This window comes from Saccopteryx leptura, chromosome 8 (genome assembly GCF_036850995.1).
Source record: "Saccopteryx leptura isolate mSacLep1 chromosome 8, mSacLep1_pri_phased_curated, whole genome shotgun sequence".
In the NCBI taxonomy this organism is placed as follows: domain Eukaryota; kingdom Metazoa; phylum Chordata; class Mammalia; order Chiroptera; family Emballonuridae; genus Saccopteryx; species Saccopteryx leptura.
The window spans coordinates 73445017-73589195 of NC_089510.1; the positions used below are offsets into that span (position 1 = coordinate 73445017).

The following is a 144179-nucleotide window of genomic DNA, read 5'->3' on the forward strand; positions in this document are numbered from 1 at the left end:
GACTTTTAACCTGAAAGAAATATGATTTTAAAAATTGTTTTTTAAAATGGTTGCCCTTAAAATTGTACAACTACTTTGGAAGAGGACTGACATATTTTTGTAAAACTAAAAACACAACCACCCTATGGTTGGCACTAATACTCCTTGGTATTTATCCAAAAGAAATAAAAATATATGTCCTTTGAAAATGCTCATACTGAAAGTACATGTTAATAATTCTGAAACTACTTTAATGTATATTAGAGTGGAACAAACAAGTAAATGAGTGATGGATGGTAGGAGCAAGGTTTCTCAATGTCATAAGGGAAGTAAATAAGAAAGGAAGACTAGAATTAAATCTGTAATATTGGATTGGAGTTAGAGACATCAGTATGTACTAATGATTAGCTTATACAGATAGATACAAAGACAATCATAAATATGTATGAATTTTTGGATTTAATATACATACATATATTTTCTAGTCCTGTATGCTCAGAGGGCCCAAAAGCAATAATAACCCAGTAACAGCCAACATACCCAGAGCTCAGATCTTCACTTCTAAATACCATTTCCCAATAAAGGGAACCAGGACTCCTTGAAGAAATGGCTAATTCTCAGGCTGGTAGGAGAAAATACAAGATGAGCCTAGAGTAGTTTGCAGTATCAGAAAGTAGGAAGGTGCTCAAAATACAAAAGGATGAAGGTATGTCAGAAAGACATAGGGGCCAATGGACAAGGCTAGAACAAACAGAGCAACAAAATAGATCATTTTGATTATAATCCAAAGCCTAAAATATATGAGTCTATAGTGACTAAAGAAATAATTGAATAAATCAATACATGGAAAAGATATACACTTATATGTATTATTTCAAATAACATATGAAGATATTCTCCCTATAGGAAGTAGAGTATAATCTCCTTCCTCGAGGTCAGTTTGAACTTAATGAATTATTTAGAGTATAAGAGGGGAAATAGTCACTTTAAAATGGAGAAATCTAGCAACTGCTCCTTAACAAAAATGATCAATGTTTAAACCACCAGTAATGTCATGAGTATGTCATGTGCCCCCATATGATGTGATGAGAAGTGCATTTTACCTCAACGGCTTTCCTCTCCAAACCCATAATTCAGGCCTAATCATTAGAAAACCATCAGATAAACCAAATCAAAAAACAGTCTACGAAACACCTAACTAGTACTTCTAAATACTGTCCAGATCATTGGAAAAAAAGAAAAAATAAAGAAACAAAAAAGAAAACCTGAAACCTTGTCACAGACCAGGGAAAACTGAGGAGATATGACAACAAAATACAATGTGGTATATGCTGGATTGGATCTTGCAACAGGAAAAGAACATAAATGGAAGAACTAAGTAATCTGAAGTTTAGTTTCAAGTAATGTACCAATGCTATCTTTGTTTTGTCAAATGTACCATGGTAATGTGTAATGATAACATTAGAGGAAGCTGAATCTGGATGAGGGATTATCTTTGCAACCTTTCTCTAAATCAAAAATTACTCTGCCTGACCAGGTGGTGGCGCAGTGAATAGAGCGTCAGACTGGGACGCAGAGGACCCAATTTGAGACCCCGAGGTCACCAGCTTGAGTGTGGCCTCATTGGGTTTGAGCAAGGCTCACCAGCTTGAGCCCAAGGTCGCTGGCTCAAGCAAGGGGTCTTTCGATCTGCTGTAGCCCCTCGGTCAAAGCACATATGAGAAACCAATCAATGAACAACCAAGGAACCACAATGAAGAATTGATGTTTCTCATCTCTCTCCCTTACTGTCTGTCTGTCCCTGTCTCCGACTCTCTTTGCCACAAATAAATAAATAAATAAGTCTAAAATAAAATGATATTTAAAAAGGAATTGTACAAGGATGTTTATAATAGCTTAATTAATATTTCCTCAAACCTAAAATCACCCAGGTGTTCAGCATTAAGGGGCTATATAAACAAGGTGTGTTATATCTTTTTAAGGGAATACTATTCAGCAATAAAAAGAAATAAACCATTGAATGTACCACAATATGAATGAATATCAAAAACGTTATGCTGAATGAACAATAAATTAACATCAATAAGTATATACTTGTGTCAGTCTGGGTCCAATCAGGAGAGAGAAACCACAGAAATTTAAATGGGAAACTATAAAATAAAGAATTGTTAACTATAAGAGAGAACTGGAGTAACAAGGGGTTGCTTGTTAAGAAGTAAAAAATAAAAAACTCTAAAGAATGTAGAAATGATAGTTATAAGGAGCAGTCATTATCCTTAAAGCTGAGAGAGGAGTGGCCAAGGCAGAGCCCTGCTTCCCGTCCCTGTCCCTTCAGGATTCACTAAATGGCACAGAAGTCATTGTGGTGCAGGTTGAACTTGATGGAAATCTGTTCTCTGTTGCCAGGAAAAAATATTAATGAGGATATGTCTCACTGGAGGCATGCTGCTGTAAAACTGCCCAAGTTGGGATGGGGTTGGGTGCTAAGGAAAGCTTCTCTGCACTGCAGGAGCAGGAGCAGGAGCTGGAGCTGGAGCAGCCCCAGCCACTGCAGGAGCCGGATGCTGGGGAAACTGCCTGTGATGCAGGACGTGGATGCTGAAGTTGTGCACACTGCACAAGCCTGTCATGTGAGCACACTGGGACCAGAGAGAGAAAAAATCTTTCTTCCTCTTGCAATCTCTCTCCTGTGCCCTCTATTGATAAAGCTGCATGTTTTGCCAACACTCAAAGGAGAAATATTTAAAAGGCCTGTATCTGTTTTCTCAGAGCAGGCAAAATGGGTGAATTTGGAATGAGAGGTAATAAATTGTAAGGTAACACATCATAGTACCTTTCCATTTATTTGAAGTTTTAAAAGAGAAAACTAATTTATGATAGAGAAAACATCAGAATAGTAGTTGCTTCTGAGGTTTGGGGATGTGAGAGTAGGAACTGACTGAAAAGAACCAAGTGGGAACTTCTTGGAGCAGTGGTAATGTTCTACATCTAAAGAAGTTAAAAGTTAACCAGGTATATGCATTTATAAAAACTCAAGATTTGTGTATTTCTTTGTACAGAAATTTAGAGAAAAGAATGTAAACAAAGGTAAACATATGCCAGTGAAGTATTTAGAGGGGAAATACATTGATTCTTATAATTTACTTTGATATACATCAACAAATAACACAGATTGATGAATGAGTAGACATGTGATAACAAGAATAGTCAAACATTAATGATAGGATGTAGGAAACATCTAGATCAAGGGGATAGAGGTGTTTACTGTAAAATTATTTGAACTTTTCTGTATGTGGAAAGCATTTCAAAATTTCATATTGGACATAAAAGATTACCTTAACTGCTGAGGGAGAATATATTTTAGGGGAACAAGAGTAGAAGAGTGGAAATTGTTGAGGAAGCAATTGCTGTTTGCAGTGAGAGATGATGATAGTTCAAGCTGGACTGGTGACAGGAGAGAGGTAGAATCAATACAGACTGAGGGGTGGAAGTGAGCTGTACTAGTGATGTACTGGAGGTGGGAGGTTAAGAACAGGAAGGAATCAGTAATGACAGCCAGGATTTGATTTTGTGCTACTGCATATATGGTAGTGGTTCTACATGATGAAGATTGAGAAAGAGGTTTGGAAAATGTGTGGGATAGAATCAAGAATTCTGTCTTGGGCCTATGTATCAGATTTTAGATATCTAAGAGATATCTCAATGGAATTGTCAGGTAGGCTGTTGGATATGAGGTTGGTGTGCAGAAGAGATATCTAAGCTAGAGAAATATTAATGGGAGTCATTTAAAAAATATCAGTCATGGCCCTGGCCAGTTGGCTCAGTGGTAGAGCGTCAGCCTGGCGTGCGGAAGTCCCGGGTTCGATTCCCGGCCAGGGCACACAGGAGAAGCACCCATCTGCTTCTCCACCTCTCCCTCTCTCCTTCCTCTCTGTCTCTCTCTTCCCCTCCCGCAGCCAAGGCTCCATTGGAGCAGAGATGGCTTGGGCGCTGAGGATGGCTCCATGGCCTCTGCCTCAGGCGCTAGAGTGGCTCTGGTCGCAACAGAGCGACGCCCCAGATGGGCAGAGCATCGCCTCCTGGTGGGCGTGCCGGGTGGATCCTGGTCTGGCACATGCAGGAGTCTGTCTGACTGCCTCCCCGTTTCCAGCTTCAGAAAAATACGAAAAAAAAAATCAGTCATGGTATTTAAAGCCATGAAAATGAATATAACATAGGAAGCAAGTGTAAGAAGAGAAAAGTAGAGGGATGGGCTTTAGGTCTTGAGAACAGCAATGTTGAGATGACAACCGGACAAGATAAAGTAGCAAAGGAGATTGAGAAGGTTAATGGGAAACTGACAGAGGTGTAAAATATTTAATACTTCTTAATTTCCAGAAGATGCAAAGATACTGTCATACTCTGTTGGTATGTTAAAGATATTTTGAAAGATAATTTAGTGGTATGTGTAAAAATAAAATTGCTTAGACCTGATTTCCATTGATTTTACTTATAAGAATATTGTTAGCAGAAATGCATATACAGTATAGGTGTGCAAGATTGTATCTTATTCACCAAATCTAAGACACCACTGATTGAAATATGAATCCAAATTTCAGAGATATTAAAATGTGAAGATAAGTATATCCTAGAAACGATAAAATACAGTATTATAAAGATGTTTTTAGCAGCATTGTTTAAAAATTAAAGTTAATATAACGATTTTAAGCTGCCATTCAAAGACCAAAGATCTAATGTACTGACATGAGAACATGGCCACTACTGTTAAGTGAAAAATGAATTTGCAAAATAATATTCTTAATATGATTCCATTTCTATAGGAAAAATTAATATATGTCTATAGGTATAGTTTCATTTTAAAAAATCTGGTAAGATAAACATAAAACAGTGGCAACCTCTTGGGAATGATAATGGCATGGGGGTGAAGGCTAGCTTTTCCTTTTTCTTTATACATACATATATTTTTTTTTAAATTAAAAAATCACTTTTTTTTTTTTTTTTTTTTACAGAGACAGAGAGAGTCAGAGTGAGGGATAGACAGGGGCAGACAGACAGGAACAGAGAGATGAGAAGCATCAATTATTAGTTTTTCGTTGCACATTGCAACACCTTAATTGTTCATTGATTGCTTTCTCATACTGCCTTGACCGCGGGCCTTCAGCAGACCGAGTAACCCCTTGCTGGAGCCAGCGACCTTGGGCTCAAGCTGGTGAGCTTTTGCTCAAACCAGATGAGCCCTCGCTCAAGCTGGCGACCTCGGGGTCTCGAACGTGGGTCTTCTGCATCCCTGTCCGACGCGCTATCCACTGCGCACCAGGCAAAAAAAAAAAAAAAAAAAAATAATAATAAAAAAAAATCACATTTGTTTTTGCAGAACAGAAAATCTCTTTATGTTTTAGCCTGAATGCCTAATTTGGATAAACTTATCTACTTGAGAATGAGACAGTAGAAGGTTAACATCTGAGCATTTGGGGAATAAATTGAATATTTCATGGTTAATGACAAGATTGTAAAGCTTTGGGTTTTGTTTCCAAATCTAGATATTAATTCAAATAGAATTATGACTTAGAAGTTGTAGAATTATAAGTGGGAAATGGGTGCTATAGAATGTTGTGACACAGGGGAGAAGCAGAAATATTGTTTTACGGAAGAAATGTGGAATTTGGAGAATGTATGGAAATTTTGTGTAAAATTCAACATTGTATAATTGTCGTGTGCGGTGGTAGAGGGTATTCCAGCCAAGAACAACCCTCATTGCAGATAGCACAGTTTGGATAAAGAGACCTGCATCCTAATTCAAGTCCTGCCTATTTTAATGGCTTCGCCTCAGGGAGTTTTAGTTTATTTATTTAGAAAACGAAAGGATTAGAATTAGATTAGTTGACTGTTTTTCCCTTTTCAGTTCTGAGATGTTACTACACACAGAGGCTATAAACTCAAAAGCCTACCATTGCCAAACAGGTAATTAAAATTGTGCTTGGGGTCTTAAGGAGGCGGCTTTCAGACAATAATGTGGGCTCAGGGTTTCCCAGCCGTTTTCGAGATTAGTAAGAAATACAGAATTTTATGTGAAATTAAAGACTTGGAAATGTTAACAAATAAAAATGTAAAGAAAAGCAAAACTGGAGAGGGACGCGGGATGGACCACCAAACTGCGCAGTTCAGCTCTGCCTTCATCTGGGACACCACCGTGGGGCAGGTGGGTAATAGTGAGGCAGATCCTTAGATTAAAACAGACGAAGATCCCGACATCCAAAAATGATTCTAGGAACAGAATTCTGCTTTCAAATACAAATCTATTTCGGCCCACGAGGTTTCCTCTACGGATGAGACTCAACACCACCACCTGCAAAGAAAGCCCAGGTTATTCCTTTCGTTAGCCGCATGTCGCGCCGACGATCTGGCACCGGCTTAGCTCAGCGTCCTCCTCGGACCCTGTGGGCGCCGGTGACTACAGGCGCTACCGATTTGACAGTCCCCGGGGCGCAGGGTGGACGATCCGGGGCGCAGGGTGGACGATCCGGACCGCACTTTGACAGCGAGGTATGCCGGCGCCTGGCAACCCCAGGGAACTCCTGCAGGGTAAGTTACTTCGCTCCCCACCAACCCCCACCCCGCGCGCTTAAGAAGAAAAAGTTTGCTCAGTGCAAGGGAGTGGGGTCTCAACCGGAAGTCTTGCTTCCGGGTTTGAACGCTTCCTGTTTGGTAACTAAGGGCGCGGGACGGTTGCTAGGGCTCCGGAGGCAACGGTTCCTGAGGCAACTACTCCGAAGCTTTGAGGGTGTCGCGGAATTGCCTCCGGTGTTGGTGTTGCTTATGGGCCTTACGGAAAGGCGGATCTTTTCTCTGCCCTGGTCCCGTTTGCCATCATGAACAGCGAATTTCTGCAAGAGCTGAATTGGGAGAATGAGTTCGCCAACCCTGTGGCGAACGAAGAGAACAAGATACTGGAAAAGCAGGTGAGGATCAGGTGGAAGCTGGGGAAGGAGGAGGTCTTTTTTTTGGGGGGGGGGGGGAGCAGTGGGAGCTGGGGTCGTTTCCTATCATTGCTTGGCAGGAATACCCCAGTCCAATTATTTCTCTCCTTTTCTCCCAAACCCCATCTAACGCTCCTCCGCACCATTTCTCCTTCACCTTCCCGCCCTTTTCTATAATTGCTGAGCATTAAAAAAGGTATTGAATCGATAATTGATATTCAGGACTATAAAGTCCGAATCTTTACACTCCCCCTCCATGAACTCATTTCCAGACTCTTGGGCAGAAGAGGAAAAGCGGGTTCTAGCGCCCACTTTCCCTTTCCTCAGAATTACGTGCATTTTGCGGTGGGACTTCTGTGGTTTGTGTAGCAACAGTTGTTTGTGGATGTGTATAAATAAAATATTTCTCTTTGAGTTCTGCCTATGACGTTTAAGTTGAAAGTGACTCGAATAAATGTTTTTAAGAGGGACCTTCTAGTAAGAATGTAAAATGTGCAGCTTTTCAAATGGAGGATTATATTGTCATAGAATGTTGTAAAATATTTTAAGTTGTAAGGAATAATTTACATCAGCTTGCAACCAATGTATAGTAGTTGTTCTAAATAAAATTGCACCCAGCTCGGGAAACTTGAAGAAACCTTCAGCAGTCAGCCCAAGATTCCATGATATGGCAATGTGTTGTGTGGAAGAGGACCCAAGAAGAATAAATGATATTTACTCTATTTAGATAATGTTTTTTCTTTTTCTAAAAATTGAAAATATTTTCACTTTTTATTTTTTTCTGAATATTATGACCTGTTTACTCATGCCATTTAAAAAAATTTTTTATTTATTTATTGATTTTAGCAAGAGAAGAAGGAGGAGAGAGAGAGAACGAGAGACAGGAACATCAAGCTGTTTCTGTATGTGCCCTCATCTGGGATCAAACCAATAATCTTTGCACTTCCAGACGTTGCTCTAACCAACCGAGCTATCTGGCTGTTTTGTGTTCAATGAAGGGCAACATTAGGGAATGTCTGAGATCTAACACTAAGTACTGAGGCATAATACATAGTATAAGAAGTATCCAGTCCTAGGTTTATTTATTTATTTTTTCATTTCTTTATTAATTTTTGTAGAGAGAGAGAAAGGAAAGAAGAAAGAGAAGTTATTCCACTTATTTATGCACTCACTGTTGGTTTTTGTATGTGTCCTAACCTGGGATGGAATCTGCAATCTTGGCCTAAGGGGTGATGATTTAAGCTACCCAGCTAGGGCCTACTTACCAATCAGCTCTGAGCCAGTTTCTTCTTCTATAAATTGAAGATAAGTAAAATAATTATCTCATAGGGTTGTTACGCAGGTCTAAAGACATTGGTGCAGGTTAAAGTTACATTCAAATGTTAGTTTCTGGCCTGACCATGCGGTGGTGCAGTGGATTGAACATCGGACTGGGGTGCAGAGGAACCAGGTTGGAAAAATGGAGGTATCCTACTTGAGTGTGGGCTCATCTGGCTTGAGTGCAGGCACATCTGGCTTGAGCGTAGGCTCACCAGCTTGAGTGTGAGGTCACTGGCTTGAGCATGGGATCATAGACATGATCCCATGGTTGCTGGCTTGAGCCTAAAGGTCGCTGGCTTGAGCAAGAGGTCACTCTCTTTGCTGTACCCCTTGGTCAAGGCACATATAAGAAAGCAATGAATGAACAATTCTGGAGACTATGGAGCCTCAATGAAGAATTGATCCTTCTCATCTCTTTCCCTTCCTGTCTATGTGTCCATGTCTGTCCCTCTCTCTGTCTCTGTCACACACACACACACACACACACAAATGTTTGTTAGTTTCTGGTATTAGTATTCCAATATTTGTCTCACAGGATGTCATGTACATATCACTTATATTAGCAATTTAAAAAATATTATAAAACAATAGAAAAGAAGAATAATGAGGGCCATAATTACTTCACTTGAATAAACTCTGACATTAAAAATGTAACTCCTTTAAGTTTAAGATATTCAAACAGAACAGAAAAGTATAAAATAAAAAAATGTAAAATATTCCCTCCTATTGACCACAGAAATGACTGTTATGGCATAAACAAACATTCCAGACTTCATGATCTACAATACATAGATTAAAAACAGACAAGAATATTATAAAAAATGGAATCCTAATGTATAAGTTGTTTTTAGCATAAAATTTTAAGTTTTGGTTAAATTTAAGAGAGGAAAGAGAAAGAAATTGTTGAATTTCAAGTAAGTATTACTTGATTACAAGAGATAATAATTGCTAAAAATATTTTTAACATTAAGAAAAATATAAGAAAAGGTGAAATGGTTAAATTATTGTTTTTAAAAAAGTTCTTTGTGTCAATTGTAGACAATATGGGTTACTCCTTGCTCTTTCATTCTTTAAATTAATAAATCAGCTCTCTTATATATCTTTCCACAGTCTTTTATCCCATTAAAAAAATACTGATTGTTTTTTTCTGTTATAAAGGCTTATTTTCTTTTCATTCCATTCAATACCCTTAATTTACTACAAGTATTTAGCATTAGTTTTATACTTAAAATGATTTAATGGTCTTTCATGTAGCCACTTTTACTTAGTTTACCTTTTCTTTTTTTTCCTTTTCTGAAGTGAGAAGTGAGGAGGCAGAGAGATAGACTCTCAAATGCGCCGGACCAGGATCCAGCTGGCATACCCACTAGGGGTTGATGCTCTGCCCATCTGAGCCATTGCTCTGTTGCAACCGGAGCCATTCTAGCACCTGAGGTGGAGGCTGTGGAGCCATCCTCAGCGCCTGGGCCAACTTTGCTGCAATGGAGCCTTGGCTGCAGGAGAGGAAGAGAGACAGAGAGAAAGGAGAGGGGAAAGGGTGGCGAAGCAGATGGACACTTCTCCTGTGTGCCCTGTCCGGAAATCGAACCCAGGACTTCCGCACACTGGGCCAGCACTTGACCACTGAGCAAACCGGCCAGGGCCAGTTTATCTTTTCTTGACTGCATCATTTGAATTCATCCCTTGACTGATTGGGTTCTACCCTCAAAAGAAAGAACCATAGTACTGTGCTTTTAATTCTTTGTATCCTCAGTTGCCAGTTTGATTCCTTACATTGCCTGCTTTAAGTTTATAGTATCAGATCTTCAAAATACTTTCTCTCTCCCCCTCTCCTTTCTTTGGAGTCCCATTTTTCAATAGACAGTTTTTTCACAGGCCTACTTCCCAACTGTTAACTTGTGTATTCCCTTTTTTCCCTTATTGGATTATCACTCTGTATCCCAGATCACATTTCTTCTTACATGGATTATTCTCTCTCTTTTTTTTTTTTACAGAGACAGAGAGAATCAGAGAGAGGGATAGACAGGGACAGACAGACAGGAACGGAGAGAGATGAGAAGCATCAATCATTAGTTTTTCGTTGCGCTTTGCAACACCTTAATTGTTTATTGATTGTTTTCTCATACGTGCCTTGACCACAGGCCTTCAGCAGACCAAGTAACGACCTTGGGCTCAAGCTGGTGAACTTTTGCTCAAATCAGATGAACCCTCGCTCAAGCTGGCGACCTTGGGGTCTCGAACCTGGGTCTTCCGCATCCCAGTTCGACGCTCTATCCACTGCGCCACCGCCTGGTCAGTCTATTCTCTATTTTTTGATGGAATACTTTCTTGTGTCTCCCCAAGAAGGATGTATGGGAAGTAACTATTCTAATTTGAAAATGTTTTAATTTGTTCTCACATTTGATGGTGATTTGGCTGTGTAGAAGATTCTAGGTTAAAAATAATTTTTCAGCAAAATTTGGAGGGTATTGATTACCCTGTGATCTTCCAGCAGTATGGAATCTAATATTAGAATGATTTTATTTTTTTTTGTAGGTTACTTTTTTAATATCTGGAAGTGTTTAGTTTTGTTTTTTTTCATCTTTACATGGCAATATGTATTTTGGCAACTATATCAATTTTTTTAATTATCAGGTTATTTTCCTGTTGGTTTATTGTAGCACATGATTTTATTTTAGGAGTACAATATTTCCAGATTTTCTGAGTGTGTGTGTTTAGTTTTTTTTTATTATTATTATTTATTTATGATTTTAATTTATTGCGCTTACATAGCTTCAAGTGTCCACCGAATATCTCCCGCCACCCCTTTGTTCCCCTTGGCCCCTCCCTTTACCCCCGCCCTCCAATGCCTTCCCCCTTTCCTCCAAGATTTGCTGTCCTGTTCTATATAATGCTGTTTTATGTATATATAATTTCACTAATCTCTTTTCCTTCTCTGATCCCATCTTCTCTTCCACTTTCCCTCTGACCGTATTCCCTCTGGTCCCTTTGATCCCACCTCTGCCTCTGTTCTGTTCCTCAGTTCACATTGTTCATTAGATTCCTCAAATGAGTGAGGTCATATGATATTTTTCTTTCTCTGCCTGGCTTATTTCACTTAGCATGGTAATTTCCAGGTCCATCCAAGTTTTTTTATTTTGTGTCCTGATTATCTGTTTCTCCTGGGGTCTTTTTGTTTGTTTATCTTGATATCCTTTACATGATGTAAGTTTTTAATAAATATATCGTGGTTCGTACATGTATATATTTTTTTCGTACATGTACATTTATTTGTAAGAAAAAACATTAGAACTCTGGGGAAGGAATTATCAACTTGTGGAGAGTAAAATCATTATGCTTTGTATGGTCAGTAGCCACTGCCACCATCACAGCTGCCTGGCCCGTGCAGGTTCGCATTTGATTTGGACAGACGGTAATGAAACAACAGAGCCACGAACTGGTGGGCCATCATCTTTAATCCTAGCTTGCACCCAATGGGCAAGTAAAAACACACATTGGGCTCCAAAACCCACTCATTCAGTGCTCACAAAGCTACTGACATATTATCCGAGTTTACTAGAATCAAAGGTTTCTACCTCACCAGACTTATTCACCTCTGTTTCCCATCTCCTTCTTTCTGCACAAACTCTGCACTAACTGGCTTCTCCTTCAGCACTCCGCCATCTTGGCTGCTTCTCCTCTCCTCCATGTGGCCTTACTCTGCTCTCCAACCTACTCTCTGCTCTAATGCTAATCTCAGGAACCGAGAGAGCAAGCTCCTGGTCTGCCCCACTTTATAGTGCAGAAATCAAAACCTTTAATCCAATATACAAAACAGGGAAGTCTCTGATACAAAGTCCACCCCACATCAAAAAGGGTGGGGAAGGCTTAGTCCTAAAACCAAGCCCCAGGCTACAAGGATCCTGCCTGCCCACAGCCCACCCCCAACACACATTAATATAATTACGCCCATCATCACCTGGGTGACAGGCTTCCACGTGGGCAGTGCCATCTTTAACAAAGTGAGCATAATATATTTTATCTGTCCAACAATCCACCCCTATGCTCACTTTACTACCTACAATCTATACCACCAGCATCCCTGTGCAAGGAAATTAGGCATATTACACAAATTATAACAACATGACAAATCATACAATTTCAACAATTACAAAGGTTCATTTCAACAGTCTCTGAGCATTTTGCCAAAAGTGAAAAATGTCCTTGACCTTTTTTCTAGCCATGCAAAAAAACTTCCCGGGGTAGGTGAGTGCTTCCAGCAAAACCAACCGCCACCCCCATCAGGGTATTTCACATTGTTCAAAATCCGTAAGTCCATCCAACAAAGGAGTCAGTACCCACTCTGGTCGTAGTCCAGGAAATCAGTCCATGCACATTGGGCATCAGCCACCCCCCTCATTCCTGCCATCCTGGCAGGTCTAATACTGTCCCAAGGAAGAGCACATGGCAATGACAGTCAGCATTTCCATCTCTGCTCCGGAGAGCATGATGGCATCCACCTCTATGTCCCCAAATCGCAGATCTACCAGGGTCATAGCAAGTACTCCTTGCTGCTGGGCTCTCATCTTCTGAAGACTGCTGATTGCAACTCCAGACCGATTCTCCTCATTGTCCAAAGAGGAACCGAAAACACCAGCTTCTGCTGCCGGGCTCGAGCCCCGGGCTGCCGCAGCCTTCTGCTCTGCAGACTTTGCAGTTTCAGACCCGGCCTCCTGCCACTGCTGGCTCTCCACATGTCCAGGGCAAGCTGCAACTCACAAATCTGTGATTCCTCCTCCAGTGGCTGCTCCATTTCCAGGTGAATCTCGTGAACCTGGTCGGCCTCCTCCGGTGCTTGCTTCAGCTCCAGGGTTGGCATCTCTTTCTCCCACGTTTGCTCCAGCTCCTTCCACTGCTCGGTTTGTAGGTCCCGGGCAGCCTCTTCCACAGAGCTCTCAGTTTCTTCATGCATGGCTGTAAAAGTCAGCCGCCTACGGCCCCCAAAAGGACACCCATGGGGAACCCTAACAGCAGCCAGTCCTCTACTCCACCACTCAAAGGTGGTGGTGGCTCCTTGCTGATCTGTATGGAATCCTGCCACAGACTATGCCAAATGTAAAGCCAGTCACAGCTACACTTAGAGTTCCCTGGTTTGAGGCCTGGTCAGGTCACACATAAAAAGAAATCAGTGGTACAACTATCAGTGGTAGTCAACCTGGTCCCTACTGCCTACTAGTGGGCGTTCCATCTTTCATGGTGGGTGGTAGTGGAGCAACCAAAGTATAAATAAAAAGATAGATTTAATATAGTAAGTTGCTTTATAAATATTTATTCTGCCAAACTTAGTGAAAATCTTACATAAAGTACTTGGTAAGTAAGTATTATTATATGCTTTAACTTGCTGTAACTCTGCTTTATAAATTTTTTTAAAGTAAAGTTACTTCCCTACTTTATAAATCACCATTACTGTGGAACTGGTGGGTGGTTAGAAAATTTTACTACTAATACAGATACAAAAGTGGGCGGTAGGTATAAAAAGATTGACTACCCCTGATATATGTGTTTGCTCGCTTATAGTTTGCATTGGGTGTGGGAGACAAGCTGTAGTCTGGCAAGGTCCTTATAGCCTAAGGATTGGTTTTAAGACTAAGCCTTTCCCACCCTTTTAATACTAAGATCTTCTCAAAGTAAGCTTTTCCCCACACCCTTGACTGTTGCATGATGTGGGGCGGTGCACTGTTATGAGAAATCCCATTTATGCCTCAGATAAGTGGCTTTGTATCAGAGACTTCCTTATTTGTATATTGGTATAAAGGCCTTAATTTTTACACTATAAAATGAAGCAGACTGGGGGCACTCTTGCTCAGATCCTGCCATTGGCATTGCAGAGGAGAGGCAGCCAAGATGGTGGAGTGCTGAAGGAGAAGCCAGTTTTTGCAGTTTGTACAGAGAGAAGGAAATGCGAACAGAGGTGAATAAGGCTGGTGGGGTAGAAACTTTTAATTCTAGGAATACTCGAATGACTCAATGGCTTTGGGAGCCCTGAATAGAAAGGGAAGTGTTTTCCCACTGTGTGCATTTCTCGCCTGTTGGGTATGAGCTAGGATTAAAGGTAATGGCCCACCAGTTCTTGGCTCCATTGTTTCATTACCATCTGTCCAAATCAAATGTGAATTTGCACGGGCCAAAATGAAACTGCACCAAAATGGCTGTGATGGTGGCTGTGGCTACTGGCTTGACACTATGCTAAGTAAAATAAACTGGATGCAAAAGGACAACTAATGTATCATACCAGTTATATGATGTAGGGCCAGTGGCCACTGCCATAGTTGTGACCATGCAGGTTATCATTGGATTCAGGCAGATGGTAAAGGAACAGTGGAGCCAGAAAATGGTAGGCCATTCCATTTATTAAAGTCTTGTAATGGCAGACGAGCAAACAGGCAGAGCTCTCAAGCCCCTCAGCATTCCGGACTCACCCGGACTCACAGACCTCCACCAGCCTCAGCATTTCCCAGCCAACCAGGCCGGCCAAAATCTCAGGGCTCCTATGCCCTTCAACTCTCTCTCTTTCTCTCTCTCTCATTCTCTCACTGGATTCCCCAGCCAAAAGTGGCTGGGGGGGAAAAAAAAAACCTTCTCCCACGAACAATTACAAACAGTGGCCCCTTGCAAGCAGGAAGGCAATCTGCAATTTGCTATCTGCCACCCTGAGGACAAGCACCAGCAGCCTTTCACAGACTATGCACACATGATGCTGCCCTGTGCCAATGCAACAATTAGGCAAAATAATAAGCGAGCAAACTTAACACACATGTTTACCCAACATATGAGATACTTAGAGTAGTCAAATTCATAGAGAAACAAAATAGACTAGTGATTTCCAGGGCCTGGGAGGAAGGGGAATGGGAAGTTAGTGTTTAATGGTACAGTTTCATTTTTGGGAAGATGAAAAATTTCTGGAGATGGATGGTGATGATGGTTGCACAACAATGTGAATGCACCTAATGCCACTACTTCAATGTACTTTGAAAAATGGTTTAAATGGTAAATTTATGTTAAGTATATTTTACCATAGTTTTTTATTTTTATTTTATTTTTTAGTGAGAGAGTGAGACAGATAGGGACAGACAGACAGGAAGGGAAAGTTGAGAAGCATTAACTCGTAGTTGCATCACTTTAGTTGTTCATTGATTGCTTTCTCATATGTGCCTTAACTTGGGGCTCCAGCTAAGTCAGTAACTCCTTGTTCTAGCCAGTGACCCGGGGCTCAAGCCAGCGACCTTTGGGCTCAAGTCAGCCACCATGGAGTCATGTCTATGATCCGAGGCTTAAGCTAGCGACCCTGCTCTCAAGCTGGTGAGCCCACGCTCAAGCTGTGACCTCGGGTTTCAAATCTGGGTCCTCAGTGTCCCAGGTTGACATCTATACACTGTGCCACCACCTGATCAGGCAAGGGATTAGTTTCTTTATAAGAAGTGAAAGATTCAGAGAAAACATGGCCAGCTGCAAGTCAGGAAGAGAGATTTCACCAGAACCGATTGGCATCTCAATCTTGGACTACCTAGTTTCCAGAACTGTGATAAATAAGTTTATTTTGTTTAAGCCACAAGTCTATAGTATTTTTTTTTTTTTGGTATTTTGTTTTGACAGTTTGAGCTGACTAAGAATCTTAAATATTTTTGCAAGTGTCTCAGGAATAAATATATTCATAGGTCGTTGTTATATCGAGGAAAAATTGAAAGGGACAAGTCACCAATTAGAAAACTGTAAAAAGAGACTGCTTCATACCCACATCCATGAGAAACAGTAAAACTCTTACTTAGAGAAAACTTATAACCTTATATGACTTTATTTTGAATTGGTGTCTTAGTCAACCTGGGTTGCTATAACAAATTATAATAGTCTGAGTGATTTAAAAACAAACATTTCTTTCTCACAGTTACAGAGGCTAGAAGGTGATATCAGAGCATCAGCAGGGTCAGGTTCTGGGGAAAGCACTCTTCCTGGCTTGCGGATGGATGCCTTCTTGCTATGCTCTCACATGGCAGAGAGAGCCCCTTTAGTTTCTCTTCTCACTGTAAGGACACTAATCTCATTATGAGGGTCTCGATTTAAACCTACTTACCTCCCAAAAGTGCCCCTGTCCACAGTTGAAGAGTTAGGGCTTCAACATTTGAATTTGGGGTGACACAAATATTCAGTCAGATAAAAAATAATAAACTAAGAATTCCTTTTAGTAAATTAAAAAGAACAGCAAAGTAAACAAAAAAGGAATAAAAATTGAAATTAATGAAATAAAAATAAAAAGTATATATTTAATATTACTCAGTAAATTTAATAAAATGTAGGGTATAACAAATGAGTAAATTAGTATTTTTTTTTCTTTTTTGGTTCAGAATTCAAATATTTTTTCCCACACTTTCATGAATTGTGCTATGCACCTTGGGTTGTAGCCTCAACTCTGGGAACCACAGATGAAGACTTTAGAGAAGCATATTTTTGTTTTGTTGAACTTTTATATTGCTTTGAGGGGTGACATATTCTAATGGTCCTGAGAATCTCTTGTAATTTCCTAGAGGTTTTTTTTTTTTTATATTTATTTGTTTTGCAGTTACATTGTTTTGTTTCTACGTAGGGTTCTAATTCAAAGACACAAAATACACTAAGAAATAGGTTCTAAGTATGTGAGAGTTCTATTCTGTAAAACAGTCTTTGTGTGTGTATGTGTGAGAGAGAGAGAGAGAGAGACAGAGACAGAGACAGAGAGAGGGACAGATAGACACAGACAGACAGGAAGGGAGAGAGATGAGAAGCATCAATTCTTTGTTGCGGCTCCTTAATCTCCTTAGTTGTTTATTGATTACTTTCTCATATGTGCCTTGACCAGGGATTGCCCAGCAAGTGACCCCTTGCTCAAGCCAGTGACCTTGGGCTTCAAGCCAGTGATCTTTGGGCTCAAGCCAGCGACCATCGGGTCATGTCTATGATCCCATGCTCAATCCAGCAACCCTGTGCTCAAGTTGGTGAGCCAATGATCAATCCGGATGAGCCCGCGCTCAAGCCAGCGACCTCTGGGTTTCAAACCTGGGTTCTCCACGTCCCAGTCTGATGCTCTAATCACTGCACCACTGCCTGGTCAGGCTGTTAAACTTAGTCTTAAATCTACTGGTTTTTAATAGATACTCAGGAAGAAACTATTATGTCTGGTGTCCAGCTACTTTTCAAATTTATAGTTCATGATCTATTTTTTTGTTGTTTTTGTTGTTAGGCTTTATTACTATTCTGTTGTTTGATTTAGAGATCTTGTCAATTATGAAATAGGATCTCATCTTTTCCCCTTTAAAAATGCATTTTATCCGTGGACCCTGCTAATACAGCAAATCTGGAAGAGAATTCTGTTCTGTTTTAACATAATGCTCATTTTCCCCCAGTAATCTCTAGATTACAGCACTTTCATAATTGAAAGGGCAGTGAAGTTCAAATGGGTATTTAAAAAAGCAAAGTAGGCATGACCTGTGGTGCACAGTGGATTAAGTGTCCAACTGGAATACTGAGGTCACTGGTTCGAAATCCCTAGGCTTGCCCAGTCAAGGCACATTCTAGAAGTAACTATGATTGATGCTTCCCGCTCTCCCCCCACCACCAGTTTTTGTCTCTCTCTCTTTCCCCTCTCTAAAATCAATAAATAAAATCTTAAAAAGTAAATGAAGATTTACTTTTCTTTTGATTTTACATGCTTTAATATGGTTAAAAACTTAGTTGATTGGCTAATTATTGTATTTATTATAAACAGTTGTTGAAGCTGCAGGATGAAAAGTTAAGCTTGGAAGATCAGCTACATGACTATGAATATCGAATTAATGCGATGACTTCTCACCTCAAAAATGTTAAGCAAGAGTTCTCATTTACACAGGTATTATAATGTTGAAATTCATGTTGATTATATCATGTGTAGTCATGGAATATTTCCCATTGCATTTACATCTGTGATATTAACTTACAGATTTAATAGGAAAATTTAGCCCAAGTAAGCTATTGTGAACATAACCTTGAATTTGAAAGTAGGTAGAAAAAAGTCTTTGAGGAACTCAATACTGCCACCAAATTTCAGGAATAATTAATTCATTTGCAAGGAGAAATTATACATTCAAACAGTATACTATATAATGTTAGCGAATTATATGAGAAAGGGTAGTGATGCAGTGAGAAATGATGACTTTAAGCACAAACTGAATATAACACATAATAAAAAATTTCTGTCTACTTTTAATTATTTAGCACAACCCACTGTGACCATTTTGAGTGGAAGCAAGTAGTCTGCACACTTGAGTAGCTCTTAGGGCACCATGGTCTTTTAGCAGAGTTTAAGAATTGAAATTCATAATGACAATCCTGAGATAAAAGAAAAGTTAAATTATATTTAGGATAACTGGGGAAAGTATAGTGCATTTTATAAAAATTAATACAAGTAATGAAAATTAAAATGTAGGGTGATTAATTAAAGCATCTATTTTATGGATGGTGTACTCATGGCAGAATCTCATTCTCTGATGATGCCCAGCAAATTGAATCAGCTCAGGAAATCAACATTGGAGAGTTTCCTAACTTCCATTTCAAACTATTTTTTTTTTAACACATGTACCTCTCTTTGAAAAATTATGTAATTCTTAAAAGTGAACAGTCATGTTTTTAATAACAATTTGTAATTAATATAGATAAGTAACTATTTCATGCTTTAACAGTGTTATTAGAAAGTTAAAAGTATAATGTACTTTTAAAATCAGTACTCAAGGAATCAATAAGAAAAGGGATTAAGAATTGCAAATTGGTAGTTACAAAATAGTCTTGGGGATGTAAAGTACAGTATGGGGAATATAGTCAGTAATATTCTAATAACTATGTATGGTGTCCAATGAGTGTGAGATTTATTGGGATCATCACTTAGTAGGTTATATAATGTCTAATCACGAGGGTGTACACCTGAAACTAATAAAACGTTGTATGTCAACTCTAGTTAAAATAAAAAAATGATTAAAAAATAAATAAAAAGAGAAAAACAATTCACAAGGTTTTTGAAACCTGTTATGATTGAAATCTGTTTTGAAACCTGTAATTAATAACTTGTTAGGAACAACATCGTTTCCTCCAGTTATTAAACCACTGAGTTGGGGTTTTGAGAGAGACTCTTTGTAGGTATATTTTATTATACTCAAATGTCAACTAGATGATAAGAGACAAAAGACAATAAACTTCCTATAACACTGACAGCTTTAGTAATATAAAAATAATACCAATGGTGATGACTTGGAAAGCATTATAAAATCAGTAGTTAACAATTACTATTTTATTAAATAAAGTATAACACAAAGGCATATTTGTATATTAAGATAGTCTAGGAAATATTTATAACTATCAGTGTTTACATAATTATTTAAAAGTTATCTATTAATTATATGATTAATTCATGTAAGTATCCCATTTCCCAAGTTTTGTTTTTTTTTTTCAGTGAGAGGAGGGGATATAGTGAGACTCCTGCATATGCTCCAACTGTGGTCTACCTGGCAACCCCTGTCTGGGGCAAATGCTGGAATCACCCAAGCTATTCTTAGGGCCTAGGGGTGACCCTCGAACCAATCGAGGCCCTGGCTGCAGGAAGAGAAGAGGGAAAGAAGGGGGAGAGGGTAGAGGAAAGAAGCAGATGGTTGCTTCTCTTGTGTGCCCTGACCAAGAATTGAACCCAGGACATCCATACACTGGGCCAGAGCTCTATACACTGAGCCAACTGGCCAGGGCCCAAGTATTCTTTTAATCAGTTTTATTTTTTATTTTTAGGTAAGTAATGACATAAAAGTTTTAATTTTACAGTAAGCTAAGGTTAATTTATGAGTTATATCTAAATCTAACTATATAAACTTTGGTTTTTTGCACTTTCCCTAGACCAACATAATATCTGAAAACTGCTGACCACAATATTTTCTCCTAGCACATTCCATGGACTTTCTTACAACTAGTAAGCAACACTGACTACACTGAATCACAAAGTCTAATGTGGTGTAGGTTCAAGAGAAGCAGAACTAATAATTACTAGATATTTTGTGGGAATTTTGTTATGTTTTCGTTGAATGGATTGTTATAAACATTTTTAACATTAAAAATTTTAAAAATCTTTCTATCTTGTATATTTTTCTGTAGTCTCTTTGCAAAGCCAGGGAGTATGAGATTGAAAGTGAAGAGCATTTTAAGATCATTGCTGAAAGAGAACTGGGTCGAGTGAAGAATGAAGTCCAACGACTTAAAAATGAGATAGCTTCAATATTGGAAAAGAAAAGTGATAAGGAAGTATGTGTTGAAATGTCACTTAAAATTTTGTGCTATTGTTCCTTCTTCCCTCACCATTGATTTTTTTTTCTATTTAGGAAAGACATTCATTAGTTTCCTGACATTACTTACATTGATTTCTTGGACAATCAAAGGCACCATGGAGCTGTGATTTGAATGAAACAATGATAGACATTTATTTTCCCATTATTCATTTACCAAATGTTCATTGAGCCTTATTATGTGCACAGCACCATGTTGGTTTCCTGTTATACAATACTAGGCATAATTTATTCATAAGTGCTACATTTTTAAAAGTCTTATTTATAAAAACTTCTAATTTTGAATTTCAGTCTTTATTCAAAACTTTTACCCTTCATATGAACTTATGAGCTTGTGACTAATATTAAACTACTGTACCTATTTTTTTTTATTTTCCTTACTTTTTAGTTACTTGATTTGGGTGATCTTTCCAAATTCAGTTTTTCTCTTTACATATGCATATGAATATAGAAATATATATATGTATACATACATACATATTTTATTAATTTATATTTGCATATTCATCAGTTTTTTATGAATCTAGACTTGTTAGATGAATATATTTAAAGAAATATTTAATATTTTTATCTTCTTAACTGCTATATTTATTTCAAGAAAAAATGCTTCCATAATTTCTATATAAGAGGCTTCTTAGAAGCAGTAGTCTGATTGGAAATGTGGCTCATGGGGACTTGTCTTGGACTTGAGTTAGCATATCAAGCACATTATTTGTACTAAGATTGAGCATTCACTTGGGGTGGCTATAGTGGAATGATTAATGAGATAGCTTTGAGGGAACTACCCTAAAACCTTTTACTTATTTTTTTAATAGCTCTTTTTTTTTTTTAGACAGGGAGAGAGAGTCTGAGAGAGGGACAAATAGGGACAGACAGACAGGAAGGGAGAGAAATGAAAAGCACCAATTCTTTATTGCGGCACCTTAGTTGTTCATTGATTGCTTTCTCATATGTGCCCTGACTGGAGGGCTATAGCAGACCAACTAAAAAATTAGGGTGACCCCTTGCTCAAGCCAGTGACTTTGGGATCAAGGTGGTGAGCCTTGCTCAAACCAGATGAGCCTGTGCTCAAGCTGGCGACCTCGAGGGTTTGAACCTGGGTCCTCTATATCCCAGTCCGACGCTCTATCCACTGCACCACCACCTGGTCAGGCTACCCAAAACCTTTTAAAGCAACCATTGGCTCAACTGCTGTTCTCAATTTTGTATAATCATGTCTCCTCTATTTTACAAAGAAAGAATTAAAACCGAAGTATGAAATTATGTAATTAAATGTGGTATAGTCATCTAGAGGAGGGACAGCGAAAGGATGTCTTTTTCCCTTTTTCATATGTTCGGTATAGTATATAATGTTATGTTTTATTTTAGTTTGTATATTAAATAATGTTTTATAATCTCTCCTTTTCCCCCTCTCTTTGGATATTAGAATAACATATTTAAACTTACTCAAAAATTAGATGATTTGAAATGTCAAATGAACTGGGACCAGCAAGCATTGAAGGCCTGGTTAGAAGAATCAGCTCACAAAGATAATGATGCCCTCACTCTTCAGAAGTACTCAAAACAAGATGATAATAAAATTAGGGTGAGAAATTTGATATTGCAAAGTTAGATTTTCTCTGAATTTGTTGTGTCAACCTTTTAATCTAAATTGTACTTACTATTTTAAAGCAGTAGTTCTTAAACTTTTATTTAAGTCAGGGTTTCCTTTCAGAAGCTAATGAAGCCAAGTATTCTCTCTCTTGAAAAATGACTATATTCAAATACCTACAAAATTTTGCTGAAAGTTTTGCAGATCTTCTCCGAAGCCTTTCAACCATTTAAGGATCCTTGGGCTTCAGGATAAGAATTCTGATTGAGAAGGGTTCGCAAAGGCATTTTAGAAAAAAGTTTTATACTTGAACTATGTATAAGTATTTTAACTTGTTTTGTCTAAATCATAATTTGACTGTTACCTATAGTTTTTGCTTATTTTAGATTTAAGTTCTATTGATTATTTAATATACTTTATAATCATTATTTAGAATCTTCTTGTAATGAAATCTGGTAATACTTCAGTATTATGAAATATGCTATTTTATAATAGACAATAGCAAATGCATTATTTTAAATAATTTTAAGTGGAAAATTGTTTAATCTTCTTTCTAACATACTTTAAATTGTATTAAAAGTCTTTAAAAACAAGTTTTCACGGTAGCCTTTTGAGGTTAAAAGATAATATATATATATATAGTAGTTACTTTAGGTATTAAATAACATTGTATATCTATAATAAAATAATACTTAATGTGAAATATGCTAACTGCTTTTAAGTTAATCAAATGATAACCATGACTATTTTTGCATTTAACTACATAGGCACTGACCCTGCAATTAGAAAGACTGACTTTGGAAAGTAATCAGAAAAGAAAGTTACTTGACAATGAATTAACAGAGACTCTAACTGCACAGGTTGGTTTAGTGAAGATTTTTATTTCTTAATTGTCAAAGTAATGTTTACAAAAGCACTTGTATTAACAGACATGTTATTTGCTCTCTATTTGACAGTTAGAATTGGATAAAGCTGCACAAGATTTTCGTAAGATTCATGATGAAAGACAAGAACTCATTAAACAGTGGGAAAACACAATAGAACAGATGCAGAAGAGAGATCAGGACATTGATAACTATGCCTTGGTAAAGTAGATGTTTGGTGCTCGCAGTGTTCAACTGCCTATGTCTATTGTATTTAACTCATTCATTTCAAATGTGAATCACTTTGTTATTTGAAAGTCACTTTTGTAGGCAATACAGTAGTTTTGGTAAATGTTTTTCAAGGCTGACTCTATATCCATTTAGAAATGTGATTTTATGTATATTATTTATGGTATTATAATGATAAAGATCCTGCCATCTCTGAAATATGGAAAAAGAGAGAGTTAACAGATAATGCTATTACAGTAAAACCAATGCCCTACTTACACACAGTTGTTTGAGATCCTTGGATTTAACATGTGCTGTCTGCACACACAGGCTCAGGGAAGTGAGCCTTATGGAGGGCCAAGAGACTGGGGGAGAGTCAGGAAAGAATCCAGGACTGCAATAAAATTTCACTTTTGAAGTTGGAAGCATCAATAATGGGGTAGAAGCTTGGAAGAGGAGGAATACTGCACTGACTAATTACAGAGCTAGTGTTATCTTTTGCTACTTTCCAAGTTAATTTGGATTTTCTTTTGGAATTCATTAAGTGGTAAAAGAGCGGTGGATAAAAATGGGCAAATTAGGGAAAGCTGGGAAGGAGAAGGGATTGAAGAGGAAAAAGGCAAATAAGATGTGTTAACATTTTGAATTACTCCATAGAAAGGCATTTGGCCAGCAGCTCAGATCACTGAGTTAGGAATGCTAATGTCTGGATGAGGTTTACTTGTTACATGTAACTTGTTATATGCAAACATGTTATTTTATTTTAAATTTGTGTAAGGGGCCAGCCTGTATCAACAAAATAGACTACACCTCCCTAGGCAGGGGTCTCCAAACTTTTTACACAGGGGGCCAGTTCACTGTCCCTCAGACCATTGGAGGGCTGCCAGATACAGTGGTCCTCTCACTGACCACCAATGAAAGAGGTGCCCCTTCCAGAAGTGCAGTGGGGGCTGGATAAATGACCTCAGGGGGCCGCATTGCGGCCTGCGGGGCCGTAGTTTGGGGACGCCTGCGCCTAGAGGGACAAGGGAGAACTGGTTTTAACTAATCCTTAACTAGTTAAATCCTCTTAATTCTTAATGGTGATGTAAGTTTCTCTTTCTTGACTTCTATTGCTTTCAAACATCAAGTCCTAACTACTTCCCCTGTGTAAATGAAATGTGCCCAATTTAAGGTTGCAGGTCCACAAATTCTCATGCAACCCACAGCTGAATTGACACAGCCTGCTGATTTGGCAAAATACACAACATATTCCCTGTGTTTCCTTCTGTACAGGTTGTTATCTCCTGGCTCTCTATTGTAGGAGATTAGGGAGGGTGCTAAGAAGTGGCACCATAGGTAGAGTTATGCTTCTAGGTGTTTAACAGCTGGCTGTAGCATTTCTGATTTCTGTGGTAAAACTGCTTCCATGCCAACATGACCATTGACCACAGTGCTGAGAAGAGATGTGCCAGTCAGTTTATACCACCAGTGGGTTAAATCTGAGATTGGACCCTTTTGTTCCTTTTCCTCCAAAACAGTTCCTGCCTTCTCAGTGTCTTCTTGGCAGGAGTCTGACTAGAGGATCCTGAAATTGGCTTCTTAAAAGAAACTTTTACATTATTTAGAAATATCTTTCTATTATTCTTTCATTTCAGTGAAAAAATTTTAAGTTGTTACTTAATAAGCATTACCTTTTTGAAAACTTATATAGAGAGCATTGCTACTGATGGTGTTAAATAATGTGAACACTGGAGTAGATGTTAAAGCATCTGATTAAGCAGTAGAAAAATCAATATAAGACAGGAAATTCTAGACTGATCATTTGGCGTATATAAACCAAAGATGTTTTAACCTGCCCTCTAATTGAATGAACACAGTAGATATATAGAATGCTGCATTTCTAGAATGTTAATTCTTATAGAAAACATATAGGAATAGTGGATTAAGCAAATCAAAAATTTTTTTTAAATGCAGTGCATCTCAGATATATATATATATATCATATATATATCCATTTAATGTGCTAATATGTCCAATATCACACACAGCACAGCATTTCTAAAACTGATTTCAGACCATATACTTCCCCCAACCCCATCTCCTAGGATTAGTTGTTTGGTGGCTCCCCATTTTGGAAAACTTTAAAGAAATATATTTTAGGGTAAATTTCTCCTCTCCCTCCAATTCATTTACTATATTGCCATAATAATCTCTTGTAAAAACTGCATATGATTCCCTGACCAGAAAGTGATGCAGTGGTTAGAGCATCGGCCTGGGACACAGAGGACCAGGTTTGAAACCCCAAGGTTGTCGGCTTGAGCATGGGATCAGAGACATGACCCCATGGTTGCTGGCTTGAAACCCCAAGGTTGTTGGCTTGAACCCAAGGTTGCTGGCTTGAGCAAAGGGTCACTCACTCTGCTGTAGCCCCCTGGTCAAGGTACATATGAGAAAGTAATCAATGAACAACTAAGGTGCCACAGTAAAGAATTGATGATTCTCATTTCTCCCCCTTCCTGTCTGTCTATGTCTATCTGCCCCTCTCTCTGTCTACCTCGCTAAAAAACAAACAAACCCAAAAACCGCATATGATATTTTTATTCCCCAGTTCTACAATCAACTTTGTTGCACACTGCTTAAAAGTTGGCCCCTTTTAACATGAGAGTTGAAAAATTGAATTTGTCTAGGGTTCAGCCCTAACCTCTACCTTTCCAGCCTCATCCGTTTCATCTGTACCCAACCCTTCTTAATATATCCACATTCTATCCCTGCTGTCTCACTACACTTTAACCACATGGGAGTTTTTATGCATCCCCATTGATCTTTCTAGGCCTGACTAAAATTAAGCTTCTTAGATAATTACTTTTAATGATTTCACTTGGGTAGACTTTATTCTCCTTGTTCCCATAGTACTCTGTCCACATCTCAGTCACTACTTCTTATCTTCTATTAATTTTACATAGCCAAGACCAGCAAAAAGCCTGAGTGAGGGCATTCCTATAGAAGCCAATGTCTAAAATGCTGTTCTTAAAAGATTAAAAAAAAAAAAAAAGGAACTGGTTCTGTGAAATATTTGGAAAATTTCCTTGAAATTCAACTTCCTATGTGAAAAATATTTAATACTGTTGTGTTTTTTAGATGTCACCTTTCATTTTTAAAAGATTGATATTTTCCTCATCTCTTTAGCAAAGTACCAGGTAGGTGAGAGATCTTTAAAAATATGAGCTTATTGTTTTTGGTGTGCGGCATATTAATATTTTCTTTTAATTCATATAAGTATGATCTTGCCCATTCTTTTAAGTTTCAATAAAATAAATAGTAAATGTAATAATAGGAAAGTGAAAACTTGAATTCTTTCAGTTTTCATTTTGTTCATCCTATTAAACGTATAGTTAACATTTTTTTTTTAATCCTAGGAATTAGCAAGGATAAAGCAGGAAATAAGAGAAAAAGAAAGTTTGGTTAAGGAAAAGATCAAGTTTTTGGAAAGTGAGATTGGAAATAACGCAGAGCTTGAGAAAAGAATTTCTCTTGCTAAGCAAAAAGCTGTAAAATGTAGAACGGATTATCAGCATCATGAAGCTAATAAAAATCAGCTGAAGGAAGAGGTATGTCAACTAAAAAGACTGGTTTGTGTGTTTATGAGATATTACTATAAAAATAAACATAAAGCCTTTCTTTTGATTAAGGAACTGCCTTCTAGTTTTTTTTGTTTCGTTCCTCATATTGTGGAACTTTTAGGACTGATTGAGCCCCTGATTGGTGAAGGCATCAGGTAGGTGCCATTCACGTCACAGGTGTTGTGACGGGCTCCCCCTGGAGTTGTACAGTGCTCAACTTACTTGTCACACACGTTTTGTTAGTGACAAATATGAGGCAAAAGGCTCCAAAGGGTCTAAACTGGAAATCATAATTATAAGATAACTGGCTGGCAAATGGGAAAATGTGAAGGTGAATATTGACATTAGTGATAACGTCAAGTGTCTTTTCAGTCCTACACGTGTGTGGTGATTTTAACTCTCAAATAGTAGGTGGATCTACCTGTTTAAGTTCAGTTTCTCACCTTGTTAAGGAATAAATTTCAGTCTGGTAGTGGGACAATATAGTAGTCAAATGCCTTGAATACAGACTAAGAGAAGATAACTTCTGTTTTGTTCTTCCTTCCTTTGCAGGCATATGTGCTAACTAGATTATGTAGGGAGAGGTAGTGATCCCCTTAGTTAGCAATAAAGAGATCTTTATGAAATTTGTGTCTTAAAACCATATTATCTGAAGTTAACATTGTTTGGGTAGAAAATTGGAATATTGTAGAGCATTTTATTCTATAAATTGTTATGCTTTTTAATTTGATAAAGAAGGAAAGATTTTTCTTCTACCCAAAGAGAACAACTACAGAAGATCCAATTAAATAAATAAATCAATAAAATTAATTTCTTGACCAAGTTAAATGTCACTGCTAATAACTAATTTTTAAACATTTTAAAGTTTAAACCAGTCACAGAAAAGAATGCAGGGATTTTTGTATTCATTCATTTATTTATAATTTGTTTATTGAGCTATAATTCCTCATATCATAATTCACCTTTATAAAGTATACTATTCAATGTTTTTTAGTGTATTCATAGAATTGTGTAAACATCACCACCATCTAATTTTAGAATATGTGTCACTCTGAAAAGAACCTACCCCACTAACAATCACTCCCTTTTCTCCCTGCAACCAGCTGCAATCATGAGTCTACTTTATGTCTCTATGGATTTTCTCATCTGGGATATTTTATTTATTTATTTATTTATTTATTTATTTATTTATTTATTTATTCATTTATTTATTTATTTATTTAATTGCCTTGATTTTCAGAGAGAGAGAGGGGGAGGAGAGAGGTGAGAAGTATCAACTCATAGTTGCTTCACTTTAGTTGTTCATTGCTTGCTTCTCATATGTGCCTTGACCCGGTGGGATGAAGCTAAACCAGTGACCCCTTGTTCATACCAGTGACCTTGGGCTTAAGCCAGTGATGTTTGGGCTCAAGCCAGCAACTTTGGGATTATGTCGATGATCCTGCACTCAAGCCGGTGATCCCTCCCTCCCCCCGCCCTGTTCAAGCTGGTGACCTTGGAGTTTTGAACTGCGGACCTCAGTCTTCTAGGTCAATGCTCTATCCACTGCACCACCACTGGTCAGGTGGATATTTCATTTAAATGAAGTCATGTAATATGGGGCCTTTTGTGTCTGGATTCTTTTATTTAAATAATATTTTCGAGGTTTATTCATGTTGTAGCACATAGCAGTATTTCATTTATTTCTTTTCTCCAATTTTTAAAAATTGTGGTAAAATACACACATATGATTAACCATCTTAACCACTGAAATGTACGGTTCACTGGTAGTTAGTTTATTCCTAGTGTTGTACTACCATCACACCATCCATCTACCTTAACTTTTTTTTCCTTATAAAATTGAAACTCTGTCCTGACCTGTGGTGGCACAGTGGATGAAGCATGGACCTGGAATGCTGACATTGCCAGTTCGAGACCCTGGGTTTGCCTGGTCAAGGCACATATGGGAGTTGATGCTTCCTGCTCCTCCCTCCTTCTCTCTCCCAGTCTCTTCTCTCTAAAATGAATAAATAAAATCTTTAAAAAAAATTGAAACTCTTTACTCATTAATCAATAACTCCACCTTTGTCCCTCCTATCAGTAACTACCATTCTACTTTGCCACTATGATTTTGACTCTTCTAAGTACATCATGTAAGTGGATCATGCAGCATTTTGTGACTGGCTTATTTCACTTAGTATAATGTGCTGAAAATTTATCCATATTGTAGCATATCTCAAAATTTCCTTTTTATTATCCTTTTGGGATACTATTCCATTGTATGCGTACACCAAATTTTGCTTATTCAGTCTTCTGTTCATGGACCCTTTGGTTGTTCCATGTTTTAATTATTATGAATAATGTGTCTATGAAAATGGGGATATAATTACCTTAGAATTACTGAGTAACATGGTCATTCTATTTTTAATTTTTTGAGGAACTGCCATACTGTTTTCCACAGTAGGTGTACCAAGAGAGTTAATTTCTCCATATCCTCACCAATACTTTTTTTTTTCTTTTTCTTTTTTGATAGTAGCCATCCTACTAGGTGTGAGATAGAATTTTATTCTAGTTTTGATTTGCATTTTCCTAATGGTTAAGGATGTTGAGTATCTTTTCATATGCTTATCGGTCATTTGTATATCCTCTCTGGAGAAATGTGTATTCAGGCTCTTTTCCTAGTTTTGAATTTTTGTTGTTGCCGAGTTTTAGAAGATCTTCATACATTCTGGATATTAATTCCTTATCATATATTGATTTGCAAATTTTCTCCTATTCTGTGGATTGCCTTTTTACTGTGTTGATACTGTCTTTTGATTCATAAAAGTTTTTAATTTTGATGAAGTCCAAGTTGTTTATTTTTTTATTGTTCCCTGAGCTTGTGGTGTCGCATCCAAGAAATCATTGTCAAATCCAACGTTGTGAAGTTTTGCTCTAATGTATTTTAAACACCTCTATGTGGGTCTGCATAATTTGCCAGTATTATACAAGTCATTTAAAACTTAATATTGGATCAAAAAGAAAAACCATTAATATGTATTACAGCATTATGATTACTGTGTTTATAAGAGTGATGAATGTTAGAAATTAAAGTGTTCCAAATAGAACTTTTTGTTCTCAAATGAAGTTGATTTATAAAAGATAAAGTAAATATATAATTTCTGTCTGTTAACTAACAAATAGCTGGATTCTTTAAAAACCGCTGTGAATAGAAGTTCCACTGAAGATGAAGCAATGAAGAAAAATATTTCCAAAATAAAGAAGGATATTCATGAAGAAAAAACAAGGTAAGAAAGAAGATATTTAAATATATTTATAGTTTTTAAATATTTTTAGAAAAATAAAAAAGTTGTATTAAATAACTATAAAATTACAGCTACTAAATTACTAAATTAAAAAATTTCCCAGGATTTTCATCACAAAGACTCAGGAACAATAATATTTTTATGGCCTACTATATATATGTTGGTAATAAAAATGTTTATGGTAAAAGAAGCCTTCAAGTTATATGAAGAAATCAGAGGACAAAGTATTCCTTGTCTGTTTACATACCTTTAGCCATGTTTTCTTTTTTTTTTCCTCATAAACCCTCTCTAGATTACACAAAATTAAAAATTGTAATGAAATTGCAAAAGACAAATTAAAGGAGATAACTGAGAAAACTATGTCAGCAGAAGAGAAAGCTACCAATTTGGAGGATATGCTAAGGGAGGAGGAGAAAGGTGCAAAGGTAAAGTTGAGTTCCAATTTTGAAAAATCACGGAAAATTTACCAATAGTGAATTAATTAAATTTGAGATCAGAAGAGTAGAAGGTTTTTTAAGAGGCTCTGCTTTCTGGTGTGATCGCATTTGTAATTAGCACTGTTGGTCCTCTTTTTATTGCTTCTGAGACTCTTGGTGATCTGCTCTCTTCTTAAGCATCTAATTCGCCATCTGCTCCACTTTCAGCTTTTAATTTTGATGTCTTCTTTTAAAAGTATCCCCTGCACCTTAGATTCCATGCCCTCCCAATGCCTGCTGTGTCCATGCCCCTGCTTGTCATCTCTATATACATATATAGTGGTATATATATATATATATATATATGTTATTATATTGCAAACGTACCTTGAAAAGGCCTTGTTTTATAACTGGTTTCTCCATGATTATCATCTTTTTGTTTGTGATCAAATTCCCCCCACTGGTCTACATTCACTACCTCACTACCTGTATATCTTTATCATCTGCTACTATCTTTTCTAGCCTCATATAGTCTGGTATCACTTATCAGTAAACGGGCTTTTAAATACTATCACTTGACGGAAATGGCGCCGTGAGCAGCGCGTCCGACAGATCTCCCCAAAATCACAACAAAGTTATCAACTAGAAACAGGAAAATTTATCCTCGGAGCATTCCGGAGTTCCACACAAACTGAAAGCGAAAGGACTGTTATCACTTGAATCTGAGAGACGAGGGTGTGGAGGAAGCTACCGCAGGGACGTTCATTTAAGCCGCGAGGGAGTGCGCCTGGGGTGAGTCAGCCCACACTCGGGAGCCGCGAGCAGCCGCCGCGAGCAGCCGCCGCGAGCAGCCGCAGGCGCGCGCCCGGTTCGGTTGCAGAGCGAGTACCGCCCACACTCCGGAGCGGCGAGCAGCCGCTGGCGCGCGCCCGGTCCAGTTGCAGAGCGAGCACCGCTAACGTTCCCAGCAGGCCCGCGCACTGCGAGTGAGAGTCGCCAGCCACCGGTGCCCGGAGCACCCCATTCGCGCGTGTACCCTGGGCATTCCACGGGCCCAGAGCGCCCTGCTGTCCCGCACACCCAGGGTGCCCCATCATCCTGCGCCCGGTGAGCCCCAGCCGCCAGCAGCGGGGGGAGCGGGAGAGGCCCCAGGGCGGTATTCCCTACTTGGGAGATTCTCTCCGTGGGCGGGGCACCTCACCCAGCCATTCAAGCTAACAATCAAGCATTGGGGGAGGGGCGCGCGCAGGCAGCCTGAAATACCTTCGGGAGCACAGCTGCGACCCAATCACTGAAATTAGCTTAACCCATGAAATCTGCGCACCCTCGGTTCTAATTGATAAGATCTCTCTCAGTTCAGCGACCCAAGACAAGAGGCGTGATATTTTTTAATGCCTCTCGCTAAAGGGGCGGGGGCAACTTCTGATTGATAGAGCCTCCATATTCAGGGATAAACGCTAACAAGAAGGACTTGGCAGATAATAAGATCTATACTACACTAGTCGCAAGCAGAGATTAGTGCCTCTTCTTCCCAGCCAAAACAGGCTACAAAGTGTGGAAAGCCTGGGTTGAGAGGTCCAACTGAATGCTAGGCGCTGAACAGTCACCTTGACCACAATTGACTCCCACCCCCGCCTGAATACACTGGAGGCCCTGACTCCCAGAGCCTTTCCCAAAGCCTTGCACTGAGTGGGGATAGAGTGGGGATTTCCCAGATCTTTGAGCCTCTTACTCCCCAGGCAGAAGCAGTTGCAGCCTTATAGCTGGATCACCAGGCTGCTAATTCAGGAAGGGGGGACTAGGAGAGAGAATCCAGGAAAGCAAACTCTCTCATCGTTGGACCCTGCAAACGCCAACAAGCCTTGACTACCAGCAAGACTAAAGCCAATTATATGACATTGCCATAGAATCCCATCAACTGCAAATCCCTACCTAAGTGTGACACAGGGGCAGAGCCTGGGGTACAGAGTCACCGACCAGGAAGAGGGAGAGAAAAGAAAAAGGAAGAAGTTAACATCTCAAAATCAAGAAAAATCCACAGACTTTACAACTTGTTCCACTAATTTTTTTTTTGTTTTGTTGTTGTTTGTTTCTTCTATCTTATTGCCTTTATTTCCTCCACCTCGGTCCTTCTATTCTCTGCCCATCTTATGCTTCCCTTTTCTTGAACTACACTACCCATAAGTGTTACATTTTATTTCTCTTCTTCATCCTCACCCTCCTTTAAGGTTATACTCCAAAACACTTAACTCTCACTCTCTCCTCTTTTGTTTTTTATTGTTTTGCTTTATCTTGTTTTTTTCTCTTCCTTTTTTATTTCTTCCTTCGTTTTTCTCTTTTTCTTATTTTTTCCTTTCTATTCGTTTTTTTTTTTATCGTTTTACTTTCCTCCCATTTAATCCTCAATCACGAACAAATTAGTTAATTTGGGACTCAAGGCTTTTTTTTGGCTTTATTTTTCTTTTTCGCTTTTGTTTTTGTTTTTTTCTTGTTTGTTTATTTTTGTGGCATTTTGGGTCCTCCCAACCTAAGGTCTCCATTGTAATTAGTCTTCGCTCCACTTAATACAACAGATTTTTACTTATTATTTTTATTTTTTTCTTCTTTATTATTCCTTTTTTTGTCCTTTTTTCTGGTTCCCTCTTACCCTCTCATTATATCTCTTAGTTGACCATCACTCACAAGCAAATCATCTTATGCTTGTCTAAGATTTTCTTCCTTTTTTTTTTTTTTTTGCATTTAGTAGGTCCCTACTCCCCTTTTTTTTGCCCCTTGAACTCTTCATCCCAAATCAGGCCCTCCATTATAGGCACGATATTTCCCTGAGGAGGGGAGAGGAGGGAAAGAGAAGAAAGAAAAAAAGGGGGAAATAATAAATTATTACTGTTTTTTTTTTGTGGGGTGTTTTACCTTTTTTTTTTTTTTTTTTTTTTTTTTTTTTTTTACTTTTTACTCTTTATTAATTCTAATTAGTGCTATCAACAAGACCACCCTCAGATGCCAATAAGAAAGAGGAAATCGAATATTATGGATACAAAAGAAAGAGAGGGAACACAAATAGATGTGGAAAAATCTATGGAGAAAAGACTTAACATATTGGAAGCCTTGGAGCTAAATGACAGAGAATTTAAAATAGAAATCTTAAAAATACTCAGAGATTTACAAGAAAACACAGAAAGGCAATATAGGGAGATCAGAAAACAACTCAATGAACACAAAGAATATATTACCAAGGAAATTGAAACTATAAAAACAAATCAAACAGAAATGAAAAACTCAATTCACGAGCTGAAAAACGAGGTAACAAGCTTAGCTAGCAGAACAGCCCAGATTGAAGATAGGATTAGTGAAATAGAAGACAAACAACTTGAGGCACAACAGAGAGAAGAAGAAAGAGACTCAAAAATAATAAAAAACGAGAAAGCCCTACAGGAATTGTCTGACTCCATCAGAAAGAATAACATAAGAATAATAGGTATATCAGAGGGAGAAGAGAAAGAAAATGGAATGGAGAATATACTCAAACAAATAATAGACGAGAACTTCCCAAGCCTGTGGAAAGAACTAAAGCCTCAATTCAAGAAGCAAACAGAACACCGAGTTTTCTTAACCCCAACAAACCCACTCCAAGGCACATCATAATAAAGATGACACAAACCAATGACAAAGAAAAAATTCTCAAGGCAGCCAGGGAAAAGAAGAGTACAACATATAAAGGAAGGCCTATTAGATTATCATCAGATTTCTCAGCAGAAACTCTACAAGCTAGAAGAGAGTGGACCCCAATATTTAAAGCCCTGAAAGAGAGGAACTTTCAGCCAAGAATACTATACCCATCAAAGCTATCCTTCAAGTATGAAGGAGATATAAAAACATTCACAAATACAGAAAAGATGAGAGAATTTATCAACAGAAAGCCCCCACTCCAGGAAATACTAAAGGGGGTTTTCCAACCAGATTCAAAGAACAAAAGAAAACAACACCACAAGTAACAGGTCCACCAAGAACACAATAAAACCAAACTTAAACTGTGACAACAAAGGAAAAAAAGGGGGGAGAGGATGGAGATTAACAGTAGCAAAGGACGATGAAGTGCAGAAATACTTATAAGATAGGGTACTACAATGAATATGGTAGGTACCCTTTTCATTACTTAATGGTAACCACCCTAGAAAAAACCACCACAAAAACACTTGACTTAAAAAAGGTAGCAACAGAGGAAAGAAGTATGGAACACAAACAAACAAAAACAAATGATAGAAAAACAAAAGAGAAGAATCAAACTAGATACAAAACTAACAGAAAGCAATTTATAAAATGGCAGTAGGAAACCCACAAGTGTCAATAATTACACTAAATGTAAATGGATTAAACTTACCAATAAAAAGACACAGAGTAGCAGAATGGATTAAAAAAGAAAATCCAACTATATGCTGCCTACAAGAAACACATCTAAGCAACAAGGATAAAAACAAATTCAAAGTGAAAGGCTGGAAAACAATACTCCAAGCAAACAACACCCAAAAAAAAGCAGGTGTAGCAATACTCATATCTGATAATGCTGACTACAAGACAGAAAAAGTACTCAGAGACAAAAATGGTCATTTCATAATGATTAAGGGGACACTGAATCAAGAAGACATAACAATCCTTAATATATATGCACCAAACCAAGGAGCACCAAAATATATAAGACAGCTACTTATTGACCTTAAAACAAAAACTAACAAAAATACAATCATACTTAGAGACCTCAATACTCCGCTGACGGCTCTAGATCGGTCATCCAAACAGAGAATCAATAAAGAGATAGTGGCCTTAAACGAAATACTAGAACACCTGGATATGATAGACATCTACAGGACACTTCATCCCAAAGCGACAAAGTATACATTTTTCTGTAGTGTACATGGAACATTCTCAAGAATTGACCATATGTTGGGCCACAAAGACAATATCAGCAAATTTAGAAAAATTGAAATTGTACCAAGCATATTTTCTGATCATAAAGCCTTGAAACTAGAATTCAACTGCAAAAAAGAGGGGGGAAAACCCACAAAAATGTCGAAACTAAACAACATACTTCTAAAAAATGTATGGGTCAAAGAAGAAATAAGCGCAGAGATCAAAAGATATATACAGACAAATGAAAATGAAAATACGACATACCAGAATCTCTGGGATGCAGCAAAAGCAGTAATAAGAGGAAAGTTCATATCACTTCAGGCCTATATGAACAAACGAGAGAGAGCCGAAGTAAACCACTTAACTTCACACCTTAAGGAACTAGAAAAAGAAGAACAAAGACAACCCAAAACCAGTCGAAGAAAGGAGATAATAAAAATCAGAGCAGAAATAAATGAAATAGAGAACAGAAAAACTATAGAAAAAATCAATAAAACAAGGAGCTGGTTCTTTGAAAAGATCAACAAAATTGACCAACCCTTGGCAAGACTCACCAAGGAAAAAAGGCACAGGACTCAAATAAATAAAATCCAAAATGAAAGAGGAGAGATCACCACAGACATCATAGATATACAAAGAATTATTGTAGAATACTATGAAAAATTATATGCCACCAAATACAACAATCTAGAAGAAATGGATAAATTCCTAGAACAATACAACCTTCCTAGACTGAGTCATGAAGAAGCAGAAAGCCTAAACAGACCAATCAGCAGGGAGGAAATAGAAAAAACTATTAAAAACCTCCCCAAAAATAAAAGTCCAGGCCCAGACGGTTATACTAGTGAATTCTATCAAACATTCAAAGAAGACTTGGTTCCTATTCTACTTAAAGTCTTCCAAAAAATTGAAGAAGAAGCAATACTTCCAAACACATTTTATGAGGCCAACATAACCCTCATACCAAAACCTGGCAAGGATGGCACAAAGAAAGAAAACTACAGACCAATATCTCTAATGAATACAGATGCTAAAATTCTAAACAAAATACTGGCAAACCGAATACAGCAACATATTAAAAAAATAATACATCATGATCAAGTGGGATTCATCCCAGAATCTCAAGGATGGTTCAACATACGCAAAACGGTTAACGTAATACACCATATCAACAAAACAAAGAACAAAAACCACATGATCTTATCAATAGATGCAGAAAAGGCTTTTGATAAAATACAACACAATTTTATGTTTAAGACTCTCAACAAAATGGGTATAGAAGGAAAATATCTCAACATGATAAAGGCCATATATGATAAACCATCAGCCAACATCATTTTAAACGGCATAAAACTGAGGACTTTCTACCTTAAATCAAGAACAAGACAGGGTTGTCTACTCTCTCCACTCTTATTTAACGTGGTGCTTGAAGTTCTGGCCAGAGCAATCAGACAAGACAAAGAAATAAAAGGCATCCATATCGGAAAAGAAGAAGTAAAGGTATCACTTTTTGCTGATGATATGATCCTATACATCGAAAACCCGAAGGACTCCACAAAAAGATTATTAGAAACAATAAACCAATACAGTAAGGTCGCAGGATACAAAATTAACATACAGAAGTCCATAGCCTTTCTCTATGCCAACAATGAAATATTAGAAAACGAACTCAAAAAAATAATCCCCTTCACGATTGCAACAAAAAAAATAAAATACCTAGGAATAAACATAACAAAGAATGTAAAGGACCTATATAATGAAAATTACAAAGCATTGTTAAGGGAAATCGAAAAAGATACAATGAGATGGAAAAATATTCCTTGTTCTTGGATAGGAAGAATAAATATAATCAAAATGGCCATATTACCCAAAGCAATATACAAATTTAATGCAATTCCCATCAAAATCCCTATGAGATTTTTTAAAGAAATGGAACAAAAAATCATCAGATTATATGGAACTATAAAAAACCCCGAATAGCCAAAACAATCCTAAGAAAAAAGAATGAAGCTGGGGGCATTACAATACCTGACTTTAAACTATATTATAGGGCCACGATAATCAAAACAGCATGGTATTGGCAGAAAAATAGACACTCAGACCAATGGAACAGAATAGAAAGCCCAGAAATAAAACCACATATATATGGTCAAATAATCTTTGAAAAAGGGGCCAACAACACACAATGGAGAAAAGAAAGCCTCTTCAACAAATGGTGTTGGGAAAACTGGAAAGCCACATGCAAAAGAATGAAACTCGACTACAGCCTGTCCCCGTGTACTAAAATTAATTCAAAATGGATCAAAGACCTAAATATAAGACCTGAAACAATAAAGTACATAGAAGAAGACATAGGTACTAAACTCATGGACCTGGGTTTTAAAGAACACTTTATGAACTTGACTCCAATGGCAAGAGAAGTGAAGGCAAAGATAAATGAATGGGACTACATCAGAATAAAAAGTTTTTGCTCAGCAAGAGAAAGTGATATCAAAATAAACAGACAGCCAACTAAATGGGAACTGATATTTTCAAACAACAGCTCAGATAAGGGCCTAATATCCAAAATTTACAAAGAACTCATAAAACTCAACAACAAACAAACAAACAATCAAATAAAAAAATGGGAAGAGGACATGAATAGACACTTCTCCCAGGAAGAGATACAAATGGCCAACAGATATATGAAAAGATGCTCAGCTTCATTAGTTATTAGGGAAATGCAAATCAAAACTACAATGAGATACCACCTCACCCCTGTTAGATTAGCTATTATCAACAAGACGGGTAATAGCAAATGTTGGAGAGGCTGTGGAGAAAAAGGAACCCTCATTCACTGTTGGTGGGACTGTAAAGTAGTACAACCATTATGGAGGAAAGTATGGTGGTTCCTCAAAAAACTGCAAATAGAACTACCTTATGACCCAGCAATCCCTCTACTGGGTATATACCCCAAAACCTCAAAAACATTGATACGTGAAGACACATGTAGCCCCATGTTCATTGCAGTACTGTTCACGTCCAAGACATGGAAACAACCAAAAAGCCCTTCAATAGAAGACTGGATAAAGAAGATGTGGCACATATACACTATGGAATACTACTCAGCCATAAGAAATGATGACATCAGATCATTTACAGCAAAATGGTGGGATCTTGATTATAAGGAGTGAAATAAGTAAATCAGAAAAAACCAAGAACTACATGATTCCATACATTGGTGGAACATAAAAATGAGACTAAGAGACATGGACAAGAGTGTGGTGGTTACCAGGGGTGGGGGGAGGGAGGACAGGGGGAGAGTTAGGGGGAGGGGGAGGGGCACAGAGAACTAGATAGAGGGTGGCGAAGGACAATCTGACTTTGGGCGAGGAGTATGCAACATAATTTAATGACAAAATAACCTAGACATGTTTTCTATGAATATATGTACCCTGATTTATTAATGTCATCCCATTACCATTAATAAAAATTTATTAAAAAAAACAAAAACAAACAAAAATAATAATGTTGTGGTGAGAGAGTTGGCAAGAAAAAAAATAAATAAATAAATACTATCACTTTACTAACTCTACTGGCCTCCCCCCTTCTACCTTAATCTCTTCAGCATGTTGGTAGCATTAAAGCCAATGTTGGAAGAACTGGAAAAGTTTGGTTCACCATTTCCTCTTTGAAAACTTCCAACTGACTTGTTTGACCTGGCACTGTAGGCAGTACTTCTTGCTTTCAGTTTTTTTTTCACAGGGGTAAGTAGAAGGGTGGCTGAAGATGGTGGCAAAATCCTCTATTTGCTAAAGTTTACGTCAAGAACGGTTTCCCTCATATCTGGATAGAAACAGCTTCCTCACTGTGTTGTATGTTTAAAATTCCTGAGTAATGAAGTCATGCAGAAGTCTTGACTTGTGTAGTATTTGAGTCTAAACCATATAACACTTTTTTAAAAGATATTTTTCCCTGCTGAGAGCATAATTTTCTGTAGATGGAACAGTATTCAAACTTACCAAAAATCTACAAAAACTGTAAAGTTCATATGAAATAGAGTTTTTGGTGACAGAATGAAAAACTAATGACATTTTTGAAGAAAATAGCTGAATTTGAAAAACATAAGATTGTAGCATGTGTACCAGTTGTACTCTAGCAGTTATATTTATAATCTTGATTTTTGTAGCTGTTGGATTTCGTTGTTTTGTTTGGAAAAATCCCAACCCTATATCCTTTGGAGATATGCTGTGTTTTCATCTCTAGGCACTGACTAGAACACTCTGCTAGGCAACCTTTGAGAAGGTATTAAGCCGAGTGAAAATTGTCTATTGTTTGAAAAATAATGCATTTTATATAGTTATATCAGATTATATTTCTTGATTTGTGAAAATCTAAATACGCCAGTCACAGACATTCGTTATTTTATATTGAGGTTCTTTGGTTGCCAAAGGGAAATAAGCTAATCCAAGTATAAGAGAACAGAGGGAAATTATTTCAACATTTTGAAGTGATAATTTTCAACAGATCAGTAATAGTAGATCTATTTGAAGCCTAGAATACATTTATTGTGAAGCCTTGAGGTCAAGACAGATCTGCCTCCTGATAAAGGAGTAGTGGAGATGGGGAGTTGGTTTCTGTTTCCTCTAGGGCTGCACAGGGGGGAGGCCACTGGCCAGCAGGTGTAAGAGGCACCAAGAGTGTGTCAGGGCAAGCCCTGCCAGCTCACAAGAAGTGATAGTTACATTTTCCAGAATTTTGCAAGGAGGCTGCTAAACATAGCTTCTATTAAACATCAAATTATATAGACTTACAATTAAATAAATTATAATAAAAAGTGATAAATACTCAGCACTCATTACTTCCAAATTAATTTACTATTATCTATGCTTTTAATGTTACTTAACACTACTAGATATAGTGGAAATAGTGCATAATGGTCTATTACTGTGTATTTCTTCCTAACTCTGCATCAGTGGAATCATTTTAGTAGCTTGAAATTGGCTTTTGTGGGAATATTTACACTATGAAAATCAGCCTCTTCCTCTTAATCTCTCATCCACTGGACAGCTTGTGGTTAACATTTACCTGCTCACCACTAGATAGTGCCCTAAAGAAGGTGAGAGATTGGGTGATATGATTTCCTCCCTGAGACATCCTCAAAACTGTAGTGAACTTTGTGAGCCTATATGCTGTGTATCTCAAGTATATTTTACTTTCTAAGGAAACCAGAGGAATGGCCAAGTTCTAAACAAGGGTGGGGTAGAAATAAGACGATAGATTAAAGCACATGATAAAGGACTAGACAACTACTATTCTAGTTTACTGGAGTAGAGTAGACTACAAGAAATGCTGGGGATTTGTTGAAATTGTGGAAAGCCTTTATACTTCAAGGGCTAAAATTTTGAAGGGTTCATTTAGGATATCCTAAATTATACTATTTATAAAATAAAATATTTTAAGGTATTATAATTTCACTAATCACTATTCTTGTCACCAGGAAGTGGAAGTTCAATTGAACATATTGAAAGGTGTGCTATTTAAGAAAGTTCAGGAATTACAGAGTGAGACATTGAAAGAAAAAGCTGCCATATCAGAAATTGAAGGAACCCAGTCATCTCTAAAGCACCTCAACCAACATTTACAGAAACTGGATTTTGAAACCTTGAAGCAGCAAGAAATTATGTACAATCAGGTAGATGTTACTCTTATGAATATCTGCCATGTTGATTTGTTATAGTTGTGATGGTCAAGATATACTGCAATGTTCGGAAAAAACAAAGATTTCTGAGCACTCTTAGAGAGATAGACAGATATTGAAGATATGATATTATAATAGGTCAGAATTGGGTGGGAAAACTTTAAATGCTATTTTTTTCTCAATCTGAAACAAACAAGTAAAAGAATAGACAACTTTAGTGAGGGAGAACAGTGTTTTAAAGGAACCTGGGGCAGTTGAATATAGAGTAAAACAAAAGAAGGAGTTGGACATCTGAAGCCTAGAAAAACTGTATGTTGATTCTTTGTTGTGCGGACATAGACTTTCCCATCACAACCCTTAGACCAGTGGTAGTCAACCTGGTCCCTACCGCCCACTAGTGGGCGTTCCAGCTTTCATGGTGGGCGGTAGTGGAGCAACCAAAGTATAAATAAAAAGATAGATTTAACTATAGTAAGTTGTTTTATAAAGATTTATTCTGCCAAACTTAACAAAAATCTGACATAAAGTACTTGGTAAGTATTATTATATGCTTTAACTTGCTGTAACTCTGCTTTATAAATTTTATAAAGTAAAGTTACTTTCCTACTTTGTAAATCACCATTACTGTGGAACCGGTGGGTGGTTAGAAAATTTTACTACTAACATAATAGATATAAAAGTGGGCAGTAGGTATAAAAAGGTTAACTACCCTTGCCCTAGACTAGGTTAAAAGTGTTTTTTCCCCTGACCTGTGGTGGTACAGTGGATAAAGCATGGACCTGGAATGCTGAGGTTGCCTGTTCAAAACCCTGGCAATGTCTGGTCAAGGCACATAAGAAAAATAACTAGTACAAGTTGATACTTCCACTCCTCCCCCAACCCCGCTTCTCTCTCTAAAATCAATAAATAAGATCTTTAAAACAACAAGAGTATTTTTTTAGTTTTTTCTTTTTCTTTTTTTTATTAAGTGAGAGGCGGGGAAGTAGTGAGACAGACTCCTACGCGCGCCCGGACCAGGATCCACTCAACAAGCCCCCTACTGGACAATGCTCTGTCCTTCTGGGGCTGCTGCTCTGTTGTTTGGCAACCAAGCTATTTTAGCACCTGAGGTGAGGCCAAGGAGCCATCCTCAGTGCCTGGGGCAAACTTGCTTGAGGGAAAGAGAGAGTGACAGAGAGAGAAAAGGGGGAAGGGGATGGGTGGAGAAGCAGATGGTCGCTTCTCCTATGTGCCCTGACCAGGAATTGAACCCAGGACTTTCACACACCGGGTTGATGCTCTACCACTGAGCAAACTGGTCAGGGCCTATGTTTTTTTCTATTATAAATATAATGTTGTTTTATTAATTTCTCAATGTTCTTCCTTTATACATCTTAATTTCCCCATCTAATATATTTTTAGTTTCTCAAAATTACAGATGCTAAAGTATAATTTAAAAAAGTATCCATTAGAGATTTTGAATCTTTTATGGCTAACAATTTATGAATATACAGTTATAAATTGTTAGCCATAAACAATTTATTGCTAAATAAATTTTTTATGCAATTTATTTATTTTTTGCACATTAAAAAATGTACTCTCAAAAATTTATGTCCATATATATCCAGTGGATTTACCTGAGGTGCCATCATGATAGTATGACAGAAAGCTCTCTATGTGACTTTTTATGTTTTTCGATTACTTGTCTGTACCTGGTTGTTGAAGGGTAGAATGCAGTTTCTCTCTTTAGGGTAAGAAGGATTTTATCCTGTAAATTACTGAATGCTTAAAGTGACTTTGGTAAATGGTGACATCCAAGCTGACTCATAAGAAAGTCTTTACTATGTCTTTGTATTTATAAAAATGGTTTTCACCATTCATTTTTCTTTACTAACTTATTTTTAAAAACTGGGACAGGATTTTCGCATTCAACAAATGGAACGCCGAATGTCACGATTAAAAGGAGAAATTAATTCAGAAGAAAAACAAGCTCTTGAAACAAAAATTGTTGAACTTAAAAAGATGTTGGAAGAGAAAAAATCTACGTTTGGCCTTTTGGAAACACAGATCAAGAAGCTTCATGTAACTTATCCAGAATACTTTCTATGTTTCAGATGTGCTAAACATTAGTCATTCTGGTTTAAGGGAACATGCTCCGAAGACTTGACTTTGCATAGATGATTGCCAAGCTACCCACATATACAGAAATGTGTAAACTGATACCCATATTTCTATGTGACTATGAATATGTATCATTACCACTGATTATGCATTTTCTATATGCTAAATATATCACATGCCTTTAGTATTTTATTTCATTTAATCCTTCTACATATCTTGTGGAGAAGATATTATTATTGCTTGTCTTACAGATTAAGTAACTTGTCCACAGTTCCACAACTAGCATATGGGGAGCTAGTACATTTGATCCCTGGTTCATGTAACTTCAAAATACTCTTAAATAATTCATGATTTAAAACATTGATGAATTCCAGTTTTCTCTTATGCATCTGCCATAATAACTTGATTGCCCTTTATGTATGAAATAACCTCTTAAAAAAGCTGCTCTTTTTTTTTTATATATATAATTTTATTTTTTTAATGGGGTGACATCAATAAATCAGGATACATATATTCAAAGATAACAAGTCCAGGTTATCTTGTCGTTCAATTATGTTGCATACCCACCACCCAAAGTCAGATTGTCCTCTGTCACCTTCTATCTTGTTTTCTTTGTGCCCCTCCCCACCCCCTATCCCTCTCCCATTCCCCCCTCCCCCCCCCGTAACCACCACACTCTTATAAATGTCTCTTAGTTTCACTATTATGTCCCACCTACGTATGGAATAATACAGTTCCTGGTTTTTTCTGATTTACTTATTTCACTTCGTATCATGTTATCAAGATCCCACCATTTTGCTGTAAATGTTCCGATGTCATCATTTCTTATGGCTGAGTAGTATTCCATAGTGTATATGTGCCACATCTTCTTTATCCAGTCATCTATTGATGGGCTTTTTGGTTGTTTCCATGTCCTGGCCACTGTGAACAATGCTGCAATAAACATGGGGCTGCATGTGTCTTTACGTATCAATGTTTCTGAGTTTTTGGGATATATACCCAGTAGAGGGATTGCTGGGTCATAAGGTAGTTCTATTTTCAGTTTTTTGAGGAACCACCATACTTTCTTCCATAATGGTTGTACTACTTTACATTCCCACCAACAGTGTATGAGGGTTCCTTTTTCTCCACAGCCTCTCCAACATTTGCTGTTACCTGACTTGCTAATAACAGCTAATCGAACAGGTGTGAGGTGGTATCTCATTGCCGTTTTGATTTGCATTTCTCTAATAGCTAAAGAAGATGAGCATCTAAAAAAGCTGCTCTTTTATTGGTCATCTACTGCTATTATTCTAATATTTACTTAGTTACAGATTTTAAAAAACTCGATTTTGTTAATAAAGTGAAAATATTCTTAATCTTTAGGTATATTAATATGTTAATATAAAACCCATGCTAGGGGAACCTTTATAATATGAAACCAAAGTGACAGTTGGAGAGCAAGTGTTAGGGAGTGAGAGAGTGGAGCTGAATGGATGAGAACTCCAAAGGGTTTAAATGTTTCTTAAACAGCTGGGAAGGCCTAGTGATGAGTGTCCTCTAATGGCTATTGGAAGAATTGTCCCAAATTCCTTTAGGGCTAACAAAGGAGAAAGGGAGCTATTAAATTTTTTACTTTAAACAAGTTTTTAGTTTATAATGATAAAATTTTGGTTTGGAATAGTTTATAGTCTAATGAAATATCTGTTTTTTTTTAACTGTTTCCTTGGTTTAGTAGAAAAGAGCACATGTTTTGGGGTCAGAAAGAATTGGTTTTAAAGTCAAGGTTATACCACTGCTGTTTTAACACTTCTGAGTCCTAGTTTACTAATCTATTAAATAGGAAAAAATGTAATATTATCTTAGGGCATTTGGGAGAATTAGAAGTAATTTTAGATCGTAACATAGTGATTTTTAGCATGTACTCAGTAAGTGGTTTTGTTTTAATTATACAGAGTGTGAGACTACTCATGCTGTAGAAACGTGAGAAAGTGGCCTGTGTATCTAAATATGTTTCTTAAACCTGGCTGGAGTTGTATCTCTTTTGATGGTTCCAGTGTTCCCTCTTTATCTACCCTGGGGCTCTGTCCATTATGCAGTTGGCTAGTACTTATCCCTATTCTAACTCTGGTTTTAACAGAGAGATAAATAAATCAATAGAAATGCAAGTGAATTTTTAAAGATATTAAAGCTAGTTACCTTTCTAATGAAGGTTGTTCTCAATAGTAGCATCCGGTTGAAAAGTCATTTTGCATTCCCTGTCTTATTTTTCACAACAAAAACTAATTTCTTCTGGCTGAAATTCACCTTAAATTTAAATTTTTTGTTCTAAAATTAATTTTATGAAATCACATATTTATGAAAAAAAAAATCATTGTATTATCTTGCTGCTGCCCTAAGTCTTGATACTTCAGAGATATACAGGCGATGAGAAAGGCAGAGGGAAGAAGGCTAGCTAGAGAGAAAGTGAGGAAGAAAGAGAGGAGAGAGAGAAGCAGAGAGATTTATCTGGAAACTAGAAAGTTTTTGCTTTAGACACCCAGAGGGCACTAAGAGCACAAACCTTGTTCTGGCTTCAGGGTGAGAGGAGGGACACAAACTGGAGAAAGCTGGAAGACTAGTGTTTGTGTAGGTTCAGCCCATTTATGCATCTTACGGAGTTAGATCTTATTTACCATTTTTCTCTCTAGCAATAACAATAGTAATATGTGAGCTTTCTATATATCAAATGCCGACCTGCATACTCTTTGCAAATAATGTCTTCAATTCTCACAGCAGCCTAAGGAAGTAGGTATTTTTATCGTCTGGTTCCAGAGCTTTTACTGTTAATCAAGACCCTATGCTTTCTCACACTGTTAATGTCTTTACCTTCTGGGACTTGGGTTGAATGAAATAATGAACTCTAGAAGGTGAATGTATTGAACCAAAGCTTGGGCTTCCTTGTCTCGTTTCTTCTCTTAAATGGTGATCACCTAAGAATTCAGGGTTAGAAATAACCATACATACTAAACTGAAAATATCAATAGATTAAAAAAAAAGTTTATGTGACTATCCATGTATGTTATATTAGAGATGTTAGGGCATGACGAATAAAATTTTAAAAAATCTGATTATTATGAATACCTAATGAAGCATATAATTTAATGTAAGATGTTTTATAGTATATATTTAATATTGTTATTTAAAAATATATTTATGTATTTTTTTTTTACAGAATGATCTTTTCTTTATCAAGAAATCAAACAGCAAACTTTGTGATGAAAAACAGTCCCTCACGGTCAAAATAAATGAACTAACCCTTTTCAATGACAGATCAGAGAAAGAACTTAATAAAGCTAAAGCTTTTAAAAAGGTACAATAAAATCATGAATATATAATATTTAAAAACACATGGTTTTAGACTAATTATAGAAAAATTTAAAAATACAGCAAATTATAAAGAAGACAGTAAGTCACTATAATCACTATACACAAGATAAACAGTGTTAAAGTATATTATTTCCTTTAAGTTTCAAAGAAAATTGCCCATATATATTGCATTTAAAATTTTTTAATATACTGTATATGTTTCTGAAACATTAAATATTCTTTAAAAATATTTTTGAAGTCTTCCTATAATCCATTGTATGAAGTTACTATAATTTATTTAGCCATCTCCTATTTTTTGGATTTGTGTTTGTTTCCACTGTTTGGCTATGCTAGACAGTATTATCATGTTTTATGCACATATGTCATTGCACAGTTGTTCAGTTCCTTAGTATAGATTTCTAGCTATATAATTAAGGTTCAACAAGAATAAGTATTTTCAGTGTCTATTTCTTTTAAGTGAGAGGAGGGGAGATAGACAGACTCCCACGAACACCCTGACTTGGATCCACCTGGCAACCCCCATCTGGGGCCGATGATGCTTGAATCAACCAAGCTATTCTCAGAGCCCAGGGATGATGCTTGAACCAATCAAGCCGCTGGCTGCAACACAGGAAGAGAGAGAGAACGGGGATGGGGTGGGTGAGGAAAAGGCAGATGGTTACTTCTCCTGTGTGCCCTGACCAGGAATTAAACCCAGGACTTCCATACGCCAGGCTGATGCTCTCCACTGAGCCAAACTGCCAGGGCCTCAGTGTCTATTTTTAAGCCAAATTGTCTTCTAGAAGGTCATATTAATACTCTCTGTAGCAGTGTGTAAGCATTCTATAGTATTTTACTCACCACCACTAAAGCTGGATCTTATAGTTTATAAAATTGATATTGATTTGATGGTCAAACATGGTATTTCATTGTTTTTAATATGCATTTTTAAAATTGGTGGTATTTTGAAACATTTTATGTTTAAACATAAAATTTAAGGTATTTATTTATTTATTTATTTATTTTTTAAAGATTTTATTTATTCATTAGAGAGAGGGAAGAGAGAGAGAGAGAGAGAGAGAAGGGGGGAGGAGCAGGAAACATCAACTCCCATATGTGCCTTGACCAGGCAAACCCAGGGTTTTGAACCAGCAACCTCAGCGTTTCCAGGTTGACGCTTTATCCACTGTGCCACCACAGGTCAGGCATAATTTAAGGTATTTAAATAAAAATGTTTAAAACATTTTTTATTGAACTATGGTCTATACTTTCTCTTTTTGGATTTCTAGTTTATGTTCTTGGCCCATATTTCTATTAGGGGGTTTATATTTTTTAATTACTTTGCAAAAGTTATATTTTATTTTGTGACAGAGACAGAGAGAGGAATAGATAGGGACAGACAGACAAGAAGGAAGAGAGATGAGAAGCATCAATTTTTTTTTTGCTGCACCTTAATTGTTCATTGATTGCTTCCTCATATGTGCCTTGACCCAGGGCTACAGCAGCCTTGCTCAAACCAGATGAGCCCACGCTCATGCTGGCGACTTCGGGTCCTGGAACCTGGGTCCTCTGTGTCCCAGTCTGATGCTCTATCCACTGCGCCACCGCCTGGTCAGGCTGCAAAAGATATTTATGTATAAAAATATTAACTCTGTCATAAATAGTACCAATATTTTTTCCATTGTCTTTAAATCTATATTTAGTTTTATAATAGTATTAAAAACTTTTAAAGTCAAACATTAAATGCTTTTTCTCTATATAATTTTTATGCTTAGAAATTTGTCACACTAAGAATCAAACAAATGTTTACCTATAAAACTTCTTTGTCACACTAAGAATCCAACAAATGTTTACCTGTATATAGTAGCTGCACTGGTTTTATCTCTTGCGTTAAGTTTTTTCATTCATCTGAAATTTAGTTTTGGTACATATGAAATTTAGGATGTAATCTTTTCTCCAATTGAAGCTTATATTCTAGAGTATTTGTTTCTTGGTTTTTTATTCTGAAAATTATCTCTGTACTCTTTATTTGTACTTTACTCATGATGAAATTTTTTTTAAATAAAAACTTACACATTATTTTGTGAAATTTAGTTTAGAATATAAAAATGCTCATCTATAAGGCTTTATATATTTTCAGGATATTTTTAATTTCTATTTTAGGAATAACATTTTCCTTTTGCTTTTTTAGTAAAACGACTTGCAATAGCCATAATTTTTTTTTTTTATGGTGAAAAGGAAAGAAAGAAGGAAAAGAAGAGGAAAACTAGTCATGACTGATAGCAATCTAAGCCTAATCCTAGTTAATATCTTGGTCAATGGTCAAGTTGGAAAAAGTTATATTTTCAAGTTTGACTTTTGTAGCTGTGATAGAGAAAAAAATTTTTGGTTTGGATATAAAACCAATAATTTCACTATTTGGCAATGTTCTTATGTTGATAGGATTTGATGATAACAGATAACTTTTTAAAACTTGAAGTTAAACGTACTCGTGAAATGCTTCACAGTAAAGCAGAAGTAGTTTTTACCTTGGAAAAAAGAAAGCAGCAATTACACACAGCTATGGAAGAACGGACTGAAGAAATTAAGGCTCACAAAATAATGCTTGCATCACAGATAAGACATGTTGATCAAGAACGGCAAAACATAAGGTAATAATTTGAATTTTTACATACTGCTAATGAATTTTGAAAACATAAGGGGGATGTCAGAAGAACCAACTGCTCTCTCTACTACCCTGGATGTCCATCTTTTTCTTATTCATTTGAAAAGCCTTTTAATAGAATATATCAGACATATTTTAGGCATATATCTATGCTTTTTTCTCTCTCATTCCTTTGGCTAACTCATTCTTTATATTCTCCCTTTTATATTAAGATCATTAATTCCTTTGGAATTGATTTTTTTCTGTGGTTTGTGGTATGGGTTCATTAACATGCTTTTCCTTCTGGATACCTAATTGTTCATTGAAGCAAATTTTCCCTAGTGATTTTGATATCTTTATAAGATTTATTCCTGGCTACGTGTTATTTTTTTTTTAATGTTACTATCAGTGTTATCTCCTTTTTTTTTTTTTTTTTTTTTGTATTTTTCTGAAGCTGGAAACGGGGAGAGACAGTCAGACAGACTCCCGCATGTGCCCGACCGAGATCCACCCGGCACGCCCACCAGGGGGCGACACTCTGCCCACCAGGGGGCGACGCTCTGCCCCTCCTGGGCGTCGCTCTGTTGCGACCAGAGCCACTCTAGCGCCTGGGGCAGAGGCCAAGGAGCCATCCCCAGCACCCGGGCCATCTTTGCTCCAATGGAGCCTTGGCTGCAGGAGAGGAAGAGAGAGACAGAGAGGAAGGAGAGGGGGAAGGGTGGAGAAGCAGATGGGCGCTTCTCCTGTGTGCCCTGGCCTGGAATCGAACCCCGGACTTCCGCACGCCAGGCCGACGCTCTACGACTGAGCCAACTGGCCAGGGCCAGTGTTATCTCCTTTTAAAACGTTTCATTTCCGGCTTGTTGCTGGTATATAAAAATACAGTTGATTTTTGTATATTAAGTATCCAGCAACCTTGCTTATACTCTTATTATAATAATTGATCTAGATTATCATTTCTATATGTTGCACTCACATCATTTGCAAATAACAGTATTTTGCCTTCTTTTTCAACCTTCATTACTTTTCTTTTTCTTGCATTATTGCTCTTGTTATCTAAGCTCCAGTTCACTGCTGGACAGCCATGGTGATTGCAGGTACCCTTGTCTTGTGCCTGATCTCAAAGAGAAACGTTTCACTGTTTTATTGTTAAGTATGAAGTTTTCTGCAGTATTTTTTGAGATATTCTTTATAATATTAAGGGTATTCCCATATATTTTTATTCTTTACTAAGAGATTGTTTTGATTTGTTCAGTCTGGAATAGATGTTCAATCTTATTTTTGCATTCATTGATATGTAGCTCCTTCAATCTGATAATATAATTAAATATATTGATTGATTTTTCAAAGTTACATTTCTAGAATAAACACAGTTTGCCTGTCACACATTGTATTTTGAGTACATCTAGTTCTTTGGTGTAATATTTTTATACAATTTTTCTTCTATGTTTATAATTCTCCTTTTTCTATGGCCCTTGTCAAGTTTTCAGGTTATTAAAGTTGTGTCTACTTCTATGAAATTAGTTTTGTGTAGTTCTTATATTTCCATACTCTGGATAAGTTTGTAAAAGAGTAGGAATTTACAAAGACCTCACTGATAAAGCCAGTAGAGGCCTAAAGTTTGAAAGGATGAATTTCAACTATTAGTTCAATTTTTTTGTTGGCCATAGGAAAGTGCAAATTGTATACTTCTTTTTGAGTCATATTTGGTAAATTATATATTTCCCGAGTAAAAAATTTTCCATTTTCTCTAATTTTCAAATTTATTGCCATAAAGTTTTTCACAATATTTTATTATTTGTTTCGTAGCTTCAGTGTTTCTAGCATTTCATTCCTAATCAGTTATTTGCTGCTTATCATTTTTTGAGTGGGATTAAGTTTTGCCAGTAGTGAATCTTACTACTCTTTGAAAAGAATCAAATCTTGCTGATTCATTCATTCATTTTCTCTCTCTCTCTCTCTCTCTTTCTCTCTTTACAATTTTAGTGAGAGGAGGGGAGGCAAGACAGACTCCTTCATGTGCCCTGAGATCCACCTGGCAAGCCCACTAGGGGGCAATGCTCTGCCTATCTGGGGCCCTTGCTTCATTAAAACTGGAGCCATTTTTTAGTGCCTTAGGCAGAAGCTGTGGAGCCATCCTCAGCACTCAAGGTCAACTCACTCTAATTGAGCCATGGCTACAGAAAAGGAAGAGAAGAGAGAGAGAGGGGTGGAGTAGCGGATGGGTGCTTCTCCTGCATGCCCTAACTGGGAATCGAACCCAGGACATCCACATGCCTGGCCTATGCTCTACCACTAGCCAACTGGCCAGGGCCTGATTTTTTTTTTTCTATTGTGAATTCATTTTTTATTAATTGCTGCTCTCTCACATTTACTATTTTTCTTCTTATTTTTATGGGCTTATTTTGATTTCCTTTTTTTAACATCTTGAGATAGATGCTTAGCTAATTAATTTTCAAATTTGAAGGCTAGAAAAATTCTCTTAATTATTACTTTAGCTGCATCCCGCACAATATTCTATAATGGTCAGACACTAAATATTATAGGTTTTGCAGGCTATCTAGTCTCTGTTGTGACAACTTAATTCTGCTATTGTAGAGTAAAAGCGGCCATAGACAGTATGTAAATAAATGAGCAGGGATGGTTGTGTTCCAATAAAACTTTATGGGTACTGGAATATGGATTTCATAGAATTTTCATTTTTCACAAAATATTATTTTTCTTTTGATTTTTTTTAATCTTTTTTAAATTTAGAAATGTAAAAGCCATCCTTTGCTCATGAGCTGTACAAAAACGTGAGGCAGGCAAACACCTTGGCTCTTTATTGCTGAATAATAATATTCCACTGTGCACATCTACTCCAGTTTATTTGTACATTTACCTGTTAAACATTTGAATAGCTTTCAGTTTTTGGCCATTACAGATAAAGCTGCTATGAATATTTGTGGTCTTGGTATGAACATATGCTTTCTTTTCTCTTGGGTAAATACCTAGAAGTGTCTGGTTCATATGGTAGGTATTTCCTTTTGTCTTTCCGATTTTTCATTGGTTTTACTGAATTTTGTTTTTCTCTTTTTTCCTCTTTCATTATTTGGAGAGTATCTTAAATATTTTGTTGGTTATTCTTAAATTCAGAAGAAATTTAATCTTCCTATTTTTCTTTGAATACTAAAGATGAATTTGATTCTACTATTTTTCTCTTCCCAAAAGAGGTTAAGATTTTTAGCAATGTTTTCTTTTTTTTAGAAATTAAATTTAATGGGTTAACATTGGTCCACAGGAACACACAGGTTTCAGGTGTACATCTCTATGGCATGTGATGTTGTGTGCCCTTCATCAAAAGTCAAACCATCTTCTGTTACCATATACAGGGTCCCCTTTACCCTCTCTCTTGTTACCACCCCGCTTTTGTCTATGTCTTTGAGTTTCAGTTTTATATCCCACATGTGAGTGAAATCTTGTAGTTCTTAGCTTTTTCTGACTGATTTATTTTGCTTAGCATAATATTCTCAAGGCCCATCCATGTTGTTGGAAATGGCAGTATTTCATTTTTTCTTATGACCAAGTAGTATTCCATTGTACACATGTACCACATCTTCTTTATCCTCTATATTGAAGGACACTTTGGTTGTTTCCATGTCTTGGCCACCATGAATAATGCTCCAGTGGATATGGGGGTGTGTTTGTCTTTACAAACAGATGATTTTGGGGTTTTAGGTAGATACCTGGTAGAGGGATTGCTGGGTCACACAAGAAGTCTATTCTTAAGTTTATGAGGAACTGCCATACTGTTTTCCATAGTGGCCATGCCAGTTCACATTCCCACAAGCAGTGAATGAGGATTCCTTTTTCTACACAGCCTCCAACACTTTTTAGCATTTCTTACTGCTGCATTCCCTGTCCCCATCTTTCATGTATTGAAATTACTGATTATCATTTCAGGTTGTTATTTATTGTTTTTAATATTATGTTTCTACTTTTAAAAGAACGGCTTTCTTACAACTTTCTTTGAACTGTTCAGCCAGTTGCCAGCAGTGATTTCAATCTAACTATATGTTTTACTTTGTTTCTCAGTTTAATATTATTCTCATAGCCTTTGTCATCTGTTTTCTTGGATTTCCATTTAATTTCTCTGGTGTATGTTCTAAATTTTTTTTATGATTGATGTTTTCTGAAAATTATGAGTCCTTACATGTTTAAAACTTATTTATTCTACTTCACATTTTAATTAGTTGAACTTTGAAAGGATTGTTTCATATTCTAGGTTATAGTGTTTATGAGTGGTCTGATTTTTGTAGGGAACTTGGTTTTTGTTTTCTTTCTGGAAGCTCGGGACAATCTTTTTACCTTGGGGTTTTAGAAATTTCTTGTACATGTCTGGGTATTCTGTGTTTTTTTTTCATTTTCCTTGTTTAGCCCTCCGTGAGCTCTTTCAGTTGTTTCACTGAGCCCTTTCTTCAGGTCAGAAGAACACTTTTCTATTACTTCATTAATTATTTTCTCACATCATTCTCTATTCCATCCATTGGTTGCTCATTTTTAGTGGATGTTGGTCTTCTTATATCTGTCTCTACTCCCAGATTTCTTAACTTTTTTCTAATTTAATGTTTTTTTATTCCACCTTTTTATCTATTTTTTTCACCTTTTTATATATTTTTATTCTCTCTCTTTCTATCCCCTCTTTTGAAAAACTTTTTATTTATTTATTTATTTATTTTAGGAAGGAGAGAGAGAGAAGGGGGGAGCCGGAAGCATCAACTTCCATATGTGCCTTGACCAGGCAAGCCCAGGGTTTCGAACTGGCAACCTCAGTGTTCCAGGTTGATGCCTTATCCACTGCGCCACCACAGGTCAAGCCTCTGTTCCCTCTTGTGTCTCCTCTTTGTTCCCTGCCTCTCTTTGTCTCTTTCACCATGTCTATAATTCAATCGTTTTCTTCATTAATTATATAAATATCTAATCACTGTATTGTATACCTGAAACTAATATAATATTTTATGTCAACTATAATTTAAAATATAAATAAGTAAAATAAAAAAGGAAATTATTTGCAAGGACTCTTTTTCCTTCATTGGTCTTTCCTTTTCATGACAGCCCATTCTTGTTTTATGGGTATATTTGGATGCAACATTCATCTTTCAGAGGATACTAATCAGAATACTCTGAAAGTTCTCTTCTAATTGTTTTTGTATCCCCTAGTTTCTGTTCTGTCATTGCTCATTTTGTTCTTTTTATTCATGCTGGTAGCTTTCCCTAAATGTCTGAAAGTGTTAGGCTTTCTGTTATATTTACTTATAACTGCGCATGGTGATTGGTTTAGTGATCTGCTGTGGGTTTCTTCTGTAGTTAGGTAGCTCTCTTTTCCCAACAGGTTTGTATTCTAAATGGGAGGCTGATTGTAGGCTCTGTGCTAGTCTGTCCCAGAGGAATTTATTTTGGGTGATTAAAGACATTATATTCCTGGGAAGAACTGCCTTTCTTTCTTAATTAACCTCTGGAGGCCTGAAATGACTTTATGCTCCCCACACCCCAGCTCCAATACAATGCCACAAATTTAAAAATACAGAATTGTGGTAATTTGAGAGGGGTTATTATTGGAGCATAAATAATTCATTCCAATATCACTATATACTTTGAAGGATTGAGGAGAGTGACCCAGGTGCTCTGTAGGCAATTTTTATTAATTACCTTGAGGATAGCCTCAGAGATCACTTTTTCTCTTTTTATTTCTTATTCCTGAGTTTGGATTTTCTCTAGACTTCTTTGGTGAAAATGGCTCTTATTTCTGCATTAATCTGTGTGTATCTCTTTTTCCTGTCAATAGTATCCCATTTGTTTTCCATCAATTTGTGAAAAAATGGTGTCTTTCTTGTTTCCAGAGCTGTGATGTGGTGTTTTCTGTTGTTTGTTTTTAGTCTTTTCCATTTTAAGCAGGAGGAGAAATATACTTGTGTTCAATCAACCATCTTAAGCTGAAAGGCCAATAAGCATTGTCTTTTATAATCACATGAAGGATGAATAATTTTTTTCCGTAATTTCTGATATTAATATGTTTTACCATCAACTGTTTTTAGGAGTAGGAAACTGGTGGGTTGAAGATATCCTTTTACCATGGTTGATGGTTCACTCTCACACAGTTGTAACAGCAAATGTGTCAATCTCCATGTTGCCATGCATATATTAGCGTCAATAGTATTGTTATAAATCTAGTTTAAAATAATTTATAAAATGTAAATTTACTGAAATAAAAGGAAAATTTTAACTCGCAGACTTAAGAATCGAAACCATGAGTTTCTTATATTTCTGCATGCCTTGTAAGGAGAGACAGTGTCCTGTTCTATTTTTTTTTTTTTAAATTTTATATAAAACATAAAACCTAAAATTTACTATCTTAACCATATTTTAGCATCTAGTTCAGTAATGATAAGTATATTCTTATTGTTGTGCAACATATCTTCAGAAATTGTTTATCCTGTGAAACTGAAACTCTTTTTTTTTTTTTTTTTTTTTTTGGTATTTTTCTGAAGCTGGAAACGGGGAGGCAGTCAGACAGACTCCCGCATGCGCCCAACCGGGATCCACCCGGCACGCCCACCAGGGGGCGATGCTCTGCCCATCCGGGGCGTCGCTCTGTTGCGACCAGAGCCACTCTAGTGCCTGGGGCAGAGGCGAAGGAGCCATCCCCAGCGCCCAGGCCATCTTTTGCTCCAATGGAGCCTCGGCTGTGGGAGGAGAAGAGAGAGACAGAGAGGAAGGAGAGGGGGAGGGGTGGAGAGGCAGATGGGCGCTTCTCCTGTGTGCCCTGGCTGGGAATCGAACCCGGGACTTCCGCACGCCAGGCCGATGCTCTACCACCGAGCCAATCGGCCAGGGCCAAAACTAAAACTCTTTAATGTTAAACACTGACTCTCTGTTCTTTCCTCCCCACAGCCCTGGGTAATCACCATTTTTTCTGTCTGTATGAATTTAACTATTTCAGATACCTCATGAAGTAGAAGTATTTTTCCTTTTGTGACTGCCTTATTTTACTTAGCATAATGTCCTCAAGGTTCATTCATTTTTTTTAATAAATTTTTATTAATTTTAATGGGGTGACATCAATAAATCAGGGTACATATATTCAAAGAAAACATGTCCAGGTTATCTTGTCATTGAATTATGTTGCATACCCATCACCCAAAGTCAGATTGTCCTCCATCACCTTTTTATCTAGTTTTCTTTGTGCCCCTCCCCTCCCCCTCCCCCTCTCCCTCTCCCTTTTTCCCTCCCCCTGCCCCCCGTAACCACCACTCTTGTCCATGTCTCTTAGTCTCGTTTTTATGTCCAACCAATGTGTGGAATCCAGCAGTTCTTGTTTTTTTCTGATTTACTTATTTCACTCCGTATAATGTTATCAAGATCCCATCATTTTGTTGTAAGTGATCCGATGTCATCATTTCTTATGGCTGAATAGTATACCATGTGCCACATCTTCTTTTTTCAGTCTTCTATTTTTTTTTATAGTGATTAAAGCCTTTAAGCAAACTCTTGGCCAATACAGCAAGAATCCATAAAAGAGTAGTGTCCTTAACCAGTTCACCAAGTCCAAGTTGGCCCCAACACCATGCCAAGTCCCTGATAAATGCAACCCAATCCCAGTTCAGTCTGTTAGGAGCTGTCCCAAGGAGCAGGAGTCCAGGAAAAGTCCGCATGGCACTGGAATTGTTGTCACAATTCTATACTTTGCAGCTTACGTCCAAGTCCCAATGACTGCTGCTTCTAGCTGGTAATGATTCAGGTAGACTGGAAAAGCCATCTGCAGCATGTGTGGAGATGGAGCTTCTGTTCTCCTCTGCCTGGAGAGATGAGACCAGATTGCTTTTCCCTGGAGCTCTGTGACTGTGGCTTGGTAAAGAGAAACTTGGGATACACTAAGCTGGGTAGCAAAGGTAGATTCATAATAGAAGTTGGCAAAAGGGGGAAAGAGAGCTCTAAATTAGGAGTAGGTCTCAGCCTGAAATATGAGTGGAGCATTGAGGAAGGAAGAATAAAGGAAACACTATCTATTAAACAAAGCAGCAGAAAATAGAACTATCAACTCCCACAACAGAGATCTTCGAGGGAAGAATAAAAAACCTAACTATTCAGGCAAGACATAGTTAGGTGGCGCTTGTGCAAATGAGATCAGTTTACCTGCTTCTTGGAAGAAATACCCTAGGCTCATCCACAGTGTCGTAGATGGGGCTGATGGCCCTGGGCCCCTTCAGCCTTCAGTGGCAAACCCCAGCTTTCTGGGCAAGGTTAGGTCATAGGTGGCTGGAGCAGGGCTGGAAGAGACTGAACCCTCCCTTAGAGAGTGAGGGGGAAGCCCACCTTCCAGTGGCCCTGTTTCCTCACAGCAGAGGCATGTAAGTCTGGCAGGCTTTAGCTCAATGACCTTCCTTTCCACTATTGAAACAGGACCCAGATGGCATCCTATGAGACCCCTTTGGGGCGTTGGAGCCTTTAAGGGTGTATCCTAAAAGCTGGTAGTTCCCCTGATCTCTATTGGGCTTCTTCTGCCTCTTGGTATCTTAAAAGCCATGCTCAGAAGATCTTGCTGAGGGGTTTGAGGATCTCCATCCTTCTATATAAATTTTTCCATATATCTGGGGCTATTTGGAAAAAGACAAAACAGTGTTATTAGCTGGATCAAATCATTCATGTTTTAAGGCAGAAAAATATTCCATCACCTTTGTTTATCCATTCATCTGTCTGTGAACGTTTGGGTTGCTTCGACCTGACTATTGTGGATAACGCTGCTATATGAACACTGGTATAAAGATGTCTCCTCGAGAACTTGCTTTCAATTCTTCTGAGTATATACCCAGAAGTGGGATTGCTGGGTCATACGGTAATTCTAATTTTTGTTTTCCATAGTGGTTTTAATTTCTTTACATCCTTGCTAAGGGTTTTAATTTCTTTACATCCTTGCTAATCCTTTGTTATTTTTTTGTTTCTTTGATAGCCCTCCTGATGGGTTAAGGTGATAGCTCATTGTGGTTTTGGTTTGCATTAGACTGGAGCAAAAGTTAGACATGTTTGCTTATTTTCTATTATAAAATGTTTAGATTACCTAAGCTTGAGGATCCTTAGCTGTGACGTACAACTGCTGTGTGTGCGGCTTTCGTGTAGGCCCCTCTCACCTGCATGGAAGCTTATGCCCTGAGTGAGAATAGTGCTCTTCCCCGACCCAGGAGTCTTTTCTGCCAGCATCCAGGAAACTACAGCAGGCTAACTTGTTACCTTTAAAATAGAGTAAAACCTGAGACCCTTCACACTGAATTATAAAATTGAAAAGTGAGAACATATTTAATCTGAGTACGGTAGTAACACAAATATAAAGGGCTTTAATAAAAGCACTTGAGTCCTTTAAAAAAAGTATTTGTTTTTCAGTCCTTTAGAAAAAGTATTTTTCTGTTTCTTTTTCTTTCCATTGTAGTGCTGAGTTTCATGAGCAGTTAAGTAAAATTGATAAGCTGAAGAATAGGTATGAGATTCTTACTGCTGTTATGCTGCCTCCCGAAGGGGAAGAGGAGAAAACACCAGCCTATTATATCATAAAGGTAATTTTAATCGGTTCACAGTTCTGAGAGAATGAAGTATCCTTTTTTATTAACAGCCAAAACGGCATTTTTTTCCATGAAGTTTCAAACTTTATAGCACTCTAGTATCTACTGCACTTAATTAGGGCCACAAAACATGAATTGTTAATGGAAGTACTGAGTCTCTATTAATTTTATGCACCTCCCATCCATGAGGTCAAAGAGAGGGCTGGATTATTCTTTGACTTGTTTTCCCCATCTTTGTGCTACCATTTTTCCTCATTTCTTCAAGATGTGTAATATCTGTACCCTAAGACCTGCTATCACTCTGGGTGTCTTTAACATACATGTGACAATCTGTTCAACAGCTCAGGCTCAAAGCTTGTACTTCCCTATAGCCACCCGCTCATATGGCCACACCATCTAGACCTTATCATTACCTGGAGTTACACCACCTCTGGAATCTTATACTCCATTTTCTCATGTATTCCTGGGGTGGCAGATAGCCAGAGAGGAAGAGAGGCTGTCCCTTTGCCTTCATCGTAGGTGGAAGACAAACTGAACAGGTGAATCTGCTCTGTGCTTCCTACTGTTTGAGAGTTGTCTGCTATCTCGTGATTATGCTTACCTAGTTAACCCATGATGGAAATTTCAGAGGTGAGTAGGAATTGGATGTAATTCCCTTCCTGAACACTTCTATATGCATCTTTCTATGTAAAAAATATCTTGAACAGGTGTGATTTCCTTTACAGAGAATTTTAGGAAGTTATTAAAAACACCACAAAAGAGGAATGGGAATTGTGACTTTAACTCATTCTTCCTGTCCCATTATGTGGGTAGGAGTAGGCAGATCTCCCAATTCACACCTTAAGAGACTGGCCCCTCTGGATGCGTCCTCCCTTTTGATTTAAAATCTTCCAAGTTTCTTTCTGTAGTCTTTCTTTGAGGCTGCCCCTAACACATACCCTAAGCATGACATCCTGCCACTGCCTCAGGAAATTCTACCTAACCACTATGAGAAACGAGGCCCAGTTCCCAGACCCTTTTCTCCAATTCAGTCTATAGTATGTCAGGGTTCTGCCCAATATTCAGGACTTTCTTCTTCTCAGGTTGTGAAGGGTTCCCAAGGAGTGAGGGTAGGCTCTAGTTTGGTAAGCATAGGGAAGAAGTTAGATGCGGCATCCCAATTAAGTTTCTCTACCAAGGACTGGAATGAGTTACCTGAAAACACTGGTGTTATAGTGTCTTTGTCCATATCTTGGTTTTATCACTGACCAGGTAGGTGACCTTGAATGAGTTAATCACTTGGCCTTGCAAAATGACAATGATAACATTGTTACGTTTGTTGTGAGAGTGAGAAAATATATATAAAGCCCTTAAGACAGAGCCTGGAACAAAATGAACCCTCAATAAATGTTAGCTGTCATCGTTGTTATTGCTGTTATAATAATAATATTCCAGTTCTTAGGAAAACCGGCCCATTTTATGAGGAAGAGTATTCCTTTTGTTCACAGTGAAGGTTCTGAGTAAGTGCCTGCATGTTAACTGAGTTGAGCTGATCCTACACATCTCAATTTTCTGATGCCACACTTCACATTGCACCTTCTCCAGGGTTCACAGCTAACCAGTTATTCCTATTTTTCCTTGTATAGCAGACCTACATGTTTTACGCATAACATTTCACATATGCTGGATGTGTAAAGATCAAACTTTATTTCTTTATAAACTCAATGTGTCCTATGTTAAGAAAAATTATTCATGCTCTAAAATGGGAAAAGCCATCATCGGTGGGTGTGCAGAAGATTAGGCGTTTTCTGATGTGCCCTCCAGGGATTATCTGATTCTGTGGGAAGGTATGCCTTTGACAGATTTTCTATAGACTAACCTACCTTAAAACTCCGTAGGGATAGATGTTGATTTGTAGAAAACTGATAGTAAATCACATGATTCTTGTCTAAAATGCAAATGAACTTTGACTAGTAGAAACACAATTGACATGCTCTGTGAGAAAGATAACCAAGCATTATATTTTATTGCCCTAAAAAGGTATTATATAGTTTCATATCTATAAGCTAATTTATTTCAGCATTTCTCTGTATATATATTAAATCTGTTCTAATTCTCCCTTTGAACTTGTCTAAACAACTTACTAGTTGATTTTACAGAAAGGGATGGGAGTGAGAAGTATCATCTCATAGTTACTTCACTTTAGTTGTTCATTGATTGTTGTATGTGCCTTGACTAGGAAAGCCCAGGGTTCAAACTGGTGACCTCAGTGATCCAGGTTGATGCTTTATCCACTGCACCACCTCAGGCCAGGTGAATAAAATCTTTGACACATATTCCCTTTACATTTGCATGGGAATAATTAACTCTTTGAAACTACTTCAGCAGTTCACCACTGGAAAAAACTTAAAACAGATTTAAGATGTACATTTAGTCAGATCAGGGTTTTTTATCTTCCTTATGTCTTTTAACATTCCCCACTCCCTGCAAGTCGATCTTTCCTGATGGGCACATGTATGTATGTTTATAGCACCGAGGATGAGGAATTTCGTCACAGTATACTGGGTCCTGCATGTTGTATTTAAGGGCTACACAAACTACAGCCTCCGGGCCAAAAACTGCCCCATGCTTGTTTTATACTAACACCACCTCATTCAGTTATGTATTGTCAGTGGCTGCGTTCATGCTGCAATAGCAATGTATTATGTACAAGTAGTTTTGACAGTTAGAATGGCCCATAAAGCCTAAAATATGTACTATTCTGCCCTTTACAAATGAACTTTGCTGACCCCTTGTACTAGTTTGCTAGAGCTGCCATAACAAAGTACTAGAAATGAAGCAATTTAAACGATAGAAGTGTATTGTCTCACAGTTCTGAAAGCTAGTAGAAGTCTGAGATGAAGGTGTCAACAGGATTGGTTCCTTCTGAGGCTACTGAGGGAGAATCTGTTCTGTGCTTCTGGTGGTTTGCTGGTGGTCTGTGACGTTCCTTGGCTTTTGGAAGCATCACCTTGATCTTTGCCTTCAGTTTCACATGGCGCTCTTCAGTCTTCCCCCCATGAATGTCTGTATCTCTGTCCAGATTTCCCATTTAGGACACCAGTCTCATGGAATTAGGGCCCAGTTTAATGACCTTATGGTAACTTGACTACATTTGCAAAGACCCTACTTCCAAATAAGGTCACATTCTGAGTAACTGGGGGTTAGGACTTCAACGTCTCTTTTTGGGGAAACAATTCAATCCATAGCCCTCATTTTTGTTCCTGCAATAGGCTCTTGTCTGTGGGGCACACATGGTTTTGTTTTCCGTCCCCTAGTGCCTTCTAGTATTTAACTCTTTAAGAGCCAGACAGAAAAATATATTGGTAACCAATAAAGGACTGGACTCTTTTAAATCTCATATCCAGGTTCCTAGTAGTCTTTGCAAAGAAACAGTTCACTCGTCAATGTAATGAAATGGTCCAGTGAAATTACTAGAAAACTATTTTAAAATGTTGACATAAATGTACAAATAACAGTTTTCCCCTCAAATATCAGATCTTCTAATCCAGGATAAAAGGTATATATTATATAAACTTTGACTTAGAGGCAAATGGAATCAGAATTTTAGAAGTTTAAGGTATATGTGGAATTAAATCAGAAATTTTATAAGTGAACAAATTCAACCCCTTCTAAAGTGAACTCAAAGAAGGGAAGTGAATTATTTAATGTTACTCACTAGTATGAAATCTGCAACTAACTTCTAGCTATTTTAATTTATTCTAGCTCCCCTACTACATTGTATTTTGGATGAAATCATTGCTAATTCTAGACTCAAAGGAATTAGATATAATTTATCTAAAAACATTTTTGCACCTGACCTGTGGTGGCACAGTGGATGAGGCGTCGACCTGGAATGCTGAGGTCGCTGGTTCAATACCCTGGGCTTGCCTGGTCAAGGCACATATGGGAGTTGAAGCTTCCTGCTCCTCCCTTCTCTCTCTCTCTCTGTCTCTCCTCTAAAATGAATAAATAAATAAAAATTAAAAATATTTTTGCTACTTTTTTTACTATATACTATTTGCTATTTTTTTATTATATACTATTACATACTGTGTTATACATATTTTTGTAGCATAACACAAATCTAGGTGAAAACATTAATAATTGAAATATTACCAAAAATTTTTTTACAATGACCATATTCTGGTTTAAATACACACAATTAGGGATTGAATAATGAACAAATGAAATTATTAGTTGATTTTGACTAAAAATGGGTTTGGGGCACTTTTAAATATCTGTGCATACTTTCTCTTCCTGTTAACCCTTAATCAGAGTAGTTCTTTGGAATGTGTAATTCAGCTCGAGAGAGTTTAGCCCAGTGACAGAGGGAAGATGGAAGTGTCACTATATCCACTCACTGAGGAATTTCTGGTTTTCAGCAATTTATAAACTTAATTCTTCCTAGCCACATTTATCACAATTACTTTTTCATAATTTAAAAAAAGTTTAAAATGCGGTAAAATATACATAAAATTAGCCATTTTAACAATTTTAAGGGTGCAGTTCACTGGTACTAAGTATATTCATATTGTTGTAATATAACAAACACCACTACTCATCTCCAGAGCTGTTTTCACCTAAAACAAACTACCCATTTAACAGTAACCCCCCATAAACCCCCTGCCCCAAACCCTGGCAGTCACCAAGTACCTCAAATTTGACTACTCGAGGTACTTCACGTAAATGGAATCATGCAGATTTCTCCTTTTGAAAATAAAGAATGCTTCACAACTTGTCATTCTTGTGTAGGGGCCATGCTAATCTCCCCTCTGTATAGTTTCAATTTTAGTTTGTGCTATTGAAGTGTATACTCTAATTTTAACATCACTAATGGCTCAAAAATTTTTAAATATTACTCCTAATAACACATATAAACATAACTCATTTGGAAATACTTTCCTGGGTACACCTGGCCTCAACTCTTTTATTCCTAAGATAAAAAGTGAGAAAGTGTTCTTACGCCTCTTTCTGGCCACAAAAATACGTTCATTTAATATCTATTTTGAAACTTTCTTCTTGTTAACTTTATTTCCCTTCCCAATAAGTTTATACCTGCTTAACTTTTGGGTAATGTTTCCTGGAGAGTTTAATGTAGCTTTGGTTACTACATTTCCATCAGTTTTGCATTCTATGTACTATATTTTGAAGGCCTTAAGGATTTGATCTTCTACTGTATATCAGGTGAAATAGATGGTGCTTTATGTCCACCTCAAGGCAAATTGGTATTGTTAGCTATTTCCTGCTCTGAAAAGACATTCTTCCCCATGAGAAATACTTTAATCATTCTATTCCATATTTTATAGGCTGCTCAACAAAAAGAAGAACTTCAAAGGGAAGGTGACAGCTTGGATGCTAAGATCAACAAAGCTGAAAAAGAAATCCATGCTCTAGAAAACACTCTCCAAATGGTGAAGATTTGCAACAACAATTACAAACAATCTTTTAAAAAAGTGACTCCATCTAGTATGTAGGAATTAACATTTAATGAATATATGCAATGAACACTGTAATTATTTTTTTAAAAGGAGCAATGTGAGACATAGAAAACAAAACTGTACCATGTTTGATTGAATCAGAAAACTACCCCTTTTAAAATAAATGCTAAGGTGTTATTTCCATTATTAGTTCTAATGATACAGCGTATCACTTCTCTAGGGGATTCATTTAAAATCTGTAGAAAATAGCAGCACATTAGCTGATCTATGTTGACTAAACAAGAGTGGCTACTACATATGTCCATACTGTTTTTTTAACAAGTTGACATAAGAAATATAACTTTTCATAGGAATTTTAGAACTTCATAATATATGTAAGACTTTAATATTGCTTTCTATGCAGTATGTTAAAATTTAAACTAAAGATTCTCTAAATTCTAGGTGAGGAGTATGAACTAAAAGTCCAACTAGAAGAACAGAAAAGAGCTGCTAATGAAAAATACAGATACAAACAAAGACAAATCAGAGAGCTACAGAGAGATATCCAGGTAAATTCTACAGGCTTTTGATATCTTGTACAAAGACAGTTTCTTTTGTTTTTTTTTTTATTTTTTTATTTTTCTGAAGTGAGAAGCAGGGAGGCAGAGACAGACTCCCACATGCGCCCTACCGGGATCCACCCTGCATGCCCACTAGGGGGCGATGCTCTGTCCATCAGGGGTGTCACTCTGTTGCAACCGGAGCCATTCTAGCACCTGAGGCAGAGAGGCCATGGAGCCATCCTCAATTCCCAGGCCAACTTTGCTCCAATGGAGCCTTGCTTGTGGGAGGGGAAGATTGAGATAGAGAGAAAGGAGAGGAAGAAAGGTGGAGAAGCAGATGGGTGCTTCCCGTGTGCCCTGGCCAGGAATCGAACCCAGAACTTCCACATGCCAGGCTAACACTCTACCACTGAGCTAGTCAGCCAGGGCTCAAAGATAGTTTTTTATAAAAGTAAATAGCAAGAGATAAGTCTCATTTAAATAAAAAAAGTGATTAAAATATTAGGTAAAATCCCAGTGTTAAGTATAGGATGCACTCCTGATCATCACTTAATTGGTTGATGAATCATTGCTAGTTAACTATATTTATCCTTTATTTAATGTATTTTTATTTCATTCAACTTCTTAAATATCACCTTAAAGATTGCTCCATAAAATAAAAAAAAACTTGAAAGATAAAAATAATCTAGTACACAGGTTCAATTCCTGGCCAGGGCACACAGGAGAAGTGCCCATCTGCTTCTTCACCCTTCTCCCTCTCCTTTCTATCTCTCTTCCCCTCCTGCAGCCAAGGCTCCATTGGAGCAAAGTTGGCCCAGGTGCTGAGGTTGACTCCATGGTCTCTGCCTCAGGTGCTAGAATGGCTCCGGTTACAGCAGAGTGACGCCCCAGAGGGGACGAGCATCACCCCTTGGTGGGCGTGCTGAGTGGATCCCGGTTGGGCACATGCGAGAATCTGTCTGTCTGCTCCCCCCCACTCCCCAGGGTTCTCCCTTCAGAAAAATACAAAAGAAAAAAAAATTAAAAAAAAAAAACTAGTACAAAGAAGTACAAAAGCACATCACTGAAAGAAAACAATGTGCTTGGTAAACAGGCTCTACATATAAGTTTTTTTTTTTTGTAGTTAAAGTCAAAGGAACAGATGAATTATGAATCTGAAAATTGCTTGCTTTCAATAGTAATTGTATTATGTTTCCAAGTACAACAATACTTACCAGTGGAATTATATACAAAGCAATCATAAAACTATTATATCAATATATATTATTTACCAATAGAGTATAATAGTAAAAAACACATGAATTAAGATTAAGTGAATACTTGACAAATGGCAAGTTATTTTTTATTCTAATATGTTAAAACTTTATTTTCTGCAGAGCATGGAAAATACTTTAGAAGATATAGAACATTCAACAAATCACGTCAAAGAAAAATTAGCAGAGAAGCAGGCTTCTTCATTTCAACTAAGTAAAGAAATTGAGGAGCTGAAGCCAAAATTAGAGCGAGCAACTAAACAGGTATTGATATTTTAAAAAATATAACCTGTCATATTTAAGTTCTTTGAAGTTCCAAATGGTAAACCCAAATCCTTTCATTTATTATAAAATATTCTGTAAAACAGGTTTATATAATAATTGACTACTGTTGACCAACAGTGTGCAACACTTACAAAGGAAATCCGTCGTTTGAAAGACACAAAAGATGAAACACTAGAGGAAGAAGATATCAAACTTCGTGAATTGAAACAATTTCACAAGATCATTGATGTAAAGTTAGTTGATGTCATGCAAAACGCTGAGATCCGTAGTATCCTTCAAACATACTTTCAACAGGTAGTAACTGTACCTTCTAGTTAAGTATATTTCCTAAACACTTCATAAAAATAATTTATGGCATTTATCAAATTGAAATAAAAAATATTCTCCTTCTAAAATGCAGCGGTACTAATGATTGATATTGAATATTCTTCCAGAGTGGTTTAGAACTACCCACAGCTAGTACTCAAGGCAGTCGTCAGAGTTCTAGATCTTCTTCACAGGCTTCATTATCATCAGCGAGGTAAGTGGAAGGTTAAAAGACCATCTCCAACTCTCACAGCCGCTACCTCAGTGCACCAGCCACTTCCACATTGCCACAGCGGTGGGATCTGCCAGTGCTTTCTCCTCATCCTTACCCACTGGCCTATACGTCAGTGCCACAGATGCAACAGCCAGCAGAGCAACTTTCTTTCCAACCTGTCTCGTTTCACCATTTCCATTACAGTGCAGAGTGCTTTGTGACTACCAGCTGTTACAAGTAGGATAAATCAGGGTGAAATTTTGGAGGTTACATCTAGCATGATCAACCCTTATTGGGGGAAAGGGGGAGTTTAACTATAAAAGGACAACTTAGATGTAGAGACAATGGAGCATGATTTTTATGATTAAAATCACACTGTAAAAATTTTGAATAGTCAGAATTTGATTTCTGCTACTTTAATGTGCTAAAAAGAAAATTATTCTTTACTTTCGCAGTTTAGTGTTATCTATAATTCTATCATCAGGATGTTCAATGAATTCTTTTGTGCTTCGCTGACAAAATAAATTAACGATGATCCTAATTTTAAAATTCGCAATCTCCTACATTGAGCAGCCACTTTTCATTAATCTATGTAAGGATTTTACAAAGACAAAGGGATGTCCTAAAGCAGAGCACAGTGGGCGGCCTCTTGAACACCCCTGTACTGTGATAAAACGTATTTTAAACTGAACATTTCAGAATTGTATAGCTCGTCATGATTTTCAAATGACTCAATTCTTTCTCTTTCTTCTTTTATAACCTGTCATTTTAGTCACTTTTCTCAGCACCCAAATTCCCATGTCCCCTTGTTACCTTTTTTTTAAATAAATCTGCAAATCTTGAATGCTTAATGATTCCATCTCTAAATTAGTTGAAAACATTTTCCTTATAGACATACTTGTTAGGGTATTTTCTACTGGTTTGAAACTATTATATTCATGATGTTTCTTTTTTTAAAAAAACTTGATTATTAATGGTCATGTTTTAAATATTAACACTATTAATACTAGGTACTTTTTGTTCTCTTTGTGGGAATTGTGGTGTCTTTCACAGTTGAGGGGAGTCTGTATTAAAATACAAATTTTTAATTAAGTTTACAATAATTGTTTTTTCTTCTAGGTCATCTAAGAGTACCGGTACTTCTGCCTCTCGGACTCCGATCAAGGTGTTAGAGCTCACCTTCCCAACCTCGCCCTCGTCAGCGGGCAGCACCCCGAGAGCCCCTGGCTCCAGCGGTGCCTCCAGTAACGGGAAGAGCAAAAGGGGCAGCAAGTAAACACCGACTTCTCTTTTGAACAAATGGAAAGCACAAAAACAAAAACAGTAAACACTAAGTAGTTTTGGGTGCTGGAATAATGATATAGTCTTACTGAAATAACATTAGAAAATGTAATGACCAGACGAGTTTTATCCAGTGGAAAATGTAAAAACAGGTAAAGTGAAGTCAGTGGAATGTTTCATTTTATCCTTTTTCTACTACCTTTTTCACAGAACGAAAGGAGTAATAGCTGATTTTATCTAGGCTACGTTATACAAGCCTAGGGAAAATGATGTGCTTCACTTAGGTTTGTTAAATTGGACAGTTCATTTCATTATTTTATACTAGTCATGCAACTACTCTTAAAATCTTCTAGGAAGAAATTCTTAAAGATTCAGAGTTTATAACACTACTATTCTCACTTAGCCTAGAAGATCCTGAAATTAAGTTATCTTTATTCAAAGAAATTTCTTTGGTGTAAAAGAATTTTAACCAGAAACTAGCATTACCCTTATCTCTTCACCAACAATTAATAGGAAAGAGAAACAATGCACATCAATAAAAATGCAGCATATACTTTTAGGAATTACTTTACTCTGATGTTTAAAGAAGTCAAACACATTAAAGATTTTGCTGTCAAGACAGACAACCAAGCATAAATAATGTATTTTCAAAGCTTTCTTGATTCAATAAACAATATAAAGAAAACTTGGTGTGATTTGGTATATAAATTTAGAAAAGTAGACTAGCAGATACAGAATTCGTTATTTTAGTTAGTACTATCACTATAACATGTTCCCAACACTTTGAAGTCTTGGAATACTATAGAGCAGGGGTAGTCAAACTTTTTATACCTACTGCTAACTTTTGTATGTTAGTAGTAAAATTTTCTAACCGCCCACTGGTTCCACAGTAATGGTGATTTATAAAGTAGGGAAGTAACTTTATAAAATTTATAAAGCAGAGTTACAAGTTAAAGCATATAATAATAATTACCTACCAAGTACTTTATGTCAGATTTTCAGTTTGGCAGAATAAATCTCTATAAAACTTACTATAGTTAAATCTTTTTATTTATACTTTGGCTGCTCCACTACCACCCACTAGTGGGCAGTAGGGACCAGGTTGACTACCACTGCTATAGAGTATGAGTACAATGTTATTAAACTGCTTTTCAAATAGATGCATTTGTGGCTGGTCTGATGGTAGTGGGTTATCAGAACTTATTAACTTAGTGTCAAATAGATGCATTAGCATCTAAGTGCTTAATTAAGTATCCCCTTCTTCAAACCTTGGAAGAAATATTTATAGTTGTCATTGTTTAGAACTGTTATTTGCAGATCCTTCTGAAAGTCAATAGTGGTATTGTGTATTTGAAAATATTAAATTTTTAGAAATAACCAGCAAAAGGTATATCCAAGTCCAATGAATGAGATTGGTAAAAACGCCAGATTACAATTTTCCACCTGAAACATTGTTCTAATGCCTGGGATTTTATAAACTCTAATAATTGTTACAGTTGCTTTTTAAGTTCTTATTCTCTGCCCTATATTACTTTGTAAATCACTTAGAATTTGAAAGGTTACATACTGTTTTATGAAGGCAGGAATTGTCTTACTAGCTCTGTGACTTTGGGGAAGTTCGTTGTTTTTTAAATTTGTAATATAGAGACAGTAACAGTTACTGAAATAATCAGATAATATATATAAAATGTACACAGTCTGACACATAGGACCTGCATAGTAACTTTTACCCATTACCGAGGTAAAAGCCCAGCACAATTATTTGTGGAAAGGTTAGGCTCTCTGACCAACATAGAAGTCTAAATTTAACGATAAAGTTCCAACTTCAGTGTAAGAGTGCTAAATGATGGGACAAGTGATTAATACTATTATCTCCAAAGGTGGAGTGAGTTGTCTTAACATTCACCAGTTGTGTTAGAAAGTCATCTACTATGGAAACCAAGATGTAACCTGAGTATGTATAAACTATAGACATAATGACGTTAAGGGAAAAACAATTGAAGTTATCACTAGGGATTCTGGACAAGTACATCCCCATTTATTTATTTTTTTGTTGTGATGGGTTTCCTGAACACACCCCAGAAATTGGCATTTATACTCTGCTTAAGTTTACTGTGTTCCAAGAAAGCAGCTCTGGGGAAGATGGAATTTCTAAATTGTTTGGCTGTTGCATAAGGTACTGTTCTGACTTTTGGGGGGTAACCTGAATATAACTTAAGGCACAAAGATACTCTGGGAAATTAGTGCTGGTTGACAGTGATGTTCAAAGTTTAATTGAATAAAAGTGGTGTATGTAAGATTCTGAAGCTGTACTAGAAATCCCTAAAGGTCAAAGGCTGTGTCAAGAGTTTTCACTTTCAAACTAGTAATACCAGAGCTCTTAATACATAGAACTGGGGACACTTTTAGATAAGTTTCTTGGTGCAAAGACTAACATCCAAGTGACTAATTTCTCCTGCTACCTATTGTTTTTGACATTTCCTTCTGTTCCACTACAAAACTAGTGTGAGCTAAATCATTAGGCTCCCATCAGTTTTGGTATTTTACTGTTGGCAAGAACGATGAGACAGAACAAGGACTGAAAGTGTCTTCCTCCTTGATCGTTCTTAGAAATTTATAGATGGATACTCACCTTTCCATGACTACATCCATCAGTGTCACCAAGAGTGACAGTCTTATAGGCTCCTTACCATTTAGTGTCTAGAACGTTCATTGTAAAGATTCTAAAGGACATTATAAAGAACTATGACTCCTCTCTCTCTGCCTCCCAAATACTGTTTTCAATATTTGGGGAGGATCCTTACAAACCAGGTCCCTTCTTCAGCTCTAGTTCCTGGAATTTACTGAGTAAAACCAGGCTGTTGGCCTAGCCATTTATTCAGACCTTGAGAAGAGGCATCAGGGGAATCAAGGGAGAGGAAGAAGAAAAGCAAAATCAGCTCAACTCGCGACTATTTAAAAACAGGCCCAGTGTGTTCCAATCTGGACATCTGCAATACTAGGAGTTTCCTAATTTTCTTTCTAGAGAAAATCAAATTTATAGTGTGCTTCTCTTGCCATTGCTGTTTTTGCTGAAAGTATTTTTTTTCCTCTCCTGATATTCTTGCCTGGAATGTAGTCTCTTAAGGTTTTATCAATTTTAAAAATAAAAATTTCTTAGGGCTATACTGCTAAGCAATAAGGTAGGTATGTAAGTAGACAGGTAGGTAGGTAAAGAAATAAGGAAAATGGGCCTCTATTCAATTTTCATGGCTTTATTCGTAAGGTACTTGTTAAGCTGGTACATGTCTTTTTTAATTGAATCCGGCTTTAGAGGCCAATTAGACATTACAGATAATCTGTCTGCCATTTTAAAACAAAAGTTATGTAAAAATGTAATATTTAAACAAATGATGAATATAAAATGGTGCTTAAAGAACACTTAAATATATCTCTTTCTAAAGCTGAGGGCTTTTAACAGAAAAGAGAATGAAATATTTTTCTGATGAAAATGACCCAAGTGTTCAGTGCACAAATTCAACTTTCTCTCAAACAGCAGAATAAGGGAAACCCAAGGACTCTGCATTGTCAATGAAGAAACAATACTTTGAGAATTCTCTTTAAGTGAATTTTAAACCATCAGAGTAAGAAATACTGTACATAAATATACACATGAAAGCCTACAAATCAAGCTTTGAAAGGGGTCACAGCTAAAACCAATATACTTTGAGAATAGCTAAAAAGCATTCACTTTATGCAATCTCTGGAAATAAAGTAACTTCTGGAGCAGAGCTTTCTGCACGGGATTGTTATGACTAAGACACACAACTTTTATTAACAGCCGTTAGTGTAACAGTGCTGATCCCCTTGGTATGTTAGGTTTTTTGTTTATTTCCTTTTTCCTTTTCAAATGCAGCTATCTGGTTAAATATATTGAGTAGATTTTGAGGTAAATTTTTTTTAACTCCACTTCCTGAATGCTCTTTGCTATTTAGTTCATCTTCTTCAGGAACCTCCGTTTTACTACCCTCCTCATAATTATCCTCTCTTTCATATTCTCGATGATTTTTACTTAATTGATATCTTTGTTCATGTCTACTGAAATCACGTGATCCAGAATAAGTGTATTTTTTATATTTTTCAACTGACTTGGAAGAGTAGTCTGAGCCTACTGGTGAAGTGGAATACCTCATGGCACCTGGCTCCCACTTTCTATGGTGTTCTCGTCTTCCCTCGGCCTCTTTTTCAAATTTTCTAGAACCATAGATTTTGAACCTGTCTTCTGGATTCCTAGAGAAGGAATCTGAGGCATCTCTCCTACTGGAAACATGTCTTTCGTATTTGTATGACTTCTCTGTTTTGCTACTCCCTGCCTGACTTTTACAGCTATTATAAAAATCTCTTGAATCTTCAGACCTACCTCCAAAATCATCCGGAATTTCAACTGAAGCTGAAGAGAGAGGACACCTATCTTTCTCTTTTACCTGTTTCTTTTGATATGGTACCCTATCTTGCTTTTCCAGTAGTTTTTCCACTTCTTGTCTTTGGTTAAGAAAAGATGCTGAAGTATTGGCTGGAACTGGGAAGTACTCATCCTTCCTATTCTGATCTATCTGATTTGAGGCTGCCTTAGCTGAATGCCTTTTGGAATTTCGAGAAGACTCTGAACGGTTCCTCTTATGTTTCTTATGCCTTTTGTGACCAGAAGAGGAAGAGGATGAAGATGAAGAAACTGATTCAGCAGCAGAAGAAATACTTGAAGAGGAAGAAGTTGATTTTCTTCTTTTCTTCTTAAGCCTTAAAAAAGTAGTTAATTCATTCATCAATATTAAATACAAAAATGCTTCTTAATTATCCATAATGATTTGTTCTCTTTTCCCCCTAGATTTCATAAAAAGCTCTGGCTTAGATAAGCAATTATAATAATTTGAGTTACTGTAAGATCCAATTTTACCATCAAGCACTACTTTTGGGATAAAAAATACTTGTATACAGTTGTCGCTTTAAGCAAATCCATTTCTGCAAGTAGTGACATTTCCAACAGTACCTTAAAAACAAGACCACCTGAATACATAAAGGAGAGAATTAAAATTTTTTATCTGGCTACTTCTGGGGTGTAGAGTCTCTATCTCAGCACTACTGACATTTCGCTGAGGGATGTAGGGTGGCAGTGTGGGGGTAGAAGGGTCCTACAACATCATTCTCAGATGTCTAGCAGCACCCCTGACCTCTGCCCACTCGATTCCAGTATCACTCCACCAGTATGACAACCAGAAATGTCCCTGGGGGACAAAATTATCCCCAGTTGAGACCCCTGTCTATTTCTAAAACAGTTCTCTCTAAAATACAGATAATTAAAGTAACATAATATTTTAAGTTTAACTCCCCCCCCCCCATTTTTTTACCCTTAGAATTCCACTTTTCTTGATGTTTCATAGAAAAATTTATGGTTCTTGTAATTAATAATAACTGATTATGATTTGAATACTTTCTTATTTTTACTTACTTTACCTCCATATGGCACTGTGGTTCAACTCAGAAGTTGCTTTAAGTTAAAAAATACTGATTATAGTTTACCTTTTCTCCTCTTTTAAGAGCTTACGCAACTTTTCTGCACTTGTTTCTATTTTCTTTGTTTTCTGCTTTTCTTCCTTTTCAGCTTGTTTTTCTCTTAATTCCAAAGATTTCTTTTAGAACCCAGATATCAGAAAAAACCACACGTTAAAAATAGCAGAATACATAAAACCCAGTTTTCAAAAATCCACCCCCCCACCAGAAACCAAATGGGGTATACCCAAATTGCCATGTATCCAGCATTAGTCAAGTATTTTTAACATATAAAAATTAGTCATACATGTGTTTGGCATTAATCATTGGAATAGCCAGAACAATATTGAGGACCATATTGCAGTTGGTATTCCATGAAAAATGGGGACGCCATTGCATTGGTACCCATAACCCAGAGTGCAATAAAGGGAAAAATAAACATTATTTTTAAAAGTTGAAAAGTTTAAACAAGACACAGATGTATAAATAAAATCCAAATAAATTCCATTAGGTGAATTTGAGGGGGAATCACCATGTTCAAATACAAACCATTTAAAAAGTAGCACAGCCCAGTTGGATGCATGATTACATGAGAAATCATTTTCCAGTTTGAGAATGGGGATGAGCAGCACCGGAAGTCACAGACACAGCAGCATGGTCCGATTCAGAAGAAAATGCATGAGAAAACATCATCATCAGTATTACAGGAAAAGACAGTCTAAAATATCTCTCAAAAAGACTTTTAGAATTAGCTCAATTATAGTAACATCACTGAATTTTGTAATCAACAGGAAAGTTCACTACAAGAATAGTACTAAAAACCATTTAACAAATTTAGGCAATCAGAATTTTCTCACAGAGCTATTTTTACTTTTGAGTACTAACAAATCAAAAAGAAAAGACATTATGAAGCAATATCAAACCCAATTAGAAAAAGTTGTATTTAGAAAAATTTTTCATTATGCCTTAAGTAATCTAGAATTGTTTCCCACAGGAGAAAAGTTAAGTTTTGGCATTAAGTTCAAATATCACTAAATTTCTAAGAGGAAATAAAGAATCACCTGCATGTATTTATGAAGCTTCTGTAAAGCATCCTCTGCATCTTTAAAAGTTTCATCCAAATCCAAAGCTTTCTTATAGTAACTTTCCGCATTTAAAAACTTTTCTTCTTCTTCTAACCTACATATGAGAGAAAGATTTAACTTTTTTGGTAAAAACAAAAAATCCTCAAACATACATACAGGTCAGAGGCTCATGTGTGAGACCTCATTAGAAAACATCGTGTTTAGCAAATTATTTTCCAAACTGAACAATGCCCTAATTTTTTTTTACTATTTCTTCAGTTAAGAGACCATGTAAAACCATATACAACAGAACAAAACAGAACCAGACTCACAGATTGATAGTTGCCAGAGTGCGGGGGTATGAATTGTATGAAATAGGTGAACATGGTCAAAAGGTACAAACTTTTAGCTGTAAGTTTTGAAAATAAAATGTACAGAATGGTGACTATAATTAATAATAATACTATATTGTATATTTAAAAGTTGCTAGGAGAAATCTTTTTTTTTTTTTTTTTTGTATTTTTCTGAAGTGAGAAGTGGGGAGGTAGAGATAGATTCCTGCAGCTGCCCGACCGGGATCCACCTGACATGCCCACCAGGGGGCGATGCTCTGCCCATCTGCGGTGCAACTGGAGCCATTCTAGCACCTGAGGTGGAGGCCATGGAGCCATCCTCAGTGCATGGGCCAACTTTGCTCCAATGGAGCCTTGGCTGCAAGAGGGGAAGAGAGAGAGAAAGGAGGAGCATGGGGAGAAGAGTGGAGAAGCAGATGGGCACTTCTCCTGTGTGCCCTGGCTGGTAACTGAACCCCGGACATCTACACACCGGGCCGATGCTCTATCACTGAGCCAACCAGCCAGGGCCATAGGAGAAATCTTAGTAGCTCTCACCACACACACACAAAATAAGTTGTAACTATGTGTGGTGACAGATGTAAACCAGACTTGCTGTGGTGATCACTTCCCAATATATATGATACATACAGAGTGGGCAAAAGTAGGTTTACAGTTGTTTGTATGGAAAATATAAGAAGTAATAATAATACAAGAATAAACTGTGTATTTTGTGTATTCCTAATTATAAATCTAGTTTTGCCCCACCCTGTATATTAAACTATTATGTGGTAAACCTGAAATTAATAAAATGTTATATGTCAATTATATCTCAATTTAAAAATAAAATAAACTTAAAAAAAGAAAAGGAAAATAAAAGGAATCTGTTACTGGTAACTAAAGCCATACTGCATTGCTATTTTAGTATAATGCATAAAAACACACGATCAACTGATATCCTTTGTAAATATAGTATGATGTTGAGCTTTAGCACAGAATTACATAGACTGGCTTTTCTTAGTAGTTTATGAAAAATTTTCCTTTCAACAAAAATATTTCCCAGGAATATTTACTGTTAAAAGTTGGAAATATCAACAGAATTAGAAAATCTGTGTGCGTTTACATGTATATATATATATATATAGAGAGAGAGAGAGAGCAATAAATTAAATGTAATACTGAAATCTTATTCACAATTAACATCAGGAGTTCTCAATTCATATTTTGGGCATTCTTCTATTAAAATGATGAAATAAATTAGAAATTTAACTCCTCTCTATTAAAATCTCTAGTGTAGGTCCAGGAAAAGAATATATATCTACTTTCTTTTACCTTTACATTTATATTTTTACGTTATGAGACTAGATATATAGAACAAAAAAACTCAAATCACTAACATATCTCCAATTAGAAAGAACCTCAAACTCAATAAGAAAAAATGACTAGAAAATTTCAAGAAGCTATATTTAAAAAACATTTATAACCAAAATTGAAACTAAGAGTGTTCTGAATTGAGTGAAAGACGCTATTTCCTTACGTTAAGTTCAAGATTTTACAGTAGCTGGTTGAACATTAGATCTCCACTACTGAACAAAATTTGATACTTACTGCCCTCCTCTTTCTACAAGAGTCTGGCAGAGGTATTTTCTTGCATTCCTGTGAGTTGGACAGTTTTCCAATGCAAGCTCAAAATCTTCTATTGCTTTGTTCAGACTTCCTTTTGTTGCATATCTAGAAATATGAAACAAAATTAGAGGAATTTATCTGTGGGCTATTCATAAATCTTGTACACATTCACCTTGTATATATTCCTTAAAACCCATGATCCACTTACAATGCTCCACGAGCTACCAAAGCTTCCACATTTTGTTTGTCTATTTCCAGAGCCTTATTGTATTCATTCATAGCATCCACGTGGCGCCCAACCTTAAAATAATCAACTCCAATCTTCACACTAAAAAGATATTTGTAAAGCATCACAGATTTCACAGAATATCCAAACAAAATGTTAACATGGATAAAAATTTTAAAGCAAATCAAATTTGGCTAGTACTTAGTCTTTCATACTCTACATGTAACTAAGAAGCATTCTGCTTTTGAATAGTTTTGTAACAAATTTGATGAAATCCAATTATCAATATACTAACTTCTTTTGGAAAAAACTTAACACTTGTCTGTTAAGTTTACAACATAACACCACTTACACCTATAAGAAAGCTAATGTCAAAATCTCACTTTATTTCACTTAAGAACAGATTTGATATTAATGATGACATACAGATTCTTGCCTTACCCGAACCTTTTAGGCTAGATAACGTAACTGTTGAGAAACAAAGTCTTCATACCATTTTAAAGCCCAAGATGCAGACTGTTTCTTTCTTAATGCAGAAGCAAAATCATCTTCAGAGAAATTTTTGCTATTAAATAAAATAAAAGTCAAACCATGTAAATACTTTTTTTAAAACTATATATAGCTCACCCTGCCTGACGCATAATAAAAAGTCAACTTTGAAAAAGTGAATCCCAAGCAAGAAATTTATATTCTATCTTCAAAACAACTCTTGAACTCCCAGAAATGACTATTCTTTTATATTTTTAATTTAAATTTTATTTTCATTTAGTCATTTTTAACCATTAATGAGTATCAGTCTAGAAGTTAACATATGACAGGCATTTAGAGATGAATTCCTCTCCTCCTCCATAAATGACTACTCTGAACAGGTCAGGTTAAATTTGCAAATCCTAGCATTTCAAGATATTCAACCTGTATAGTTTTAGTCCATAATTTTGTTTAATATTTATATATTTTATCATTTATTAAATTAATTATAATAAGCCAACTTCTACAGATATATAAAAACTTGTAACGACTCAGAGTAATAGATTATTTAATGCTGTGGTCAGAAACCAGGGTTAGTGTCTAGGCTGATGGTGTAGTTTCTTCCCAAATGGTTCAGGAGCCCAGGCTTGCTGCATCTAATGGCTCCACCATCCCATAGGGCCTCCAAGCTGTCTGTATTAATCCAAGTGGGTAGTTAAGAGCTGAAGAGCATAAAAGATTATGGGCTTTGTCTATGAGGAATGACTATATAATTCTTAAACATTATTTTTCTTTAGCATATACACAAAATTCTTATAAATTTTTCTAAGTCTTTTTCTACTTGGTCATATGATACACATCTATTCCCTGATAAGAGACTTATTCCAGGAGACTGGATTACCTAGTTCATTCAACCTCTATCACAGTGCTGTCAGTAGGCTTTGTTTAGGCAAGTATCTTATTACGTCCCTCAGTTATGCCGCTTTTGAGCTCAGCACCATTCTTCTTACCACTTAATAGAATAAAACTGATTTACTATACCTTTGTAGGCCTCTCATTAAAGATGGTGGGTTAGATTCATCTATTCCTAGTTTTCCCAGAAGGAATTCAACTACTCCTGGATTAACAAATCCCAAGGAACTTTGCATGATATTGTCATAGGATTCCAAAGAATTGCTATTTAGTTCAACACTCCTCCTTAAAAATACAAACAAAAAACAATAAAACCATAGAAATGATTAATGTAATTAACATGTCTTATTTCTGTTAAAGACTTAACATCACATAGGGCTTAAATACGCATATCATTTTTATCCATGAAAGTGTGGCAATATCATGATATGGTTCCTTTTATTAAATGTGAAGAAATTTAAGTTTTATAAAAATACAATGAGCATACTTTGAAATAAAAGAAACTAAGTTTCTACTTTGTTGTCAGAAGTTGGGACAAAATTGCTATTTTTCAGTTAAGAAACTGTTTTGCAACTAACTGCTGTTAGTTAGTTGTAATGTGGATAAATTACCTACCTGTAGTACAAAGGAAGCTCTTCAGAGCTAATTACACCCAGTTTAATACCAGATAGGTGTGGTGGAAGAAATGAGCTATACAAAGATACTGCAAGCTTTTCATGGTATCTGTCAATATCCTTGATCCCAGCTTAAAAAGAAATAAGAAACCTAAGATGATTTAACAAGAAAATGCAAAGCAAAAAAAAAAATTCCCTTCCAATATTATTCTTATTCAAATACACTTTCAAAATTAATAAAAACAAAAATCTGATAACTATTTCTTTTTTATTAATATGATGAAATTGGTCACCTCGAATGATATCACCAGTTTGGTAATACGATAAAGGATCCCCATGGTTACTGTGAGAAGGGACATCTCTTAATGGACACAGAGCCTGCAATGAGAAGTATTTTAAACCAACAGAATTCCATTCTTTGGTGGTAGGAGTCTTCTTTTATTCTAGCTGTTCAGTATAAATAGCTAATAGTTGACATAAAAAAATAAACCAACACCCTAAATTCTAAATTTAAGTGAGGATTTTGACAGCAAGTAATTTCTGTGCCTAAACACAATTAAACAAGTTTTTTATTTAGTTCAAACACTAAAATTTCATGAAATTTACAATTACTGTATTTTTCGCTCCATAAGATGCACCTGACCATAAGATACACCTAAGGTTTTAAGGAGGAAAATAAAAAAAAAGATATTCTGAACCAAATGGTGTGTTAAAATATTTAATAAAATACCGTATTTTTCACTCACATAAGATGCATGGGCATTTTCTCCTGCACTTTTGGGAGGGAAAAGTGCATCTTATGTAGCAAAAAATACAGTAAATAAGGATGATGGAACAAACAGAAATTTGCACTTGTTAAAAATGAAACAAAAGTCTGTCCAGTAAGTATGAGAATTCCAATAAAAATGAAATGTGAACTCTCCTAAGTTTACATCTGTAATCCAGTTTGTGATACCTTCTGCTTTTCCTCCTTTTCATCTGACTTGATAGACAGCAAGTATCAAACCTTTTAAAGTGACACATCATTTCAAATTCAGGACTGGTTATCTCAGGCAAAGCATCTTATAACGTAAAAATCACAATTACTGTAAAATATATAAATAGGCCAGGAATTTATTTTTAAATTATCCATATGCAAGTATTTAATGCCAAATACTAAATAATTAAGAATACCTTCAGCTAGAAAAAAAATGAGCCCCAAATACAATTGAATCTAACCATACCTGATAACTCTTTCAAAACTTGATAAAGGACCCCCCTGCCACCCGCCGCCAGTCAAGGAGACTAAAAAACCCCCAAAACCAGAAATGAAGGAGTAACTCTATCACTATTAATAATATTTTAGAAAGAAAAAGGTACTTTATTTTTCTCCAATTAAAATATTTAATTCTCAAAACTGTCAGCACAACTGGGTGGATGCAAAGACATAATTCTTTCATTGAGATGACTATGAAAAACAGACGCAATCAAATAACTGAAAAGTGAATAACTTACTGTGATTTCTAAGTGGGATATATCTCTCATGATGCCACTGCCTAAACAAATCAATACCATGAAAAACCCAAATTCCCGAATGGAACTAATTCTTCCAATCACTATATCTCCACGTTCAATATCTCGGAAAAATAGCTCTCTCCGATCCACACTAGGTATTTCCATGAATTGTTCTAAAGGTGGCATGACTGCATAAGGATCTGAAAAAGTAATTAAAATTACTAACCACAGTTTTGTGTTCTGCTTTATCTGAAATACTGCTAAGCCGCAATCAAACGACTTGACGACTCAACTCACCTTCATTGTCTTCATTAACGTCAGATGTTGTAGGTGCGTCTGATTTCCAGGAAAGTGCGAAAAGTAGATCCGCTTTTTTTGAAATGAATTTTTGTATTTCAACATTGTCAACTTTCTTCTCTTTTCTTAAAAAAACAAAAAACAAAACGTTTATCTGCAAAACTTTCCGGTACGTCCAAGCTTCTGATCACGGCTTTCATCGCCCACTCGGGCCCACCCTAAACCCGCACGTACTCCGACGGGGTTTCAGCCAAGGACGCCCTCACTCGCCAGCCTGGAGCTGGAGGGCGGGTAACTCAGAAAGGGACGCCCGCAGCACCAGCTCCGAGAGCCCGAAAGAGTTTAGCTAAGGCATCCCCATCACAAGGGGAAAGTCCAGCCCGAATCCCGCACTGCCCTCCACCAGCGCGGACCCCCTCGGGCAGACCTCCGCACCAGCGCCAGTCTTCACGTGCGCCCGGCCCCAGCTCCGCTCCTTCCGGACGCACCGCCCGCCGGCCGTACTGCAGCCCGAGCTGGGGAGGCGCACCCCGTCTCGCAGCGGCGGCGCGGTCCCATTACCTGCTCTGGAACGGCGGCTGCGGCGGCGGGCCCCGCCGAGGCTCGGCCGTCGACCCCAGGAGGCTCCGGAAGTGCGGATTGTCCTGCTGCTCGCTCCGAAGCAGGGACAGCAGGGACGGCCCGTGGTAGTTCAGCGACTGCCGCAGAAGGTCTCGGTCCATGGTTAGAGATTGTGGGGCTCAACGACCGCTGGTCTCCTAGCCCCCCGTTCCGTGCCCACTACTTCTGTCAGGGAGTCCCAGAGCCTAAGCATGCAGCCTGGAAGCTACCGGAAGCACACATCACGGGCACTTTGAATTGCCTCCCGGAAGTATTTCCAAGCCGCTCAGCGTCGGCGCCCACGCGTCGGTCTCGCGACATTGAGCGAGACTACAGAAGCCGGGAAGATTGGGCCAAACATTTCCTGATCTAAGGGTTTACTGTGGCTCCGTGGAAGTGAAGCGTGTGAAAAGTTCACTTTTTTCAAAATTTCAGTGGCATTATTCTTACACTGCAATGGCCGAGCTCTACTCTAGGGTAAATAATAATTTACCTTTCAATTTAGTGAGACGCGCCTAAGTGCCTGTACCCCAAACAGATGAGAACTCCAAGAGGTAGGAATACTCACTGGATAAATCACTGCCCACGGATCAGGCAGAACCACACTAAAACGTCGCTGTCGGAGATTTCTTGGTAGGCTAAAGGGCGGAAGAAAGGAAAGACAGTAATATTCATTAAGCAGTGGAATTGTGTTCCCCATCCATAGCCCATTCACTAGTTATTTTAATATTAACTTAAAACTTGAATGACTTTAAAGCTCAAACATATGCATATATTCTTTCTCTTTAATTAAAGTGATTTGTAATTGTGCCTGTGGCGCAGTGTATACAGCTCCCACCTGGGACACTGAGGACCAGGTCCACCCAAGGGGAGGTTCCTGGCTTGATGGCAGGCTCACTAGCTTGAGCGCAGGGGCGGGAGCGGTGGACCGGGGCTGTCCTGTGGCTTGAGTGGTTGCTGGCTTGGAGCCCTGGTTCAGCAGGAGCCCCCTGGTCAAGGCACGTATGAGAATCAATCAATAAATAACTAAAGCAGGGGTCGGGAACCTTTTTGACCCGACCCCTGAGAGAGCCATGAATGCCACATAATTTAAGGTGTAATTCTCTGAGAGCCATACAACGACTCGTGTACGTTATGCATTATCCAATAAAAATTTGGTGTTGTCCAGGAGGATAGCTGTGATTGGCTCCAGCCACCCGCAACCATGAACATGAGCGGTAAGAAATGAATGGATTGTAATACATGAGAATGTTTTATATTTTTAACATTATTATTTTTATTAAAGATTTGTCTGTGAGCCAGGTGCAGCCATCAAAAGAGCCACATCTGGCTCGCGAGCCATAGGTTCCCGACCCCTGAACTAAAGTGACTCAACTAGACGATGCTTTTCATGTCTCTCCCTTCCTGTCTGTCGGTTTCTATCTGTCTCTCTGTCTCTCGCTGAACAACAACAACAACAAAAAAGGTAATTCTGATTTAGGCTTTTTCCCCTTGCCACTTATCAACCTAAGAATCTAACCACTGTATCTCATATGCTCTCATTTAAGAGACTGAAGAAACAAGCCCAGAGAATCTCACTTAGTAAATCAATGTCATCTAGCTGGTAAAAAAGGTAGAGTTAGGATTCCAAGTTGTTCCAACTTGGTCTTAATAGACTCTTCCCAGGCAGAGTTGCTGGAGAGAGTATTGAATATATTTATCATATAGAGGTACTAACTTCAATTTTAAGAGTTGTTTTATCTCAATATAAATTTGTTTTATTTCACTATATTGAAACCTGTGCCAGTTAACTGTGTGTGGTTCAGTACAGTCCTCTTGAACAAAAAGCAGTGGTGGCAGTTATTCTGCCCCCTCGCAGCTCTGTGTTTTGGGGGAGATCAGTTTGCCTTCCACTGTTTCAGCTTCTGGATAGAGACCCAGCCCAGAATATAGTGTATGCCACTCCACTGTTTTGTGAAAAATCCTGGCAAATAGGTTAACAGATGACTGAGACTTGAGAAAATGCAGCAATGAAAAAAGTAAGGGTAAAAGAAAATAATTTCAAGCTGCTATGGGCAGAAGAGTTTAATCAATGATACAGACTGATTTGTTAGACTATAACTGTAAAGATTAGCTGTTATTATGCAAGAGGGTTCTGTCACTGAAAAGGAAAGCTGACTACCAAGAAGGAACTTTATAAACATTCTAGTATTATAAATAAGATTCGTATATTTAGATTTGGTCTGTTAATTAAAGCTCTGATTATCTCTGGAGGGACTGAGAAGCTCCATGTCTGAGAACCAGATGGCTAACTGTTGCATTTACCTGCCTTGAGACTGCTACTTTGTGAGGCCATTCTTGAGTAGTACATGCCTTCACCACTATGGGATGTGGCTACTCTTTTTCCTGATTCCAACACTAAAGTAATATTCAACAACCCCCCTCCCATATCTTGACCATCTAAAATTGCTGTCATATGGCCATGAATATAGGACAAAATAGCTGCTTTTAGAGGGTAAGCAGTGTTTATCAAGAGTGGTATTTATTTTTATTATTATTATTTATTCAAGTGAGAGGAGGGGAGATAGACTCTTGCATGCACCCAACTGGAATTCACCCAGCAACCCCTGTCTTGGGCTGATGCTCTGCCCAAGCTCGCACCTGAGCTATTTTTAGCACCTGAGGTGAAGGCTCTACAGAGCCATCCTCAGCACTCAGGGCTAACACACTTGAATCAATCAAGCCATGGCTGCAGGAGGGGGAGAGAGAGAGAGAAGGAGGAGAGGGAGGGGAGGAGAAGCAGATGGTAATTTCTCCTGTATACCCTGACCAGGAAATGAACCCGGGTCTTCCACACATTAGACCGAAACTCTACCACTGAGCCAACTGGCCAGGGCCAAGAGTGATATTTATTGAATGCTTGTTGTATGTGACAGAAAAAATAAACTTCAAATAGGTGTAATAAAAGGTGAGGCTGCTTTTTTTTTTTTTTTTTAATCTGTGGTTAGTGCTGCCTTAAATGGAGGTAGTCACAGTAGTTAGGTACCAGAGGCAACCTTGTTCTTCACTTCCTAAGTAGCCCTTTTATGTGAGGGAATTAAGCCTTTTACATTTATAGGTGTATTTCAATTTATTTTCTGCTGAGATAGATATCCTTTGGCTTTGAAGGAGACAGAGCACTGGATCTTTGAGGTAGGACCACAGGGAGTGAGGAGAGAAAGTGAGGGGTCTAGTTTTCTTTTTATCTTGGTGAAACCAGTCTTACATATGGTTTCTCAAGGTGAACATGGAAAGAAAACACTTTGTTTCACTTCTTGCTGTAATTTTTTATTTACTGGTTTGACATTTTTTTTTTTAATGAGAGGAGGGGAGATAGACATGTACCCTAACTGGGATCCACCCAGCAACCTTCATCTGGGGTGATGCTCGAGTCAACCAAGCTATCCTCAGTGCCCGGGCCAATGCTCGAACCAGTCAAGCCACTGGTTTTGAGAGGTGAACAGAGAGAGAAGGGGAAGAAGGAGGGGAAAAGAAGCAGATGGTTGCTTCTCCTGTGTGCCCTGACAGGATTGAACCTGGACGTCCGCACACTGGACTGAGGCTCTATTACTGAGCCAACTGGCCATGCCTGGTTTGATCCTTAAAAATTAATTTCTAAATAACTTTATAGAGTCAGCAGCATTAATAATTAAGTGAATATTATATGGAAGGAAAGAGAGGGCAGGGCATTCAAGAAGTTAGATCTTTGGTGTTTGGATCTTGGACATATTTTTATTGTAATGTCAAATTCCATTTCTAAATAAAAACATATACATCTCTTAAAACATATATACATAACACATAGACACACATGACAGTGTGGTGATGGCTGGAGGGAAAGAAGGATAGGGACTAGGTAGAGGTGGGCAAAGTGGGAAAGGGAATGGAAACGGAAAGAGTATTTGTGGCAATGAGTGCACAATGCAGTGTGTAGATGATGCCTTTTTTAGTTGTACACTTGAAATGTGTATAATTTTATGAACCAGTGTCATCCCAAGAAATTCAATTAATAACACTTTCTAGGCCCTGGACATATACAGAGGGGGAAAAAAACCCTACCTGATTCTTGAGCAGCAAAGGTCCAATAGAGAAGCAGATATAAGAGATAAATATGGCACATTGGTATGACTATTGTAGACACCTACTAAGTGTCTGCTTAGATCCCTTTTTTTAATGGGGGGTGAGGTATAGTGGGAATTGATGTGGATAAGAGAGGAATTGAGTAGGCAAGTATGTGCATTTTAGGAAGAGGGAGCTATATAATTAAAGAAGTAGATATAAGAAAAGCAAATGCAGTCTGGAAACTGCAAGTATGAAAGGGAGATAGTTAGGAGTATTTTAGTTGTGGACATATACAGTGTGTCCGTAAAGTCATGGTACACTTTTGACCGGTCACAGGGAAGCAACAAAAGACTATAGAAATGTGAAATCTGCACCAAATAAAAGGAAAACCCTCCCAGTTTCTGTAGGATGATGTGGCAGCATGTGCGCATGTGAAGATGATGACGTAACACCGTGTATATAGCGGAGCAGCCCATGGCCACGCCACAGTCAAGATGTGGACGGTACAGAGGAAAGTTCAGTGTGTTCTGTGGCTCGCTAAATTTGAATCCATGACCAAAGTGCAACGTGAATATTGGCACGTTTATAACGAAGTGCCACCACATAGGAATAACATTACTCAGTGGGATAAGCAGTTGAAGGAAACCGGCAGTTTGGTGGAGAAACCCCGTTCTGGTAGGCCATCAGTCAGTGACGAGTCTGTAGAGGCTATACAGGATAGCTACCTAAGGAGCCCTAAAAAATCTGTGCGTGAGCACACATCGAACTGCACTGAATAGGTGTGAAACTGGGAGAGGTTTCCCTTTTATTTGGTGCAGATTTCACATTTCTATCATCTTTTGTTGCTTTCTGTGACCGGTCAAAAGTGCACCATGACTTTACGGACACTGTATATTATATAAGCATGTCATTTCAGGTAAGTTATAGATAGGTTGGAAGAGATCTCTCACCCTCACTCACCATCTCCTCTATACAAGTACACACACACACACACACACACACACACACACACACACAGATCAAATACCTGATTTATTTAGCAAAGAACACAAAAACTTAGCTGGAGCAAGGTAGCCACATAAACCAGGGGCAGAATATATCTTAAGGTAGCTTTTCTTGGATCCCAAAATAACATATATAGCTGCTAGTGACATCATATACAAGAGGTAAAGTCTATCTGGATCTCAGAAACTTGTATATTGCCATCAGGAAAGACATACAAATAACACCAGGGAACAAAATTTTTGTTATATCCACAAAAACACTTGTTTTTACCTAATTTGAGTGTGCTGATCTCAAATCTGACAATACTTTTTCTCTGTAAGCTACAGTTTTTTTGCAATTCAAGATTTTAGGTTTTCATCTTGTAAAATTTTCAACATTTAGTTTACATAATGAAGTAGAATGTCTTCTTGGGCATCATCTTTGTGAAAATATAATAATTTAATTTTTTTTGTTTATTTATTTTACAGAGACAGAGAGAGATTCAGAGAGAGGGATAGATAGGGACAGACAGGCAGGAACAGAGAGATGAGAAGCATCAATTATTAGTTTTTTCGTTGCGACACCTTAGTTGTTCATTGATTGCTTTCTCATATGTGCCTTGACCGTGGACCTTCAGCAGACCGAGCAACCCACTGCTTGAGCCAGCGACCTTGGGTCCAAGCTGGTGAGCTTTGCTCAAACCAGATGAGCCCGTGCTCAAGCTGGAGACCTCAGGGTCTCGAACCTGGGTCCTTCTGCATCCCAGTCCGATGCTCTACCCACTGCGCCACCGCCTGGTCAGGCAAAATATAATAATTTATATAATGCAGTAAATACACTAATACACTAAAAGATATGATTGCATCAGAATTTGTCTACAATTTCAAAATAGAACATATTAAAACTTATTTTAATCATAAAATTTGCACAAAACTTATTTAGAATCTATTCAGGCAAAAATTTGCATTTGGGCCTGACCTGTGGTGGCGCAGTGGATAAAGCGTAGACCTGGAAATGCTGAGGTTGCCGGTTCAAAACCCTGGGCTTGCCTGGTCAAGGCACATATGGGAGTTGATGCTTCCTGCTCCTCCTCCTTCTCTCTCTCCTCTCTCTCTCTTCCCCTCTCTCTCTCTTTTCTAAAATGAATAAATAAAATTTTTTTAAAAAAATTGCATTTATAGCTCTTGAGTTTGTGTACTTGTTGAGAACAATCTCGTTTGATGCTCCAGCAGTAGTCTGCTTATCACTAACAGCTCCAAGATTTTCAGGAACCTTATCAAGGTGACTGTTCAGGAAGTGAATCTTAATGCTCATGTTACATCCAATGTCGTGGAAAGCCAACAGCATCCTTTGAACCAGAAGTTCATAGTTTTCTGCTTTTTTGTTGCCAAGGAAGTTCTTTGTAGCTGCCACAAAAAAACTGCCATGCTGCTTTCTCCTCCTTATTCATCTTCCTAGCAAATTCTTCATCATGTATGAGGGTTTGAATTTGAGGTCCATTGAATACACCTGCTCTTATCTTCTTGAAAGATAAGGCAGGAAAAGCAGAAATAATATGTTGAAAGCATTCACTTTCTCTATTCAAAGCCTGAACAAACTGCTTCATTAAGCCAAGTTTGATGTGAAGTGGAGAGAAAAATGATCCTGTCTCAACTAATTACAGATTCGTTCACAATATTTTGCATCCCTACTTCCAGAGCTTCACGTTTTGGCCATTCTTTCCTTCTGTGTCCAATGTTTCTCCTGAGCTCAGCTGTTGCACAAACACAGAAAGCAAGGATACTTTGTGAAAACTCTCTGTTGTCCTAGCAGGAAATTTACCATTTTAACATCCACACAAATGATCCAGTTATTCTCCTCATACTTCAGAAAGTCGAGGAAATTTTTAGGTCATTATAATATTCTCACAGGTGAGTTGAATAATCAATTGGAACCACTGCATAAACATTACCGTTGTGTAGGAGAACACATTTCATACTCCATTTAGAGCTGTCAAGAAATAGCCGCCATTCTGTTGGACTGTAAGTGGTAACACCGAGCTGGCTGAGAAGACTACTGATATCATGGCAGTAAACAAAGTGTTTGTCTTCAGGAAAAAAGTCCACAAAAATTTGTTCACGTTTCCTGAAATGGGATACTTTAGCTGACTGGTGAAGTACATTCTTTTCTTGAAGCCTGGAGGCTAATAACTCAGCTGCTTTCTTTGATAGGCCCAAATCTCTTACTAAGTCATTCAATTCAGGTTGGCTAAACTGCTGAGGGGGTTAATGACTGCTTGGCATCAGAAGAAGACCCTTCAGATTCTACAACCATTTCCTCATGCATCTTATCAAAATATACTTGATCACCATGTTCACTTTCTTCATCCTTAGAAGAAATAAAACCATTGAAAACTGGAACCGGGAGTGTCTCAGAGTGTAGGATAGGTCATATTGCTGAAGGAATATTAGGATATGCGATCATATGCCGTTTTTTCTTGCTGATGCCCTTTGTACGGATCAGACAGAAATAACAGTCACTGCTGTTGTCCTTAGGTTCACGCCAAACCATGGGAATACCAAAAGGCATTCCTTTGCGTTTTTCTTTTGTCCAGTCATGAAGCATTTCCCCACAATTATGACACACAATATGAGGAGCCCAATTCTTGTCTTGATTGCCAAGGGGAACTTGAAAATCGGCAATATATGCACATGTCAGAAATGATGAAATATTGTGCCTTTGACGCTGAAGTGTGTAACTAGCCACATATATAACAGAAGGTGTCAGGACTATTCTTACATTTACGCCTACTCGAAGAAGCCATGATTCAATCTTAAAACAAAATAAGAGGATGTTTTTATCAGATAATAATTTTTTACATTTAAAAACAACTACCATTATGTAAAAGTGATGTTTGTAAAACAGTAATTGCCTTGTGGTTATGTTCAATCCAAGAGTATTGATTGCCCTTTAACTCCAATTTAAAAACCAATGCATGCCATTAACTGTAACAAGAAGAAATTAAAATTGCATAAAAACTAGAGCATGCACTAAGAAATGGATTTTAGATTTAGAATCACCGATGCAGAAATATATAGAAACAGTTCTAAAACCTTATGCAACAGAAAATAAAAAAGAAATTGTTCACCAGTGTAATCTATGACTGTATAAGCAATATAGTACACAGGTTCTTTCTGGTTTTTGACCCTGATATAAACAATTTCAACCAAGTCTCATCCTCATTGGAGGTAAAGGATGGGATTGTATGTATCAGGAAAGTACAAGTAAAACTAATCTAGTAAGAGCCTAGGGGTATATTAGTACTCCTTCCTTTAATTTTTCAGCACTTTTTTTAGCTCCTATTTTTTTCTTAAAAAAAATCCCCTTTTATTGCTTAAGTCAGCTTGAGTAAATTAGTGGTTCAGAACCGAAGACATCTTGACTAGTAAACTAAGAAGCCACTAACTATTGCCTCTGCTCTTCCTTTTTAAAAAATGAACAAACAGATATGTGGAGGTTAATAATTTGTTCAAACACTAACTTTAGAACCCACATGGTCTTACTTTATAGCTAGTACTCTTTCAACCACACCATATGGTTTAGAGCAGGGGTCGGGAACCTATGGCTCGCGAGCCAAATGTGACTGTTTTGATGGCTGCATTTGGCTTGCAGACAAATCTTTAACAAAAAATAATAATAACTTTAAAAATATAAAACATTCTCATGTATTACAATCCATTCATTTCCTACTGCTCATGTTCATGGTTGCAGGTGGCTGAAGCCAATCAAGCTGTTCTCTGGGACAACACCAAATTTTTATTGGGTAATGCGTAATGTACACGGGTCATTATATGGCTCTCTCGGAATTATATTTTAAAATATGTGGCATTCATGGCTCTCTCAGCCAAAAGGTTTCCCAACCCCTGGTTTAGAGGGTCAGCTGAAACCATGCTCTTTAAGGATGTAGTTTGTAAATATATGTATAGAACTTATTTTTAAAATATCTATTATGTTAACATCTAAAAATATCCTCAAACCTTTTTTCCTAGTGAGTATAACCTTGACTTCATTTATAAGCACATGGTGTAAGAGATTTAGATTACAGATTTGCTACCATATCACGTAGTTAGCTTTGTTCTATTCAAAGTTCTATTCAGGGTCACCCTGAATTGACTCAAGGAAGAATGAAGAGTACTAAATGTAAAGTATGGCTCGATCAGCCAAAAATCCATCTTCATTATTAAAAAAAAAAATTTAAACTGAGCTCTTTTTATAAGAGTTGGAATATCTTCATCCAGTAGTCTTTGAATGGATTCTACCACATTCACTTTTTATTTTTCATATCACCAACCCAACACTTTAAGAAAATAATTGTCAGTTTAATATTTATCCACTTGAGGGTGCTATCACATCATGTGGGTATCAAATTTTCCACCTTTCACCAGAAACCAGCTAAAAGATTCAAGGATGTGGAATTGTAACTTATCATCATATAGAGTCATTTTAAGATAGTTGTTTCTCTAACACCTCCATTTTTTTGCTTGTGAATGTTTTGAAGATATTATTTTAATGTAATCAGTTCATACTTCATTCTCTAGGATTGATTAGCTCAGTAATTTTTAATTACTTTTTCCAAGAGGAAAGATCACTGATTTCAGTTCTAATTGAGGCCTGTTAGTTCTAAACCAACCCAGAAGTGAGCACTCCAGGGAAGAGCATGGGTGAAGCTGTTGGTGCATTTCCATCACAATCTATAGATGATGATGTACGATGTGCATGAGGCTTCCAGAGATGTGCAGTGCTCGACTATACGCAGTGGCCATCTGCAGTGCTATTCTCAGCCAACTATCTCTCCATGTTTTTCTTTGTTTACATACAAGACTGGGAAATAGAATGAAGATATTTTGGGACAAATCCATTATGATTGTTGAAAAACACAGTTTAAAGATGTGAGTGATGCTGACATGTGTGCTTATTTCAGGTAGTTTGCCATGAGTTCTTAGAAAGATGAAAGCATATATGCTTCTTAGATTCTCATTTTGTGGAAATGTCTCAGAATACTAATGTCAAGGAACATGTCTGGATAATAATAAAAAAACTTAGTTTAATCAATATTAAATAAGTAGTATTTCTTGTTGCTACATTCTGGATAGATTTGATATCCATTTTTAATGCAATTAGAACATTTCTTTGAAAAAGAGTGATTATCTTTTAATTATTAAACAGTAACTGTTTTATTTTACTGATGGTAGAACCAAACGCAAATTTCAGAGACTAGAAGTGTATTATTGGTTTACTAGATTGCCCTCCTCCATTGGAAGATCCAGCATATTGGGGTAAATATTTAACTTTGATTCTACTCACTTTAGGTATGATATTTGACTAATGGTCGATGTTAATAGAATGGTCACATTTCCAAATGAAATTAATTTAATGAATGAATTTATTCAGCAAATGTTTGTTGAGGGTTATACACTGTTTCAGATATTAAGGATAAAATAGTAAAAAAATATACCAAGATTCCTGCCTTCAACGACTTTACATTCTAGTGGAGAGAACAGACATGAGTAGTAAACATAATAAGTAAATGATATAGTATATAAAGAGATAAATTCTATAGAAAAAGAAATGAACCAGGCCCTGGCCGGTTGGTGCAGTGGTAGAGTGTTGTTGGCCTGGTGTGTGGAAGTCCTAGGTTTGATTCCTGGCCAGGGCACACAGGAGAAGCGCCATCTGCTTCTCCACCCTTCCCCATCTCCTCCTTCTCTATCTCTGTCTTCCCCTCCCACAGCCAAGACTCCATGGGATCAAAGTTGGCCTGGGCACTGAGGATGGCTCCAGGGCCTGTGCCTCAGGCACTAGAATGCTTCCGGTTGCAGCGAAGCAACGCCCCAGATGGGCCGAGCATCACCCCTAGTGGGCATGCCAGGTGGATCCTGGTGGGGCGCTTGCAGAAGTCTGTCTGTCTCCCCCTCCCACTTTGGAAAAATACAAAAAAAAAAAAATGAATCAGAGTAAGGGGCATTGGAAGTACAAAAGGTTAGGTGTAATAGTTTTGAAATAGAATGCTAAGGGCAGGTCTCATTGAGAAGGTGACATTTGAGGAAAAATTTGAAGGAGATGAAGGAATTAATCACTCAGCCTATTTGGAGAAAAATGTTCCAGGCAGAGGGAACAGTCAGTACAAAAGTTCTAAGGCAGAAAGGTAGTTGATATATTTGAGAACAGCAAGGAAGACTGTGGCAGAAAGAGAGTAAGCATGAAAATGCAGAGTTTGTAGGCTATTGGGAAAACTTGACCTTTTTTCTTAATGAAATGGGAGTCACTTCAGAATTTTACATATATTCTCCAGATATATGATGTAATATATACATTTATAAATTTATAGATAACTCCTTTTTTTTTTTGCATTTTTCCAAAGCTGGAAATGGGGAAGCAGTCAGACTCCCGCATGCGCCCGACAGGAATCCACCCAGCATGCCCACCAGGGGGTGATGCTCTGCCCCTCTGGGGCGTCGCTCTGTTGCATCCAGAGCCATTCTAGCGCCTGAGGCAGAGGCCACAGAGCCATCCTCAGTGCCCGGGCCATCTTTGCTCCAATGGAGCCTCGACTGAGGGAGGGGAAGAGAGAGACAGAGAGTAAGGAGAGGGGGAGGGGTGGAGAAGCAGATGGGCGCTTCTCCTATGTGCCCTGGCTGGGAATCGAACCCGGGACTCCTGCACGCCAGGCCGATGCTCTACCACTGAGCAAACCAGCCAAGGCCAGATAACTGCTGTTTTTGAAGCAGTTTTCAAAGATTTTTTAAATATGTAAAACAGATAGCAACAGAACTATTTTTGTTGAAGCAGTGACAAAAATCTAGAACCCAAATTGTTAATTCCCCACCTCCCACCCCGCCACAGCCTACTAATAGATGGAGAGGTACCTTCATGAAATATCTCAGACTTGTTAACAGATTACTTCTTCAGACAGGTTTCAATATCATTGATCATGTTTTAAGTTGTTATAATCATACTCTAATCATTCTTCTCTATGTCTGTACTGTGTTCACTCTGGAATTGTATACTCACTCTCCAGACTCTCTCTCTCTGCTTATAGCCATTTCCATAGATGGTAATTTTTTTGCAGTATGTTTTGATGCTTCCTGATAAATTCATTATAAACCCCTTTATGATCTGGTCTCTACAGTTCCTACCTAATTTTTAACCTTATCCATCAGTCAGCAGGATTCAACTATATGGATTTTCTGATATTTTCTAAATACTTTGTTTTCCCCAGTTTAGAGCATTTATACTTGCTGTTTTCTGATATTCTCTTCCCTCACTTTTATATTTTTTATCTTAAAATCTCAGCATTCCCTTTATTTCCATCATAACAGTGATCATAATTTATTTCTTTATTGATTATCTGTCTTCTCAAGTAAAACATAAAGGCCATATATGTCTTGCTCATGACTCTGTACTCAATAACTAGTTCAGTACCTAGAATGTATCAGGCACTAAATAAATATGCTTGAGTGGATAAATAGCAATGTATAAATATTTACATGTAGATATCACACTCAGAGTAAGAGGTGACACACAATGTCATATAGGTCACAAATATGGTGAACAAGGCTTAATTAGGCTGTATGGAAGGGAACCTGGAAATAAATTCCAATTCTGGGCAAATAGAACCATGTCTTGGCTTGGAAGGTAGTTATGGCAAACAAAACATGTCAGTTGGAAATTACAGCACAGACCAAAGGTGGTATTCCAAAAAATTAGTCCATATTGTTGGTTCAACTTGAAATAAAGGTGTTTTCTGGACAGGTGCAGGGAACATGGTAACTAGGTATTCCAGAAGCAGATGGGATGATTTTCTTTTTTAAACTTTTAAGGTTTTCTTTTTTCCTTTTGAGCTTAAATATAAGTTAAATTAACTGACAGCTTAAAAAAAAGCAAATGTAATTTTCTCTCTTAATTTTTTTTCTTCTCTCTTGTTTTCATTTGGTTTTTGTCTTTTTTGTTAATTATGGTTGATTTCATTGTACCTGGGACAGTCCCTGTGGTGTTCTGTGTATCTAGAATGAATATCTGCATACTTGATATATTAATCAGGATTCTCCAGAGTAACAGAACCAGTAGGGTGTGTGTGTGTGTGTGTGTGTGTGTGTGTGTGTGTGTGTATATATATATATAAAGAGATTTATATTAAGAAATTGATTGGCTCACGTGCTTATGGAAGCCTGCAAATCTGCAGTATGGGCTGGCAGGCTGGTAACCTAGGAAGAGCTGAGCTCCAATTCAAGTCTGAAGGCCATCAGGCTGGAGACCTAGGAAGAGATGATTTTGCAGTTCAAATATGAAGGCCATCTGCTAGTGGAATTCTCTCTTGCTCCAGGTAGGTTGGTCTATTGTTTTATTTAGGCTTTCAACTGATTAAAAGAGGCCCACTCACATTTTGGAGAGCATTCTGATTTACTCAGAATCCACCAATTTAAATGTAAATCTTACCCCAAAACGCCCTCATGGAAACATATCTGGGCACCATGGCCCAGGTAAGTTGACACATAAAATTAACCATCGTAATTGTGCTGTACTCTAATGCCACAGTTTAAGACAATGACACTTATTTGGAGCAGTACAATTCATGATGGCAAAGCATCTAGAAACCATGCTATATGAAGAACAGCTGAAGGGATTGGGAATATTTAGAAATTCTGCATTATTCAATCTATTGGGTTCCACATTTTCCATACCCAGGGTCTTTCTGAGTTGAATCATTACTTCTTAGAGTTGTAATGAGAATTGTAGACATATTGTTATAGATATTTTGGTTTAAAATTTCTTTAATTTCAGTTATCAGTGGAATTTCTAGGCTTGTAATGCTTTTGCTTTTCTATATCCAAGATCTGGAGCTTAAAGAGATTTCTTATCTACCACGGTGAGGTCTGAAAAATATATTCCATGTTGAACACTGGGTAAAAATTTATCTCTCATTTTACATAAATCATTGATCCCAGATGACTTCCCTTTTTGAGCTATAAAACATCACTCTAAAACCATAGCATCCTACTATTCCCAGCCAGGGTACACAGGAGAAGCACCCATCTGCTTCTCCACCCCTCCCCCTCTCCTTTCTCTCTATCTCTCTTCCCCTTCTACAGCCAAGGCTCCATTGGACCAAAGTTGGCCCAGGCACTGAGAATGGCTCCATGGCCTCCACCTCAGGTGCTAGAATGGCTCTGGTTGAAATGGAGCAACACCACAGATGGGCAGAGCATTGTCTCCTAGTGGGCTTGCCAGGTGGATCCCAGTCAGGCACATGTGGGAGTCTGTCTCTCTGCTTCACCACTTCTCACTTAAAAAAAATACAAAACAAAAAAAAAAACAAAAATCCCGAGCATCCTAGGGCTTTGCTGTTAACCATTTCATGTCCATATCTGTGGTCACATTTCAACTCCTTTTTCAATGATAAACAAAACCAAACACCATCATGTTAGGAAAGATTTTTTTTTGGTTTTTGTTGCTATTTTTCTGTGATAATTAGACCTTTTAATTGGTGATCCTGAACTCATTGTGTTCAGTTTCATTCGCATCATGGTGACTACCATGAATATGAGAATTGTAATTTACTCATTCATCTGTTTCTTGAATATCTCTTTGTGCCAAGCAACTGTAGGAGCTGGGAGTTCAGTGATGAACAAATCATAGAAACATCCTAATTGAAAAAAGAGAGCATGAATGATTATTGCTTCTATTTTGTTTTTATTCTAATGAAACTTCCTTAATTCTATACCTATGAATTTAGATATGAAAGTAAAGTGGATTATTTTTATAGCTTTTATCAATTTCACAGAAGTAAGAACTAGTAACCTTGTTAAAATTTAAAGATTTAGAGAATAAAATTTATAATAGTATAGTATAATTTCACAATAACAAATGCCACCTCATTGATTATCTCTATAATTAAAATTTTCTGTTTATTATTTTTAATTTTTTTGACAGAGACAGAAAGAGTCAGAGAGAGGAACAGATAGGGACAGACAGACAGGAAGGAGAGAGATGAGAAGCATCAATTCTTCATTGTGGCACCTTAGTTGTTCACTGATTGCTTTCTCATATGTGCCTTGACCAAGGGGCTACAGCAGAGTGATTGACCCCTTGCTCAAGCCAATGACCTTGAGCTTCAAGCCAGAGACTTTTGGGCTCAAGCTAGTGACCATGAGATCATGTCTATGATCCCATGCTCAAGCCAGTAACCCTGCACTCAAGCTGGTGAGCCCATACTCAAGCCAATTGAATGCGTGTGCTCAAGCTGGTGACCTCAGGGTTTCGAACCTGGGTCCTTGGCATCCCAGTCTGATGCTTTCTTTATTCACTGTGCCACCGCCTGGTCAGGCAATTAAAATTTTCTAAGACTTTGCCATTTACTCTTCTTTCTGAAGAAGAAATAACTTATTTTCTGAACCAAAGAATCTCTGTAAGACCCTTGGAATTGGTGGCATTGAACTGAATCAATGAAATGTTTATGTCATTTACTTGAAATTTGTTTTATGGAATATTTTGAATTGACATAATCCCCTTTCCCACTGTTTGTGGAAAGAGTTGAATTGTGTTTTTATGATAGATTCTATTAAGAAGTTTAAGCAAAAATATATTTTAAATAAGAAATACTAAGTAGACTGATAACATATTGCTGCTGAAAATTTCTGGGCTATCTTAGTATTTACTATTTACCTAAGTGTCTTTTTTTCAAATATTGATGCCTTACCTGGTCTCAGAACTCATATGTGAGATTTTTTTTTGTCATGCTTGTCCATTTAGGTCTTATACACATTTTAAATTTCCTGAAACTCTATCATAAGTATTCATCTTAGTTTCTCCAAAGTTCCATGCAAGACCCATGTTGATCTGGAGCATATGACCCATGTTTTTCTAAGGTTAGCCTACCACATCCCATCTCAAGTCTTAGAAGAACCATGAAAATTCTATTAGATCTTTCTCATTGAGCCTCTGTTTGCCCTCTTCTGGTGCATTATGTTTTATTTTTCCAAGGCCATTCAGTGTACTAACCCCAGTTCCCTATCTTGTCTTTGACTGCAGGCTCATATATTATTAAAGTCTGAAACTCTTAAATTTTATTAGAAAAGAGGATAAGTTAATACCTTCTTTGTTCTCCAAGAAGTTGCTTTTTCTTTGTTCTCCAGGAAGTCATTTTTAGATCCCATCTACCTCTCTCCCACTAAGTTCTCTTTTGTCTTATTTTGTGATTCAGTCTTCTAGCCCTATCTCTCTACACTGCATAGATAGATTATACTAATTACAGTAATAATAAAATTTGGCTCTAAAATCTAGTTTACATATCTATGGAAATTGGAGATAAGGTATGACAGTATAATTTATGAATTATTCATTTTTTCTGGTACAAATAATTAAATGGCAATCTTCTCAGTTGGGCACTATCATAGAAGGATACTCATTATTTTAGGGGTCTCCAATAGAAGTACAAATGGAGAGAATCAAAGACTTGACTTTTAATTGCAGCTAAAAACTGGTGCTAGACTAAGCCTTCCATAATCAACATCTCCCCCTGACAAAAAAAAACTGGACAAAATATATGAAACAAGTATTTTCAGACATTTCACAATAGGCAATGCAGAGCTGCAGTGTCTGAGAAAAGTAAATTAACTAGACATGTTGTACACTCACCTAGTTTACTGGCTGGGGGCACTTACTGGACAATGGTGCACAGAGGTGGAACTCAGACAGAGCATGGCTGCCTTGCTAAGCCAAGAAGACAGATATGAGAGTTCAGGGAGGATTAAGCAACTGGAATTTGCAGGGCAGAGGACCAAAGAGGAGGCAGCTAAGCAAGAAAAGATTGCTATAAATTTGCATAGATATTCCTTTGAGTATTTGACTGAATACTAAGATGTATATGTATAGAGTGAAACCCTACAAGGCCAAAGACCAACTATAGGGAAGTTGCATGCTGAAAAACATCAGAGGTTTACAGGATTGGGAGATGTTGGAATTCTGACCAAATGGGGTAAAGGCCTGTTGACACTGAAGGAATTCACTAGGGACTCCTTTAAGAGCTGTACATAAAGTTTTTACTCCTAAGAAAAAGAGCTAATTGTAACTCATTTTAACAAAGTTGAAAGAGAAGCTTCCAAATGATGAAGTTAATCTCTAAGTAAATTAATTGCTTGCCAGAACAAATCACTCCTTTTTATAAAAGACATAAAAATCACTCAGCAATAGAATTTATTGTCTAATATCCATGAAAAATTACTAGACATGCAAAGAAGCATGAAAATGTTACCCATAGTCAGGTGAAAAATCCATTATTAGAAAGAGACCTAAAAATGACAGATATGATGGAATTAACAGACAAGGATTTTTAAAACGGCTGCTATAAATATGTATAAATATTTAAAGTGGGAAAGTGTTGTGAGAAAGTGAGTGGTAGTAAATTTCTTCTCAGAGAAATCCTCAGCACCCGGACCATCTTTGCGAATCACTGTTTCTCTCTGAGACACTGGTGGGTTTTGTGAGGCTCACCACACCATAGCAACTGGGGATCGGAGGAGCAGAGAACGTGGAGGGCTGGTATGCTGCCTGCTGACATTCCTAGGACCTTCGTGATACAACAGATATATTTAAAAAATCAGTGAACACATATTTTTCTATGTCCATAGAACAAAAGGGCCCAGAATATAAGTGAGAAAGAAAGAGATATCAGGCATGCAGGAATTTTATCAGTCTCTCGGTGGGCTAAGAAGACCACAAGATGGGGGAAGATCAGAAGAGGATGCTGCCACATCTCAGAAGATTATTTACTCAGTGGGGAAACATGATTTCCAAGGATACCAGCTTCCAAAAATAAGACTATTTAAAATTCAAAGTGGACAACTCTTTTATTCAAATTTTGTAATGTGATTATTTAAGTTCTTCAGTTCAACAATAACTAGGGAGGAGGAATAAGACTGAGGGAGAGGAATCTTATTTAGTACAGAGTTTTCACTTTGGTACATCTGTTTCTAGTTAAGCTAAAAGAAAATGATTTTCGGCTCCCCAATTGCTTTCCTAATAATTACTGGATAATTTTGTAATAGATGTGCTCATTTCTCTAGAGGAATAAACATGAAGCCAGACTACAAATCTATGAGAAGCTAATGTACTTTGTGTAGGTAAGCAATCTAAAAACTAATATGTAGGTATCTAATTGAGAGGAAAGGTAAAAAAGCACACTAGGCAGCTAAAAAAACCCTGTTTTTCTGTATTGTTTTAGAGAAGATGTAATGATTAAGTACTTGTATTCTTCACTTTGCCTTATCAGCAGATAAACAGCTGCTATAAAAATACTCCAATTACCCTATCAATGTGAGCTGAGAGAATTAAATCCTATGTCTATCTTACAAAGGATGATTTAAGGGGACTACACATGTAGACTCAGCCTTAATAGTCCCTTGCCACTCATATGGTAAAATTCACTCTTACCTCACCATACTATAATTTTTCTAGGACGTAAACTTTCATTTCCTCTAGATTTTATTTTAAAATGCTCTCTAATTTTAGGTCACTTAAACTTTGTTGGTTCTGAATTCCTAAAATAATCTGGGCTTTTTCAGTTTTAAACTCCTGTGACAGTGTGTTCTTTTGGCTTTCAAAGCCATTTATGTTGAGACAAATACTTCCTTTTCAAAGAAAAATACCCCAAAGTGTAATTTTCTCATTCACATCAAATTGACTCATTAATTCATCCTGCTATGCCAATAGTTTGGGAAGAAAATTAAACTAACAACTGAAACAGAAATGGCCTCTCTTTTATAGGAGTTAACAGCTTCAAGAGAGTGCTTATGTTGTGCTTAAAGCTTATAGATCTATAAAGCTAATATAAATATTTAAAGCACAGCAAATCAAATTATTGCATAATAGGATGTTCTACACATACTTACATAGATATCAGTATATACATATAAATAAATGTGTCTTGGCCTTTTGGCATAAATTTTGGAAATTAATAAAAAGGTGGAAATTGTTACCATATATTTTTTTACTGTTACTTGGTCAGCCCAAAATGGTAGATTCATAATTTCCTGAACACCATGATAATAAAAGCTGAGAAGGGAATTGTCTTATCAGATAGGCCTTAGTAGTGATTTGTTGTCTTCTGGCTGCCCAGTATTCATTTTCCCTGATTTAGGTAACAGTACTCACCTTTCCCCACCCTCTCTCTGTCTCTGGGCTCTATGTGACCTGTACTATTGAGTCTAAGGATTGGCATGTGATTCCATACAGGCCAGTCATTAGCTTTCATGTCTAAAACAAATGGATTGGTTTAAGAATGAGCAGGTGGGCCTGACCAGGAGGTGGCGCAGTGGATAGAGCGTTGGACTGGGATGTGGAAGGACCCAGGTTCGAGACCCCGAGGTCACCAGATTGAGTGCGGGCTCATCTGGCTTGAGCAAAAAGCTCACCAGCTTGGACCCAGGGTCGCTGGCTCCAGCAAGGGGTTACTCAGTCTGCTGAAGGCCCGAGGTCAAAGCACATATGAGAAAGTAATCAATGAACAACTAAGAAGTCGCAACGCGCAACGAAAAACTAATGATTGATGCTTCTCATCTGTCTCCATTTCCTGTCTGTCTGTCCCTGTCTATCTCTCTAACTCTCTCTCTGTCTCTGTAAAAAAAAAAAAAAAAAAAAAAAAAAAAAAAAAATGAACAGGTGGCCTGTTTTAGCCCAGTGAGAATCAGGCCCAGGAACTGATTAAAACTGTTGAAGGGACCTTGTAATTTTTACTTTATTTTTTAGTTTATTACTCTTTTACTTTTTTTTTCTGGACTTCAACCTGAAACTGTTATGAGATATTTTGCCACTTTGAATAAGGTCTACATGGAAGAAAGTAGAGCTGAGAGAGGGAAAGATACTGAGTCCCAATGACATCCTTTGGGATGATGCTGGAAGGTGAAGCTGGGCCTGAAGGTAAAGGTGCCCCTATAGCTTTCAGATACATATGTCAATAAATTCCCTTGTTTGTTTAGACAAGCTTAAATTAGATTTTCTGTTACATGAAGCAAAAGAGGACTACATTGGGTATTTTCTATTTGCTTTCCAGATTCACTCTTTACTGTTCTCTACTTTCTCTGTGCCCCAGGGCACTGACCTATCTAAACTGCATCTTAGAATTCTTTTTCCTTTGGCATTTGGTTTTGTTCAGGAGTTGGAAATATGCCCCAGAGTGAAGTCAGGGCATTTATTTCCTAGTGATACTCTCTGGGAGATCATAATACATTGGCTGTTCCCAGCTCCACTCAGAGGCTATGGTTCCTGTCAAGTGCCCTTCTCTCCCCAAGTGTGAGTAGCCATTCTCTCAATGGCTTTATCCCATCAGATGTAGGGAAGTAATACCTCCCACAGTGCTCATCTTGGGGTAAAACATTATTCCTAACTGTTGTTCCATGAACCTTTCTATACATTTATAGCCTTTATATTAAATTCTCAATTATCAAGTTTGAGTGAGCCATCTTTCTCAGGACTTCAGTGATATGTACTCCATTCACTTGAAAGACCAAATGGAAAATGCAGTAGTTTTAAAAGACATAATTGGCCCTGGCCAGTGGGCTCAGTGGTAGAACGTTGGCCCAGCATGTGGATGTCCCGGGTTTGATTCCCTGTCAAGGCACACAGGTGAAGCAACCATCTGCTTCTCCAGCTCTCCCCCCTTCTCCACCTGCAGTCATGGCTCAGTTGATTCAAGTGCATCAGCCTTGGGTGCTGAGGATGGCTCTGTGAAGCCTCTGCCTCAGGTGCTAAAAATAGCTCAGTTGCAAGCATGGCCCTGGATGGGCAGAGCATCAGCCCCAGATGGGGTTGCTGAGTGGATCCTTGTTGGGGCACATGCTGGAGCCTATCTATCTCCCCTCTTCTCACTTGGAAAAAAAAAGACGTATAGTCACATTTGCCATTTGAATCATTAATTGCTTGATACTAAATTCTCAGTTGAGACTCAAGATAGGACTTCAGATTTTTTGCAGTGCACGGATTAAAAAAAGTTTTTAATCAAATTTATTGGGCTGACATTGGTTAATGAAGTTGTATAAGTTTCTAGTGTACAATTCTATGATACAACATCTGTATATTGCATTGTGTGCCCACCTTCCAAAGTCAATATTCTTTTGTCACCATATACACCATCTCATCTACCTTTTACTATCCCCCCAACCCCTTTCCTCTGGTAACCACCATACCATTTCTGTATCTACGAGGTGTTTTTTTATATGTTTTTTCATTTGTTGTTTTCAATTTTATATCCCACATATTTTGCTTAGCATGATATTCTCCAGGTCTATCCATGTTGTCACAAACAATAATATTTCATCTTCTCTTATGGCTTGTAGTTTCCATTATGTATCTTCTCTATCCAGTTATCTATTGAAGGACACTTTGGTTGTTTCCATGTCTTTGCTACCATTAATAATGCTATGGTTAGCCTGACCTGTGGTGGTGCAGTGGATAAAACGTCAACCTGGAATGCTGAGGTTGCTGGTTTGAAACACGAGGCTTGCCTGGTCAAGGCACAAACGAGAATCAACTACTATTACAAGTTGATGCTTCCCACTCTTCCCCCCACCTTACTCTTTCTCTGTCCTCTCTCTAAAATCAATAAATAAAACCTATAAAAGAGTAACACTACAGTGAACATAAGAGTGTGAATAAATCTTTGTGAATAAATGTTTTAAAAAATTTTGGGTAGATACCAGAGGAGGGGTTGCTGGGTCATATGATAACTCTGTTCTTAATTTTTTAAGAAACTCCTAAAAACTCCACCAAAAGGACTATTAGAAACAACAAACAAATACAGTAGTGTTTCAGAATACAAAATTAACAATACATTGCATTCTTATATACTAACAATGATATTTCATTAAAAAAAAAGCAATAGAAAAAACAGTTCCTTTTGCAATTGCAACAAAAATAGAATATCTAGGAATAGACTTAAAGGATGTGAAGGACTTTAATGCTAAAAACTACAAAGAATTTTTAAAAAAGATTGAAAAAGATGCAAAGAAATGGAAATATTCTGTGTTTATGAATTGGAAGAATCAGAATAATTAAGATGGCCATATTACTCAAAAAAATATTCAGATTTAATGCAATCCCCATCAAAATCCAAATGGCATTTTTTAAAGAAACAGAACAAAAACTCATTAGATTTGTAAAGAACCACAAAAGACCTAAAATAGCCAAAGCAATTCTGAGAAAAATGAATGAAACCAGAGGTATCATACTGCCTGACTTCAAATTATACTACAGAGTTCCGATAATCAAAATAACATGGTATGAGCAAAAAATGGACACATAGACCAATGGAACAGATTCGATAGCCCAGAAATAAACTCACATGTTTATAGGCAAATAATTTCTGACAAAGGATCCTAAAACATACAATGGAGAAAAGAAAGCCTCTTCAATGAGTGGTGCTGGGAAAACTGGAAAGCCACATGCCCAAGAGTGAAACTAGACTACTGTTTGTCCTTCTATACAAAAATTAACTGAAAGTGGATCAAAGACCTAAATATAAAACTTGAACCAATAAATTATATAGAAGAAAATTTAGGTACTAAAGTTATGGACCTTGGTCTTAGAGAGGATTTAATGAATTTTAAGCCAAAGGCAAAAGAAGTAAAGGCAAAAATAAATGAATGGGATGATATCAAATTTAAAAGTTTCTGCACAGCAAAAGAAACCATCAACAAAACAAAAAGGCAACGAACAGGATGGGAGGTGATATTTGCCAACAACAGCTCTGACAAGGGGTTAATATTCAAAATATATGAATAACTTGTTCAACTCAATACTAAATAAACAAATCAATTAAAAAATGGGCAGAGGATGCCTGACCAGGAAGTGGCGTAGTGGCTAGAGTATCGGACTGGGATGTGGAGGACCCAGGTTCGAGACCCCTAGATCACCAGATTGAGCGCGGGCTCATCTGGCTTGAGCAAAAAGCTCACCAGTTTGGACCCAAGGTTGTTGGCTCAAGCAAGAGGTTACTCGGTCTGCTGAAGGCCCTCAGTCAAGGCATATATGAGAAAACAATCAATGAACAACTAAGGTGTCGCAATGAAAAACTGATGATTGATGCTTCTCATTTCTCACCGTTCCTATCTGTCTGTCCCTATTTATCCCTCTCTCTGACTCTCTCTCTCTGTCCCTGTAAAAATAAATAAATAAATAAATAGGCAGAGGAACTGAACAGACACCTTTCCCAAGAAGACATACATAGTGTCAACAGATATATGAAAAGATATTCAACTTCACTAGCTATTACGGAAATGCAAACCTAAACTACAATGAGATATCTACCTCCCACCTTTTAGAATGACTATATGAAAAGATATTCAACTTCACTAGCTATTACGGAAATGCAAACCTAAACTACAATGAGATATCTACCTCCCACCTTTTAGAATGACTGTTATCAATAAGACAAGTAATAACAAGTAAATCTATATTCAAGTAAAGCATTCATTTACTCAGTGAATTTACCATCCATGATCACTTGCTCAAAATGTTCTCTTGTGCTATCTATGTTAAATAAGGTTTACTGGCCCTGGCTGGTTACTTAGAGCATTGTCCGAAAACACCAAAGTTGAGTGTTTGATCCCCGGTCAGGGCACATATTGGAAGCAACCAATGAATGCGGAACTGAATGGAACAAGTGAATGTTTCTCTCTCTCTCTCTCTCTCTCTCTCTCTCTTTCTCTCCCTCTCTCCCTCTCCTTTCTTCTCTCTGTCTCTCTAAAAAGCATTCAATAAAAAAGGGTTTTCTATGCAAATTAACAATATTAACAAAATAGTAGATTTATGTTAAAAAATACTTGAGAACAAACTTTCCATGGGTTTTTATATACTTCCCAAGAACATAGCTGAAAATACTCTAGTTTTAATTTTATTCATTGAAGCAATTTTTGAAGAATTTAACTAGCTATCATGTCATTGTCTGAGTGTTTCAAATAGTAAGGTTACTTTAACATAATTTATTACTCGAACTTTTTAGAGTGTTAGCCGTTTCTTCTAGTAGTCTGATGATTGAACATTAATGAGCTTTTTAAATGATATAATATTTAAAAAATTAAGTATAATGAACATATAGATTAATAATAAGTGAATATTCAATATTATCTTGAGAATATGGAGTATATTCAATAGTTAAGATGAAGCAAAATAGCCCGACCTGTGGTGATTCAGTGAATAAAGCATCAACCTGAAATGCTGAAGTCACTGGTTCAAAATCCTGGTCTTGCTTGGTCAAGGCACATGCAAGAAGCAACTATGAGCTGATACTTCCTGCTCTTACCCCCACCTTTCTCTCTCTCTTTCCTCTCTCTAAAATCAATAATTAAGATTGTTAAAAAACGATGAGGCAAAGTATTATTTATACTTTAAGTTAAAAATTCAAGTAATTAAATTATTTTCTCACCTCATTTGGGTTTTCCTGCTTCTTCACTTACAGCACAATTTATACATAGAAGAACAGTTCAAACTAATAACAAGTATATGGTTGTCATACTTTCTGAACCACAATTTGTAGTGATGGTGATAGCAAAACAAAATATTTGAAATTGTTCTTGACCTAAGGAAAAAAATCTAAGCAATAAGGTTGCTAATCCTCTCAATCTCTTTCAACAGCAAAACAGTTTAAAAATGTGCCAGTCTTCAGAGGAATCTAACAGATTTAAGAAAATATGTTATAACAATAGTTAATATTGTCCAAGTGCTCTGTAGCAGAAATTGGTGTTTCATTTTAGTAGGCACTTTTGTTGATTAAAAAGTACAAGCCCTGACATGTTGACTCAGTGGTAGAGCATCAGCCTGGCATATGGAAGTCTTGGGTTTGATTCTTGGCTAGGGCACACAGGAGAAGCACCCATCTGCTTCTCCACCCTTCCCCCTCTCCTTTCTATCTCTCTCTTCCCCTCCCACAGCCAAGGCTCAAATGGATCAAAGTTGGCCTGGGCACTGAGGATGGCACCATAGCCTCCACCTCAGGCACTAGAATGGCTCCAGTTGCAATGAGCAATGCCTCAGATGGGTAGAGCATCGCCCCCTAGTGGGCTTGCCTGGTGGATCCCCATTGGGCACATGTTGGAGCCTGTCTCTCTGCCTCCTGCTTCTCACTTCAGAAAAATACCCCCCCCAAAGGACAAGATATGGTTCTCACTTAAGAAGAGTATGAATTTAAAAAGTTAATAATAAAGAAAGAAGAATATAGTTTAATTTAATATAAGTGAGCTATCAACACAAGGCAATATAAGGAGTCATGACATGTCAGAGGATAGGATTAGATGAAGAAAGAGGCAGCATGTGCAGAAAGCTGAATATGACTGTAATCTGGACTTTAGTCCTTGTTACATCATATGCTAGTTATGTGACCTTGTGTAAATTTAACCAAGACAAAGTTCTCAAAATAAAGATAGCTATTTACCTGACTACCCCACAAAAATCACTGGGAAGATGTTTCATACTCTCAACGTTTCCCCACAAAATTCTTTTTTTTCCTCTCAGTTTCCTCTGATATATTTTTAGAATTCCGTTCTCAGTCATCTTATCTTTTTAATCCTATAAAAGGTCTCTTAATCCCCATATCTGAAAACTGAATTGATAATCAGATTTATTAAGCAAGATATGTTTAAGATGATAGCAGAGTTTCCAGTTGTATTTTTCATACCTATAACTTTAATTACCAGTATATTCAAATTAAGAAGCTAAAAAAATATATGGCGTGTAAAGTTAGTAGCCACGGCCACCATTACAGCCGCCTGGCCTGTGCAGGTTTGCATTTGATTCAGACAGATGGTAATGAAACAACAGAGCCAATAACTATCATCTTTTTTTTTTTTTTTTTCCATTTTTCCGAAGCTGGAAACGGGGAGGCAGTCAGACAGACTCCTGCCTGCGCCCGACTGGGATCCACCCGGCATACCCACCAGGGGGCGATGCTCTGCCCATCCGGGGCATCATGCCCACCAGGGGGCAATGCTCTGCCAATCCGGGGCATCACTCTGTTGCATCCAGAGCCATTCTAACGCCTGAGGCAGAGGCCACAGAGCCATCCCCAGCGCCTGGGCCATCTTTGCTCCAATGGAGCCTTGGCTGCGGGAGGGGAAGAGAGAGACAGAGAGGAAGGAGAGGGGGAGGGGTAGAGAAGCAGATGGGCGCTTCTCCTGTGTGCCCTGGCCGGGAATCGAACCCGGGATTCCTGCATGCCAGGCCGACGCTCTACCGCTGAGTCAATCGGCCAGGGCCAATAACTATCATCTTTATCCTAGCTTGCACTCAGAGGGCAAGAAATACACACAGTGGGAAAACACTTCCCTTTCCATTCAGGGCTCCCAAAGCCACTGACTTATCTGAGTTTCTTAGAATCAAAGTTTTCTACCTCACCAGCCTTATTCACCTCTGTTCCCCATCTCCTTCTCTCTACACAAACTGGCTTCTCCTTCAGCACTCCACCATCTTGGCTGCTTCTCCTCTCCTCCACGTGGCCTTTCTCTGCTCTCTCCTCTAATGCTAATCTCAGGAACCGAGAGAGAGCAACCTGGTCTGCCCCATTTTATAGTGTAGAAATCAAAACCTTTAATCCAATATACAAACAAAGAAGTCTCTGATACAAAGTCATTTAGGGTGGGAAAGGCTTAGTCTTAAAACTAAGCCTTAGGGTATAACAACCCTGCCTGCTTACAGCCTGTCCCCCACACCCAATGCCAACAATAAGCGAGCAAACTTATATATCATATTTACAAACTTATTTGACCAACATGGCATTTTTTCATTTAAAAAGAAATAACACTCTAGTATCGGCCTGTGGGAAAAATTAGAGAGAGGAGTGAAAAGTTCAGGCAAAGCACATGAGGATTTGAGCTCAGGAAATGATAGTGGGCATGGATAGGAGGACTAGGCACAGGTGTATGTATTTGAGAGAAGGTTAGGCACATTCCCTGCCCACCCTCACCCTCTATGTTTTCTTTTTTTTTTTTTTTTTTAATTTTAGGGACAATTTTAATTATTTATTTATTTATTCATTTTAGAGGGGAGAGACAGAGAGAAGGGGAGGAGGAGCAGGAAGCTTCAAGTCACATATGTGCCTTGACCGGGCAAGCCCAGGGTTTTGAACCAGCAACTTCAGCATTCCAGGTCAATGCTTTATCCACTGCGTCACCACAGGTTAGGCCACCCTCTATGTTTTATATCATAGAAACATTGGGATAGTCTGATCTTTTTTTTTTTGTATTTTTTTTTTGTATTTTTCTGAAGCTGGAAACTGGGAGAGACAGTCAGACAGACTCCCGCATGCGCCCGACCAGGATCCACCCGGCACGCCCACCAGGGGCGATGCTCTGCCCACCAGGGGGCGATGCTCTGCCCCTCCAGGGCGTCGCTCTGCCGCGACCAGAGCCACTCTAGCGCCTGGGGCAGAGGCCAAGGAGCCATTCCCAGCGCCCGGGCCATCTTTGCTCCAGTGGAGCCTTGGCTGCAGGAGGGGAAGAGAGAGACAGAGAGGAAGGAGGGGGGGTGGAGAAGCAAATGGGCGCTTCTCCTATGTGCCCTGGTCGGGAATCGAACCCGGGTCCCCCGCACGCCAGGCTGACGCTCTACCGCTGAGCCAACCGTCCAGGGCTTTTTTTGTATTTTTTCTGAAGTTGGAAACGGGGAAGCAGTCAGACACACTCCCGCATACGCCTGACTGGGATCCACCTGGCATGCCCACCAGGGGGCGATGCTCTGCCCATCCGGGGCATTGCTCTGTTGCAACCAGAGCCATTCTGGTGCCTGAGGCAGAGGCCACAGGGCCATCCTCAGCACCTGGGCCAACTTTGCTCCAATGGAGCCTTGGCTACGGGAGGGGAAGAGAGAGAGAGAGTAAGGAGAGGGGGAGGGGTGGAGAAGCAGATGGGCGCTTCTCCTGTGTGCTCTGGCCAGGAATCAAAGCCGGGACTCCTTCACGCCAGGCCAATGCTCTATCACTGAGCCAACCGGCCAGGGCTGGGATAATCTGATCTTTAGAGGTTTGCTAGAATGAAACCATTTTGGTTTGTGCTTTCTGTGGGCTTGTGTTTTGGTAAATGATCTCTATTTCTGATATGAAAATTAGTTTGTTCAGTTGAATATTTTATATCTTCTAAGGTCAATTTTTAGAATATACGTATTTCATCTAGGTTTTACATTTTATTTGCACAGAGTTGTGCCCGGCAGTCTTTTATTATTTTTTAAATTTCCTGTTTTTATTGGTTCTTGTCATTTCTTTTTAAAAAGTTCTTTAAATTAAAATTTTTAATTGATTATATTAACATGAATTCAAGTGTCCCACTCAATATAATACCCTTACCCCCAAACAACGTACATCCCATTAACACCCCCTTTGCCTGCTCTACCTAACTCCCTCTACCCCGCCCCTCTGGAATTTGCTGTCCTGTTATCTGTATCTCTGTGTTATGTATATATAAATTCACTAATCCCTTCACCTTCTCTAATCCCATCCCCTCATCCCCCTTCCCTCTGACAGCTGTCCCTCTGCTTCTATGACCCTATTTCTGCCTCTGTTTTGTTCCTCAGTTTACTTTGTTCATTAGATTCCACATATAAGTGAGATAATATGATATTTGTCTTTCTCTGCCTGGCTTATTTTACTTAGCATAATAATTTTCAGGTCCATACATGCCATCGCAAAAGGTAAGATTTTCTTCTTTTTAATGGCTACGTTGCATTTTGTTGTGTATATGTACCACAGCCTTTTATCCAATTGTCCACTGATGGACACTTGAGTGGTTTCCAGATCTTGGCTATTGTAAACAATGCTGCAATAAACATGGGGGTGCATATCTTCTTTTGAATCAGTGTTTTGGGATTCTTAGGATATATTCCTAAAAGTGGGATAGCTGGGTCAAAAGGCAGTTTTATTTTTAATTTTTTGAGGAAACACCATACTGTTTTCCACAGTGGCTGCACAAGTCTGCATTCCCAGCAGCTGTGCAGGAGGGTTCCCTTTTCTCCACATCCTCACCAGCACTTATTCTGTGTTGTTTTGTTGATGAGCGCCATTCTGACTGGTGTGAGGTGATATGTCATTGTGGTTTTAATTTGCATTTCTCCGATAATGAGTGACATTGAACACTTTTTCATATGCCTATTGGCCATCTGTATATCCTCTTTGGAGAAATGTCTATTCATTTTCTTTGCCCATTTTTTGTTTGTTTGTATTTTGATGAAGTGAGAAGCGGGGAGGCAGAGAGACAGACTCCTGCATGTGCCCAACTGGGATTCACAAGGCAATCCCACTAGGGGGCAATGCTATGCCCATCTGGGGCATTGCTTCATTGCAACCAGAGCCATTTTTTTTTTTTAGTGCCTGAGGCGGAGGCCATGGAGACATCCTCAGCACCCAGCCCAAATTTTCTCAAATGGAGCCTTGGATGCGGGAGGGGGAAGAGAGAAAAAGAGAGAAAGGAAAGGGGAAAAGGTGCAGAAGCAGATGGGTGCTTCTCCTGTGTGCCCTGGCTGGGAATCAAACCTGGGACAAACACATGCCAGGCCAATGCTCTACTGCTGAGCCAAATGGCCAGGGCCTACTTTTCCCATTTTATAGTTGGATTGTTTACTTTCCTGGTGTTGAGTTTTAGAAGTTCTTTATAAATTTTGGTTATTAACCCTTTATCAGACATATTGATAAATATGTTCTCCCATTGTGTGGGTTCTTTTTATTTATTTATTTACTTATTGTATTTTTCTGAAGTTGGAAACGGGGAGGCAGTCAGACAGACTCCCGCATGCGCCCGACCAGGATCCACCCGGCATGTCCACCAGGGGGCGATGCTCTTCCCATCTAGGGGATCACTCTGTTGCAACCAGAGCCATTCTAGTGCCTGAGGCAGAGGCCACAGAGCCATCCTCAACATCTGGGCCAACTTTGCTCCAATGGAGCCTTGGCTGCAGGAGGAGAAGAGAGAGACAGAGAGAAAGGAGATGGGGAGGGATGGAGAAGTAGATGGGCCCTTCTCCTGCGTGCCCTGGCCAGGAATCGAACCCAGGACTCCTGCATGCCAGGCCAATGCTCTACCACTGAGCCAACCGGCCAGGACCATCTTTTTATTTTTTTAATGGTGTCTTTTGCAGTACAAAATCTTTTTAATTTGATATAGTCCTCTTTGTTTATCTTTTCTTTTATTGCTATGAGAGAAATTGGAGCATTTACTGCCTATGTTTGGTTCCAAGATTTTTATGGTTTTGCCACTTACATTTAAGTCATTTATCCATTTTGAGTTTATTTTTGTGAATGGTGAAGTTGGTGGTCTTGTTTCATCTTTTTTACCTGTACCTGTCCAATTTTCCCAACATCATATGTTAAAAAGACTATCTTTACTTCATTGTATACTCTTGCCTCCTTTGTCAAGTATCAATTGACCATAAATGTGTGGGTTTATTTCTGGATTTGGTATTCTGTTACATTGATCTGTATGCCTGTTCTTATATGCCAATACCAAGCTATTTTGATTACAATGGACTTGTAGTTAACTTGATATCGGAAGTCTGATACCTCCCACGTTATTCTTCATTTTCAAGATTGTTGAGGCTATTCAGGCTCTTTTTTTGATTCCATATAAATTTTTGGAATATTTTTTTCTAGATCTGTGGAGTATACCATTGGTATTTTAATAGGAATTGCATTGAATCTCTAAATTGCTTTGGGTAGTATAGACATTTTAATGATGTTTATTCTTCCTATCCATGAACATGGTATTGTATATGCTTCCACTTGTTTGTATCTTCCTTGACTTTTTTTTAATCAATGTCTTATAATTTTCTGAGTATAAGTCTTTTACCTCCTTGGTTAAATTTATTCTTTGGTATTTTTTTGTTGTTGCTGCAATAATAAAGGTGATTATTTCCTTAATTTCTCTTTCTGGCTGTTGGTGTATAAAAATGTTACTGGTATCTAAATATTAATTTTTTATCTTGCCACCTTGCTAAATTCACTTATCAAGTGTAGTAATTTTTTGACTGAGTCTTTAGGGCTTTTTATGTACTGTATCATGTGATTAGCAAATAATAAAAGTTTTGCTTTTTCTTTCCCAATTTGGATGCTTTTTATTTCTTCTTGTCTGATTGCTGTGGCTAGGACTTCCAGAACTATGTTGCATAAGGCTGGTGAAAAGGGGAACCCCTGTCTTGTTCCTGATATTAAGAAGATTGCTTTTAGTTTCTGCCCATTGAGTATAATGTTGGCTGTCAGTTTGTCATATTTGGCTTTTATTATGTTGAGGTATGGTCCCTGTATTATCACTTTGCTGAAAATTTTGGTTATAAATTGGTGATGGATTTTATCAAATGCTTTTTTCTGGATCTATTGATATAATCATGTGATTTTTATCCTTCATTTTTTTTATATGATGAATGACATTTATTGATTTGCAAATATTGTCCCAATCTTACACCCCCAGAATAAATCCCATTTGATCATGATGTATGATCTTTTTAATGTATTGCTGTATTTGATTTGCTAATATTTTGTTGAGAATGTTAGCCTCTATGTTCATCAGGGATATCGGCCTATAATTTTATTTCTTTGTAGTATCTTTACCTGGTTTTGGAATGAGGATAATGCTTGCCTCATGAAATGAGTTTGGAAGTCTTTCTTCCTCTAGGATATTTTGGAACAGCTTGAGAAGAATAGGTGTTAGTTTTTCTTTGAATGTTTGGTAAAATTCGCCACTGAAGCCATCTGGTCCAGGACTTTTGTTTGCTGACAGGTTTTTGATAACTGTTTCAATTTCATTTGTTGTAATGGTCTGTTTAGGTTTTTGGATTATTCCAGATTGAGTTTTGGAAGATTGTATGTTTCTAGGAATTTATCCATTTCTCCTAGATGTCAAATTTTTTGGCATATTGATCTTCATAGTATTTTTTTACAATCTTTTGTATTTCTGTGGTGTCAGTTGTTACTTATCCACTTTCATTTCTAATTTTATTTTTGGGGCTCCTTTTTTTTTTCTTTTATTTTTTACAGAGAGAGAGAGAGTCAGAGAGGGATAAATAGGGACAGACAGACAGGAATGGAGAGAGATGAGAAGCATCAATCATTAGTTTTTTGTTGCAACACCTTAGTTGTTCATTGATTGCTTTCTCATATGTGCCTTGACCATGGGCTTTCAGTAGACCAGGTAACCCCTTGCTTGAGCCAGCGACATTGGGTCCAAGGTAGTGAGCTTTTTGCTCAAGCTAGATGAGCCCACACTCAACCTGGTGACCTCAGGGTCTCGAACTTGGGTTCTCCACATTCCAGTCTGACACTCTATCCACTGCGCCACTGCCTGGTCAGGTTCTCTGTTTTTCTTGATGAATCTGGCTAAGTTTGTCTCTTGTTTACCTTTTCAAAGAACCAGCTCTTGGTTTCACTGATCTTTTGAATTGTTTTTTTAGCCTCTATGTCATTTATTTCTGCTCTGATCTTTCTTATTTCTTTCCTCTACATCCTCTGGGCGTTATTTCTTGTTGTTTTTTTTTTTTTTGTTTTTTTGTTGTTGTTTTTTTGCCAGATCTCTTAGATGCAAACTTAGATTGTTTATTGGAGTATTTTTTTGCTTCTTAAAGGTATGCTTGTAATGCTATGAACTTCCTTCAGGACTGCTTTTGTTGTGTCCAATAGATTTTGGGTTGTTGTATATTCATTTTCATTTCTTCAAGGAAATTTTTTATTTCTTCTTTGATCTCATTGTTAACCCATTTATTATTTAATAACATGCTATTTAGCCTCCAAGTATTTGAATGTTTTTCAGTTATTCTTTTAGAGTTGATTTCTAGTTTTATGCCATATGATCAGAGAAGATGCTTGATATTATTTCAATCTTCTTAAATTTATTGAGACTTGTTTTGTGTCCTAACATGTGGTCTATACTAGAAAATGTACTACAGGCACTTGAAAAGAATGTGAATTCTGCTGCTTTGGGTTAAAAGGTTCTGAGGATACCAATTAAATACAGTTGATCTAGTGTGTCATTTAAGGCCGCCATTTCTTTGTAATTTTTGGTCTGGAGGATCTATCCATTGATGTTAATGGGGTATTAAAATCCCCTACTATTATAGTATTGCTGTTAATCTCACCCTTTATGTCCATCAAAATCTGCTTTATATATTTAGGTGCTCCTATATTAGGTGCATAAATATTTACAATGGTTATTTTTGCCTGTTGGATTGCTCCCTTTTCATTATGTAGTGACCTCTAGGCCAGCTGAGTTCCTCACTCTAGAAATGCTTCCTGAGAGTGGTATTTACCATCCTGTTGTATGTGAGTATTGAATATAGTTGGTCCTTTTGTGGGTGCATTTTTCCCTTCAGGCTAGCTGGCTTTAAGGGTCTACCTTGATCATGTGTATTAGACACTGTGCAGTGTCTGTCCTGTTGGGCATATTTATTCTTCACAGTGTCTGGTCCATACTGGACTTTTCCTTTGGGCATGCTGCTTGTGTAGCTAGCTGAGTCTAGAGTTATTGCTGTCTGACACCCAGCACTGGTTGTATTGGTTCTGGGTATTCTTGGGTTGGCCTCAGCTGTTTATACCCTGCTGTGGGTTATCTGTTTTGAGCTACTGCTCTGTTTGCTGTTTTTGCCTGTGTTTTCTGTGCCTGGATACTGAGGGAGAGGCCAACTTGTTTATAAGGATCAGCTTCCTCCTGCTTAAAGATGACACCAGCTTCATAAAAGCCCCACGCTATGTAAGATTTGCCTCCATATTTTAGCTGCTCCTCTTCCTCTCAAGATGCATCGTCTTTGCACAGAGTCTTCTGTAGAACGACTGTAGTGTGGGTTCAGACTGGCCTCATCCCAACACCTCTACAGGTTGCAAGCTTGGTGTGTTTGGGCAGTTGAGGTTGTGAATATAACATTAGTGGGACCTCTACTTCAGGAGTCTCTTGGTCAGGAGCTCAGTACAGGGAAAGTGGTCCCTACTCCAGAGCCTAATCCCTCAGACACTGTTGGATACTCCAATTCTATTTCTCCCCAGTGAGTGAGCAGTAGGTTCAGATTTGGTGGGGCCAACAGTTCCCTTTGCAGAAGTTCTTACAACTGGTGAAACCCTGGTCTCAGGAAGAAGACTGAACAAATTCTCTCCTGGGGCTGACTGTGCTCCCCACCCCCAGAAAGTGGCTAAGCCCTTTGATCTGATCCAAAAATAGGCTTGTGAAACCCACACTTTAAATATCCATGCTCCAAGCCTCTCTCCCTTCCCCTTTTGGAACCCAGCCCAGTGGGGCAGGATATTCAGCACCCAAGTTGGCTAACTGTGAAGTTCCACCCTGTCCAATGAGCATGAACTGCTGTGTAGGTACTGACCATAGAAAGCGGAATGCAACTCTGGTGGGCCCTGTGTCCAATGAGCCCTCCTTTAAGACACACTGCCAGTAAGGAACATTAGGTCTTGGACTGATGCTCTCTGCAGCTGACCACTGGATGTGCCCACCCTGGACCTCCCTAGATGGAACTCAACACAGACCAGAGGGGGACACTACCCGTGACTGGCCCTCAGCAACCTTCTTGGAGCCACAAACAAGCCAGAGTTTGTGGCTACCTCTGCTGGGGCCAGGTGCACATGGAAATACCAAGCCACACCCCTAGGCTGGCTTTTACCCACATTGGACTTGGGGGAAAGCCAGTAAAAGGCCAAAGTTTCCTGAGCCCCACCTCCTGCAGCCTCTGTGTGCTGGCTTCTTATTTGGCTCAGCCACTGAAATAAAACCTCTGGTAGAGTCTAGAGCCTGGGGAAATTCAGGGATTAGGAAGGGTGGAAGATTGGTTCAGTTCCAGGTGTCAGTCTGTCCAGACTTTTTTCACAGACCACAATGGCCCCCAGGAATCCTGTGTGTGTGGCCTCTGAGATCCAGAGATGTAGTCTGCTTGCAGCCTGGACAGTTTCTACTGAGACTCCCATGAACCAGGAGTACCAATCATAGACTTGAGATTGTGCAGGGGTGGTGGGGGTGGGTGGGAATGCTTTGGCCTCAACACCAGAAAACTGAGTCACTGACATGCCTGCTGCTTCCTGGCTGACTTCTCTGAATGTCCCAGTCTCTATAGCAGGGGTCCCCAAACTTTTTACACAGGGGGTCAGTTCACTGTCTCTCAGACCGTTGGAGGGCCGTACTATAAAAAATCTATGAACAAATTCCTATGCACACTGCACATATCTTATTTTAAAGTAAAAAAACAAAACAGGAACAAATACAATATTTAAAATAAAGAACAAGTAAATTTAAATCAACAAACTGACCAATATTTCAATGGGAACTATGCTCCTCTCACTGACCACCAATGAAAGAGGTACCCTTCCAGAAGTGCGGTGGGGGCCGGATAAATGGCCTCAGGAGGCCGTATATGGCCCGCGGGCCATAGTTTGGGGACCCCTGCTCTATAGGATGGGCCAAGAGGTATTCCCAAGGGTGGGGCAGTTGCTTTTCCCTAGGCCAGGGATCAGGAAACTTTTTGGCTGAGAGAGCCATGAACACCACATATTTTAAAATGTAATTCCATGAGAGCCATACAACGACCCATGTATGTTATGCATTATCCAATAAAAATTTGGTGTTGTCCTGGAGGACAGCTGTGATTGGCTCCAGCCACCTGCAACCATGAACGTGAGCAGTAGGAAATAATGGATTGTTAATACATGAGAATGTTTTATATTTTTAATGTTATTATTATTTTTATTAAAGATTTTTCTGCAAGCCAGATGCAGCCATCAAAAGAGCCACATCTGGCTCACGAGCCATAGGTTCCCAACCCCTGCCCTAGGCTGATGCTGCATGGAGGGGACTGCTCTACCCAAGAAAGATGGCGACTGCAGTCTTTTGCTTTATGCTTTATGTGTTTGAAATCCCCACTTTCTTGGTTATCTAACTCCCTTGATCTCTGTAACTCTGAGCCACTGTAGTTCTTATCCAATTTCTCTGATTACTGTTCCCCTGTCAGTACTGGGAATAGTACTGGCTTCACTTCTTTGGCTTAGTTTAAAAGTCCTACTACATGCTTTTTTCACTCTTTCTTCTCAGATATTTCATCCATTATAATGACATAACTGAAAATGATCAAATTACCATTTCGAGGACTGCCCCCTCATTAGCTCTGTTATTGTATCTGCAGTTATCTGTCTGAGGTTTCTATTTGTACATCTGGTTATTAGTTTGTAAATTCCATATCTAAAGTGAAACACATTGTTTTGCTCTCAACACCTGTTCTTCTCTTTTCTATTTCTTCTGGTGGAGTCATGATTCTCTTTATCACCTAGTTTGAAACCTCTGAATTAAGCTGGACATTTGTCTCTCTCTCATCCTTTCATTCAAGAAGACCTTGAAACTTTTCCTCCCAAATATCTATTGTTTCCATTTCTTCTCTCTGGTGCCAGAGGTGGATATCCTCACATGCTGCTCAGATAACTGCTTCTTTCTGAACCCAGAGTTCCTGGAACTATGGCATGGATATGAAACACTAAGGGATGGGGGTGGTGATTAATGAGGATCTTTTTCCTAGATACTTGCTCTAAAGTGATTTATTTACATTACTTTTTTTTTTTTAAGGAGGGGAGAGAGAGAGTTTGGAGTCCACGGAGAAGGAAAGATTAGGAATGGAGGTTTTAGGTGAGGTTTCTCTGGCCAGAAAAATGCCTGCGTGGTGGAACAGGCGGCACAGAGATTAAGGACGGGCGCGCAAATAATGAGAAGCCGTGTATGTAAGAGATCTCCAATTAGTTCCCAGCTTTTTTGGCAATAGTTAAATTGGTGAGGGCGTTAACACCGAAAGTCCCTTCAGGAGGCCAATTGAGTGGGCTCTGTGTCCTGGCCACAGCGGAGAAGAAGAACAGTTTCCTCCTCCTTAGGGAGGGAGATTCCTGTGTGCTCACAGCTGCCCTCAGTTCTCGGAGTGGTCAGACCTGAGCATTAACGTCCTAAAAACTCAAGGTCCAGCCACGGATGAAAGTGGATGTGCTTGGGGAGGTCTCCACAAGCACACACTCACTCGGACGGATGGAAAAGACCTCCCTGACATAGCTACGGTTTTGGACAGGGAGTCTCGGAGGAAAGAACCAAGAGGAATGCTGGAGGCAGGGGACCCACCGCACCGTGCGCCAAAGTGGGTTGAAGTCAGAGATCCTGGTTCTTTCTCGGAGGGGAGGGGAAAGGAGCAGTCCTTGCGGACTTCTAACTCCTTCTGGGTTTTCGGCACCAAAATGTAAGGTATTTTTCCCCGCCGAGAAGGAAGGAACAGGCCAGAGCCACAAAGTGTGGAATAGCAAACGGCTTTATTGAGTACAGAGTGCACATCCCGCCTGGCAAGGTTCCCTGGCCCCAAAGAAAGAAAGATGGAGGAGAGATGGAGGTCAGGGAAGTTGCCTACATTACTTTTTTAAAAATGCTAACAGATAATATCATTAGCTCATGTATGAAACCAAGATAAAAAGAGTAATTGTTCTTATAAAGTCACAGGCAGCCTTCTTTCTTTGGAGGTAGGAGCATAAATGTAAACATACAGGCAGAAAAGACAGTGAAAGCACAGTATGAACATTAGAAGAGTTGAAGAGAAATGATCTTTATCACTTAAAACCACATTGACTATAAAATGTTGAAGTCACAATGTTCTAAAATTTTTTTTTTTTTTTTTTTTTTTTTTTTTCCATTTTTCTGAAGCTGGAAACGGGGAGAGACAGTCAGACAGACTCCCGCATGCGCCCGACCGGGATCCACCCGGCACGCCCACCATGGGGCGACGCTCTGCCCACCAGGGGGCGATGCTCTGCCCATCCTGGGCGTCGCCATATTGCGACCAGAGCCACTCTAGTGCCTGGGGCAGAGGCCACAGAGCCATCCCCAGCGCCCGGGCCATCTTTGCTCCAATGGAGCCTTGGCTGCGGGAGGGGAAGAGAGAGACAGAGAGGAAAGTGCGGCGGAGGGGTGGAGAAGCAAATGGGCGCTTCTCCTGTGTGCCCTGGCCGGGAATCGAACCCGGGTCCTCTGCACGCTAGGCCGACGCTCTACCGCTGAGCCAACCGGCCAGGGCTGTTCTAAAATTTTTTTATAGGCTACATATTGGGACTGTGTAAAGGGCTGTGTGAGCACTAAGACATTTGCATAACTGACAATATTTAAACTATTTAATATTTTGTTGCTTTAGATTTTAAATCCTTCTCTCCCCCCCCCTTTTCTCTTTTTGGATAAAAAAGTAGTTCACAGGGAGATAAAACCACTTTATGCTTTCATTTAATTGCTTTGGCACTTTCTATGTGATTTTTTTTTTGTCATAGGAAGACACTCCACAATTCTGAAAGATGCAAGACAAAAAACTACAGGGAAGCAAAGCATAGAGATCTTTGGGTGGCCCTGTACAGAAGTTACTCAGCCAATTCAAATAAAACATAAAATTTATATAATATAAAGTTATATCTGAGTTTAGGCAGGCTGGTAAAAGATGAAAATACTAAGAGACGGTGCCCTATTCCCATTCCTGCCATTGACACATGAGACACTAAATTTTTCCTTCGAGTTCTACAAATACTTAATAAAGACAGATCGTTCCATCCAGTGCTTCTTTGTCATTTTGTTGTTAAAATCTGTGACATTTTCAGATGTTGTCTTAGTTAAAGAATCACTGAATACGGGACTAGGCATGGCAAAGACATGTTAAAATTTTGATTTCAGTATACCCAGTCTCATGTTTCTGTCCTCTGATAAGATTCTGGTATAATTTACTTCTGTTTTAGTTCACTGATTCTCAAACTTTATTGTGCATAAATGTAACATAGAAGAACTAATTTAAAATGCACTTTGGAAGTCACTGGTCCCAAATACTCTGATTTAGTAGGTCTAGGTCAGAATTTTAATAGGTTCTCTAGTTGTTGAGATGCAGGATGCTGTAAGATCATGCTGCGAAGAATGCTGGCTTAGTGAATTTAAGAAAACGTGTGTTTTTTTCCTAAGTTATATGTAGATATTAATTTCTATTTTATATTTTGTAATACAAGTTATATATCACTGTGCATGGAATTTTAGATATCAAAATGTATGAGAAATATTTAAGGGCAGAGTAAATAAAAATCTACCAGGTATGTGAAGGTTATAGTGATTTAAAGAAAAAATTTTAAATATTATTAAAATAAATATCTCCTCTAGGCAATTTATTTGTTTTTTTAACATCTTAAATAGATAATTATCATGGTTTCATCTTATTTATATAACTCATCAGTAGGAACAGCTAGGCTGTAGTTAGCCAGGTGAAGAGATGGGTAGAATCCCATTTTTAGTCTCTCATCTTTTTATTACTTTTGAGGAAAAAAGAAGTATTATTGAGATTGGCCAAGAAAGCTTCTTCTTTGTATTGCAGCAAAATATGAATAACATAAAATTTATTATAACCGTTTTTTAAGTGTACAGTTCTGTGGTGTACTAGGTATGTTTACATTGTTGTGTAATCATCACCACCCTTCATCTTTACAACTTTTCTCTTTTTCTAACTGAAACTTTGTACTTGTTAAACACTACCTTCTCATTCCTGTCTTTCTCCAGCCCTGACAACTATAGTTGCCTCATATAAATGAACTTACACAATATTTGTCCTTTTATGACTGGCTTATTTCACTTAGTGTAATATTTGCAAAGTTTATCCATGTTGTAGCATGTGTCAGAATTTCCTTCCTTTTTTAAGATTGAATAATATCTTATTGTATGCATATGTCACATTTTGTTTATCCATTTGTCTGTGGACAGACCCTTGGATTGTATCCAATCTTTGACTTTTATAAATAATGTTACTATGAACATGAGTGTACAAATATTTGTTCAAATAAGAGAAATATCTTTTCTAATTTAAGGGAAAAACACTGGAAGTTTATTTCTGTTTTTTAGATGCATATAGATTTTCCCATACTGAGCCAAAATACTCATAAAGTGAGTATAATGCTACTGTGGTACTTGCTTGCAGAACACAAAAATCCCTTGGTAGAAGGTCTGCTGCATTATCATTTATTTATGATCTATTCTGACATAAATAATGTACTTGCTCAACAGACAGTGAAGCCTGCAATTGAAATACCACCTTGGAACTGGAGTACATGGTTGCCGACCAGTGACCTGGAACCCATCCATATGCAGTAGCACCACAGCATACACAATACAGTGGTATAAGAAATAATAAAAATACATCAGAGTACCTATTAAACCTTCAGCAGACTTGTTTCTAGCTCAGCTTTTTCTGTCCTTACAAGGAAGAAGCGAAAGAAGTCTTATCAGTGATGCAGAACCAAAGTGTTGAGTATAAGGTGGATGTGCTTTCAAAAAGAGGTAAGAATAGAAAGAAGGCAGACTAAAAGAACCAGAGCCTTTGCTGGATCATTTGTTTAAGCAGAGGCCTAGGAATGAGAGTATGCTGCTTTGGGGAGTCTTCTCTGGGTGGTTTTACTGACTGCCCCAGTCTGCATTGGTGCTGTGACCGGCTCCTTATAACACCCTTCTCTTAGTTTTTTTGTTTGTTTGTTTGTTTTTTGTATTTTTCCAAAGTTAGAAGTGGGGAAGCAGACAAACTCTTGCATATGCCCAACCAAGATCCACTTGGTGTGCCCATCAGGGGGCAATACTCTGCCCATCTGGGGCCTTGCTCCACTTCAATCAGAGCCATTCTAGTGCCTGAGGTGGAGGTCATGGAGCCATCCTCAGTGCCCGGGCTAACTTTGCTCCAATGGAGCTTTGGCTGTGGGAGGGGAAGAGAGAGATAGAGAGAATGGAGAGGGGGAAGGATGGAGAAGCAGATGGGCACTTCTGTGTGCCCTGGCCGGGAATCAAACCCAGGTCTTCCAAACGCCAAGCTGATGCTCTACTGCTGAGCCAACTGGCCAGGGCACCCTTCTCCTAGTTTCAAAGGAGATAAAGCACTTTCCTAATCTTTCTGGATAATGCTACATTAGAGAAAAAGGGAATCTATATGGCCAAAGCATTTGGAAGCTGCTCAAGCAGAAATTGGAAGGGAAAAGGTTTAGTTAGCTGGAATTTGAAGAACAGGTTGGATCTAGGTAGGTGGAGAAGAGAAGGCGGGACTATCTGGGAGGTATTAACTTGAATACATTAGTCCAAAGATGAAAGGCAAAAATTTGGGCAGATTTTTTTTTTGGTCAGTACTAAACTGTTCTTTCTTAAAAAAAAAAAAAAAAGCTGACAAATTATTCTAAGCAGCTCTCCCCTTTATAAACACTTTCACACTTATAACATTTAAAAAGCTTCCTTTCCATACATTTTTTGTTTTTTGTTTATTTTAAGATAACTAGACATCACATTTTGACAAGATTATCTCTTTTTAAGGACTTGTTATATTGTGTCAGGAATAATTTAGCCACCTCTTACAACTTTGAAATTGGGTAAAGCTATGTAAAACTTGTAGGTTAAATTCTGACTACAGATCAGAGTATCAGGTTGGAGTTTGGCAGAACTGGGTCTTTAGATTCATTGATAACTTTGAGCAAAGGTTGCAAAAGGAGTTAAGAACATGAGACTTCATGACTTTTTATATCTGGTGAACTTGTTAGTTAGTTTTGCAGATTTCCTTTTATCTTTGAATCAGCAATTCTAAAGAGCAGCTTGCGAATGTGCACAATAAATACTCACTAAAGAGCAATTAGAACCAATAACCATTGAGCATTCAATGAATGACTTTATACATTTCCCTAAAGTAATTAAGATTCCCTTTTCTTGTTTTGTTTAAATTTTGGTTTTACCTAAATTACCTTAATGCTGCCCCTAGTGAAAGATTAAAATAAGAGTTTCTAGAATTGAATCTTTCTTGAGTAAGTGCTAGAAGTGCTGAAGTTAATTAGACCAAAACTGTGTTTGAAGCTGTTGAGTGCAGATCAATGGGGATCACATTTTACAAGGAAGTCTTTCTCATGTCTCACATCAGGCCTGGATTTGTTTATAACTGCATAATAATGGACTTATATGTACAATAAGACAAATACTAGTCAAGTGACATTGTGCCAAAGTAATTAAGTGTGATTTTTAAGAATTTGATGTGCTGGCCCTGGCTGGTTGGCTCAGTGGATAAAGCTTCAGCTTGGCATGCAGATGTCCTTGGTTTGATCTCTGGTCAGGACACACATGAGAAGCAACCATCTGCTTCTTTTCCCCTCTCTCTCCCCCTTCTCTCATTCTTCTCCTCCCATAGTCAGTGATATGATTGGTAGAGCATCGGCCACCGGTGCTGAGGATAGCTCAGTTGATTCCAAGCATCATCCCCAGATGGGGTTGTTGGATGGATCCTGGTCAGGTTGCATGCAGGAGTCTGTCTCCCTATGTCCCCTCCTCTCACTTAAAAAAATTGATGTGCTGATCCATGAATGGGCATTCATTTACTGCATGGATTATGATCAGTTAGTTGGAGGAAAAAATATGGTTCTCAACCAATTAAAGATTTTGGCAGAGGCATTATCTCAGTGATCTGAATTTTCTTAGAATTTTTTCTTGGGAAGTCAGGAAACAAGATGAAATGGAACTTCACACAAGACATTAGGAAGTCTACTGTCAGACTGTTCATCTAGCAGACCTTGGAACCTGTTGCCTTCTGGTAAATGTCCTTAGACCTGTGATCCTTGGCTATGTGACCATGCAAAGTGGGGATTTCTCTGAGCTCCTAGACTTTCTCTGATGGTTGACCTTTAAGGGGACTTCCAATCTTTCCTAAATAGGGAGCCATATCTTAAAGTATCTCTTTGCTATTGCTGCTTATGGGCCGTTGTTTCAGAGAATCACCTTTCTCCTTTAATTAAGCATCACGAATTGAGATTTGGAAATCTTATATTACAAAAGGAACAGTTATTAGATTTACACTTTACCTTATCTATGGAATTTGGATATTTGGCTAACATTTATTAAGTACTTACTGTTTGTTAGGTACTTTATTTCTATTTGATTCATACAGCAACCAGCAGGTTAGGCAATACCATATCATTTTACTGAGTTAAAGAAACTTAAGCTCTGTGTAATCAACAACACAGTTCAAGATTACACAGCATGTAAGTGGCAGGCCCAGGATTATGAACTCAAGATTATTTGATCCCAAGTCTGTGTTCTTTCTGTTGTGCCACAGTATCTGAGAGATCAATTTCACCTTTTGAGTTTTTGGTTCAATAATGCCTTGAAGGACTGGTAAGTACTACTTACTGATATGCAATGCCACAATCAATGCAACTTTTACAGTTTTTTTATTTTTTTTTTAATTTTTATACTTAGACTGAAGTATGGCAGATGTCAGGAAGCAACGGGCATCTGCTGTAGCCAAAATCTGTACCCACATAAACATCAGTTGCCTAAATGTTTTCTTTCTTATATCCTGATATTTCTCAGAAGTACACCATCTGCTCATTGAATAGATAGCAGCACATGTCTGCAGCAATTTTTCTTGTCAAGTTATCTCTTCTCTTATAGTGCATCACTTTGATTCTTATGCATACTTAATCCTGTCTTATACAGAAGCACACAATAACTGCCAGCTCATTACCCCAAAGGAAAGGGACACATGTAAAATGGATGAAACATGGAGAAACAGAGTGTGTGGTGATTAAGAGTTCAGTGTTCGGCAGGCCTGGCTTCAAATCTCTGGTCTACCACTTACTAGCTCTGTAATTTTGACATTTTATTTTGTTCAACTAAACCTGCAGCTTTCAACTGTTTTCATCTTATTGCACAGATAAACTAATTACTAAAATTCTGCAGCACACCTCAAAATATAGTTTTTGTCAATTTGACAAAAAAATAGGTATAATTTTGATTCATTTACATTGGATGGCTATTATTGTGTTGGTGTTGAAATTTTTTTATTTGGCAATCTAAGAAAAAAGAAATCAGTGCCCCTGACTGAATAGACAGGTATTATTACATGTTTTAAAAATTCTTACAGCACACTGGTTAAAAATCATTGCTCTGAAACTTAGTTTTCTCATCTACAAAATGAAGGCAATGAAAACAGTGCTTACCTGTATAGGGTTTTGGGAAAATTAAGTAATGTTGTATTTGAAACCCCTTAGCACAGTTAATATCTTGTAGTGAGAGCTCAATATTAGATATTTCATCATCTTTCCTTCTTTTTGCTTCTTTTTAAAATTTTACTTCCATGACTTTTGCTTCTACCCTGAGTAGACTGCGGTTAATTGATCTTTCATTTTGTTTTATATAGTGTGTAGCATTTTAAAGTCAAACTTACCTGCCCATTTGTTTATTAAAAAATATTGAATGTGCCTCAAGCATTTTTCTAGTTGCTAGGAAGAAAATGATGAGCCAAAGGACAAGACCTAAGACCGCTTGAGGCTCAGAGTCTAATGTGAGAGACACTGAGCGAATAGCCATACATATATGTATATAATCATAGTGAGGGGAGAATAAGAAAAAAGAGGGTAGGCAATTTTTGTTGGAAATGAGGACTTTATAAATAAGAACTTCATAAATGACATTTGAATTGATTTCTGATGGATAAGAAGGATATCACAAAGGAAAGAGAAATAGCAAGATAAAATATATTTTAGAGAGATTGGTAAGTTGATTATTTCTCCTTTCTCTTCCCTTCTCCCTTCCTCAGTTACTCAAAACTCAAGGGCAGTGAAGGGTAATATTCAATTGCCATACACTGTATGGTTTTTCCAAGGGTTTAAAGTACTGAAATACGTTTTCACTGGTTGGTAATGATAGCTTCTATTCAAAGCTCTTTGAGTCCACTCTTGTCCCCCTCACTGCCTTGGCTCTAGACCTTCCCCCAAAGCCCACCATACCTTCCCCATATCAGCAACCAAATAGTTGATGCCTACCACAAAATGCGTCCTCCCAGACTCTGTTTCCTCACTCTGGCAGGCTAGAATCTTTTCTCCCAGGTCAGTGATGATACCATATTGGTGTGAAAATATTTTTAATGTCACTCCCTGGTTAGAATATCAGCATTTCCATCTCTGTGTTATCTTCTAGGAGAGACTTAAATCATTCTCAAGTTAGTTTTATCTCTTTGTTTCAGTTTGCTTATAGTTTTTAGTTTATTATCTAAAACCTTTAAAGTTAACAGTAGGGAAGATAATTTTTCTTTGAATGAATTACTAATTTAGTATCTCACCTTAATTCCTTGGTTCATTGTGATTATTTTTTGGAGGGGGTTATTTAAATGACAAAGTCACAGAAACTTTAATCTAGTCTTCAAATAGAGTTTAAAATGTGTAGATCTAATCTTAACAGTAGGTTAACAGAGGGCACAACTTCAAATGTGTTTCTAGAGAATTAAATGCACACTCCCAGTTAGCACATAAAAAGGACTGTTACTCTTAATACTATTTTGGAAATTATAAGCTAACTTGTTTCAACTCCTATAGTTAAGCTAAGAAATCAACCAGTTAAGACATTTTTAGTTTTATTATTACCTGTACATATGGAAGTCAAATCATAGATGTTGCATTGGGATAGTTAATGAAAAGAAAATGAGTTATATCCATTTTATGGTCTTTTAAATCACTAATAGTGGTTACTCCCAAAGATGTTGAAGTGAAGAATTAATGCTTCTAGAATATATGAATGGAATCATCTAGAGTACTTTCTTGAACTATCACTAGAAACAAGGGTTTCATTTTCACCTTTCATGTGTTAAGTATGTTTGACCTATTTGATCTTCCATGATGAAGAAATCTGGTTCCAGGAAGCAGCAGTTTTTCCTTCCCATACATCGTGTGTGCACACTACCTTACTCACCTAACGTAAGTTTTAAAAATAAGCTATATCATTAATTATTCCAAAGATTCCATATGAGTGGATAAGCATCTGTCTTAGCCAGCAGCTTATCATTTTTAGTGATGAATAGACAATACCTAGAGAATAAAAGACTACTGAAGTAGCCTTTGTTACTTAAAATAAAAAAAGAGATCACACCTAGGGAACACAGAAGCCACAACCAGTGGATTACAGTGGCCAAAACCTTCTTTTACACAGACAAAATGAGAAGGCAGAGAAATGCAACACAAATGAATCAAGAGAAAAATCTAGATAAGGACCTGCATGAGTCAGATATAACCAAATTACCGCAGAGCAGAAAAAAGAAAAGAGACTCAAAAAGTCTGAGGAAACTCTAAGAGAGCTCTGTGACAACATGAAGAGAAATAACATCCACATCACAGGGGTTCCTGAAGAAGAAGAGAAAGAACAAGGGATAGAGACTTTGTTCAAACATATCATAGCTGAAAACTTCCCTAAATTAAGGCAAGAAAACATCTCACAAGTTCAAGAAGCACAGAGAACTTCATTAAAGAGAAACCCAAAGAAATCTACACCAAGATACATCATAATTAAAATACCAAAGGTAAGTTATAAAGAGAAAATATTAAAAGCTACTAGAGAAAAAAAGGCTATCACCTACAAAGGAGCCCTCATAAGGATGACTTCTGACTTCTCAACAGAAACACTTGAGGCCAGAAGGAAATGGCAAGAAATATTCAAAGTAATGCAGAACAAGAGCCTACAATCAAGACTACTTTATCCATCAAGGCTATCATTTAAAATTGAAGGAGAAATAAAAAGCTTTCCAAACAAAAAAACAACAACAAACAGCTCAAGGAATTCACTACACCCAAACCAATGCTGTAAGAAATGCTAAGGGGCCTGTTGTAAACAGATCAAAGGGGAGAAAGAATATAACAAAAGAGGAATACAGCTTTAAAGAAAAAAAAACAGCAATAAACATATCAATAATAACCTTAAATGTAAATGGATTAAATGATCCAATCAAAAGACATAGGATAGCTCGGTGGATAGGAAAACAGGACCCATACATATGCTATCTACAAGAGATACACCTTAAAACAAAAGATGCACATAGACTGAAGATAAAAGGATGAAAAAAAAATAATTCATGCAAATGGAAATGAAAAAAAAGCTGGGGTAGCAATACATATATCAGACAAAAATGGACTTTAAAACAAAGGCTATAGTAAGAGATAAAGGAGGTCACTACATAATGATAAGGGAGCAATCCAACAGGAAGATATAACTGTTATAAATATGTATGCACCTAATATAAGAGCACCTAAATATATAAAGCAGACTTTGATGGATTTAAAGGGTGAGATCAACAGCAATACTATAATAGTAGGAAATTTCAATACCCCACTAACATCACTAGATACATCTTCAAGGAAAAGAATTAACAAAGGAACTGCAGACTTAAAGGACACACTAGATCAACTCGATTTAATAGATATCTTCAGAACCTTTCATCCTAAAGCAGTAGAATATACATTCTTTTCAAGTGTTCATGATACATTCTCTAGGACAGACCACATGTTAGGACACAAAAGTGGTCTCAATGAATTTAAGAAGATTGAAATCATATCGAGCACTTTCTCTGATCACAATGGCATGAAACTAGAAATCAACCACAACAGAAAAACTAAAAAATACTCAAACACTTGGAAACTAAATAGCATGTTATTAAATAATGAATGGGATAACAATGAGAACAAATAAGAAATAAAAAAATTCCTAGAAACAAATGATAATTAGCATACATCAACTCAAAATTTATGGGACACAGCAAAAGCAATCCTCAGAGGGAAGTTCATAGCTTTACAGGCACACCTTAAGAAGCTAGAAAAAGCTCAAATAACTTGACCCTGCATCTAAAGAACTAGAAAAGGAACAGCAAGTAAAGCCCAGAGTTAGTAGAAGGAAGGAAATAATAAAGATCAGAGTGAAAATAAATGACATAGAGGCTAAAGAAACAATACAGAAGATCAATGAAACCTGGAGCTGATTCTTTGAAATGGTAAACAAGATCGATAAACCTTTAACCAGACTCACCAAGAAAAAAAGAGAGAGGATTCAAATAAAATTAGAAATGAGAGTGAAGAAATAACAACTGACACAAAAGAAATAAATAATATTGTAAGAAAATACTAGGAAGAATTGTATGCCAAAAAATTAGACAACCTAGATGAAATGGACAAATTCCTTGAAACATAATCTTCCAAAAATTAATCTGAAGAATCAGAAACCTAAACAGACCAAGTACAACAAATGAGATCTAAACAGTAATCAAAAAACTCCCAAAAAAGAAAAGTCCTGGGCCTGATGGCTTCACAAGTGAATTCTACCAAATATTCAAAAAAGAATTAACTCCTATCCTCCTCAAGCTATTTAAAAAAATTCAAGAGGTAGGAAGACTGCCAAGCTCCATTTATGAGATGAGCATAATTCTGATTCCAAAACCAGGCAAAAACAACACAAAGAAAGAAAATTGTAGGCCAATATCCCTGATGAATTTAGATGCTAAAATCCTCAACAAAATATTAGCAAACCAGATCCAGCAATATATGAAAAAAATCATACACCATGATCAAATGGGATTTAATCTTGGGAGGCAAGGCTGGTACAATATTCGCAAATCAATCAATGTGATACATTACATAAACAAAAGGAAGGAGAAAATCACATGATAATTTCAATTGATGCAGAAAAAGCATTTGATAAAATCCAGCACCCATTCATGATCATAACTCTCAGCAAAGTGGGAATACAGGGAACATAGCTCAACATGATAAAGGCCATCTATAACAAACCCACAGCCAACTTTATACTCAAGAGGCAAAATTTAAAAGCAATCCTCTTAAGATCAGGAACAAGGCAGACATGCACCCTTTTACCACTCTTATTCAACATAGTTCTGGAAGTCCTAGCCACAGCAATCAGACAAGAAAAAGAAATAAAAGGCATCCAAATTGGAAAAGAAGTAAAACTATCATTATTTGCAGATGATATGATATTGTATATAGAAAACCCTAAAGTCTCAGTCAAAAAACTAGTGGACCTGATAAATGAATTCAGCAAGGTGGCAGGATATAAAATTAATACTCAGAAATCAGAGGTTTTGTTTTTTTTTTCATTTTTCTGAAGCTGGAAACAGGGAGAGACAGTCAGACAGACTCCTGCATGTGCCCGACCGGGATCCACCCGGCACGCCCACCAGGAACAATGCTCTTCCCACCAGGGGGTGATGCTCTGCCCATCCTGGGCATCGCCATGTTGCGACCAGAGCCACTCTAGCGCCTGAGGCAGAGGCCACAGAGCCATCCCCAGCGCCCGGGCCATCTTTGCTCCAATGGAGCCTTGGCTGCGGGAGGGGAAGAGAGAGACAGAGAGGAAAGTGCGGTGGAGGGGTGAGAAGCAAATGGGCGCTTCTCCTGTGTGCCCTGGCCGGGAATCAATCCTGGGTCCTCTGCATGCTAGGCCGACGCTCTACCGCTGAGCCAACCGGCCAGGGCCCAGAGGTGTTTTTATACACTAACAATGAACTGTCAGAAAGAGAAATTAAGGAATCAATCCCCTTCACCATTGCAACCAAAAAAATAAAGTACCTAGGAATAAATTTAACCAGGGCGATTAAAGACTTGTACTCGAAAAATTATAAAACATTGATAAAAGAAATCAAGGAAGATACAAACAAGTGGAAGCATATACCATGCTCATGGTTAGGAAGAATACACATCATTAAAATGTCTATATTACCCAAAGCAATTTATAAATTCAATACAGTACCGACTAAAATACCAATGACTTACTTTAAAGATATAGATCACATATTCCAAAACTTTATATGGAACCAAAAGAGAACATGAATAGCCTCAGCAATCTTGTAAAGGAAGAATAAAGGGGAGGTATCACACTTCCAGATATCAAGTTATACAACAAGGCAAAACAGTCTGGTACTGGCATAAGAACAGGCATATAGATCAACAGAACGGAACAGAGAATCCAGAAGTAAACCCACACCTCTATGGACAACTGATATTTGACAAAAGAGATAAGAGCATACAATGGAGTAAAGACAACTTCTTCAACAAATGGTGTTGGGAAAATTGGACAGCTACCTGCAAAAAAATGAATCTAGACCACCAACTTATACCATTCACAAAAATAAACTCAAAATGGATAAAAGACTTAAATGTAAGCCGTGAAATCATAAGCATCTTAGAAGAAAACATAGGCAGTAAGCTCTCTGACATCTCTTGCAGCGATATATTTGCTGATTTATCTCCACAGACAAGTGAAATAAAAGACGAGATAAACAAATGGGACTATATCAAACTAAAAAGGTTTTGCACAGCTCAAGACAATAAGAACAGAATAAAAAGACAAACTACACAATGGGAGAGCATATTTGATAACACATCTGATAAGGAGTTAATAACCAAAATTTATAAAGAATTTATAAAACTCAACACTAGGAAGATAAACAATCCAATCAAAAAATGGGCAAAAGAAATGAATAGACACTTCTCCAAAGAGGACATAAACATGGCCAAAAGGCATATGAAAAAATGCTCAACATCTCTAATCATTAGAGAACTGCAAATTAAAACCACAATGAGATATCACCTCACACCAGTCAGAATGGCGCTCATCAACAAAACAACACAGAATAAGTGCTGGTGAGGATGTGGAGAAAAGGGAACCCTCCTGCACTGCTGGTGGGAATGCAGACTGGTGCAACCACTATGGAAAACAGTATGGAGATTCCTCAAAAAAATAAAAATCAAACTGCCTTTTGACCCAGCTATCCCACTTTTAGGAATATACCCCAAGAACACCATAGCACTGTTTCAAAAGGAGAAGTGCACCCCCATGTTTATGGCAGCATTGTTCACAATAGCGAAGATCTGGAAACAGCCCAAGTGTCCGTCAGTGGATGAGTGGATTAAAAGGCTTTGGTTCATGTATACTATAAAATACTTCTCAGCCATAAATAATGATGACATCAGATCATTTACAACAATATGGTTGGACCTTGATAACATTATACTGAGTTAAATAAAAAAATCAGAAAAAACTAAGAACTATATGATTGCATATATAGGTGGGATATAAAAATTAGACTCAGGGACATGGAAAAGGGGGTAGTGGTTACTGGTGGGGGAGGTGGGGAACAAAGAGAACCAGATAGGTGACAGAAGACAATTTGGCTTTGGGTAATGGGTATGCAACATAATCAAATGTGAAAATAACCTGGAGATGTTTTCTTGAACAAATGTACCCTGATTTATCAATGTCACCCCATTAAAATTAATAATAATAATAGAAATAAGAAGTGTGAGTGTACTTCAAAGTCTATATATATCTTTTGAAGGGAAAATGATTGTTAAAAAACCCATCTGTACGAACATAAAACTAGGTATAAACCCTTTAGATTTAAATTTACATAACACTAAAAAATGCTATAAACAAACAAAATGTTACAAACAAAAATACAATATTAATATCATTTAAATGAACCACACTGATTTAATATGGCAGGTTTTTTATCCCCTTCAAATAAATTACAGATGGCATTATTGATATGGTACTAATTTCAATAGTGGAGTGTCTTTTGATTCTGCATGTATAACTATTCATATGCATAGGATCGCTCAGTTTTCTCAACATTCATCTCTACTTGAAACCTTCATTCCTTACAGGATAGAGTGATGCTATTTCGTTTTCCCTTGGCATGGTTGTGTCATTAAAGTGTTGAGACCGCCTTTGCTCTTTTGGACAGAAGTCCAACATTTTACAATTAAAAGTAACTGTCACAATTAACCATATTCTCTGGTGCCAGAACTACCCCAAACACTACATAAAGGCCTCTTTTTCTATTCACTTTTGTAGAGATTCAAAGAGCCACTCTTTAGGGACCCAGATTTATGTGGGGATCTTCTATTAGACTCCATACCTTATGGGGAACCCTATACCTTATCTACAACATTCTGCTTGTCCTGATAAGAAGACTATTTAGAATATTTATAATCAATGTAGTCAAAGAGTTCTTCAGTTGCTATTATTTTAGTAGTAAATAAATACCTCTTTGAAGTTCGGTTCCCATCTATGATTTAAATCTTGTGTTGGTTGGGATTGGATCCCTTTGCTTTTTCTTGCTGTAGGACTTCTTTTTCTGTAGATATCATTAGGTTAGAAAAACATCACCAAGTTTCTATCCAAAACTTTCATCTTATAATTGCTGACGATAGATGATGGATGGACTTCAGTCTTTATGGATGTTAAAAATTAAGTAATGACTCAGGAATTAGATAACTATACAGATTTTTAAATATCAAATTTGCCATTAATGTTGCCAACATATCACTTTATTATTTTAAGAAGAAAGAATATAAAACAAATCCTTTTAAAGGAAGTCTAAATTGCATCAAAGATCCTTTAGTAGAATTTATGTTTTTTAAAGAAAAGGTGTCCAAAAGCAATTACAGTCATTCTTTTGATTCATAGTTGGCAAATAGAAAAAGGACTCTTGGTTGAAATGTCAGCTGTTTTTTAAGATATATAGCAAGGAAAAGAGTTAATACTCTTAATGGATGGTGATTGTCTCTCTGTTCCTCCAGAATTTGATCATTTTACATTAACAATTTAATAAATTACTGATAAATTACTGATGAAATTAAAAATTCCAAGATAATTTTAGGAAGTCATATTCTAAAATGTAAATAATCTAAAATTAGTTAATTTTGAGATTTGTAATATATCATTATGTTGTAGCAGTAGACTTGTAGTAAATGAAATACAGAAACAAAGAACAGAGAAAAGTAAATTATGTTTTTATATAACTTATTCATTAGTATATTCAACAGACATTAATTGACATTTAGCCCTTGAACAAGGAATACAAACAACTCAGTGGCTCTCCATACATTATTTCTCCTTCCAAGAATGCCATCTGGAAAACCACTCATTCTTCCAGACTCAGTTCAAAGGATATTCCCTGTACAGAGATAGTTGGTCAAGTCTCTGTGCTTCAGTATATTAATTGTGTATCATATATTATTTTTATATTGCTAAATAGATATGCATAATATATCTACCAACTCAATATATCTACCAATTCAACTTTAAACTCTTCAAAGATAGGTACTACTCTTAAAATTTTTATATCTTTTTTAAATTTTAATGTACATTGTTTTTCTTTATAAAATTTTGGTAATCTTTTTGTCTCATGATTTAAACATTATGTAAGTAGCACTTATTCATCTGGTTAAATATTCTTTAAATTCATTGTTTTTACTGGTAGCATAATGTCACATGTATGAACCATAATTGATTTAGTCATTTCTCTATTTTTGGGAATTAGGTTATTTTCAATTTCCTACCATTGTACATAATGCTGAACTCCTTGAGATAAACACTTGTCCATATCTCTGATTATTTATATAGAGTTTTAAAATTTCTAGAGATGATATTACTACATCATAGAATGTGAACACTGGTAAGACTCTCACAATAAATGGCCAAATGGCTTTTTTAAAAGTCTGTTCCATGAGTAATAAATGCGAATGTATTATCACACTCACCCCCTGCCAACCCTGGACATTGTCATTTAAAAAACTTTTGCTAATTTTGTATGTAATAAATAGCTCTTATTATATTTCTTAAATAGTTTTGTTTTACATTATTTATTCTTGTCCTTTGGGTAGTTGTCTTTTTAATCACTTGAGTTATTTTCGGCTGAGAGATGATGTCAGAGTAATGGCGCGGTAGGAAGCGATACTGATAAATCTCCCCCAAAACTCAACAAGATCTTCAACCAGAAACAGAAAAACCTATCCTTGGAGCCTCCAGATGTTTTGCAATACACCCGAAGGTATGGTGGAGCGAAAAATTGGCTAAATATATAATCAAACCCTGAAAGATATAGGGAGTAAGAAATGCTCCACCTTCCTCACTAACCTAAATAGGGCTGTTTCCACTGGGAACTAAGAATATAGAAACTAAGGTGGGCAAAGGGTGTGAATAGATCAAGGCCGCGGCACAAACGGCCGAACCAGGCTGTGGCAGCCTGAGGGAAAACTGTGCCTGTGGCAACCCAGTCAATACAAGCTAACGCTCGCACCAAACCCAGATAAAGAAAGACAAGTGGGGCAACCATTTTCCTGATCTCCTGGATGGCACGTGCAGATAGTGGCCGAGAGATTCCTTCAAAAGCCCCGGGAGTGGGCACCCGTGTTATCCCACAGAGAGGCAGAGTCAGAGGCCTTTGTGTGGGCCAAAAGCGAAATCTTGGGCCACCCTAGCACCCTGAAAAAGCCGCGCATGGGGAGGGAGCGAGAGGCAATTCCAACGCTGGAACTTTCCATGCGGGCGGGGGTTTCACTCAGAGGGAGAGGCGGCCGGCCTGCTATCCTGGTCGGCACACGCAGATAGTGAGCGAGAGATTCCTTTGAAAACCCCGGGAGTGGGCGCCCGCCCGTGTTACCGGACAGAGTGGCAGAGCCAGAGGTCTTTGAGTGGGCAGAAGCCCCGCCTGATTATGCTAGCAGCTCTGACTGACTGAGCCTCACCCAGAGCCCTGTGCTGAGTGGGAATAGAGTGGGGAGTTGCCAGCTTTTTGAGCCTCTTACTATCCAGGCAGAGGCAGCAGCAACCCCATAGCTGGATTATCAGGCTACTAATTGAGGAAGGAAAGACTAGGAGAGAGGCTCCAGGAACACGGACTCTCTCACGGTCAGAGCCTATAAATGCTAATGAGCCTTGACTGCCAACAAGACTGAAGCACAATACATGACATTGCCATAGAGACTTATCAACTGCAAACCTCTACCTAAGCATGCCACAGGGGCAGAACCCAGGGTACAGAGTCACAAACCAGGAAGAAAGAGAGAAAAGAAAAAGCAAGAAGATAACCTCTCAAAATCAAGAATAATCCACAGACTTTATAACCTATCCCATTTTATTATATTTGTTAGTTTGTTTCTCTTATCTTCATTCTTGATTTTTTTTTCCTCCTCCAATTTGGTCATTTAACTCTCTGCCGGTCTTACTCTCTCCTCTCCTTGAACTACACTACCCATAAGTGTTACATCTTCCATTATCTTTTCTTTCCTCTTCCTTTCTCTCTATGAGGGTTGCACTCCAAAACCCTTAACTCTCTCTCTCTCTCTCTCTCCTCTTTTTTCTTTTTTCTTCTTTTAGTGGTTCCCTCTTTTTTCTCTCTCTCTCTTTCTTTTCTCCCTCTATATTAGTTTCTTCCTTTCTCCTTTACGTCTCCTCTCATTCAAACTTCAATAATGAACAAATTATCTTATCTGGGACTCAAACTTATGTTTGTGGCATTTTGGGGTTTTTTTACTTCACCTTTTTAACTCACTATCAGTGCTCCCATCCCTGGCTTTCCATTTTATCTAGTTCTTGTTCCACTAAATACAATAATAATTTTTTAATTTGTCCCCCTATTTTCCTGTTTCCCTCTTATTCCTCTCATCATAACTCTTAGTCAACCAACACCTAAAAAGTTATTTTCTGTATTGGAAAAGAAAAGTTAAAGTGGTTAAAGAAAATTAAATCTAAAAATATATTTTAAGAAAGTCTAAGAATGCTTGAGTAGTGTACATCATAAGTCACCTTTTAATTGTTGGTAAGTACAGATATTAAGGTATTAACCATTGTGGTAAAAATGATTTTTAAAAAAGCTTATAAAAATACCCTTACCCTTGTCCTTTAGTTAAATATCACATTATTATATCCAAGAATTAAAACAAGTTAATACCAATGGGGATGAGATATCCTTAGAGTAGTTAAAATTAAACAAAAATAATAATAATAAAAATACAAAAAGAACTGACCATACCACAAATTTCACAAGTTTATGTAGCAACTAGAATCCTTGTGCTGCTGGGAATGTGAAACGGTCAAACTAGTTTGGAAAACTGGCAGATGTTTTCAGGTTAAACATGTACCTACTGTATGACCCAGACATTCTGCTTATAGATATTTACTGAAAAGAAACAAGAGCATATACTCAGACAAAAACTTGTATGTGAAAATTTAGAGTAGCTTTATTTGTAATAGCCCCAAGCTGGAAATAACCTAAATGTGTATCAATGGGTGAATAAATAGATGCATGGTATATTCATACAATGCAATAGTACTCATCAATAAAAAGGAAATGAACAATAACATATATTAATATCAAAATTGTGCTAAGTGAGAGTATCCATGGCCAAAAAATATATCATATACTGTGTGGTTTCATTTATACAAAATTCTAGAAGATGCAAATTAGATTATAGTGACTAAAAACAAATCATTGGTTATCTGGGAATGGGTAGAGGAAGGGATAAGATACAAAGGGGCTTGAAGAAACTTTCTGGGTGATGGATTGTACTTAAATTGTACTTTAATAACATGAGAAGAAAAAAATTAGATGGAATTGGCAATGTGGTGGAGTAGAATCTAATGCCACAGTGTTAGCTCTGGCTCTACTGTTATAACTTCGGAAAAACACACACCTCCCAGGACTTGCTTTTCTTTTCTTTTCTTTTCTTTTTTTTTTTTTTTTTTTTGCATTTTTCCGAAGCTGGAAACAGGGAGGCAGTCAGATAGACTCCCGCATGTGCCCGACTGGGATCCACCCGGCATGCCCACCAGGGGTCGATGCTCTGCCCCTCTGGGGCATCGCTCTGTTGCATCCAGAGCCATTCTATTGCCTGAGGCAGAGGCAACAGAGCCATCCTCAGCACCCGGGCCATCTTTGCTCCAATGGAGTTTTGGCTGCAAGAGGGGAAGAGAGAGACAGAGAGGAAGGAGAGGGGGAGGGGTGCAGAAGCAGATGGGTGCTTACTCCTGTGTGCCCTGGCCAAGAATCGAACCCGGGACTCCTGCACGCCAGGCTGACGCTCTACCACTCAGCCAAGCGGCCAGGGCCATGCTTTTCTTATTTGTAATAAGAAAGGGCTTGGTTAACAGTGATCCACAATTGTAGATTTAGTAGAGAAAGTTAAAGTTAAACATAGTATCTTTTTTATATATATAAATTTTTATTAATGTTATGGGATGACATTAATAATTCAGGGTACATATATTCAAAGAAAACATGTCTAGGTTATCTTGTCATTAAATTATGTTGCATACCCCTCACCCAGAGTCAGATTGTCCTCCGTCAGCCTCTATCTAGTTTTCTCTGTGCCCCTCCCCCTCCCCCTAACTCTCTCCCTCCCTCCCTCCTGTGTCCTCCCTACCCCCACCCCTGGTAACCACCACTCTCTTGTCCATGTCTCTTAGTCTCGTTTTTATGTTCCACCAATGTATGGAATCATGTAGTTCTTGTTTTTTTCTGATTTACTTATTTCACTACGTATAATGTTATCAAGATCCCACCATTTTGCTGTAAATGATCTGATGTCATCATTTCTTATGGCTGAGTAGTATTCCATAGTGTATATGTGCCACATCTTCTTTATCCAGTCTTCTATTGAAGGGCTTTTTGGTTGTTTCCATGTCTTGGCCACTGTGAACAGGGCTGCAATGAACATGGGGCTACATGTGTCTTTACATATCAATGATTCTGAGGTTTTGGGGTATATACCCAGTAGAGGGATTGCTGGGTCATAAGGTAGTTCTATTTGCAGTTTTTTGAGGAACCACCATACTTTCCTCCATAATGGTTGTACTACTTTACATTCCCACCAACAGTGTATGAGGGTTCCTCTTTCTCCTCAGCCTCTCCAACATTTGCTATTACCTGTCTTGTTGATAATAGCTAATCTAACAGGGGTGAGGTGGTATCTCATTGTAGTTTTGATTTGCATTTATCTAATAACTAATGAAGCTGAGCATCTTTTCATATATCTGTTGGCCATTTGTATTTCTTCCTGGGAGAAGTGTCTGTTCATGTCCTCTTCCCATTTTTTTATTGGATTGTTTGTTTGTTTGTTGTTGAGTTTTATGAGTTCTTTGTAAATTTTGGATATTAGGCCCTTATCTGAGCTGTTGTTTGAAAATATCAGTTCCCATTTAGTTGGCTGTCTGTTTATTTTGATATCACTTTCTCTTGCTGAGCAAAAACTTTTTATTCTGATGTAGTCCCATTCATTTATCTTTGCCTTCACTTCTCCTGCCATTGGAGTCAAGTTCATAAAATGTTCTTTAAAACCCAGGTCCATGAGTTTAGTACCTATATCTTCTTCTATGTACTTTATTGTTTCAGATCTTATATTTAGGTCTTTGATCCATTTTGAATTAATTTTAGTACACGGGGACAAACTGTAGTCGAGTTTCATTCTTTTGCATGTGGCTTTCCAGTTTTCCCAACACCATTTGTTGAAGAGGCTTTCTTTTCTCCATTGTGTGTTGTTGGCCCCTTTATCAAAGATTATTTGACCATATATATGTGGTTTTATTTCTGGGCTTTCTATTCTGTTCCATTGGTCTGAGTGTCTATTTTTCTGCCAATACCATGCAGTTTTGATTACTGTGGCCCTATAATATAGTTTAAAGCCAGGTATTGTAATGCCCGCAGCTTCATTCTTTTTCCTTAGGATTGCTTTGGCTATTCGGGGTTTTTTATAGTTCCATATAAATCTTATGATTTTTTGTTCCATTTCTTTAAAAAATGTCATAGGAATTTTGATGGGAATTGCATTAAATTTATATATTACTTTGGGTAATATGGCCATTTTAATTATATTTATTCTTCCTATCCAAGAACAAGAAATATTTTTCCATCTCATTGTGTCTTTTTCTATTTCTCTTAGCAATGCCTTGTAGTTTTCTTTATATAGGTCTTTTACATTCTTTGTTATGTTTATTCCTAGGTATTTTTTTTTTTTTTGTTGCAATTGTGAAGGGGATTATTTTTTTGAGTTCGTTTTCTAATATTTCATTGTTGGCATATAGAAAGGCTATGGACTTTTGTATGTTAATTTTGTATCCTGCGACCTTACTGTATTGGTTTATTGTTTCTAGTAATCTTTTTGTGGAGTCCTTTGGGTTTTCGATGTATAGGATCATATCATCAGCAAAAAGTGATACCTTTACTTCTTCTTTTCCAATATGGATGCCTTTTATTTCTTTGTCTTGTCTGATTGCTCTGGCCAGAACTTCTAGCACCATGTTAAATAAGAGTGGAGAGAGTGGACAACCCTGTCGTGTTCCTGATTTAAGGTGGAAAGTCCTCAGTTTTACGCCATTTAATATGATGTTGGCTGATGGTTTATCATATATGGCCTTTATCATGTTGAGATATTTTCCTTCTATACCCATTTTGTTGAGAGTCTTAAACATAAAATTGTGTTGTATTTTATCGAAAGCCTTTTCTGCGTCTATTGATAGATCATGTGGTTTTTGTTCTTTGTTTTGTTGATATGGTGTATTACATTAACCGTTTTGCGTATGTTGAACCATCCTTGAGATTCTGGGATGAATCCCACTTGATCATGATGTATTATTTTTTTAATATGTTGATGTATTCGATTTGCTAGTATTTTGTTTCGTATTTTAGCATCTGTATTCATTAGAGATATTGGTCTGTAGTTTCCTTTCTTTGTGCCATCCTTGCCAGGTTTTGGTATGAGGGTTATGTTGGCCTCATAAAATGTGTTTGGAAGTATTGCTTCTTCTTCAATTTTTTGGAAGACTTTGAGTAGAATAGGAACCAAGTCTTCTTTGAATGTTTGATAGAATTCACTAGTATAACCGTCAGGGCCTGGACTTTTATTTTTGGGGAGGTTTTTAATAGTTTTTTTCTATTTCCTCCCTGCTGATTGGTCTTTTTAGGCTTTCTGCTTCTTCATGACTCAGTTTAGGAAGGTTGTATTGTTCTAGGAATTTATCCATTTCTTCTAGATTGTTGTATTTGGTGGCATATAGTTTTTCGTAGTATTCTACAATAATTCTTTGTATATCTATGATGTTTGTGGTGATCTCTCTTCTTTCATTTTGGATTTTATTTATTTGAGTCCTGTGTCTTTTTTCCTTGGTGAATCTTGCCAAGGGTTTGTCGATTTTGTTGATCTTTTCAAAGAACCAGCTCCTTGTTTTATTGATTTTTTCTATAGTTTTCTGTTCTCTATTTCATTTATTTCTGCTCTGATTTTTATTATCTCCTTTCTTCGGCTGGTTTTGGGTTGTCTTTGTTCTTCTTTTTCTAGTTCCTTAAGGTGTGAAGTTAAGTGGTTTACTTCGGCTCTCTCTTGTTTGTTCATATAGGCCTGAAGTGATATGAACTTTCCTCTTATTACTGCTTTTGCTGCATCCCAGAGATTCTGATATGTCGTATTTTCATTTTCATTTGTCCGTATATATCTTTTGATCTCTGCGCTTATTTCTTCTTTGACCCATTCATTTTTTAGAAGTATGTTGTTTAGTTTCCACAATTTTGTGGGGTTTTCCCCCTCTTTTTTACAGTTGAATTCTAGTTTCAAGGCTTTATGATCAGAGAATATGCTTGGTACAATTTCATTTTTTCTAAATTTGCTGATATTGTTTTTGTGGCCCAACATATGATCAATTCTTGAGAATGTTCCATGTACACTAGAGAAAAATGTATACTCTGTCGCTTTGGGATGAAGTGTCCTATAGATGTCTATCATATCCAGGTGTTCTAGTATTTCGTTTAAGGCCACTATATCTTTATTGATTCTCTGTTTGGATGACCGATCTAGAGCCGTCAGCGGTGTATTGAGGTCTCCAAGTATGATTGTATTTTTGTCAGTTTTTGTTTTAAGGTCAATAAGTAGCTGTCTTATATATTTTGGTGCTCCTTGGTTTGGTGCATATATATTAAGGATTGTTATGTCTTCTTGATTCAGTGTCCCCTTAATCATTATGAAATGACCACTTTTGTCTCTGAGTACTTTTTCTGTCTTGTAGTCAGCATTATCAGATATGAGTATTGCTACACCTGCTTTTTTTTGGGTGTTGTTTGCTTGGAGTATTGTTTTCCAGCCTTTCACTTTGAATTTGTTTTTATCCTTGTTGCTTAGATGAGTTTCTTGTAGGCAGCATACAGTTGGATTTTCTTATTTAATCCATTCTGCTACTCTGTGTCTTTTTATTGGTAAGTTTAATCCATTTACATTTAGTGTAATTATTGACACTTGTGGGTTCCCTATTGCCATTTTATAAATTGCTTTCTGTTAGTTTTGTATCTTGTTTGATTATTCTCTTTTGTTTTTCTATCATTTGTTTTTGTTTGTTTGTATTCCATACTTCTTTCCTCTGTTGCTACCTTTTTTAAGTCAAGTGTTTTTGTGGTGGTTTTTTCAAGGGTGGTTACCATTAAGTAATGAAAAGGGTACCTACCATATTCATTGTAGTATCCTTTCTTATGAGTATTTCTGCACTTCATCATCCTTTGCTACTGTTAATCTTCATCTTTTCTCCCCTTTTTTTTCTTTTGTTGTCACAGTTTAAGTTTGGTTTTATTCTTTTCTTGGTGGAGCTGTTACTTGTGGTTTTGTTTTCTTTTGTTCTTTGAATCTGGTTGGAAAACCCCCTTTAGTATTTCCTGGAGTGGGAGCTTTCTGATGATAAATTCTCTCATCTTTTCTGTATTTGTGAATGTTTTTATATCTCCTTTGTACTTGAAGGATAGCTTTGATGGGTATAGTATTCTTGGCTGAAAGTTCCTCTTTTTCAGGGCTTTAAATATTGGGGTCCACTCTCTTCTAGCTTGTAGAGTTTCTGCTGAGAAATCTGATGATAATCTAATGGGCCTTCCTTTATATGTTGTATTCTTCTTTTCCCTGGCTGCCTTGAGAATTTTTTTTTTTGTCATTGGTTTGTGTCATCTCCATTATGATGTGCCTTGGAGTGGGTTTGTTGGGGTTAAGAAAACTCGGTGTTCTGTTTGCTTCTTGAATTCGAGGCTTTAGTTCTTTCCACAGGCTTGGGAAGTTCTCATCTATTATTTGTTCGAGTATATTCTCCATTCCATTTTCTTTCTCTTCTCTCTCTGATATACCTATTATTCTTATGTTATTCTTTCTGATGGAGTCAGACAATTCCTGTAGGGCTTTCTCGTTTTTTATTATTTTTGAGTCTCTTTCTTCTTCTCTCTGTTGTGCCTCAAGTTGCTTGTCTTCTATTTCACTAATCCTATCTTCTATCTGGGCTGTTCTATTAGCTAAGCTTGTTATCTCATTTTTCAGCTCGTGAATTGAGTTTTTCATTTCTGTTTGATTTGTTTTTATAGTTTCAATTTCCTTGGTAATATATTCTTTGTGATCGTTGAGTTGTTTTCTGATTTCCCAAAATTGCCTTCTGTGTTTTCTTGTATATCTCTGAGTATTTTTAAGATTTCTATTTTAAATTCTCTGTCATTTGGCTCCAAGGCTTCCAATATGTGAAATACTTTTCTCCATAGATTTTTCCACATCTATTTGTGTTACCTCTCTTTCTTTTGTATCCATAATATTCGATTTCCTTTTTCTTATTGGCAAATGAAGGTGGTCTTGTTGATAGTGTTAATTAGAATTAATAAAGAATAAAAAGGAAAAAAAAAAAAAGGAAAACACTCCACACACAAAAAAAGTAATATTTTTTTATTTCCCCCTATTTTCTTTCTTCTCTTCCCCTCCTCTCACCTTCTTAGGGAAATATCGTTATGACCTGCAAATTATATTATGCTAAATGGAACAAAAAGTGCCTGTAACGGAGGGCCTGACTTGGGGTGAAGAGTTCAAGGGGCAAAAAATGGAGTAGGGACCTACTAAATGCAAAAAAAAAAAAAAAAAAAAAGGACAAAATCTTAGACAAGCATAAAATGATTTGCTTGTAAGTGATGGTCGACTAAGAGATATAATGAGAGGAATAAGAGGGAAACAGAAAAAAGAGAGAAAAAATAATAATATTTAAAGAAGAAAAAAATAAAAATAATGAGTATAAATCTGTTGTATTAAGTGGAGCGAAGACTAAATACA

General features: G+C 37.6%; 2 protein-coding genes and 1 non-coding gene across 3 annotated transcripts; 1 reads left to right on the forward strand and 2 right to left on the reverse strand.

The window, feature by feature from the left end:
- The first annotated feature begins 6771 nt into the window (after positions 1-6771).
- CCDC39 (coiled-coil domain 39 molecular ruler complex subunit) lies at positions 6772-68779 on the forward strand. Its single transcript, XM_066347608.1, has 20 exons — positions 6772-6938; positions 18052-18171; positions 20451-20597; positions 22065-22223; positions 22997-23089; positions 23186-23314; positions 26719-26910; positions 30085-30188; positions 30499-30631; positions 41007-41201; positions 43104-43268; positions 46501-46638; positions 49077-49285; positions 58739-58862; positions 64196-64355; positions 64769-64875; positions 66246-66386; positions 66525-66701; positions 66842-66927; positions 68047-68779. Exons 1-20 carry the CDS (start codon positions 6849-6851, stop codon positions 68201-68203), a joined length of 2826 nt encoding a protein of 941 aa, XP_066203705.1. The 5' UTR covers positions 6772-6848; the 3' UTR covers positions 68204-68779.
- On the reverse strand, positions 63602-63703 carry LOC136380223 (U6 spliceosomal RNA). The gene has a single exon (XR_010746899.1). It is a non-coding gene; the product is annotated as a U6 spliceosomal RNA (small nuclear RNA).
- A 2667-nt stretch (positions 68780-71446) lies between the features above and the next one.
- On the reverse strand, positions 71447-81613 carry TTC14 (tetratricopeptide repeat domain 14). Its single transcript, XM_066347276.1, has 12 exons — positions 81329-81613; positions 80768-80892; positions 80471-80670; positions 79270-79354; positions 78978-79107; positions 78492-78647; positions 77476-77547; positions 76965-77084; positions 76739-76861; positions 74796-74913; positions 73765-73874; positions 71447-72984 (listed from the first exon to the last, which is right to left on the reverse strand). Exons 1-12 carry the CDS (start codon positions 81487-81489, stop codon positions 72063-72065), a joined length of 2322 nt encoding a protein of 773 aa, XP_066203373.1. The 5' UTR covers positions 81490-81613; the 3' UTR covers positions 71447-72062.
- Positions 81614-144179: the final 62566 nt, after the last annotated feature.

Coding starts and splice junctions, on each gene's coding strand:
- TTC14 (XM_066347276.1), bottom strand. CDS start 81,489: ATGGACCGAGACCTTCTGCGGCAGTCGCTGAACTACCACGGGCCGTCC. Junction 79,355..80,470: donor TATCCCACTTAGAAATCACA/GTAAGTTATTCA, acceptor TTCTCATTGCAG/GCTCTGTGTCCATTAAGAGA. Junction 78,648..78,977: donor GAGCTTCCTTTGTACTACAG/GTAGGTAATTTA, acceptor TGTATTTTTAAG/GAGGAGTGTTGAACTAAATA.
- CCDC39 (XM_066347608.1), top strand. CDS start 6,849: ATGAACAGCGAATTTCTGCAAGAGCTGAATTGGGAGAATGAGTTCGCC. Junction 30,189..30,498: donor ATTCATGAAGAAAAAACAAG/GTAAGAAAGAAG, acceptor AACCCTCTCTAG/ATTACACAAAATTAAAAATT. Junction 66,387..66,524: donor TAGAGCGAGCAACTAAACAG/GTATTGATATTT, acceptor GTTGACCAACAG/TGTGCAACACTTACAAAGGA.